The following is a 116,208-nucleotide window of genomic DNA, read 5'->3' as shown; positions in this document are numbered from 1 at the left end:
AAACTTTACTCAGATTACTTTGCAGTGCTTGGGGTTTCTCTCCAGGTAAAGGACTGTAGCTCCACCTGGTGGCCAACACGAGTCAGTACAGAGCCATGAAGGTTCCTCACGGTCTCACCTGAAGGGTTCACACCACCTCCTGGTCTCTTGTTTACCTGAACCAGTTGTGTTCCGTCCAGTTTAACCAGTTAGTCAAAATTAGTCAGTTAGTCAGTATGTTAGTCATATAGACCGATTCATACATAATGATTCATACGTAAAGATTCATACACACCAATTCAAACGTACCTTTACGGTCTCCAGACGCCAGTTTATTTATTTTCTGTGTGCTGCGTCAGTGTGGGAGTTATTCGGCCAGCAATTAAGTCCGTCCATCCATCCATCCATCCATCCATCCATCCATTTTCTCCCGCTTATCCGTTTGCGGGGGTGGCAGTCTGAGCACCGTCACCCAGCTCAATCAGTTAAGTGTGTGTCTTAATTGTTCGCTCTTCTGGAGGGACTCCCCAGCAGACCCCGCCTCCAGCCCGCCCTCCTCTACTGCTGCTCAGTGTTTCCCTGCTTGCTGGTTGGCCGGCCCCCTCGCTGTCATCATCGCTTCCGGCCAATCACCTCTTCACAACGCTCCTCTCAACCCTTTAAAAGCTGCATAGAGTCCAGAGCAAGAGCGGCTGTGGTTTGAGCTGAGCAGTCCGCCTCGCACCATGGGGGTTTTTCTCCTGTTCCATTGTTGCATGATATCTGACGACGAGGATTTAGTTTGGTCACACACTCGTAGATTGATTGAGTAAATATCTAGTTTATGGGGGGGGGGTTGGGTTGGTGACAGGGCAGAGTTTTGTTTTAATTGTATTTTGCTTTGCCGTCACCCGCAGCCCTTCACTTCAATTGTTACCCTTTAAAGGAAATTTACCGCCGAGGCTCCCCTTCCTGAAGCCCGATCTCTGGGTAGTGTTGGAGCCTGCGAGCGTGTTTTTCTGTCCCGTGCCGTTTTCTGACAAAAGCGTGGCTTGTATTGCTTCTTTATTGTTGTATATAAATAAACGCCTGCGTGCCTTATTCACTTTATGTTCTTTGTTTGGTTTTATGTTGCTTCCCTTACCGCAAGACATACACTGGGTTGTAACACGGACCGATTCATACGTAACGATTCGTTCATAATGATTCACAGTCCCAATTCATACATAACGGTTCATACGTAATTATTAATAACAATTCTTTACGTAACGATCCATATGTAACATCTGTTCATAATGATTCATACATAATGATTTGTTCGGAACAATTCAGAAGATGATTGGTTGACTGGTTGACTGGTTGAGTGGTTGACTGGTTGAGTGGTTGACTGGTTGAGTGGTTGAGTGGTTGACTGGTTGAGTGGTTGACTGGTTGACTGGTTGAGTGGTTGAGTGGTTGACTGGTTGAGTGGTTGACTGGTTGAGTGGTTGACTGGTTGAGTGTACCACGCCATTATTTTATTTCACGTAGTTTTTATTAAGATTTGAACAACTTTGACAACATGTACCTTTATTTACACATTTCAGTTTGTAATCTCTCTTGATCAGCTACTTTATTGATCAACATGGCAACTAGGGATGGTAATTAATGAGATTCTTACGATTCCATTCATGATGCTGCTCAACAAAAGGGTCTTTTTGGGATTAATTATCGGTTCTTTATCGATTCTCATTTTGAAGAAAAGTAGATTGTTTGTAGCCTTTAGAAGCTTTTTGACTGTTTTCATGATGGTTTCCTGACCAGAAGGTGGAGGTCACCTGGAACACTACGACCTGGTCGTTCTGGGAAGGAAATGCTAGCGCAGCACTTTGAAAGGTTTTTGGGTCTCGGAGCTCCAAAAAGTCGTAACTTTGACTTTGAACTTATGTTAGCTTCCAGTTATCTGGGGACTTGTAACCTGGAATCATCTTCTCCCAAAACAAACTCATGGAAGTCTAAACTCCAGAAGGTTCTGGACCTGAGTCCAGTGGAGGGCTCGGGCCGGAGCAGCAAACTGGTGGTGGGGAGTTCACAGGTTCGATTCCCACAGCAGACAGATCACCACTGGGAGACCTTGAACATGACCTTTGACCCCCATCAGCTCTGTGTGTGTGTGTGCGTGCGTGCGTGCATATGCGGTCCCTTTGTTGTTGCCGTGGCAACACAACATTTTAAACGATTCATAGAGCAGGGGCAACAGATTCGATTGAATCCAGTCCAGATTTGATATAATCCAATCCAGATTAGACAAATTAAATCCAGATTAGATTGAATCCAGTCCGGTTTAGATTGAATCTTGTCCAGTTTAGATTGAATCCAGTCCGGTTTAGATTGAATCTTGTCCAGTTTAGATTGAATCCAGTCCAGATTAAATTGAATCCGGTCCAGTTTAGATTTCGTCCAGTCCAGATTAGATTGAATCCAGTCCAGTTTAGCTTTAGTCCAGTCCAAATTAGATTGAATCCAGTCCACTTTAGGTTGAGTCCAGTCCAGATCAGACTGAATCCAGTCCAGATTAGACTCAATCCAGTCTAGATTAGACTGACTCCAGCCCAGATTAGACTGACTCCAGTCCAGATTAGATTAAATTCAGTCCAGATTAGACTGACTCCAGTCCAGATTAGATTAAATCCAGTCCAGATTAGATTGAATTCAGTCCAGATCAGACTGAATCCAGTCCAGATTAGATTGAATCCAGTCCGGATTAGATCAAATCCAGTCCAAATTACATTGAATCCAGTCCAGATTAGATCAAGTCCAGTGCAAATTAGATTGAATCCAGTGCAGATTAGATTGAATCCAGTCCGGATTAGATCAAGTCCAGTCCAGATTAGACTGACTCCAATCCAGATTAGATTAAATCCAGTCCAGATTATACTGAATCCAGTCCAAATTACATTAAATCCAGTCCAGATTAGATTGAATCCAGTCCAGATTAGATCAAGTCCAGTCCAGATTAGATCAAGTCAAGTCCAAATTAGATTGAATCCAGTGCAGATTAGATTGAATCCAGTCCGGATTAGATCAAATCCAGTCCAGATAAAACTGAATCCAGTTCAAATTACATTAAATCCAGTCCAGATTAGATTGAATCCACTCCTGGTCAATGTAGATAAGGGAATTTCCCCAATGGCATTAATAAAGTATGATTAGTTACTTTGATATCTAAGTACTGACGGTCCCGGTAATGCCGTGGATCATTGCAGTTGAACTGGGGATGAAGTTAGTCCCTGTCCCGGGTCGTAACGCAGACAGACGGATTGAAACGCAGACAGACGGATTGAAACGCAGACAGACGGATTGAAACGCAGACAGACGGATTGAAACGCAGACAGACGGATTGAAACGCAGACAGATGGATTGAAACGCAGACAGACGGATTGAAACGCAGACAGACGGATTGAAACGCAGACAGACGGATTGAAACGCAGACAGACGGATTGAAACGCAGACAGACGGATTGAAACGCAGACAGACGGATTGAAACGCAGACAGATGGATTGAAACGCAGACAGACGGATTGAAACGCAGACAGACGGATTGAAACGCAGACAGACGGATTGAAACGCAGACAGACGGATTGAAACGCAGACAGACGGATTGAAACGCAGACAGACGGATTGAAACGCAGACAGACGGATTGAAACGCAGACAGACGGATTGAAACGCAGACAGACGGATTGAAACGCAGACAGACGGATTGAAACGCAGACAGACGGATTGAAACGCAGACAGACGGATTGAAACGCAGACAGACGGATTGAAACGCAGACAGACGGATTGAAACACAGACAGACAGATTGACATACAGACATACAGACAGACAACTCTCCGTATGCACTGACAAATTCAGGCTACACCAACGCCCCTGTCACTCGGTGAAAATGATGAATCTTACAACTATTTTCACGTCCGTCTAAAGTAACTTCCTCAACAGCACTTGTTAGCTGTAGCACTAGCTTTAACACTAGCATTAGCCGCAGCTGCAGTCTTCATTAAGCAGCAGTTCCAGCTGATGCTAATGCTAACAGTGGGTTGAGTTAAAGTTAGAGTCAATGGCAGAAGAGCCCACTGAGACTCCAGTAACATAGTTCCATCAGAGTAATCAGTTACTACACAGATAAAGTTACCTTGTGGCATCGAGCAAACAGCTGTTTATCCGTCACGGCAGCAACCTCGCCGACCCCCAAGAGTGTCCGCTCCACCCACATTGTGTGTGTGTGTGTGTGTGTGTGTGTGTGTGTGTGTGTGTGTGTGTGTGTGTGTGTGTGTGTGTGTGTGTGTGTGTGTGTGTGTGTGTGTGTGTGTGTGTGTGTGTGTGTGTGTTCAGACTTGTAAAAGAATATATGATGCTCCCATAAGGCTCAGGCCTGATGTGTACAAAGTTCAGTGAAAATGTCTGATAAACCAGACATAGGTGTCAGTAAGTTTCGGTTCAAAATGTGCCTGTCTGGCAATTCGCCCGGTCATGCAGCTGCAGCAACTGTTACAGGAAATGCCCTTATATGGAGGTGCGTCTCCAATAGAGAAGCTTATGCGCTGTGCTCAACATCATGCTGTTGTCTATTTTAAATGTCTCTGTGACATCCGCAATTCTGAGAAGCTAAATAAAGATATGTACCTGGTGAAACCACATGCAGAGGGCTGACGCCCTAAAAACTGTATATAAACTGCTGTTTTTGGGGAGGCCACTAGGGACGCATACCAAGATGGCAGCATAGAGCGGAGCTCCCAAGTCGATTAGGTGAATTATCCCCCAAAACTTAGAAAAAACTTGAAAAACACGAATATTTGATCAACGCGAAATGAGCGGGGGACGAGGAAAGAAAGGTTCAAGGAAGAAAACCATGTCCAATGACCCAGAAGAACCCGACCACGAGGTCGAACCAATGGAAGGGGAAAACGTGAGTGTCGAACAGCCTCATTTATTAATGGAGAGTCTCGGTGTTATTACAACAGAAATACGGAACTTGAAGAAAGAGCTGAAAGAGGATCTTACGAAATTCGGAGACGACTTCAAAGCAGAAGTCAGACGAGAATTCGCCGGGTTCAAAGAGGAAATTAATAAAAAAATTGAACGAAACGCCGAAGAAATTAAACAGCAGCGGAAGGATATTGACGAGATGCAGGAGCGGGTGACTGAGCTGGAAGAGTGGAGCGTGGAGGTGAAATATACAATCCTCACGTTACTACAACAACAAAAGAAACTACAGGAAAAGTTGACCGAGGTGGAGGGACACGGAAGACGCTGCAACTTGAGGATTTATAATGTCGCTGAAAGGGACGGTGAATCCGTGCCTGGGCTGGTTGACGCGCTCCTTCACCGGGAACTCGAGTTACCGGAAAGTTCCGAGTTACAAATTCAGCGAGCGCACAGGAGCTTTGGCAAAAAACCACCAGCGGGACGTCTCTGAGATCTGTTGTGGTCAATTTCCTGAAATACCAGACAAAAGAGGATATTCTGGCCAAAGCATGGAAAAAGAAGATTGAAATCGACGGGAGACGCATATTTTTTGATCACGATTATCCGATGGAGGTGATGAAGAGACGCAAATCATACGCAGCGATTAAAAAGATCCTCCACGGAAAGAAGATCCGCTTCCAAACACCGCTGGACAAGATGAGGGTCCACTGGCCGGAAGGACCAAAGACATATAACAACGCCGAGGACGTGCTACAAGACATGAGGAAGCGAGGGATGGAGACGCCTGAAAGACATGATGGCGCGGCCCACACCGGAGCGCCGCTGGAGGAGCGCCATCTCGAGGAGCGCCATCTCGAGGAGCGCCATCTCGAGGAGCGCCGCTCGAGGAGCGCCATCTCGAGGAGCGCCATCTCGAGGAGCGCCATCTCGAGGAGCGCCATCTCGAGGAGCGCCGCTCAAGGAGCGCCATCTCGAGGAGCGCCGCTCGAGGAGCGCCTCCAGAAGGCGCTTCAATGGCGACGCGTCGGAGAGAAACGGGGGCAGAGCGGATCCGCTGCAGCATTAGAGGATCTGAGTCAGGACGCAGGAAACCGAGCAAAGGAAAGACTAGAAGAGTTTAAAGATAAAGCAGTGATATCTACCTGGTAAACAGAGAAAAGGTTTGGTTTCTTTTCTCTTGTTTGTGTTTTATTCACTGAACCTTTTGTGTTTTGGACAATAATCGACAGAGAGAGTTACTAAATTAATAACTGTTGGACTTATCTGGTGACATGGGAAGACCTACATCAGGTCTTCCCCCGAACACTAGGGGGGGCCCTTTTTTGTTTCCAGAAGGTTATCCCCCACTCCTACCAACGGGGAGATGGGGTCGGTGTTGTGAGCGGCCCCTGTTTGCTGTGGAGTTCAGGTTCTGTGTTTGACCTCTTTGTGTTCTCAGGGCTGTGTTTTTTGATATTGTTGATAAAGTTACAGTTGAGGGGCCGAGGATCATTTCAAGGGATTTAAATGATGCAACATAGAGATATAAAGGTGGTGTCATTAAATGTTAACGGCTTGAAGAATGTCAAAAAAAGAGATAAAACTCTAACCAAGCTCAGAAAGGAAAAGATGCAGGTCATCTTCCTTCAGGAGACGCGTCCGTCACGGGAGGAGCAGGCTGAGTTTAAAAAGTTCGGCTATAAGAACTCGTTTGTCAGCTCATTTGGAGAAAATCATAGAAGAGGAGTGGCAATATTGATTTCTAACGCTCTGGGGTTTGAGATGATCAAAGAAATAAACGACAAGGAAGGGAGATATGTCATGGTCAAGGGTACTCTGGAAAAGGAACTGGTTACTCTGTTTAATGTGTACGCACCCCCAGGATGTGGGAAAAGATTCTATAAAACAATATTTGATCTTTTGAACTCAGAAACAGAAGGGACATTGATATGTGGAGGGGATTTTAATGAGGTACTGGATTATAGGTTGGATACGACAAGTACAAAAGGAAGCAAAAAGAAAATGAGTAGTTATGTAAACATGTTGGTGTCACAGATGGACATGTTGGATGTATGGAGGGAACTCCACCCACTTGATCGAGATTATACCCACTATTCAGTCCCTCATGCCATGTACTCCAGGATTGATTATTTCTTGTTGAATAAGAGTGACATACACAGAATAAAGGAGTGTCGGATAGGGGTAGCTGATATATCAGATCACAGTGCAGTTTATCTAAACATTTATTTGAATAATGAGAGGAAAAATACAATATGGAGACTCAACGAAGGTATTCTAAACAATAAGGGGCTGATTACAGAATTGAAGGGAGAAATTATGAGATACAGAGAAGAAACTGATAATGGGGAAGTAGATCTGACAATTTTATGGGACGAGAGGGAAGCTGATATCATACACAGCTTAAAAAAAACAGATTAGAGACGTATCAAAAGCAAATTGGTAAATTAAAAGAATTGGAACAGCAACATAAACAGTCAAAGGACTCAGAGGTATATACTCAGATTCAGGAAGTAAGGAAAGAAATAGATGATATACTGTTAGAAGAGGTGGAAAGGAAGGCAAGATTTTGTAAACAAACGTACTATGAGGGAGGAGCAAGAGCCACAAAAAACATTGCCAGACGTATAAGGAAACAGCAAGCCTCAACAAACGTACATAAAATAAGGGACCCCATCACAAATGTAACTCTATATAAACCGGAAGAAATAGAGAAGGCTTTTGAGGAATATTATAGTAAACTGTATTCACGGCGTGCTTCTGTAGGAGGAGAACATCTGACAGAGTTCTTAGAAGGATTGGATTTGTCATCTATAGGCGCAAAACAAAATAAGATGCTGACCTCAGAAATCACACTAAAAGAGATAGAAGAAGCAATTAGCCGGGCAAAACCGGGGAAATGACCTGGAGCAGATGGATTTGGGGCCTCATTTTATAAAACCTTCAAGGGGGAGTTAACTCAGTATTTATGTGACTCATTCAATTGTACCCTCAGGTCAGGTAGGACCCCTCCCTCATGGAAGGAGACCATCATCTCCATAATCCCAAAGGAGGGCAAGGATAGAGAATGCTGCAGTAACTACAGACCCATATCACTCTGAAATGTGGATTATAAGCTGAACACCTCCATTATAGCCAAAAGATTAGAGACATTTATGCAGGACCTGATCGATGAAGACCAATGTGGGTTTATCAAAGAAAGGCAAACACAAGATAATATCAGACGGTCTGCATATTGTGGATTATGTCCAAAGAAAGGGGGAAAATGCAATTTTGGTTAGTATTGATGCCGAAAAGGCTTTTGATGGTGTAGATTGGGAATTTTTATATACGGTACTGGCACAATTTGGATTCAATGAACAATCAGTCAATTGTATTAAATCACTATATCAGCAGCCTAAAGCAAGGGTCCAAATAAATGGAAGCCTGACAAAACAATTCAGATTAGAGAGGGGGACCAGACAGGGATGTAGTCTCTCTCCCACTCTTTCTGCACTGTTTATGGAGCCACTGGCCCAGATGATCCGGCAGGAGGACGGAGTAGAAGGAGTTAGATTAGGAGGGCTAGAACATAAAATAGGATTGTTTGCCGACGATATATTGTTTTTCTTAAAGCACCCTGACAAAAGTTTTCCAAAAGCAATGAGACTATTGGAATGTTCTGGTGGATATTCAGGATTCAAAATTAATGTTAAAAAAACACAGATTTTGACAATAAATTACTCAGCATCGCAAGAACTAAAGGACGTATATAAGCTCAAATGGGATGCTAAAATAATCAAATACCTGGGAGTCAACATTACGAACAGAATAGACAAGCTATATGAAGCAAATTACACCAAAGGGAACCAAGATATTAGGAGGGACCTGGACATATGGTCGGCTATTTGTTTGGATTTCAGCTCAAGAATAGAGATAATTAAGTTTAACATTTTACCAAGACTTCTGTACCTGTTTCAATCTCTGCCGGTGAAAATCCCACAAAAACAGTTGATGGAATGGGATCAGTGGATATCAAGGTTCATATGGGGAGGGAAGAAACCTAGGGTTCCTTATAAAACCCTGCAGCTGCCTAAAGAGAAAGGAGGTCTTGCTTTGCCAAACCTGAAAGAATATTTCTATGCAGCACAAATCCGACCTCTGGTGTTTTGGTGCAACAAGATGGAAAGATCTAGAACTGGGCACAATGGACACAGAGGTATGGAACTTAATAGCAGACAAAGGACTGCTGAGAAAACTGGATAATAGACTGGATATAATAACTAAAACTACAGTAGAAATTTGGAATGTAGTGGTGGAAAAGTATAAATTGGAGGAGGAGATAAAGACGCAGAGTTGGTTTGCATTTGACCTCAGGTTGAAACCAGGGACGATTGATAGAGGATTTGAGCAATGGACAAACAAAGGAATCACAGTAGTATGCACCATAATGGAACGGGGGAAGCTGCAGGGTTTGGAGAGACTCAAGGAAACATTTGGACTAAAGGAAAATGAACGCTAACGATATCTACAACTAAAACACTATTTGGAGAAGGCGATTAAGATTGACAGAGATGATGGAATAGTGGAGATATTCCAGAAAGCTTATGAAGGGAAAAAGTGTAGAGTGATCTCAGCTTTATACCAGAACCTGGTGTGGAACAGGGACGATTCCTCTCTATATATTAAAGAAAAATGGGAAGGAGAGCTAAATGAACAAATAAGAGAAGAGGAATGGTTTGTTCTGTGTAAATCACAGTGCACGGCCACGAGCTCCAGGGTTTGGCGGGAAAAATATTGTTAGATTTTTCATAACTCCAAAAATAAGGTCAAAAGTGGTGTTGGCACAACAGCCATGTTGGAGATTGTGCCGACACGTTGATGCAGATCACACACACATAATCTGGTCCGGTCACAAATTACAGGTGTATTGGGAACAAATATGGCAGAGTTTACAAAAAGTAATCGGATATCAGTTCCCCAAAACTTGTAAGATGCTGTATTTGGGAAACATAACTCATAATGTGATACAAAGAGAAGACGTATATCTGTTTAAGATATTACTAACAGCAAGCAAGAAAGTGATGACCAGATTGTGGTACAAAGTGGAGCCGCCGACCCGGGAGCGGTGGTTACGTGTTGTTGAAGAAATATTAGTAATGGAGAGACTCACTCACAAAGTAAGATTACAGGAGACTCATTTCGAAGAAAAGTGGGAAAAATGGACTGACTTCAGGAGGACAGAAGAGGACACCGCCGCCACTGGACAATAGAGACTTTGGTTGATGAAAGATGGATAGATTTTGTATATTTGTTTTGCCCTGACACTGTAACTGTGAAAACTGAAAAAATTTCAATAAAAATTAAGTTAAAAAAAAAAAGAAACTGCTGTTTTTGGGATCTCGGGGCTCTTCCACTCTGGTGCCTGGTCCTCCCGGACAGTCTGATGGTTGAGCCCGAGATCTCGCTGTATCCCATGTATTCTGCCTGAAGGTAATTATCAATAAACCCATTGTGAACAATATCTTTCTGTTCCTTCATCAATTTAAAGAACACATTAATGACTGCATTTCCTTCACTTGTCAGTGTGTTTGTTGAAGAGCTGCCCATCCTGGTAAAATGATGCCTTTTGATTCCCTAGCTTGTAGGACTAAAGGATCAGTAACTTGTGTACGGTGCGTACAGGATTCCGGTACTGTACAGATTTCTGTGCTTGTACAGTTACGGTACATTCTTGGATCCATTTTCCAAACCTTTTATTTGCTGTTAACGCCGACAGCAGCCGAGTCCCTCCCAACCCCGCTGGTTTCTGAGTTCTTTACAGCCTTCGGCTCCACGTCACGTTGAGTTTTTTTGGTTTTTTTGTGATCAAATTTTTTTATTAATTGAGTCACATTAAACAAGATACAACACTTATCTTACATAACACTAAAACAAAAACAAACAAAAAACAAACAAAAACATAATATATTATCATTACCTGAGATTCAGAGGCGTATGGTGGAAACAAGAACATATTGCTAGAGCATGTAGGAATGGCGCAGAGCCGTTTCTTGTTATAAGCGGACTATGCGGGTGCATAGGGCCCCCCGCGCCACTAGGGGGCCCCCTCAAGTTGCAAGGCCAGCTGCAATAACTGAGAATGACCCGAAGGAAAAGTTGTGACAAGTACCTGGCACCTGGCCAGCTGATTAGTCAGTTCTAGTGTCTATCACACTGCGTTGCTATGACGACCACTACTACTAAACTACGAGCGGGAGGGGAATTGCGCCGAGCCGTAGGTTCAGGTCACTAACGGCATGGCTTCCAAACGAGCTTATTCGTCTGGCGCAGATAAAAGAAAAAAGAAGAAACTTGATGAAGAAAAACGCTGGCAGGATAAAGATCAGGTGGGTTTTGTCCATTACGTGGGTCGGAGGGGCGAGCTGAAGTGTTTGCTTTAGGAGAGGGCTAGAATAAAATCTATGTCACATGTGAATGCCATCAGTGGAGCCGCCAGACGGAATCCTGCGTACAATTTATTTGATTATGTGAAAAAAAAGAAAAAAAAGAGTTAAAGCTTGGGCTGCTGTTTCTATACGGTCTATCTGGTACCGACACCGGCTCACTTGACCTCGTTTTTGAAACTGCGGGCTGGCTTGACCGCAGTCCCGTGGCCGAGGTTGCAGACCTTTGGACGAGTTCTCCGTTAACACCCACCACCATCCGCAACTCCACCCTCCAACTGCTTAAAATGGACAACTTTGAATTTGGGTGCATGCTTTAAAGGGACACTGCAGGATATTGCAAGGTTTATAATGACAACAGATTATGAATTTCTCCATTAGTGTAACATAACTCAATTATATAGTATGAATAGTATTAGCAATAGTATTTTGGAGCCACAGACCAGGAAGCAGCACCTTCAGCACCACCTGACCAGCGAGAAGCACTGCCACCTTCAGCACCACCTGACCAGGGAGCAGCACTGCCACTACCTTCAGCACCACCTGACCAGGGAGCAGCACTACCACCTTCAGCACCACCTGACCAGGGAGCAGCACTGCCACCTTCAGCACCACCTGACCAGGGAGCAGCACTGCTACTACCTTCAGCACCACCTGACCAGGGAGCAGCACTACCACCTTCAGCACCACCTGACCAGGGAGCAGCACTGCCATATTTCCCAAGAGAGAAGATGGCAGAAGTTTGCATCATCATTATTTCTATAGAACATTAATTAATGGAGAAAAGATAAAACGGACCTGGCTTACCTACTCCAAAACTTTTATTCCGTGTACTGCTTTTGCTGCAAGTTATTCTCAAAGAAAGAATACAAATTAATGACTGAGGGACTGTCAAACTGGACAAATGTAGGCATACTTCTGAAAAGTCATGAAAGCAGACCAGAGCACACAACACACCTGGCACCTGGAAAGATTTTGAACTGCGTCTAAGAACAGGAGAGACCATAGACCGAGCTGAAAGGACACTTTGGAGGCTGAGAAGAGGCACTGGAGAGATGTCCTGACTCGCTTAATCTCCATCAAACAATCTCTAGCTGAGAGAAGTCGTGCATTGAGAGGTTCCTCAAACACGTTACACCAGCAAAATAATGGACATTTCTTAAAAGAGGTGGAGCTTCTTGATCGTGTCATGAAGCAGCACATTGAGCGTGTGGAGAGTGGCCGGTTCAGTCATTCCAGTTATCTTGGAGATGTTATCCAAAATGAGCTGATTGCTGCAATCAGTGGGACAATGTTGGACACGATGGTGACTGAGATTAAACAGTCCAAATATTATTCAATCATTTTGGAAGCAAATGGAAGAGACAAAGACAAAACAGGACAAGCATTGACAAAATGGATTAAGCAAAAACAAGATAGAAAAAGAATGTGACTACCTTTGTATATTATTTGTGTTATTGATTCTCTTTATATTTCCACATTTATTTCCTTTTGATTTTGGCACTCCTGTGATTCCATAACTAGGGTGGGTCAACTTAAGATGTTTAATTTTATTTTGACAGAAGTTTTCATGACTCTTGCCTGTTTTCCTCTTAAAATGTCATAGATTGTTGCTTCTTTATGGAGCACCCAAAAGAGTCAGGAATCTATGCATCGTAGTTTGACAAAATAGGGCCCCCAAACAGCATCTTGCATAGGGCCCCCAAACAGGGTCTTGCATAGGGCCCCCAAACAGACAGAAACATCCCTGGAATGGCTGGACCAGCCTCGGCAGTTCCCTCAGTTCCCCTCAGTAGCTAAGCCACACCTTCAGTTTTCACAGTATTGTCCATCTCAAGCGTTCATTATATAAAGTCTCCGACCTGCAATATTGCTGAGGCCACAAGAGCCGCCGAATGAACCCAGAACATAAACCAAAACATCAACTGACAAACAAACAGGAAAGAAAGAAAACAAACACATTTTTCCAAACCTGCTCCCACTCAAAACCAGGATCTAGAGCAGGGTGATGGTTCCTCCATAACCTGTCCAGTGGAAAATCAGAGTAAGAAGATGTCAGGGAAAAAGAGTACCGTTTGGAAACTGAGCCGCTGTTATTTCAAATTCTAAAGAGTTTGGATGGATAAGGCTTGCTGGAGGAGAATACTGTGTGCATTAAGAGCATGTCTAAGTTGTAAATAAAGAAGAATGAGAAGGGCGGCAAGGCTAAAGTGTCTCTTACGTCCTGAAAGGAGCGTAAACCTGCATGATTCCAAATGTCACCGAGATATCGGATGCTACCGTCACTCCAAGGAGATGCTGTGATGGTCTGCCTCCAGTCACAAGGCTCTTGTTGTGGAATATTGGAGAGAGCGTGTGCCACTTCCAGGATAGTCCAGACAGGGATTCAACCTTGCGCCAGCTCGGAATGAGAAAGGAGACTATCGGACCAAAACAAAGTTCACATTGTAAGTTGGATATGTTGAAAAAGAGTATCCCTTGCAACATTAGTGGTCGAACGTTATCGTCCTCTAATTCACGCCAAGTGACAGTTATTTCAGCATTAGCCCACACAAAAAGAGGTCTAAGAACAAAGAAATAGAACTAGAAAATAAAACCAGGTACTGCCAGACCTCCGTCTCGTGCTCCTCTGTAAAGTTGACAGTTTTAAGTGAAGCCGCTTTTTATTCCAAATAAATTGTGAATCACTCTGGTCTGATTCAACCGCTTTCCAAATTCCTAAGTAGTTGTGGCAAACAATGCGGTTCAGGGTCGGGAAAATATGAACTCCAAGATATTTAAATTGTTGTACAACAGGAATATTAGATGGAAATTGCAGTGCTTTAGCTGTGTCATTAAGGGGGTAATAAGGCAGACTTATTCCAATAGATTCTTAAACCAGATAGGTCGCTGAACTCACTACAGACAATGAGCAGAATATTCAGGGACTGGACCGGGTTCTCCATAAATACAAGCACATCATCAGCATATAAAGCCAGATGACGAGAGGTACGACCAACTGAGATGGGTTGCATGGTAGCAGGTTGGCGGATCATCTGTGCTCGGGGTTCTAGAGAGCGGGCGAACAGCGACGGGCTCAGGGGGCAACCCTGCTGGAAGGACCTGGAGACAGGAAACAATGGGGATGACAATTGTCCAGTGAGAACTAGAGGAGAAGGTTTAGAATACAGAACCTTGACCATATGTATAAAATTCTCACCAAAATCCATTTTTTGTAACACAGCCCATAAATACGGCCGTTGAGGTTTTGTTCTGTGAAGAGCTCGATATGTTGGAGCTTCGTTCTGTTCCTCATTGCTCTAACTCTTTATAGATCAATAAATGTGATCGGGGTGGTGAGTCCAGAGAATAAACAGACTCTGAGGACTTTGAGAAGTTTATTGAGTGAAGGAAGAACAGTGTGCAGATCTTCAGCAGGTTCAAGACAAGCAGCAGCTTCAGGAAGTCAAAGGAGAGAAGACGTCCAAAGAGGTGGCACCAAGCCAACGCCATACGCCCTCCATCATACGGCACCAAGCCAACATCATACAGCCTCCATCATACGGCACCAAGCCAACATCATACAGCCTCCATCATACGGCACCAAGCCAACATCATACAGCCTCCATCATACGGCACCAAGCCAACATCATACAGCCTCCATCATACAGCCGCCATCATACGGCACCAAGCCAGCACCATACCGCCAACATCATACAGCCGCCATCATACGGCACCAAGCCAACGCCATACAGCCTCCATCATACGGCACCAAGCCAGCACCATACCGCCAACATCATACAGCCGCCATCATACAGCCTCCATCATACGGCAACAAGCCTACATCATACAGCCTCCATCATACGGCAACAAGCCAACATCATACAGCCTCCATCATACAACACCAAGCCTACATCATACAGCCTCCATCATACAACACCAAGCCTACATCATACAGCCTCCATCATACGGCAACAAGCCAACATCATACAGCCTCCATCATACAACACCAAGCCTACATCATACAGCCTCCATCATACGGCACCAAGCCAACATCATACAGCCTCCATCATACAGCCTCCATCATACGGCACCAAGCCAACATCATACAGCCTCCATCATACAGCCTCCATCATACGGCAACAAGCCAACATCATACAGCCTCCATCATATGGCACCAAGCCAACATCATACAGCCTCCAACATACACCAAGCCTACATCATACAGCCTCCATCATACGGCACCAAGCCAGCACCATACCGCCAACATCATACAGCCGCCATCATACGGCAACAAGCCAACACCATACCGCCAACATCATACAGCCGCCATCATATGGCACCAAGCCTCCATCATACAACACCAAGCCAACATCATACCGCCTCTATCATACGGCACCAAGCCAACATCATACAGCCTCCATCATACAGCCTCCATCATACGGCAACAAGCCAGCACCATACCGCCAACATCATTCAGCCGCCATCATACGGCAACAAGCCAACACCATACAGCCGCCATCATATGGCACCAAGCCTCCATCATACGGCACCAAGCCAACATCATACAGCTTCCATCATACGACACCACGCAAATGTCCTACAGCCTCCATCATATGGCACCAAGCCAACATCATACTGCACCAAGCCTCCATCATACAGCACTAAGCCAACATCATACCGCCTCCATAATACGGCACCAAGCCTCCATCATACAGCCTCCATCAGATGGCACCAAGCCAACATCATATACCTTTCATACATATGTACATGTTGTATGTTTGTTGTTGAAATAAATAAAAAATGCTTATTTAAAATGTTTGTCTTTTTTCTGCAGCGACCTGAAAATACAAAATCTGCCATTAGACTTCCCAAACTGTCCGAGACGCAACATGATACAGTGAGTAAATTCTGGTGGTGTTCCTCGGGGATCCATCCTCGGGCCACAGCAGGTTGTTACAGTGTAGAACCGTTAATTACAAACAAGTGTAGAAAACTGAGAAACATTCAAAGTTACTGACAAGCAGTCAATTCAGAACTTCTCACTTCCTGTCAGTGGGTTTTTGTGGTGTTCCTCAGGGAGCTGTCTTTAGCCCTTTCAGATTCCATGTATCAGACTGAACCACCTGGTTCTGCCCTCTTTCTTCACTGAAACACCTGAAGTCCCGGTAGGAGCGTGATGCAGTCAACCTCCTCTCGATCCACGTTTTTATTTTTATATTTACATCGAAGAACAAAAGAGAAACTGATCATATACAAGGTTTATCGTTGTTTTTCCACCTGATCCACATAGTTACGCCCACATTTAGGACAGAGACGATATGATACAACCAGGCATGACCACTGGAGTTCCTCTGGGATCCTCCATCAGTCCACTCTCTTTCTGAGCCTCAACCTGACGAGACGTTCTGAACGGTCCTGCAACGTATCGCATGGAGGCGTTGCCGTAGTTACCGATGCTAATGTAGCTGCCAATGCTAACAGACTTCCAAAAGAGGGTGTGGCATCGTCAGTCTGGAGCATCGTGATGATTTGATTGGCTCGGCTGCAGTAAGATGAGACTTCGGGAAAGACGAGTACGAAGAAAAACATCGAACACTTTCGGGACAGATATACAAGCGTTCTGGCTCCGCCCACCTGCTGGCCGACAGGAAGTCCAGTGCCTCCAGAATAAGAGTTCCAGTCATAAATAGAGGGAAGATAAATAAAAGCTGCGAGCTGCGTGAGTCTTACAGTGACGTGTGGAGGAGAACATGCAGTCTCCAGGAGGTCAAGCTGGTGCGCCTCCTTCTCCTCCTCCTCCTTCAAAAGTGACACTTCCTGTCTGATCCAGCGTGCATGCTGGGAAGCGGAGCAGCTGTCGGGGACGAGGAAACGGAGGAGGGTCTGTCTCTGCAGGCTCTCCTCCTCCTCCTCTTCCTCCTGCACATCCTCCTCGTCAGACGTCGTCGAATATCCGGCTCCGAGAAGACGACATAGACAAATATCGACCTCCTGAGTGTCTGAGAACAAAAGATGTGAGAAGTAATATGACTGAGCTAGATTACAGTTAGGGGGGAAGCAGGAGGAGGAGCGGGAGCAGGAGGAGGAGCAGGAGCAGGAGGAGGAGCGGGAGGAGGAGGAGGAGCATACCTGGTGGCCTCGGCCTCCACAGCTTCGTCTGTCAGTGCGTCTGCGTTGAAGTCCAACGGCTCGGCGTCCTGCAGCAGCTCCATACAGTCCCTGTCAGCCCGGACCGCCGAGCGGGAGTACTTGGACTCTGAGGAGCAGGAGGAGACGCGGGAGTCAGAGGAGGAGCAGGAGGAGACACAGGAGTCAGAGGAGGAGCAGGAGGAGACACAGGAGTCAGAGGAGGAGACGCAGGAGTTAGAGGAGGAGCAGGAGGAGACACAGGAGTCAGAGGAGGAGCAGGAGGAGACACAGGAGTTAGAGGAGGAGCAGGAGGAGACACAGGAGTCAGAGGAGGAGCAGGAGGAGACACAGGAGTTAGAGGAGGAGCAGGAGGAGACACAGGAGTCAGAGGAGGAGCAGGAGGAGACACAGGAGTTAGAGGAGGAGCAGGAGGAGACACAGGAGTTAGAGGAGGAGCAGGAGGAGACACAGGAGTTAGAGGAGGAGCAGGAGGAGACACAGGAGTCAGAGGAGGAGCAGGAGGAGACACAGGAGTTAGAGGAGGAGCAGGAGGAGACACAGGAGTCAGAGGAGGAGTTAAAGCTCCTCCAGACTGATTTGAGCAATCTTATGAGCCATACTGTATGATAACCTGAGAAAGTCTGCTGATCTAACTAGTTACTATCTGGAGAGTAAAGTTACTACCTGGAGAGTAAAGTTACTACCTGGAGAGGAAAGTTACTACCTGGAGAGTAAAGTTACCACCTGTAAAGTTACTACCTGGAGGGTAAAGTTACTACCTGGAGAGTAAAGTTACCACCTGTAAAGTTACTACCTGGAGGGCAAGGTTACCAGCTGGAGAGTACAGTTACTACCTGGAGAGTAAAGTTACTACTGGGAGAGTAAAGTTACTACCGGAAGAGTAAAGTTACTACCTGTAAAGTTACTACCTGGAGGGCAAAGTTACCAACTGGAGAGTACAGTTTCTACCTGGAGAGTAATGTTACTGCCTGTGATGTAGTACCTGATCTTTTGACCTTTGGTGTGCAGAGGTTAAAGGTCACAGCGTGTCAGAGGTTAAAGGTCAAGTCGTGTCGGAGGCTAAAGGTCAAGTCGTGACGGAGGTTAAAGGTCAAGTCGTGTCGGAGGTTAAAGGTCAAGTCGTGACGGAGGTTAAAGGTCACAGCGTGTCGGAGGTTAAAGGTCAAGTCGTGTCGGAGGCTAAAGGTCACAGCGTGTCGGAGGCTAAAGGTCACAGCGTGTCGGAGGTTAAAGGTCAAGTCGTGACGGAGGTTAAAGGTCAAGTCGTGTCGGAGGCTAAAGGTCAAGTCGTGTCGGAGGCTAAAGGTCACAGCGTGTCGGAGGCTAAAGGTCAAGTCGTGTCGGAGGTTAAAGGTCACAGCGTGTCGGAGGCTAAAGGTCACAGAGTGTCGGAGGCTAAAGGTCACAGCGTGTCGGAGGCTAAAGGTCACAGAGTGTCGGAGGCTAAAGGTCACAGCGTGTCGGAGGCTAAAGGTCACAGCGTGTCGGAGGCTAAAGGTCACAGCGTGTCGGAGGCTAAAGGTCACAGAGAGGAGAAGAACTTACGCCTGCTGGACGTCACAGAATCAGTGTAGCTGCTCTCCTTCATCTCCACACTGCCTCTGCTCCTGGAGGAGAGGTCCTCCCTCACATGGCCATAGCGCTCCTTCCGCTCCTACACACACACACACACACACACACACACACACACACACACACACACACACACACACACACACACACACACACACACACACACACACACACACACACACACACACACACACACACACACACACACACACACACACACACACACAGTTGTGTTAGCAGTAGAAACTTCAGAGTTCTGGTTGGATTTCCTGATTGTAGGTGTGCTCTAGATGTTCTAGATGTTCCTGGTGTTCTAGATGTTCCTGTTCCAGATGTCCCTGGTGTTCTAGATGTTCCTGTTCCAGATGTCCCTGGTGTTCTAGATGTTTCTGTTCTAGATGTTCTTGATCGCCCTGGTGTTCTAGATGTTCCAGATTTTCTTGGTGTTCTAGATGTTCCTGTTGCAGATGTTCCTGGTGTTCCAGTTGTTTCAGGTTTCACACATGAACTCACTCTGCGTCGGTTCTCTCCGTCCTCGATTCTTTGTCGTTTCCGTTTCTCTGTGAAGCATAAACACGTGTTAAGCTGGTTCTCCCCTCTGGAGGTTCTCCTCCTTCGTGCAGACTCACCCCGTCGGATCAGCTCCTTGCCCTCGTCGATGAGGTCAGAGGTCATCTCGCTGTCGCCCATGAACTGCTGGAAGCCCAGAAGGTTGAGGCAGCGAGTCCCCAGACTGAGGAGAGAACCAGGATCAGAGTTCTACTGGCTTCTACTTCAACCTTCTCTCCTTCCTGTTGGATTCTATTTCCTGTATGTTTCTCTTGGGACGGTATGGCTCAGTTGGTAGAACGGTCGTCTCCCAATCGGAAGGATGCAAGTTCGATTCCCATATCTGCCTGCCTACATGCTGAAGTATCCTAGGGGAAGACACTGAACCCCAAACTGCCTGGGTGGATGAATGAATGAGTGGTTGGAGGGACCGATGGTGCAGATTAGCACCCTCTACTCCATCAGTCTGCCCCAGAGCAGCTGTGGCTACATACGTAGTTTACCACCTGGGTGGTAAACAAAAAAAGTGCTATAAAAAACTATGCATTATCATTATTTTACTTCCTCTACTGTTATTCTGTTCAACTGGATCTGGTTCTGTCCGGTCCAGCACCGATCCTCTTCTCCTCTTCGATCTCTGAACTCTGACCTGAAGTAGGTGGCGATACAGAGGAGGACGATCAGCATCGGGTAGTAGATGTAGAAGCCGTTAGCAATGAAGGACAGAACCCGCATGGAGCCCATGATCTGTTCAGACAGAGGGGAGAGACATTGGTACAAGGCGCCGCCGTGACCCTCCAGAGGACGTTCTTCACATCGGACCACTTCCTGTTTGTTCCAGGTCACATGTGCAGTGTCCTCTGAACCTCTCTGTACTGACCGGAGAGACTCTGGTCCGTTTCCAAGGCAACGCTTCAAGTGGATACGCATAGTTTTTGTATTCATTTCAGAAAAGTTTTATGTTTCCATGGCAGTGTTGTGAAAAAGAAGTAGTTTTCATGTTGGTCCAACAGATGGTGCTGTTGTTGGATTGTTGGATTGTTGGATTGTTATTACGGTGACTGTCAAAATAAAACTACCAAGTTGGATTGTTAATGTGGTGACTGTCAAAATAAAACTACCAAGTCCCAGAAGAACATGGACTGGGAGTCATGACAGCATGGAGGAAACATTGTTCTGATTGGTTCTACTGAGCATGTGCAGAACTACCAGCTACTACAGCGATGGAGCCAAGCGTTTCCGGCAGAGAATGAATGTTTTCAGAAAGTGCCGTTTCAGGCCATCTTTACAGCGACGGAATTGTCGCGTTTTTTTTCAAAAAGTTGCATCTTCCATGTCTCTAAACACCGTTGTCATGGAAACGGAGCCGTGTGAGTTGCCCTGAGTGAAGACTCCACCTCCAGCAGGTCAATCTGAGGGTGCTGTGGTTGTGTGTGGAGTTACAGAGGTGTAGGGCATTGTGTGGGTGGAGTTAGTGAGCAGAGTTACAGAGGTGTAGGGTATTGTGTGGGTGGAGTTAGTGAGCAGAGTTACAGAGGTGTAGGGCATTGTGTGGGTGGAGTTAGTGAGCAGAGTTACAGAGGTGTAGGCCGTCTGCTCCTTCTGCTTGTGGGAGATGGCGGAGTCCATATGGATCAAACCCAGGAAGTTGAGGCAGAGTGGCGGCGTGAGTCGGCAGAAGAGCCTGTGGAGCAAACCAGACGGTCACTTGCTGTCTGATGGACATTCCAGAGACCTGGTCGTTCCAGAGACCTGGTCGTTCCAGAGACCTGGTCGTTCTAGAGACCTGGTCGTTCCAGAGACCTGGTCGTTCCAGAGACCTGGTCGTTCCAGAGACCTGGTCGTTCTAGAGACCTGGTCGTTCTAGAGACCTGGTCGTTCCAGAGACCTGGTCGTTCTAGAGACCTGGTCGTTCCAGAGACCTGGTCGTTCCAGAGACCTGGTCGTTCTAGAGACCTGGTCGTTCCAGAGACCTGGTCGTTCTAGAGACCTGGTCGTTCTAGAGACCTGGTCGTTCCAGAGACCTGGTCGTTCCAGAGACCTGGTCGTTCCAGAGACCTGGTCGTTCTAGAGACCTGGTCGTTCCAGAGACCTGGTCGTTCTAGAGACCTGGATGTTCTAGGAACCTGGTGGTTCCAGGGACAGGAGCTAGACTCACATGCCGCTGAACTGGAGGCTGTAGGCGTCGGTCTGGTGGTGCGGCGCCAGGTAGTAGTAGTTGAAGACCCGGATCCGGAACACGGTGGAGTAGACGCAGGTGCACAGGAAGAAGATGGTGATGAAGCACGCCATCTGGTGGACACACACACACACACACACACACACACACACACACACACACACACACACACACACACACACACACACACACACACACACACACACACACACACACACACACACACACACACACACACACACACACACACACACACACACACACACACACACACACACACTGTTTACAGGGCAGGGAGCAGGCGGGCCCTGAGCCCACCTGGAGTGCCGGGCTCACCTGGATGTACAGGTAGTTGTAGTCGCGCTCCGCCAGCTGGATGAAGACAGCAAACAGCGACAGGACAGGACGAGTGCTGAAGAAGGTGCATTCTGACCAGACCACTGCCACGCTGAACAGGGTCAACACCACCGCCAGGGCCCGGTGGAACCAGCGCCTCAGGACACACTCCCAGTACCACTCTGAAGTGGGGGGCAGAAAGAGAGAGAGAGAGAGAGGGGGCAAGAGAGAAAGACAGAGACAGAGAAGGAGAGACACACACACACTCTCATTACTGTTGGCGTGTGTGTTTGTGTGGGTGGGGGTGTAGAGGTATGGAGGGGGGGGGGGGGGTTCTGACCCATGGTGGGGGTGTACAGGTATGGAGGGGGGGGGGGGGGGGGGGTTCTGACCCATGGTGGGGGTGTACAGGTATGGCGCGGGGGGGGGGGGGGTACTGACCCACAGTGGGGGTGTACAGGTATGGCGCGGGGGGGGGGGGGGGGTTCTGACTCTTGGTGGGGGTGTACAGGTATGGAGGGGGGGTACTGACCCACAGTGGGGGTGTACAGGTATCGACTGAACCAGCCTGGAGCCTCAGACGAAGGGAAGCTGTGGACAAACTGTCGGGACAAGCTGCTCTCGTTCTTCGCCACGTCCTCCAGGTGGACGGCGTCCTGCAGGAGGATCTGCCACTGCACTCGGGTACGGTTGTGTCTTTGTACTGCGTAGATCACCTACACACACACACACACACACACACACACACACACACACACACACACACACACACACACACACACACACACACACACACAGAGTTCACCTGCACCTGTCACAGCGCCCTTTATTGGTGTGTGCGTGTGTGTGTGTGTGTGTGTGTGTGTGTGTGTGTGTGTGTGTGTGTGTGTGTGTCACCTGTTTGTGTAGCTTCACCAGACTCTTCTCACTCGGGTACGAGTTCTGCTTGTCGTCAAAGTCCTCATAGTCGTCCATGTTCCTGCCCATCTTCTCCTGGTAGTCCAGCGGACACTGTGGACACACGGGACGGTCTGACCACTGATTGGCTGTCTGAGGCTGCTAATCTGATGCACAGTCACATCTGTGTGTGTGTGTGTGTGTGTGTGTGTGTGTGTGTGTGTGTGTGTGTGTGTGTGTGTGTGTGTGTGTTCACCTTCCTGAGGATGGTGTCGATGAACTTCCTCAGTGGATGGTTGTACTTGATGGACTCGCTGACCTTCCTCACCTCCTGCACGACACAGTGACAGTGAGACACTTACCCACCCACACAGATGACACTGCCCCCCCCCCCCCCACCCCCACTACCTCCATGACGTCCTCGAGGTTCTCCTCGGCGTCGGCTTTCTCCGTCATGAGCTTGGAGGCCTTGAAGTAGGTCTTGACCAGCAGGTGTCCATGTCGGGAGGCGTTCCAGTAGGACCGGGGGATCTCCACCAGCCCGTAGCCCAGCAGCAGCACCAGTAGGAACAGGCCCCACGTGTTGGCCGCCGTGATGCCGATGGTCTGCAGCTCGTACCTGAGGCACAGCACACCTGGCCTGTCAGTCACCGAACAGACAGCTGTTCTACACTCCTTTAGAGCACACACACACACACACACACACACACACACACACACACACACACACACACACACACACACACACACACACACACACACACACACACACACACACACACACACACACACACACACACACACACACACACACACACACACACACACACACACACACACACACACACACACACACCAGGTGAGGTGCCACTCTGGATGGACGGCCACGTAGATGAGCAGCGAGCCGAAGATGAGCAGGTAGGTTCCGTAGTAAATGGCGTTCTCGATCAGAGCCGTCTTGATCTTGCCGGTGATGGAGAAACCTCCGGAGCGGGCGTAGGACTGCATGAAGGGCAGCAGAAGCCTGCGGCGGGGGGAGCAGGTCAGAGGTCAGAGGTCAGGGGGTCAGGGGGTCAGAGGAGTGCTAGACACTCACCAGGTGAGGCACTGTGACGTCCAGTACACGACCCTCCAGAAAACAGGCATGATGCCGTCAGGAATGAAGCTCCAGGGTTTGTAGCAGGGCTCCGCCGCGCTGCAGGGCGTTATACAACACAGGACGTTACAGGACATCGAACCGGGAGACCCCCCCACAGGACGTTACAGGACATCGAACCGGGGACCCACAACGTACCTGCTGGTGGGCGGGACAGAAGAGTTGGCCGTGCTATTATTGGACGGTACCGGGCTGAGGGTGGGAAGCTGCTGCTCATGGTCCTTCCTGCACTGCTTATAGATGGTCTGAGAGACAAGAGGGTCTGTTACTATCTGTGTCTGGTTCTACAAGGTTCTGAGAGATTCTATGAGGTTCTATATGGTTCTGAGAGGTATTATACGGTTCTGAGAGGTTCTACAAGGTTCTATGTGGTTCTACATCGTTCTAAAAGGTTCCATATGGTTCTACAAGGTTCTGAAATGTTCTATAAGGTTCTGAGAGGTTATGTATGGTTCTATACGGTTCTGAGAGGTTCTATAAGGTTCTACAATGTTCTGAGAGGTTCTATAAGGTTCTACAATGTTCTGAGAGGTTCCATATGGTTCTCAGAGGTTCTGAGAGGCGGTGTTCAGTCTGACCGTGCTGACGTCCAGCGGCAGGATGAAGACGATGAGGAAGCACAGGTACCAGGCGAGCAGCGTCCCAAACAGAACCATCCGCTGCTGCTTCCTGAAGTCGCCATAGCGATGCAGCAGGAACAGGGCCAGGAAGAAGACCACCACAATCTCCACAGCGAGGGCGGCGCCACTCATGGTGCCTGCACATGGAGGAGAGTCACTGTGAGGAGGCTCCGCCCACATTAGGTGGAGGAGAGTCACTGTGAGGAGGCTCCGCCCACATTAGGTGGAGGAGAGTCATTGTGAGGAGGCTCCGCCCACATTAGGTGGAGGAGAGTCATTGTGAGGAGGCGCCGCCCACATTAGGTGGAGGAGAGTCATTGTGAGGAGGCTCCGCCCACATTAGGTGGAGGAGAGTCATTGTGAGGAAGGATCCGCTCACATTAACTGGAGGCGAGCCACTGAGATGAGGCTACACTGCTACAAGTGGGCCTGTTCAGGTGGAGCACACATCGTCCTCCTCTACCATCCAGATTATAGAGCATCTCCCTCCTCTACCATCCAGATTATAGAGCATCTCCCTCCTCTACCATCCAGATTATAGAGCATCTCCCTCCTCTAACATCCGGATTATAGAGCATCTCCCTCCTCTAACATCCGGATTATAGAGCATCCCCCTCCTCTACCATCCAGATTATAGAGCATCTCCATCCTCTACCATCCAGATTATAGAGCATCTCCCTCCTCTAACATCCGGATTATAGAGCATCCCCCTCCTCTACCATCCAGATTATAGAGCATCTCCCTCCTCTACCATCCAGATTATAGAGCATCTCCCTCCTCTAACATCCGGATTATAGAGCATCCCCCTCCTCTACCATCCAGATTATAGAGCATCTCCATCCTCTACCATCCAGATTATAGAGCATCTCCCTCCTCTAACATCCGGATTATAGAGCATCCCCCTCCTCTACCATCCAGATTATAGAGCATCTCCCTCCTCCAACATCCAGATTATAGAGCATCTTCCGCCGCGAACATCCAGATTATAGAGCATCTCCCTCCTCTAACATCCAAATTATAAAGCATCTCCCTCTAACATCCAGATTATAGAGCATCTCCCTCCGCTAACATCCATATTATAGAGCATCTTCCGCCGCTAACATCCAGATTATAGAGCATCTCCCTCCTCTAACATCCAGATTATAGAGCATCTCCCTCCTCTAACATCCAAATTATAGAGCATCTTCCGCCGCTAACATCCAGATTATAGAGCATCTCCCTCCTCTAACATCCAAATTATAGAGCATCTCCCTCCTCTAACATCCATATTATAGAGCATCTTCCTCCCAGTGCTCACAGTTCAGCTAATGTGTCACAACACTACAATCATACAGACATGTGACGGCACAGTAACTTTCTAAAAGGCACTAGTTACTTTTTTCCTGGTGTAACTAGTAAAGCAACTGTCCCAATGTAATCTAGGAATAATCCTCAATTGTGTTATGGTAGTTAATGAACGTGAGACTGTAACATGTTAGCGACACTCATTACTACTGTAACTGTGCCACGTTGCGGGGCAACAGAGCCAGTTTGAGTTGCTAACAGTTGTTATAGTAACAGAGCCGCGGTCTCCATGGTAACAGAGACAGAATTTGAGGTTGTTGACGGGAGACTTGAGGATCTGAACCAGGTCCAGGAGCAAGACTACAGGAGCCCAGGAGGGTCTGGGACCCTGACCTGAGCGTCACGTGACGGCCTGATGATGATGAAGATGATGAAGATGGCCTCACCTGCTTCACCGCTACAGCCAGCAGCTGTCAGCTAGCACAACAAGCAGCGGAGGCCGGCTGACGTGTCGCCTCCACCCGCTGCCTCCACCCGCTGCCTCCCGCTTGGACTCGGTGTCCGGCGCCTGGTGTCCGTGCTCGGTGTCCGGGGCTCGGCCCTTGGCTCCGCAGCGGCCTCACTCCACCTCTCGTGCCCGTCTGGAAACGCCTGTGTCCGGGCTCGGTGCTGGGCTGCTGCTCCGGTCACATCCCGGTTCTACCGACAGCACGGTTACGTCAGAGCACGAGAGAACACGTGACTGCGACTGCGCGAGACCCGTGTCGTCATCGCCTTTTATAGAGATACTACATGTAGAGCACATAAACAGTTGGAATCACAGACATATACGTCGTAGAACCATGAGCTATACAATAGAATCACACACATACAGAGGTAGTATCACACACATACAGAGGTAGTATCACACACATACAGAGGTAGTATCACACACATACAGAGGTAGTATCTTTTCTAGCCCACATGGGGACATACAGTCACAGCAGCTCAATGTTACACAAATACTTAGAGACAGTCAGGATAGTGGCGCACAAGAGGATATACTACGTATATATAAATAGCTAAATATAAGTATATATACACATGGAAATACTGGGGGAAAATACGCAGTAGTATCAATCTTCTGTTGTTAATCTGCTGTTGAACAGTTTAATAGAAGCAGGTATGAAAGACCTGGTCGTTCCTTCTGGATGGTAGCTAAAACCCGTATTCACGAAGCGTCTCAGAGTCGTCTTAAGCCGCTGTTCCACCGCACAGTACGTGGTGGAGCGGGAGGTTACGGTACGGCAAAGCGCACCCAGGACCAACTCCGTCACGCGGTCCCACCACAGAAAGTACGGTAACAATGTAGGCGGGGTTGTGAACGACTCGGAGAGCGTCCAGCGAAGAACAGGGTTGTTTTCTGTGACTCAGGTTAAACTTTCTGGTTGCAGCGTCCAGCTCCTGTTGGAGCTCCTCCTGTTCCTGACGGAGGAGCTAGTTGGAGCTCCTCCTGTTCCTGACGGAGGAGCGACTGGTGTCAAGCCAGCCGCCACTGTGTTTAGCGGTGCGCCTATACACCATGCTTTACCGTAAGGGCGAACTCAAATGGATTTCAAAATAAAAGTGATGTTTCAATGAATGAGATCTCGCCTTCATTCAGATAGTTAATAAAACACAAATTAATACGATGGCTAATAATAACACATAAAAACAAAGAAAATAAATGAATGTATCATTGATTCAAACTATTAAAAATTAAATATTAATAAAATGAATTGCTGCAGAAAAAAACTAAACAAAACACATTGTCAGTCAGTCAGTGATGTGTTAAAGTTATTATAATCCTATAGACAGCAGCCCACTCTAATATATTTATTCAAATTAAAGGCCCATCAGAAAAGCAGATCTAGACAAAATTCAGATTTGCATTACATTACATTACATTACATTTGATTAGTTACAAACAAAAAAATCATTTAACTTCAGACTGATAACAGGCAAGATCAGGATATGGTTTATGAAAATTAGAGCCCTTTGAAAGCATATCTGGGCTTGAATGACTCTGATTTCAGACTGATATTAAAATAAATGTCCATGTTATCATTGAACCATTCCAACTCAGACTGATAGGAGGCCACCCCAGGATGTCACTCACCAAGTATCAGCTCAATCTGATGTGGAATTCCAAAATAAGAGCACTTTGAAATAGCAAATCTGAGCTCCATCCATGTTAACTTTGAACTGAGATTAAAAAGAATTTCCCTGTTATCATTGAACCATTCCACCTCAGACTGATAGGAGGCCACCCCAGGATGTCACTCAATAAGTATCAGCACAATCTGATGTGGCATAGCAACATAAGAGCACTTTGAAATAGCAAATGTGAACTCAATTCATGCTAACTTTGAAATGATATTAAAAAGAATTGCCCTGTTATCATTGAACCATTCCATCTCAGACTGATCGTAGGCCACCTGTAGATGTCACTCACCAAGTATCAGCTCAATCTGATGTGGAATTTCAAAATAAGAGCACTTTGAAAAAGCACTTCTGAGCTCCAGTCACAATAAATTTGAACTGAGATTAAAAAGAATTGCCCTGTTATCATTGAACCATTCCAACTCAGACTGATAGTTGGGCACCCCAGGATGTGACTCAACAAGTATCAGCTCAATCCGATGTGGCATATCAAAATAAGAGCCCACTGAAATTCAGAAATTTCCTGTTATCATTGAACCATTCCAACTCTGACTGATAGTAGGTCATCTCAGGATGTCACTCACCAAGTATCAGCCCAATTCTATGTGGTATTTCAAAATAAAAGCTCTTTGAATTGCTCATCTGAGCACATATGACTTTAACTTTTAACTGATATTAAGTGGAAGTTCTCTGTTTTAAAGTTTGATTAATTCTATAATTAATTGTTATCATGAAGTCATTCAACATCACAGTGATGGAGGGCCATCCCAGGATACCACTCAGTAAATATCATCGAATTCTGATGTGTCACTTCAAAATGAAAGCCTTTTAGAAATTCACCAAAAAAAAAGTGCTTTCATCTGATATTGAATGACTTCATGTTAACTAGGAATTATGGAATTAATCAAACTTTAAAACAGGCAATATCATATTGAGTGTTTAGTCATATGCACATTTTTGAATGCCTTTTATTTTGAACTGACAAATCAGAATATCCTAATACTGACTGAACGGTATCCCAGGATGGCCCACTATCACTATGATGTTTTTTAAATATAATTTCAAAGTTAGCATGAATGGAGCTCAGATTTGCTGTTTCAAAGTGCTCTTATTTTGAAATTCCACATCAAATTGAGCTGATACTTGGTGAGTGAGATCTACAGGTGACCTACTATCAGTGTGAGTTGAAATGGTTCAATGATAACAGGGAAATTTCTTTTAATATCATTTCAAAGTTAGCATGAATTGAGTTCACATTTGCTATTTCAAAGTGCTCTTATGTTGCTATGCCACATCAGATTGTTCTGATACTTGGTGAGTGACCTCCTGGGGTGACCAACTATCAGTCTGAGGGGGAATGGTTCAAGGATAACAGGGCAATTCTTTTTAATATCATTTCAAAGTTAGCGTGGATGGAGCTCAGATTTGCTATTTCAAAGTGCTCTTATTTTGGAATTCCACATCAGATTGAGCTGATACTTGGTGAGTGACATCTATAGGTGGTCTACTATCATTCTGAGGTGGAATGGTTCAATGATAACAGGGAATTTCTTTTTAATATCATTTCAAAGTTAGCGTGGATGGAGCTCAGAAGTGCTATTTCAAAGTGCTCTTATTTTGCTATGCTACATCAGATTGAGCTGATACTTGGTGAGTGACATCCTGGGGTGGCCTACTATCAGTCTGAGTTGGAATGGTTCAATGATTTATTTTTATGTGTTATTATTAGTCATAGTATTAATTTGTGTTTTATCAACTATCAGAATGAAGGCGAGATCTCATTCATTGAAACCTCACTTTTATTTTGAAATCCATTAGAGTTCGCTCTTACGGTAAAGCATAGTGTATAGGCGCACCGCTAAACACAGTGGCGGCTGGCTTGACGTCGATCTCCGAAGTGAGGGCTGGCTTGACACCAGTGAGGAGCGTCTGTATCTCGGTAAAAGGCCGCGATGTTGTGTCGCGCGCCGACGTTTCAATAAACCCACTGCCAATCAGCAGACGGCTGCGTTGGAGCTCCTCCTCACAGACCCGTTCCTCGCTGCCCGGTACCTCAATGGACGGGGAGCGGAAAATTGGAGCCGGCGGTCGCGGGTTCTTTCTGTACTAGTCACAACTTTTCAGTCGGACTGCGCGAAAACCCGTCCCGCCACGCGACGCTCCGCGACAGAAAGTGCGGTGGAACCGCGCCTTTAAGGAGCTCCTGTTTTAGCCTAAAGATTCTCAGCAAGGAATCTCAGCTTCAAAGTGATCCAGGAAGTTTCTAAGAGCAACTCTTAGCAAGGAGTTGACAGCAACTTTTCTCTGCGTGAGGAGGAGGGGTCGACCCCGTTGCTCTGTATGATGCAGTCTGCTGAAAGCTGATTGGTTGTTAGAGAAAGGAAGACAGATACAAAGCCCTCTGTGCTCCTAGTGATGAATAGAGAGTAAAATCTACCCATCAAATATTAAAAATGTGTCATCATGAAGATTATTATATGTCTAGTTTATGAAATGTATTTAATTTGTACACACCTTAAAAATGACTGAACTCACCTGGTTCACATGCTGATTATTACATTGAGTTGATTATTGTTCTCTTTTCTGTCCATGCTTGTTAGTTTGACCACTTCATGTATTTGATATTAATGGTGGACGCAGCGGTGATGTTCCACCAATGTGGGGCTGTGAGAGAACCCTAACGGTCAGACTGACACTCTGCTGAGAGAAGGTGGAGGCAGACCCAGTCATCACCGCTCCACTGCTGCAGCTTCCCTGGAGCGACGTAGCGTAATGTTGGGATCACCTCCATCTCAGTGTTAGTGCCTTGCTTCGCTGTGGGAGAAGGAAGATCCTCCCTGATGAGGTCAACTACAAACATTATTCAGGATTCTATTTCATGGTACGGTTACGTAATATTTCCAACATGAGAAACATGCTGACTCAGAGTGATGCTGAAAAAGTAATCCATCATTAGTTACTTCCAGAGTAACCATTGTAACTCCCTATTATCAGGGTGAAACAATAACTGGTTCTAAATGCTGCAGCCAGAGCAGTGACCAGAACCAGCACCAGAGATCACCTCACTCCAACACTAACCTCGCTTCATTGGCTCCCTGTTCAATCTAGAAGAGAATTTAAAATCCTCCTTCTAACTTAGAACGCTCTGAACAACCAGGTTCCATCAGATCTTAGAGAACTGCTGGTCCCAGATCTCCCCAGAAGAACTCTTGGTGCTGAGAACGCAAAGAATACTGTCCGGTATTCTCTGCATGATAAAAACACATAGATATCAGTGAAGCAGACCAAGAATTGCCTTGTAAATAAAGGAGTAGCAGTGCAGGAGCCTATGGGTCGCCAAAGCGGGCCATAGGCTCCCAACCTGGGAGTACAACTCACAGTGGTGATAAATGGTACATAAATACACACATGGCTTACACTGTGTGAGAGTAAATACATAAATACACACATGGCTTACACTGTGTGAGAGTAAATACATAAATACACACATGGCTTATACTATCAAGTAAAGAAAGATATCAAGCAGAAGATAAAGGAAACTTTATTTAATAAACTTCAGCAGAACCTACAACAGTAAAAACACAAGTTAGAAACATTATGTACAGAGAAATATTACATAGTTTTTAAAAGTTGTAAAGTTCTTTTCTGTTATTTCCCAGGAACCCCTGCAGTGATACGCAGGTCAGTAATGTTCCTACCCTGGAACCTTTCTCTCCTGGAGGTGTCGTGACTCCAACTTCAGGGTTTCCAGGAGCATCGTTATGTTGATACTGATGCTCCTGCTGGTCATCAGGTATTCTGCTGTACTGCTGGTTGATGGTGTCACCTTCTAATTCTTCCTCCTGCTGGTCATCAGGTATTCTGCTGTACTGCTGGTTGATGGTGTCACCTTCTAATTCTTCCTCCTGCTGGTCATCAGGTATTCTGCTGTACTGCTGGTTGATGGTGTCACCTCCTAATTCTTCCTCCTGCTGGTCATCAGGCATTCTGCTGTACTGCTGGTTGATGGTGTCACCTTCTAATTCTTCCCCCTGCTGGTCATCAGGTATTCTGCTGTACTGCTGGTTGATGGTGTCACCTTCTAATTCTTCCTCCTCCTGGTCATCAGGTATTCTGCTGTACTGCTGGTTGATGGTGTCACCTTCTAATTCTTCCCCCTGCTGGTCATCAGGTATTCTGCTGTACTGCTGGTTGATGGTGTCACCTTCTAATTCTTCCTCCTGCTGGTCATCAGGCATTCTGCTGTACTGCTGGTTGATGGTGTCACCTTCTAATTCTTCCTCCTGCTGGTCATCAGGTATTCTGCTGTACTGCTGGTTGATGGTGTCACCTTCTAATTCTTCCCCCTGCTGGTCATCAGGTATTCTGCTGTACTGCTGGTTGATGGTGTCACCTTCTAATTCTTCCTCCTCCTGGTCATCAGGTATTCTGCTGTACTGCTGATTGATGGTGTCACCTTCTAATTCTTCCTCCTGCTGGTCATCAGGTATTCTGCTGTACTGCTGATTGATGGTGTCACTTTTTAATTCTTCCTCCTACTGGGGCTGTTGATGGTGCCACGTTCTAATTCTTCCTCCTGCAGAGCCACAACACATCTGTTACCGAAACAGAAAACTTTTCCTCTCTAGTTATTTGTCATACCTAAGGAGGTTTATTGATAGTTGAATTGTTCATTTTGTCCTTCTAAACATGTATATTATAGAGTATTTTTTAACGACAGGTAGATGCAGGAAAGATTCTACCTTGCTGACATGTTTCAGCTTCATCTGTAGTCTTCCTCAGAGCCTCATCTGGTTGTGATGACGTGTCGGTCTTTATCAGGTGACCGGCCAGATGAAGCTCTGAGGAAGACTACAGATGAAGCTGAAACATGTCAGCAAGGTAGAATCTTCCCTGCATCTACCTGTCGTTAAAAAATACTCTATAATATATGAGGTTTATTGACGTGTACATTGGCAACTGGGGATCTGTGCAGGAAGCTCTTGTCCTGCACAGATCCTCCATGTACCAGCAAGTACTGGTACCAGCTAGGTACTTTCTGCTGGGTGACAGAGGAAGTACTGTATCCACCAGGTACTTTCTGCTGGGTGACAGAGGAAGTACTGTATCCACCAGGTACTTTCTGCTGGGTGACAGAGGAAGTACTGTATCTACCAGGTACTTTCTGCTGGGTGACAGAGGAAGTACTGTATCCACCAGGTACTTTCTGCTGGGTGAGAGAGGAAGTACTGTATCCACCAAGTACTTTCTGCTGGGTGACAGAGGAAGTACTGTATCTACCAGGTACTTTCTGCTGGGTGACAGAGGAAGTACTGTATCCACCAGGTACTTTCTGCTGGGTGACAGAGGAAGTATTGTACCCATGCCTGCAGTACACAGTTGTTATTATAACACTGTACTGGCAACCTGCTTAATCTCAATAATCACAATCATGAACATGAAGGAAACAATGAATTCTGATTCATGATTACATCCAAATATATCAAATGTTTCCATGTGAATTTTAACTGACAGGCAGGATGAAACCCAACAGAACCAGGACAAACCTGCTGGTGCTCCGTCTTTCTGAGAGCCTGGAGAGACGTCCTCTGGTTGCTGTCTGTCTGTGTGGCAGTGGGAGACATCATGGAGGTGGAGAGGGAGGTCCAGGGAGGATGAGGAGGGTCCAGGGAGGAGTAGGAGGAAGGTCCAGGGAGGAGGAGGAGGAAGGTCCAGGGAGGAGGAGGAGACGAAGGTCCAGGGAGGAGGAGGGGGAGGAAGGACCAGGGAGGTGGAGGAAGGTCCAGGGAGAAGGAGGAAGGTTCAGGGAGGATGAGGAGGAAGATCCAGGGAGGTGGAGGAAGGTTCGGGGAGGTGGAGGAAGATCCAGGGAGGAGGAGGAAGGTTCAGGGAGGATGAGGAGGAAGGTCCAGGGAGGAGGAGGAAGGTCCACGGAGGAGGAGGAAGGTCCACGGAGGAGGAGAAGGAAGGTCCAGGGAGGAGGAGGTGGAAGGTCACGGGAGAAGAAGGAGAGGAAGGTCCAGGGAGGAGGAGGAAGGTCCAGGGAGGAGGAGGAAGGTTCAGGGAGGATGAGGAGGAAGGTCCAGGGAGGGGGGAGGAAGGTTCAGGGAGGATGAGGAGGAAGATCCAGGGAGGTGGAGGAAGGTTCAGGGAGGAGGAGGAAGGTCCACGGAGGAGGAGGTCGAAGGTCACGGGAGGAGAAGGAGAGGAAGGTCCAGGGAGGATGAATTGCCCTGCACAGGTTGGGCAAATGGTGTGCTCACAAGCCACACCCTCAGGACCCCAATTGCCAGCTTCATCAAATGAGCTCCAAGAACCGACTGCACCTGCACCCACAGAGATGACTGCACCTCAAAGCACAATCGTGCTGCAGACAGTTCCCACATTTGTAAGTAATCTCTAAGTCTTTGTGTTCGGGTCCTCTCTAGCACTGAAGCTGGACAATAGCAATGCATGTAGTGTATTTGCCTTTTTTGTACGTATTCTTTCAGGATATCCGCACTGTGCTTTCCGACATTCTTGAGGGCAGGGCCATTGTTCAGAGCCTGGACACGGACCAATTTATAACGACTAAACAGAGGCGTGCCATGGTCAGAATTCTGGTGTCCCACCTGATTGAAAAGTGCGGAGAAACGTGAGTAAAATGTAATGAAGGTTGTTGTGTTTTTTAAGTTTCTGTCCTGACCTTGATATGTCATGTTTTTGATTCCTGACCAAATAATACCATAGACTTTTAAAAAGGGCACCTGATATGTCCCTGCTCTGGTTCAGAATAACGGGCAGGATTTTTAGAGTAAGTCCAACTTTTAACTTGCTCTCCAAGCTGTCTGACGCAACATACACAGGAAATCAGCTCCTGGCCAAAGACTGCAATATTTTATCGTGTGAGTGAGTGAGTGAAAGAAAGAAAGAAAGAATCTGTGAATGCAATGCTTTAGGTATAGTTTCAGAAATGGTAAACCCCTATACCAATGAAATAATTTTTTTCAGAAAGTCGATTACAAAAAAGTGAAGCTCAATTTAATAGACCATTAACCATTTTAAATAATGTTACATGGCGTCTTAAGATCACTGTAAATGGAATTTCACTACATGTATAAGTGACGAATAAAGCAAATCATTCATTTAGTTAGTTTTTCAGTGTAACAACTAATGATATTATTTGTATGTGTTTGTCATTTTCAGACCATCAGCTGTGACAAAAACTGCCATGGCTACAGCTTTAATAAATTCTTTCCCCTGCTTAAAAGATGCAAGCGCCAGTGGTTCTGTGAGTATTTTGCGTGGCGTTAAACCAAATGCATCCTAAAAGGTTACGATTTTTGTAATTTAAATGAAATGTTCAGGGTCAAGTAGACGTTTAGGCTCATGGAATTAAATGGGTATTTTTTATCTTGTAAGGATACGTGGTACACCCAGGGGCGCTCTAAGTACCCAGCCACTGGGTTTCTGGAGGAGAGGCTCAGAAACATTAGAAAGCAACTGCGGAGCTCGGGCAGGCCCAGGCCGCAGATGTCTCCGTCTCCCTCTGTGCCAAGGCCGGCAGTTATAGCAGGTAATACAATGTCCGTGCCTGATTTTCATGCGAGATGTGTGTCGAAGTGTGAAGGTATTCTCTGTGGCATTACATTGATTATGCGGCCTGTAATGCTGCATCGTCCTGTCTGTGCAGGATTCAGCTAATGCTTTAGAGATAATATTCTATTAATTGTGTTTTTCTGTGAAACCATCTTATTGAACAGTTTTTAATCTTCTTGTGCAGGCCACCCAAGTAAAGTCTATGTAGGGGAACCACTTAACATCGCCAGGGACGCATTGTAATGTATAATGTAACATAAATGTTAACTACAGTGTGAATCTTATATTTTACAGCCCCCACCATTCCAGAGGAGCGGGCGGTGCAGTGTGCGGAGTGGCTGAAAAATAACAACCAGCCCCTCGCCCAGGTGGATGCGTACATGAGGGATACTTGCACCTTCAGGGCGACCTGGATACGGGCCGACCATTCAAAGACCATCGATGAGGTTCTGGCTGAGTTCCCCAGACTTCTGACCCCAGGCATGGTATGTCAAAACACAGGGGGAGCGACACTTATGCGCACGAAGCCTTTCACATAGTTATTTATAAAATGTTGTAAACACCTTGTATCATTTTCATTTATCTTCACACATGTGTTTTGTTTAGTTTTTCTCAAAAACTGTATTAAAACTGCCATTTATTAATTAAAAGTTTATACGAAGCAGCCTACCACTCCTCTGAAGTAGACAAGCTAGTACATATTTTCCTAGTCCTGTGCACATTATCTAAAGTCTAAAGTTAAAATTCAAAAATACTAAAGCTTTGCATTGCTCCAAGTTAAAGTTTTATTAACTAAGCATCTTTTTAAATATTCAAGCTCAGCCATTGTAGTTTTTTTTAATTTTTTTTTTAAATCAGCTCAAATTAGTCAATATTTTCTGTCCTCTATTTAAAAGTTGATTACTTTTTGGTCCGCGAAATGTACTTATTTGTTATGGACAAGGAATATGTCAGTATACTGACATATTATTTAAATGCCCTTGTTTCTCAATTTGTCTCCATCTTTTAGATTGTACAGGACTTTGCTATCCTTCACGGTGAGGCTGCCCCGAAGCTCTTTGAGAAGTGGGTTCCTCTTCATGCAGACAAAATAATAAGTCTTGCGAAACGCGAAGGGAAACTCACCGATGTGGATGAACGGAGAGCTCGGGGTAATGTGATATGTTGTGCAAATATGTGATTTTATACCATGATTTTCTTGTGACCTAATGACACTTAAAAGAAGAGACACAATCTCAGCACACCTCGTGTCACGGGTGCGTCGGAGCGAGGTGTCGCCCAGACTGAATCAAAATTAGAAAAAGGCTCCCGCACACTGTAAACTGCACAGCTTTTATTTTCAACGTTTCAGTCGTTGGATCTACATGGGACAGCATATATATATATATATATATATATATATATACTGTATATATATATAGTCTAACGACTGAAACGTTGAAAATAAAAGCTGTGCAGTTAACTGAGCCTTTTTCTAATTTTAACCTAATGACACTTAAAATCTGAACTTAACTGACAAAAACACTCAAACGCAAAAGTCACCTATGTAAACTGCAGAAGAAAAGAAGAAAAGATGGGGGGGGCTCAAAGAGGATTGTCACATGCAAGTTAGCTTGATGGGATTTGTTTTTGATTATAGATGGATATGGATGACAATTGCTGCCAATTTGGAAGGCATTTTGACTTTTTTCTTCTTGTATTACAGCTATTCAAGTCTATATTGACACCCATAATTGTTCTCCTACAGATGCCAAGGGGGAAGTCGCCCTGGCGCTGCTGCCAACCATGCTCCCTCCGCCAGTGTATAAGAAAGGCAGACGACTGGTCCGGGCCACCATTACTGAGTCAAGAAGAGCGTTCATGGATGTGCAACCTGTAAGTAATTCACCTTTGAGCATAAATCAAAACATAAATTCATTTAGAAACAACCCCAGTTGTTGTTTTAAAAAGTTGGAAGGAAACATTTATCTTTATATAACAAAGGGCATGGTAAAAACGTTATATCCTTGGAATGAGTGACAGTGCAACGTTAGATAATGTTACTCATTTCACAAAGCACAATTCTTAAAAGTTATAACTCGCATAAGAAGACTGCACATGCCGCATGATTTCATTGTTAAAGGCACGACGACAAACATTGTTTTGCTTATTAAATAAGTCTCATGTGGATGAATCTATGTTATTCACACTTATTAAAGTGCCTTGTGAAAGTATTCATACCCCTTGAACTTATACGCCCCTTGTCATGTAGCAACCACAAACGGTTTTCAGTGATCGACAAACACAAGGTAACACACATTTGAGAAGTGAAACAAAAATGATATGATACTCAGTCCTCTGATACAGAGGGGGCTAAAATACTTTGTTGAATCACCTTTCACTGCAGTTACAGCTAAACGTATTCTGGGGTGTGTCTCTACCAGCTTTGCACATATACACACTGCATTTTTTGTCCATTCTTCTTTGCAAAACAAAACATCTGTGAACTGCCACCACCGTGTTTCACACAGTGGATGGTGTGTCCAGGTTCATGGTGGCAGCATCGAGTTGCGGGGGGCTTTTCTTCAGCAGGGACAGGGAAGCGGCTCAGAGTTGATGGGAGGATGGATGGAGCTAAATATGAAGCCTGAATCCTACTGAGGATCTTTGGCAAGATTTGAAAACTGCTGTTCACAGATGCTCTCCAATCTGACAACTGGAGCTGTTGTGCAAAGAAGAATGGACAAACAATGCAGTGTGTAGATGTGCAAAGCTGGTAGAGACACACCTCAGAATACTTTTAGCTGTAACTGCAGTGAAATGTGGTTCAAAGTATTTAGCCCCCTCTGTATTAGAGGACTGAGTATGATGTATCATTTTTGTTACCTTGTGTTTGTCGATCACTGAAAACCCCAATGAAAAATATTTGTCTTTGTGAACAGACAGAAATGCAGTGTGTAGATGTGCAAAGCTGGAGGCACAGCCCAGAAGACTTGAGATGGAACTGCAGTGGAAGGGGGTTCAACAAAGTTTGGTAGGAATGGGTGGAAAGAGCTCGAGTTGTGAGCTCATGATACTTGCTTTGCCCCAGTAGAGATACTTACCTTATCTATTTTATTTCTCATCATAGGTCGGAACCAACATGGTGGAATACCTCGAGCAGGCAAAAACGAGGAGATCCTGCCCCCATGTCCTCCTGCTGGAGAGCGGGAGATCCTGCCCCCATGTCCTCCTGCTGGAGAGCGGGAGATCCTGCCCCCATGTCCTCCTGCTGGAGATCCTGCCCCCATGTCCTCCTGCTGGAGATCCTGCCCCCATGTCCTCCTGCTGGAGATCCTGCCCCCATGTCCTCCTGCTGGAGAGCGGGAGATCCTGCCCCCATGTCCTCCTGCTGGAGAGCGGGAGATCCTGCCCCCATGTCCTCCTGCTGGAGAGCGGGAGATCCTGCCCCCATGTCCTCCTGCTGGAGATCCTGCCCCCATGTCCTCCTGCTGGAGAGCAGGAGATCCTGCCCCCATGTCCTCCTGCTGGAGAGCAGGAGATGGGTACTCACAGGCTTTTTCTGTGATCTCGGGGAGGACAATTGAGGCCGAAACAGCGGTGGATATTTGTTTTAAAAGTTTTTATGTTTTTGATTTGCACTATCCAAAAGAGTGCACGCCAACATGGCAGTTCCTCCAAAGTGTGTTTTTTGAACTGGAGAGAACCGTTTCCCCAGGCTTCCTCAGGAGCCAGCTTCTAGCACTGGCCTCCAGTTAGGCCAGGACACCGTTCCGCCTGTAGGTATCATCCTACAATAGTTTGTAGATATTGTTGTTCTGTTTTTTTTAAATTACAATTACAGGAATTTTGTTCATTAAAATATTTTTGTGTTCTGTAAATTGTAATTAATTGTTCATAAAAAAAATTGCAAAATTGTTCATGTGTTTAGTATTTAAAAGTTTGTGTAAATCACCATTCCCTGTTTTTGATAAAGTTTAATTTAAATATTTTGTATTTGGTGAATTTTGAATTGTAAAAAATATTTATTCTTAATTTTTTGTGTCGGAGTATATTTAATCAATAAATAGACAATAACAATATTATATAATTATAATTATAATTATAATAAAATATTAATAATTAGAAATGAGCCTATGGTTGGGTTTTATAAACAACCCAACTTGTTGGGTCAAAATAACCCAGCATGTGTTCTGTCCAATAGTTAACCAGTGTTGGGTTATTTTTAGCCCAACATTTTTAAGAGTGTTGTCATGTTCTCTACTCATGTCCTCTAGTCATGTTCTCTACTCATGTCCTCTAGTCATGTTCTCTAGTCATGTCCTCTAGTCATGTTCTCTACTCATGTCCTGTAGTCATATTCTCTACTCATGTCCTCTAGTCATGTTCTCTAGTCATGTCCTCTAGTCATGTTCTCTACTCATGTCCTCTAGTCATATTCTCTACTCATGTCCTCTAGTCATGTTCTCCAGTCATATTCTCTACTCATGTCCTCTAGTCATGTCCTCTAGTCATGTTCTCCAGTCATATTCTCTAGTCATGTCCTCTAGTCATGTTCTCTACTCATGTCCTCTAGTCATATTCTCTAGTCATGTCCTCTAGTCATGTTCTCCAGTCATATTCTCTAGTCATGTCCTCTAGTCATGTTCTCCAGTCATATTCTCTACTCATGTCCTCTAGTCATGTTCTCTACTCATGTCCTCTAGTCATATTCTCTAGTCATGTTCTCTAGTCATGTTCTCTAGTCATGTTCTCCAGTCATGCTCTCTAGTCATGTCCTCTAGTCATGTTCTCTAGTCATGTTCTCTAGTCATGTTCTCCAGTCATGCTCTCTAGTCATGTTCTCTAGTCATGTTCTCTAGTCATGTTCTCTAGTCATGTTCTCTAGTCATGTTCTCCAGTCATGTCCTCTAGTCATGTGTAGATATATGTAGATAGATGGATAAAGACAGAGATCAACAGAATGTAAATGATTGTTTATGACTGTAAAATATAGAACTTAATATTTCTCTGTTATTTGATAAACAATGTAATGTTGCTTTAAAGGAGAAATTGTCTCGGAGGAATTTAAACAATTATGAGGTCTATGAGGAGAACATAGAACAAAAAGAAAGACACACTACCAGTTCAGTAAGTTATTAACTCATGTATGAATAAAATATATACATGTAATAATTCAAACATCAAAAACAATCCTCACTCCTCATCTGGAGGAGTTCCTCTTCTCCTCTGGACCAGGCTTCAGGTTCCTCAGGAGTCCTGGATTACAATAGTGCATGGTGTTAGTTTGAATCCACAGCATCCTCCAGTAGAACCAGTAGAACCTCCAGTAGAACCTCCAGTAGAACCAGTAGAACCAGTAGAACCAGAAAAACCTCCAGTAGAAGCAGTAGAACCTCCAGTAGAACCAGTAGAACCTCCAGTAGAACCAGTAGAACCTCCAGTAGAACCCTCCAGTAGAACCAGTAGAACCAGTAGAACCTCCAGTAGAACCTCCAGTAGAACCAGTAGAACCTCCAGTAGATCCTCCAGTAGAACCAGGAGAACCAGTAGAACCTCCAGTAGAACCAGGAGAACCAGTAGAACCTCCAGTAGAACCTCCAGTATAATGGGTAGAACACTTTAGTGCAATTGAGAGAAAACACTATGGCCAGTAGAACCTTCACCTCTCAGTCAAGTTAAATAGTTTTAAACAGGATCTTTCCCCTCAGCAGCAAATATCAAAGTACATGAAGACTGTTAGATTTACACTAGAACATTTAGATCTCATGTTTAACCACAGTAGAGAACCACAGCCAGCCTCGTCTCAGTCTGGATCCACAATCTCTGAAAACCTCAGAACAAATGTTCTGGTCAGCCTGATCTGGAAATATCAACCTCATAACAACATTTTAAACTACTATATTCTCGCCTAAAACACTCTTAAAAGTACACTCTGTTAAACTATGAGGCTAATATTTCAGAGTTGTTTCCTCCTCCTCGATCTCCTCCAGCTTCTCCTGCTAAATGCATTCTGGGTAAATTGTCTTCCCAAGTCTGCACAGGTCCGTGTCGATGGATCCTCGATAAAGTGGGCGGAGCCAGAACACATCCGGGTATTCCATGTGTACTCGGTGAGAAACGGCCTAAGAATTGGAAGAGTACTTGGTCTCCCACTGATGACGTTTCACGGGTACACCAGTACACGAGTATGGACAGTATAGGTACTGGAGAACGGCCAAAGACTGTTTAAATCAGGTCAAACTGCAGATCAATGGAGGTTAATGTTTCACCGTTATCTCCTCACATGGCGTGGCGCTCAGGTCCTGACCTCAGCAGAGTCCAGACTTCTCCAGAGTCTTCATCTCTCGAGAGTGCAGACCTCTCCAGAGTTCTAACCTCTCCAGAGTCCGGACCTCTCTAGAGTCCGGACCTCTTTAGAGTCCGGACCTCTCCAGGGTCCAGACCTCTCTAGAGTCCAGACCTCTCTCCAGTCCGGACTTCTCCAGAGTCTAGACCTCTCTAGAGTCTGGACCTCTCTAAAGTCCAGACCTCTCCAGAGTCTGGACCTCTCCAGAGTCTGGACCTCTCCGGAGTCTGGACCTCTCCAGAGTCTGGACCTCTCCGGAGTCCAGATCTCTCCAGCTGACTCTCCCAAACATTCACATGGTTGCCGCAGGCTATTTCTTGACTTTGTCCCACATTACAAGGTCAGACGAGGCTAAAAATAGAGTCCAGCTGCAAATGGCAGGAACCGACAGAAGCTTCTGGAAATTCAGAGCCTCTTTAAACACCAAGGTTCTGTTGTGTTCCAAAAGCTAGACGCTAACCTGCAAGCTGCTAACCAGCTAACCTGCTAACTAGTCAATAAGCGAAACAACATATAAAATTGCCTGGAGGTCTGGAGTTCTGGATGTACTCAGTATGTAACCTGGAGTTCCACAGGATTCTGTCCTGGGACCTCCACTCTTTATGTTCTACCTGCGTCCTGTAGGAAGATCATCAGGAAACATCAACTTCCTTTGTTATGCAGATGATACACTAATATATTGATCAGTAGAACCAGATGATAAACTAATATATTGATCAGTAGAACCAGATGATACACTAATATATTGATCAGTAGAACCAGATGATAAACTAATATATTGATCAGTAGAACCAGATGATACACTAATATATTGATCAGTAGAACCAGATGATAAACTAATATATTGATCAGTAGAACCAGATGATACACTAATATATTGATCAGTAGAACCAGATGATAAACTAATATATTGATCAGTAGAACCAGATGATACACTAATCTAATGATCAGTATAAGCAGAAGATCTGTGTCAGTGACTCTTTATCTCCTGAGAGTCAATATTTACTAATCGTCAGCTGTTTTTACCCACAATGCCACTGGGTGAGGACATGCTGTCTCCCTGAGAGGGGGGAGGGAGTGAGAGAACTGATGGAGAAGTTGTTGAGGGGTGTGTGTGTGTGTGTGTGGGTTGTTAAGGTGGGGGGGTTATGGGGGGGTTTCAGACCTCTGGTTTCGTACATTTGGACTGTGAAAGAAGAAAGTTTGCTCGATCAGAATAAAAACACTCAAAGTTCTTTTTCTTCAGTCTGAAAGTAACTTCTTTACTTTGTACTTCATTACAAACATTTGCCTTCATTAATTTGGTCTTTATTCTCGACACTTTGTAGTTTACTTTTCTCTCGTTTCTGATTTTTGAAATTTTCCCTGGTCCTTTAACTTTATTCCAAAAGCTAACTATATTATCAATTACCAGACTGATTCTTTGACTTTATTTGCATTATTTTAATTCTATACTTTATAATTATACTTATTTCCTCATGCTGCTTTAAAGGTCCAAACACGTATTGAATTAATTCAAATAAAAAACTTTTCTCCAGCCGCAGACTATCTTTCGTCCTGCACCTCAAAGGCCGATCACTCCGCCGCTGCGGGCTCTGATTGGTCGAGCCGGAGTGTCCACGCGAAGCCGGTGTGAGTGTTTGAAGGAGGGCGGTGGGTCGCGCGCTGCTGGTCACAATGTGACGCAGAGGCGCGCGGGCGCGAGCGCGAGCGGAGCCGCAGCTGCTGCAGGTGTGCACGGAGCTTCACGCGCTGCTCACCGGGACCACCACTGCAGGTAACCGAACCGGAGCAGCGCGAGTCGCGGCCCGAAGGAAGCGCTCGCGGTCCCCGCGGCTTTGTCCGTCGCTTCTGGTTCTTCTGCGCGCAGCGTGAATGAGCGCGAAGTTTTCTGCGTGTTCGTGTCGCGAATCCGCTTTTGTTCAGAAAGACGCAGAAATGATTGAATCAGAAGCCGCGTTCAGTCTGAACTCACCTGAACGCACCAAGTGGGCGGGGCTTATTTGCGGAGTTCACGGTGAACTTCCGGTGGAAATCCTGAGAAATGTGAGAAACGCAAAGTTTTATAAGTTTCTGGAACTTTTTGTCAACATCTCAGCTTTTGTTCACCCCCAGACATTACAAGGTTTAATCCTTAAACTTTAATTTTGGAAGAATAGTGGAGTTCTGTCTTTAATCATGCAATTAATTCACCTGGATGCACCTGAAGGCACCACACGAGTGGGCGGAGCCTAATCAGTAAATTAATCATTGAAGTGCCGTGTTGGAATTCTTCTGTGTTCTAAAAAGGAGTAAATATTTCCAGTCTTTCTCTCGGCACGTTAACGACTGTTTAGTCCCCTGTTCCATTCATCGTGAACGCTAAGGCTCCGTTTACACGAAAACCATTTCAAGTCGGAATACATAACTTTCGTATCATTTTGGGCGACGGTTTCCACTATGATGGTGTGTGACATTGCAGCAGGGCTCTCTGAAACATTGTCCAAATGCTGTTATTCCCATGCGTTTCCTTATTGTTTAATTCTTCAGTTTTGTGAGGATCGTGTGTAGAATGAGTTTAATGTATAATTTCCACGCCAGGGTGAATCTTCACTTTTCACTGCAGTTCCTGTCCTCACCATTTAAGAGTGGGGGGCGCTAGTATTTTAGGTCATACTTTGAATCAGACGGCTCAGTTTCAAACGGGGAAATGTGGAGTTCAGGTTTACAAATGAAACAATCTGGAGACTCTGAGAAGCAGGAAGCTGGTTCTTCCTGTGGTCCTGCTGTCGGGAGCAAAAAATACAAACTAATAATAATTGTTAGCTCTGTGTTGTAGTGGCGGGCGGATCGATCCAAATATCAATATGTACGTTGTTGTCGATATGGAACGATTGTAGTTTGAGTTTCTCTCCTGAACGCTGCTCCGCGATGTGCAGTTATTCGTTGTTCTGCAGTGATATCTGCAGTTTTCTACACTTTATGTATTTACGAAAAACATCCAGACATTACGACGTCTGGGAGGAAATAGTTTTGTTACTGTTGTTTGAACATTTTATATTATGATAATAAAGTTTTTTTCTGTTTACTGATAAACGTTTCCCAAATTCTGTTGTGGGTTCAACTAATTAATACACCAAAGGGAAAAATCATCAAAGCACTTAAAGATCATAAACATTCATTCAGACTTTGAACTTTAATGATGCAGTAACCTTGAATATAAAAAAGTATCTGCGATACTGGCCCTGTGTTTACTTGGTATTTGATGGCTACCAGTGTATGACTTCACTACTGTGTAGAACTTGACGGCGCTGAGGATGTCTGGACTCTTTGTTGTCATTACTACTGTTAAAGTATTTCAGAAGTTATTTTGTTCCTGTGGACTTGATTCCTGGATAGTGTTGCTACAGATACCTTTTAAAAGTAATGTTATTTGTGGTTACTCCTTTTAAAAGTAACTTAGTTACTTTACTGATTACTTGTTTTCAGAGGTAACTAAGTTAGATTACAAGTTACTTTTTTAGTTCTTTTCAGCAGACCCCCCCCCCCCCCCCCCCTCCTGGTGGCGTAGTTGGAGTCTTGTTGCACTCTCTCTCTCTCTCTCTCTGTCTCTGTCTCTGTCTCTCTCTCTGTCTCTGTCTCTGTCTCTGTCTCTGTCTCTCTCTCTCTCTCTCTCTCTCTCTCTCGCTCTGTCTCTCTATCTATCTCTGTCTGTCTATCTATTTATCTATCTACCTTTTAATTGCCCCACGGGGACAATCGTTGATTGAAAAAAGGGGCGGGGCTTCCTGCCAATATGTTGATACTCAGGAAAATAAAGATAGTGTACCCATGTTCAGCTGACTGATGATGTTTGTTGGTTCCGATTCTTTTGTTTCCTGTTTGGAGCGACTCGGCCTGTGATTGGCTGAGAGTGTGTGAGAGACTCGTCTTTACAGACCAGGAGCTCATCTTCCTGCGGGACGCTACAATAATGACGCACAGTGACTTGGAGAAGTGACTGTAATCTGATTACTGGATTGGAAATATTAACACATTAGATTACTTCTTACTGAAAAAAGTGGTCCTATGAGAGGAACTAGTTACTTTAGGCGTGGTCCCACCGCAGTATGTGGCGGGGTGGGACGATACGGTACGACAAAGCGTACCCAGGCCCAGTTCTGTGGCGCCGTCCCACCGCAGTCGGGACGGGTAAAATGTAGGCAGGGTTGTGAATGAGGTGGGTTCGTGTCGGACGGAGGACGCGGCCGGCGGTGGACGGCCGTCCGAGGAAAAGCCTTGATCCTCGTTCTCACAGCATAAACGTTCTCCTCGTGAACGGCAGCGTCCAGCTGAACCTCCTCTCCTGGTACACGAGCGTCCGCACCTCGTTAAAAGACGCCATATTGTGGAGCGCCGACGTTTCACTAAACTCAGTAAACAAACCAACCAGTGAACGCAAAGCGGCGGATGTAAACAACAACAGAGGGTTTACGGCCGATGAAATGGTTAAATGTTGCGGACAAGTGGAGCGTGACGATCGTCACTGACTGATCAGCAGACGCTGTCGCTCTTCCTCAGCGCTAGGTACCTCAACAGAAAATGTAAATGGTTTTTTCATACCGTCCACAACTTTCGTCAGTGGAGCCGCACGGAAACCCGTCCTGGTACAAACAGCGCGGTGGAACCGCGGCTTAAGTAACGTGTTACCGACATTACTGTCCCCAGTGGAGTCTCACTTTTCTTCCCGAGTCGCGGCTCAGCAAGGAAGCAGGTCCACTACAGGCTCATGATGGAGGTGTTCTGAGAAAGAACCCCCAGGTTCCTCAGGTCCTCCATCCCCAGCAGGGGTCCGGAGTCCGCTTTTAAGGTACTGAAAAATATATTTGTTTGAATATGTACATTTTCTTTACTTCCAAAATCATTTTGACGAGTTTATGAATCTAGTCGGTTTCAGTATCCTAGTATTGATGGCAGTACTTATCACAGTATTGATGGCAGTACTTATCACAGTATTATGGCAGTACTTATCACAGTAATACAGTATTGATTGCAGTAGTTATCACAGTATTATGTCAGTAGTTATCACAGTAATACAGTATTGATGGCAGTAGTTATCACAGTATTATGTCAGTAGTTATCACAGTATTATGTCAGTAGTTATCACAGTATTATGTCAGTAGTTAACACAGTAATACAGTATTGATGGCAGTAGTTATCACAGTATTATGTCAGTAGTTATCACAGTATTATGTCAGTAGTTAACACAGTAATACAGTATTGATGGCAGTCGTTATCACAGTATTATGTCAGTAGTTATCACAGTAATACAGTATTGATGGCAGTAGTTATCACAGTATTATGTCAGTAGTTAACACAGTAATACAGTATTGATGGCAGTATGGATACCGATACCACCATGTAGTTCAATACTTTTCAAAATAAACAGAGAACACAAAAAGTAATGAGCTCCCGCCTGTCTTCAGTAGGACCAATGTCTTTAAATGGTTTGTTACTATACAGTACTCTTTATAACATTAAATGACTAAAATAAATGTTTTCATATTCTATTCTTTTATATAATTTAATATATTTATAATAGCTTCATTTTTTCCCCCAGAGTTGGTTATTACGAGCAGTCTCCGGTTTTTCATTTTGAATTTGGAAATCAAAAAACGGAAATCGGGTCGTTTCCCGTTTCCTGATATGCGTTTCTAAGTCGACTCTCTTCTTCTTCTTGATGGGAGGTTAAACAACGGCGCATGGCGTTGCTGCCCCCTGCAGGCTGCCTGTGAGCTTCCAACTCGCCCAGCAGTTGGTTCAGATGTTTATCCAGCTGCTGCAGTTTGATGTTACAAAAATAAAAGTGCAAATAGGTTGACTGGAGAGGGCTAGGATGTATTAAGCATACCCCCTACTGCTTTTCACACGTTAGCTTTTCTACTGCAATGCATCTTTTTTGCTTTTATTTCTGTTTAAAATGAAAAAATAAAATCTTCTTTTGTTATGTTATTTGAAATATATTTATCATTCTTTCACATCCCAGGTTTTGGTTAAATGTTTGTTTTTTTGATTCATTTAATTCTTTAACAAACCTTGTCTTAACATTGAGCCGCAAAACAGAAAAAAAGATTGAAATAAAACATAGAAATCCACCTTTTTCAACTAACTTTAACGAAAGAGCAATTCTCTCATTAAGAATGAATATTTAGTTCAAATCCCATGTGGCACTTTCTGGCTTTGCTCTGTGGTTCCCTGCTGAGCCTCATGAGGAGCTGCAGAACCTCCAGAACCTCCAGAGAGGACGGAGGGTCGCCATTCGCTGGCAGGAAGGACTCAACCTGGCAACAAGGTCTGAGACACAGAACCTGGCAACAAGGTCTGAGACACAGAACCTGGCAACCCATCCTGCAGCCTGAGGAACTCTTCATTCTGATAATGTGTCAGGCAGAACTTTATTTTATACTTCACTCTGATATTTATCTACAAAGTTGTCAGGAGTATTTCCGAGTATAAACCTCAGGAGACAGAATACTCAGGACGTTTCTGATCACATTATAGTACAACCTTGGAAATAAACAACAAAAGTCATGCATAGATGAGAATTCCATTTTGTTGGAGCTCAATTTAATATAATTATAATTTTAGTTCAACAAACTTAACGGCTCGCAGTAAGAAAAACATACAATCCTTCCCCAAATCCTTCAAAGTGACGCTTCTGAAAGTAAAGAAAAAGGATTTGTATTTCACAAAAAACCTGAGTGAATGTAAACAAAGTCAAAGTTTTTTTTTATTTGTCATCTGTGACAGATGAAATTGCGATCCTCCCATCAGTGCAAACTGCAGTGCAAAAAAACAACAAACAAGAATAAATGAGTAAAAAAAAGATAATAGGAATAGAAATACTACACAATATATACAACAATCTAAGCAATAGTAAATAATAAAGTTATGAAGGTGAGGTAGTGCGTTAACGTGCGAAAAGTGACTCAAGTTGGCAGAGGGTTCAAGTGAGTGGAGGTGATTGTGAGTGCGTGAGTTCGGGGGGGGGCAGATAGTCAGTTGGGGGGGGGGTGATGTGAGGGCGGACTGTGGCAGGAGGCAGAGGGGGGGAGGAGGGTAGAGGGGGGAATGGGGGGAGAGCAGGGAGTGAGTTGAGTCTCCTGACTGTCCTTGAGCCTGCTGGTTCGAGCACGGAGACTCTGGCAGCAGGCTGAAGAGGCTGTGAGACGGGTGGGTGGGGTCGCCTGCAATCCTGGTGGATTTGCAGGTGAGACGGGAGTTGTAGATGTCCAGAAGGGGGGGAAGAGAGACACCAATGATCTTCTCTGCTGCTTTCACGATGCGCTGCAGAGTCTTACGGCAGGACACGGTGCAGGCGCCGTACCACACGGTGATGCAGCTGGACAGGATGCTCTCAATGGTGCCTCTGTAGAAGGGGAGCATGATGGAGGGCGGGGCTCTTGCTCTTCGCAGTTTGCGGAGGAAGTAGAGGCGCTGATTGGATTTCTTATGCAGTGATGTGGTGTTGTGGGTCCAGGGTCAGGTCTTCAGAGATGTGCACACCCAGGAACTTGGTGCTGCTCACCCTCTTCACTGCAGCACCGTGGATGATCAGCGGAGCATGCTGGGTGAGCGTTCTCCTAAAGTCCACAACAATCTCCTTTGTCTTTTCCACATTCAGATGGAGATTGTTGTCCTTACACCACAAGACCAGCCTGCTGACCTCACTCCTGTAGCTTGTCTCGTCGTTGTTATTGATGAGACCCACCACAGTCGTGTCGTCAGCAAACTTTACGAAGAGGTTGGAGCTGGAAGATGGGGTGCAGTCATGGGTCAGCAGCGTGAAAAGGAGGGGGCTCAGCACACATCCTTGGGGGGCCCCCGTGTTCATCATGATGGTGCTGGAGGTGTTTCTGCCGACCCGAACTGTCTGTGGTCTCCCCGTCAGGAAGTCCAGCAGCCAGTTGCACAGGGCGGTGTTGAGGCCCAGGTGGTCCAGTTTGTGGATGAGCTGCTGTGGGATGATGGTGTTGAATGCTGAACTGAAGTCGATGAACAGCATTCTGACGTGGGAGTCCTTGGTCTCCAGGTGGGTGAGGGCTGAGTGGAGGGCGGTGGAGATGGCGTCGTCGGTTGATCTGTTGGGCCGATAAGCAAACTGGTAGGGGTCCAGGGTGGAGGGGAGGGCGGACTTGATGTGCTGCATGACCAGCCTCTCGAAGCACTTCATGATGATGGGGGTGAGTGCGACCGGGCGGTAGTCATTGTAGCAAGATGGAGGTGACTTCTTCGGGACCGGGATGATGGTGGTGGCTTTGAGGCATATGGGGACAACAGCTTGGCTCAGTGAGGTGTTAAAGATGTCGGTGAAGACTTCTGTGAGCTCCTCAGCACAGTCTCTCAGGACACGACCTGGGATGTTGTCAGGACCTGCCGCTTTCCTTGCATTTGTACTCTTGAGGGATCGCCTCACGCTGTCCCGGGAAAACGTCAGCACCTGGTCGCCAGGAGAGGGTGGCAGCTTCTGTGCTGGGAAGTTGTCTGCCTCAAACCGCGCGAAGAAGTCGTTAAGGTTGTTCAGCAGGGAGGTGGAGCTGTCGCAGTTCTGCGAGGGGGGCTTGTAGTCCGTGATGGTCTGGATCCCCCGCCACAGGTTCCTGGTGTCACTGCTGTCGGTGAAACGGTCTGCGATCCTCCTGGAGTAATTCCTTTTGGCCAATCTGATGCCTCGTGACAGGTTGGCCCTGGCAGTCTTTAGGCCCGCCGCATCCCCGGCTCTGAAGGCAGCGTTCCTGGCCCTCAGGAGCCTGTGGACTTCACCTGTCAGCCATGGCTTCTGATTGGCCCGAATGGTGATGTTCTTGATGACCGTGACATCAAAAGATTAAAATGCATGATAAAGTAAAACATTAAAACTTTTAACGATCCCATTCCTGCAAAGCAACATGGAAATGTAATCAGATTATTAATCATTAGTTTCACAAAGTAGAGCTCAGAAAAAGAAGAGCAACAAAGAAAAGCTGCCGATGTTGATGTGGTGTTGAGTCTCTAGTAAAGCTGCTCCTGTCCTTTCTCTGGCATGTCCTCCTTTAGAAGACACAATCCTGTCCTTTCTCTGCCATGTCCTCCTTTAGAAGACACAATCCTGTCCTTTCTCTGCCATGTCCTCCTTTAGAAGACACAATCCTGTCCTTTCTCTGCCATGTCCTCCTTTAGAAGACACAACCCTGTCCTTTCTCTGCCATGTCCTCCTTTAGAAGACACAATCCTTTCCTTTCACTGGCATGTCCTCCTTTAGAAGACACAATCCTTATCTTTCACTGGCATGTCCTCCTTTAGAAGACACAATCCTGTCCTTTCACTGGCATGTCCTCCTTTAGAAGACACAATCCTGTCCTCATCTCAACCATCAATTAAAGCAACACATAAATCAGTAAGATGATGACAAGGACACACGACTGCATACAGCGCTGCATCAGGTACTTCATAGTAATACTATCAAGAAGAACACTAAAAATACATTTTCTATTACATTAGGAACCATTAACCAAAATACTAAACGGTATCATTGGTTTTTTAGAATGTGTAAATATTATAGTGTAACTACAAACTAACTCCACTGAATCTCACATTTATAATTATTTAGTTTTTAATGTTTCATTAATGTGACTGAGCTCCGAGGACAATCTGCTGCTTCTGACAGCAGGGGGCGCTGTGAGCCTGCAGGCAAATCAATGAAAAGAATCATGTTCTGTATACAACGCTGCTCACCTCAGCAGGTGAAGCAGCTTCAGCTTGGAGGTGATGCTCCGTCATGTAGGTGGAGAAGCCTCGCTCTGCTTGGAGCTCCATGTAGGTGGAGAAGCCTCGCTCTGCTTGGAGCTCCATGTAGGTGGAGAAGCCTCGCTCTGCTGGAGCTCCATGTAGGTGGAGAAGCTTCGCTCTGCTTGGAGCTCCATGTAGGTGGAGAAGCCTCGCTCTGCTGGAGCTCCATGTAGGTGGAGAAGCTTCGCTCTGCTGCAGCTCCATGTAGGTGGAGAAGCCTCGCTCTGCTTGGAGCTCCATGTAGGTGGAGAAGCCTCGCTCTGCTGGAGCTCCATGTAGGTGGAGAAGCTTCGCTCTGCTGCAGCTCCATGTAGGTGGAGAAGCCTCGCTCTGCTTGGAGCTCCATGTAGGTGGATAAGCCTCGCTCTGCTGGAGCTCCATGTAGGTGGATAAGCCTCGCTCTGCTGCAGCTCCATGTAGGTGGAGAAGCTTTGCTCTGCTTGGAGCTCCATGTAGGTGGAGAAGCCTCGCTCTGCTGGAGCTCCATGTAGGTGGAGAAGCTTCGCTCTGCTGCAGCTCCATGTAGGTGGAGAAGCCTCGCTCTGCTTGGAGCTCCATGTAGGTGGATAAGCCTCGCTCTGCTGCAGCTCCATGTAGGTGGAGAAGCTTCGCTCTGCTGCAGCTCCATGTAGGTGGAGAAGCTTCGCTCTGCTGCAGCTCCATGTAAGTGGAGAAGCTTTGCTCTGCTTGGAGCTCCATGTAGGTGGAGAAGCCTCGCTCTGCTGCAGCTCCATCGTCACACATTCCTCCCTGAAACTCTAATTTCACCCGCAGTCCTGCCGTTGGGACCATGTCCACTATTACGTTGGCGCAACAGTCCAAAGACATTTTTATAAGTTTTTAATCATTAAATTTATACAACATCACCGGGGGGGGGGGCAGCCAGACAAGTATGGACGGTGAAGCAGCAGAAGAAGAAGACGACGACGACGACACTCGACTTCCGGGTTTTACGGCAAATCAAACTTGGAATAAAGAATCACAATCGTATTTTATTTCCCGATTTTTGTTTAAGAAACGCATATCGGGAAACAACTCGATTTCCGGTTTTTCGTTCTCCGACACCAAAATGAAAAGCCATCGGCCGGAAGGGCCGCGGATTGTTTCCGCTCGTGGCCAGACATGAGCTTCAGTGTTGATGGAGACACCGTGCTCTTTGGTTTTGACACCAAAGTACTTCTATAGAGCACTTCTAGCATCTGTTTCTTCTACAAGTCTCTCTCTTTCACTCTCACTCTCTCTCTCTCTCTCTCTCACTCTCACTCTCTCTCTCACTCTCACTCTTTGCTACTCTGTTAGTGATGTACTCGATTTCTTTTTACAGCGTTTCCACGGGTCGTTTGAGTCCGTTACGCATGCAGCCGGCCGGCGCCCCCCCCCCACAGACAGACTGACCACTCTCCTCAGTGCAAATTACAACACAGTGACGCTCCGCGGCGACGGAAAAAAAATAAATAAAAAGATACCGGTACCGGCCAGGCCCAGTATAGTATAGTTTTAAAGGAGTCAGTACCGCGATATAATACAGTACCGGTATACCGAACAACCCTAGATGGCAGTAGTTATCACAGTATTGATGGACGTTGTAATAAATGTCAATGTAACGTCAGCAGATGAAGATGATGGTGTCCTGTGTTTCAGCCCCAGAGAGACCGCCATGCCCATCGACATGCCGCTGTGCCTCTCCAAGGAGGACTTCCTGTTGGCGGCGCCCCGCCAGCCGGCACTGCGGTTCGATTGCCCCGCCCACCCCGGCGCAGCCAAGGCCAAGAAGCGGGTGACGTTCGCCGACCACCGCGGCCTGGCGCTGACCCGCGTCAAGGTCTTCTCCCAGTTCGACGACCCCATCGCCATCCCCGCCACCGTGCGGGAGACACTGCGCCCGGCGGCGGTGGCAGCGGCAGCACAGGACCAGTTGGAGCTGGACTTCGCCCAGCCGTCATCGGACTACCTGCTGTTCCGCCGGAGCCTGGAGGCCAACCTGGTGAGCTTGGAGCGCTGCGTGCTGAAGGAGCGTGCCTTCGCCGGAACCGTCAAGGTCAAGAACGTGTCCTTCGAGAAGCACGTGGCGCTGCGCATCAGCTTCGACGCCTGGAGCAGCCACTCTGACGTAGACTGCGTCTACGTGCGGGACGCCTACCCCGGCGCCTGCGGCGACACCTTCTCCTTCGAGGTGCCGCTACCCGCTGACCTACCGCCGCACTGCCGCGTCGAGTTCGCCGTCCGCTACACCGTGGGCGGCCGCGAGCACTGGGACAGTAACCACGGCAACAACTACAGCATTGTGTGGTCGTCAGCAAGGAGGGGCCGGCGCTCAGACCCCGGCGACTTGGGGATCCACTGGGAGCGCTACGGGAGCCCCACCTGTTCCCACGGGATCCTCCCCGACTGGCCCAGCTACGCCGGCTATGAGAACATTGGGCCCTACTATTGAGTAGGCGGGGCTTAGCCCAGCTGAGGTCTGGGTCACCGGATTGGTACTCGCCAGGGATTCTGGATCTGCACTGAAACACACACACACACACACACACACACACACACTGGAGTGAGCCGTCACACTGAGCAGGATCTCAGGGTGAACATGAACTCTGAGCTGCATGTTCTCCCTCTCCTCGGACCGTTCAGGGGTTTTCAGGGTGTTTCATGACCTCATGCTCACCTGTCCGGGTCTCACCTGGGTCCGGTCTGCGAGACGGAGCCAGGAGCCTCATGAGTTTCCTGAAGACCAGTGTTTTGTGGAGGACTGAACGTTGGCGGGTTCCAGACCCGATGAACCGGGAACAGGACCGAGAAACACCTGACGAGTTCCTAGGTCAAAGGTCACCTTTGGACACGATGGAACTACCGGGCCCAGAGAGCCTCCGGTGGGGACCTGGTCCGGGTCCTGGTCTTCTGCCGTGGCCACTTTTAGAGGTTTTGTTAATTAAGTTTGTTTTAAAATGATGAAAAATAAAAAACTTTTTAGCTTCATTTGCTCGTTTTGGTTTATTTCTTCATTTCAACGTTCATGCCACAACTGATGACATGAAAACATTTAATATCAACAATCATATCAATAATGTATGTTTTGTGTATGAAAAGGAGTCTGGTGAAAGATCTGAATATCTCAACACAAACTAGAAAATGATAAAAGGGCAATGTGAGGAACTTGGCAGGGTGTTCTGCTCACCACCGAGCTGGAACCAGAACCGGAACCAGGTAGAAGACACGTATAAGGCGCTTTCCCTCCTCTACTCCACTCAGCCTCGGTTGTTTTCCATTCCACTGGTATAGTACGACCATGGCGTGGGCGGAGTCATGGGAGCTTTTCCCCGTCGTGAACAAGTAATCACCCGTTATGATGCAGAGTAAACATCCATTGGATATCAGCTTGAATAATAAATTAACTGTTTATTAATAAAACAAAATGTGGATCGTTACGATGGTGCTTCACTGTCCAGTGTTTTGGTTTCACTGGTGCCCCTGTTAACTGGTGACTTCTGTCACCAGCCGTTGATGTTAAAATAAGACCAACAAACACTATGATACTTTAACCTTTAATGGAAATGTGGCTAAACGAGGTTCTCCAGGACAGCTCTGGGTTTCGCTCGGGTTTTTAACATCTGCTGTGAAAAGGGGGACGCTGGAAGAAGCCGGTCACCAGTTAACAGGGAAACCAGGGAATCCAAAGCACCGGTGGTATCCAGCTCCTGGTAGCGTGTCGCTCTGTGGAGCTCCTGAATCCTCTGGTCGCCTCCAGACAAACGTCTCCAGAGCGCCGCTGCTCCACAGGGTTGATTCCTGAGCGCCTCTCTGGTCGTGATCGGGTTTTAAAAATGGCGGCTGAACGAGACGTCCTCTGACTCGTCTGTGTCGTGACACTGTGGCCAATCAGCGGCTGCCGTCTGCCGAAGTCACGTTGTCTACTGGCCTCAGCTCGCTGGGAACCTGGAGGAGGAACCAGGAAAGTTCCTGGTTCCTCAGCTCGCTGGGAACCTGGAGGAGGAACCAGGAAGGTTCCTGGTTCCTCAGCTCGCTGGGAACCTGGAGGAGGAACCAGGAAGGTTCCTGGTACTCACACGTAATGGAAAAGCGTCAATTGTGAGTCGAGGTGATCGGAGTAGGAACTAGTTGAAAGGCGCCATTACGCCTCATTTCCACCGCACAAAAAGTGCATGGATGGATGTTTTTTTCGGAAAACATCACTTGCTATCACCAACGGATCACACCATCGCTGGGCGCGGCCATTTTTGCGTGAAGTTTCAACGAGATCTCGCCCCGAGAGCGCAATCACGTGATCGCCGATGATAGCGTGGGAAAACTGTGAAACGTGAATGAAAACATCTGTAGAGCGATGCTGGTAAGATAGTCGTACTCGTATCTTATTGGTAGAAAACACAAAATACATTGTAGAATACAATTTATGCACAGAGTTGAGAGTAGTAACTTGACATACATCAGTAGTTACATTTCAAGGGTGGGTAAATGTAGTAAATATCTGAAAAGTTATCCCAAACATTAAAACAAGCAAATTGGACCCCATGCACCCAGCCATGTTGGACCATCCGACCCCTTCACAAGGGTCCAGTGCTAGAGTAAAATTAATTCAAGCACATGTACTTGTACTTTTATGACAGTTGAGTAGTAACTTGACATACTTCAGTCGTTAAATTCGAATTCATACATTACTCAAGCTTATAAATTTCCATTAAACTTCGGGCAAGTAAAAAGTTGTAAGCACTTGCCCGAAGCGCCCCCTGGTGGTGAGGAGACACAGCTCGCCTCGTGGTGGTGAGCAAACCCAACTCCCCCTGGTGGTGAGGCAATGTAGCTCCCCCTGGTGGTGAGGAGACCACAGCGTCTCATGGTGGTGAGCAGACCCAACTCCCCCTGGTGGTGAGGCAATGTAGCTCCCCCTGGTGGTGAGGAGACCACAGCGTCTCATGGTGGTGAGCAGACCCAACTCCCCCTGGTGGTGAGGCAATGTAGCTCCCCCTGGTGGTGAGCAGACCCAACTCCCCCTGGTGGTGAGGCAATGTAGCTCCCCCTGGTGGTGAGGAAGACCAACGCCTCATGGTGGTGAGCAGACCCAACTCCCCCTGGTGGTGAGGCAATGTAGCTCCTCCTGGTGGTGAGGAGACCACAGCGCCTCATGGTGGTGACGGTGGATGAGTCTGCTACTTGTTTGGTTTGTTTGTTGGGTACGAAGGTAAACATTGATTCTGTCGTAACAAGTCAAACAGTTTTCAGCTCCATGATAAACTAACATCTGAAACCAGGTCAGTGGCTTGAACCAGGGTCCAAACGGAGAAGTGAACATGCTGTTTACTGATCTGCTGCTCTTCATCATCATCATCATCATCATCATCATCATCATCCAACTCTTTTTGACAGGACATTCAACTGTCAGATGAAGAAGAGACACAAACACCTGAACATGTTTCACCTGCTGCTGCTGCTGCTGTGGAGCTCAGGTAGGAAACAACACACACACACACACACACACACACACACACACACACACACACACACACACACACACACACACACACACACACACACACACACACACACACACACACACACACACGACTTGCTGAGCTTCAAACACACTTGAAACTAGTCTAACCAGATTAAACCGGTCAAAACCAACCAACTGAACTCCTAAGATCTGGAAACAGGCATTTCCCATATGAAACCTGCTGCTGCTCTCCTAAACTAAACCTGCTGCTGCTCTCCTAAACTAAACCTACTGCTTTGCTAAATCAAACCTGCTGCTCTGGTAAACCTGTTGCTGCTCTGCTGAATTAAACCAGCTGCTCTGCTAAACTAAACCTGCTGCTACTTTGCTAAACTCAACCTGCCGCTCTGCTAAACTCAACCTGCTGCTGCTCTGCTAAACTCAACCTGCCGCTCTGCTAAACTCAACCTGCTGCTGCACTGCTAAACTAAACCTGCCGCTCTGCTAAACTCAACCTGTTGCTGCTCTGCTAAACTCAACCTGTTGCTGCTCTGCTAAACTCAACCTGTTGCTGCTCTGCTAAACTAAACCTGCTGCAGTTTTGATCTGCTACATCTTGTTCATGTTCACGTTGTTTTTCTCAGCGGTGCGTCCTGAAGCAGATAATGATTCAGGTAAAGACAAATGGCCGTGGAGTTTAAGTTCCTGTTTCTTGGGGAAGTTTGTTTGTTCGCCGATGACTCCCTGCTCTTTGTCCAGACGACGTGCGGCTAGTGGGCGGAGCCTCTCGCTGTGCAGGTGCGCTGGAGGTGAGACAGGAGGCGGAGTGGAGACGAGTGGATGACGATCGCTGGTCTATGGACACGGTGGCAGCGTTCTGCAAGTGGCTGGACTGCGGCTCAGCCGTTTCCATGACAAAGGTGACGGAGGATTTGGTCAGACCGGTGATGAAGGTCACACCTGAGTGTCTTCGCTCTGGATCCGCCCTGAAGGACTGTCTGCTATCAAGACTCTCCCACCACCACGTCCAGCTCACCTGCTCAGGTCAGCAGGTCACCAACACCACTGAGATCAATACAGCTGGGATCAATACATCGATTCAGCTGTGAGGTTCTGCAGAGGCTTAATGTCTATGTGAGGTTCTCCACAAGTTCTACTGTCTCTGTGAGGTTCTACTGTCTCTATGAGGTTCTCCTGAGGTTCTCCTATCTCCTGCAGACTCGGTCCGGCTGCTGAATGGATCCAGTCAGTGTTCAGGCAGACTGCAGGTGAAGACCGACCCGTCGGACCGGCGCTGGTCCTCAGTGTGTGAAGCCGACTTGGACCTGCAGGATGCGGAGGTGGTGTGTCGGGAGCTGGGCTGTGGGGCTCCTTCAGCCCTGCAGGGGGCGCTCTATGGAGACCTGCAGACTCCACCATGGAGCCCCGAGTTCCAGTGTGGAGGCCACGAGTCTGCTCTGCTGGACTGTAGACGCTCTGCCTCTGCTAGGAACAGCTGCTCACCTGGACGAGCTGCTGGACTCACCTGCTCAGGTAGGACCTGCTGACTCACCTGCTCAGGGAGAACCTGCTGGACTCATCAGACCTCAGGTCTCTGTTCTCTCCAGAGCTGCTGGTCACAGCCCAGAATGTTTGGTCTGATCGTACGGTGTGACTGTCGGAGTGCGGCTCTGACCTCTAGCTGCTAAAAACCAGAAACAAAGCAGGAAGCGACGAAATCCTGGGCCACATTTCCTGTTTCTAAACTAACCCTGAATGAGCGAGTGGTTCAGTCTCCGTTAGCGCCATGATGCTGGCGTACGTTCAGCGTCACCAGCTTCCTCTTGTCTGGTGATGTACGAAGTTGCGGTCGTCACTACAGAGCAACGTGGTGCAGTAAAACTTCCTCTGGTTCCAAGTTTATAAATCCAGGCTGCAGCGGCTACAAACAACAATTCTATCCCGTAGAGTCTATCGGAAACCATGGAGACGAGGAGCAACTCGTTGCCTTCAGGTGTGTTGGAGCAGGACTCCAGAAGGCTTGTTTCCACTGTGCAGTATTAGATGGTACAGTACTGAACGAGACGGTACGGTACAGTACTGGACGAGATGATACAGGACGAGATGGGGCGAGATGGTACAGTATGGTACGATCCTTAACGGTACAGTACAGTCAGGGATGGTACGGTTCGAGACGGGACGGTACGGGATGGTATGGGACTAGACGGTATGGGACGGTACTGTACCGTACCATACACTCCCGTACTGTCTCATCCCATACCGTACCGTACCATACCAGACAATCTCATCCCATACTGTACCGTACCATACCAGCATATACTGCGCAGTGTAAACGAGGCTGTGGAGAACTCAGGGATCACAGAACTCATAGAGGATGAACAGTCTTCTTTGATCTTCCATCTCTGATTGAAGTGGTGGCATGCTCTCTAATGACCTTCTCTCTCTCAGATGACCTTCTCTCTCTCAGATGACCTTCTCTCTCAGATGACCTTCTCTCTCTCTCAGATGACCTTCTCTCTCTCAGATGACCTTCTCTCTCTCAGATGACCTTCTCTCTCAGATGACCTTCTCTCTCAGATGACCTTCTCTCTCTCTCAGATGATCTTCTCTCTCTCAGATGACCTTCTCTCTCTCAGATGACCTTCTCTCTCAGATGACCTTCTCTCTCTCTCAGATGACCTTCTCTCTCTCAGATGACCTTCTCTCTCTCAGATGACCTTCTCTCTCAGATGACCTTCTCTCTCAGATGACCTTCTCTCTCTCTCAGATGATCTTCTCTCTCTCAGATGACCTTCTCTCTCTCAGATGACCTTCTCTCTCAGATGACCTTCTCTCTCTCTCAGATGACCTTCTCTCTCTCAGATGACAGTCTGTGTCTTCAGAGCCTGAACGTTCAGTGAGGTTGGTGGGCGGAGCCAGCCAATGTGAAGGTACGGTGGAGGTGTACCACCTGAGAACGTGGAGACCGGTGTACAGCTCCCTGTGGAATCTGCAGGCTGCGGTGGTCTTCTGCCGGTGGCTAGACTGTGGTTCTCCCGAGTCTGTGGAGCAGCAGGATAACCTCGCGGAGCAGCTGGTGTGGTTCACCGACACCGGCTGTGTCGGATCTGCAGCCCCCTTCAGCGACTGTTCAACATCCAGGAACTTCTCCGGCAGCCTGAAACTCAGCTGCTCAGGTAGATTCCTCTGAGATTCTTCTGTCTCCTGTGAGGTTCCTCTGAGGTTCAACTGTCTCCTGTGAGGTTCTACTGTCTCTTGTGAGGTTCTCCTGAGGTTCTACTGTTTTTGTGAGTTTCTCCTGAGGGTCTACTGCTTTGTGGGGTTCTCCTGATGCTCTCCTGTCTCCTGTGAGGTGGTTCTACTTTTTCCTGTGAGGGTCTACAGTCTTCTGAGGTTCTACAGTCTCTTAGAGGTTCTTCTGAGGTTCTACTCTTCGTCTGTGAAGTTTTCCTGAGGTTCAATGATCTTTGTGAGGTTCTACTGTTTCTACGGTCTCTGTGAGGTTCTACTGGGGTTCTGTTTCCGGTGAGGCTCTATTGGTTCTATTGTATCTGAGGTTCTCCTGAAGATCTCCTGTCTCTGTTAGGTTATCTTGTCTCTGTGAGGTTCTACTGACATTCTCCTGTCTCTGTGAGGTTCTACTGAGGTTCTCCTATCTCTGGGATTCTGCTGAGGTTTTACTTTCTCCCATGAGGTTCTCCTGTCTCTGTGAGGTTCTGTTTAGGTTCTACTTTGTCTTATGAGGTTCTACTGTCTCTGTAAGGTTCTCCCGAGGTTCTAATGTCTATGTGAGGTTCACCTGAGGTTGAACTTTCTCTGTGAGATTCTCCTGAGGTTCTACTGTCTCCTGTGAGGCTCTTTTGTTTCTACTGTCTCTGTGAGGCTCTACTGTTTCTACTGTCTCTATGAGGTTCTACTGTGTCTGTGATGTTATCTAGTCTCTGTGAGGTTATCTTGTCTCTGAGGTTCTACTGACATTCTCCTGTCTCTGTGATGTTCTACTGAGATTCTCCTGTCTCTGGACTTCTGCTGAGGTTTTACTTTATCCTGTGAGGTTCTACTGTCTCTGTGAGGTTCTCCCAGGTTTCTAATGTCTATTTGAGGTTCTCCTGAGGTTCAACGGTCTCTGTGAGGTTCTACTGTCTCTATGAGGTTCTCCTGAGGTTCTCCTATCTCCTGCAGACTCGGTCCGGCTGCTGAATGGATCCAATCAGTGTTCAGGCAGACTGCAGGTGAAGACCGACCCGTCGGACCGGCGCTGGTCCTCAGTGTGTGAAGCCGACTTGGACCTGCAGGATGCGGAGGTGGTGTGTCGGGAGCTGGGCTGTGGGGCTCCTTCAGCCCTGCAGGGGGCGCTCTATGGAGACCTGCAGACTCCACCATGGAGCCCCGAGTTCCAGTGTGGAGGCCACGAGTCTGCTCTGCTGGACTGTAGACGCTCTGCCTCTGCTAGGAACAGCTGCTCACCTGGACGAGCTGCTGGACTCACCTGCTCAGGTAGGACCTGCTGACTCACCTGCTCAGGTAGAACCTGCTGACTCACCTGCTCAGGGAGAACCTGCTGACTCACCTGCTCAGGTAGAACCTGCTGGATGTTTACACAGCAACACTATCGTGTCGACAGAGGAAGCGCTGCTACTTCTCCTGTGCTTCCTCCCCTCTCTTCCTGCTCTCTGCTGTGTCCAGAGCCAGTCAGGTTGGTGGGCGGAGCCAGCCGCTGTGCCGGGACGCTGCAGGTGAAACACCTGGGTGAGTGGAGGCAGGTGCACGTTCTCGTCTGGAACCTGCAGGTGGCAGCAGCGTTCTGTGAGCGTCTGAACTGTGGCACCGTAGTCTCCGTTGCTCGCAGCCTGGACTCGCCCGCCGATCGGGCGTGGTGGGTCCGAGTCGACCGCCTGCAGGCTGGCGAGGACCTCCGGGACTCAGTTTTTCACACATTCAGACGCTCCTTCCCCAACCTGACGCTCATCTGCTCAGGTAAGCTCCTCTGTGACATCACCACTGATGTCATTGGGTGGTGCTGCGAGGCTCTGTTTCCCATCTGGAGGTGAAACTTCCTTAGAGCCGCTCTGATCAGTCAGAAGTAATCTGAGTAAAATTACTATGAAGCAGGTGAAGGTCTGAGGTAGAAAGAATTCAATTCAATTCAATTCAATTCAATTTTATTTGTAAAGCTCTAAATCACATCAACAAACATCTCAGAACCTCTTACAATGATAGAGAACAACAGAACCCTACTAAACCTTCCAGAACCTCTTACAATGATAGAGAACAACAGAACCCAACTAAACCTTCCAGAACCTCTTACAATGATAGAGAACAACAGAACCCAACTAAACCTTCCAGAACCTCTTACAATGATAGAGAACAACAGAACCCTACTAAACCTTCCAGAACCTCTTACAATGATAGAGAACAACAGAACCCAACTAAACCTTCCAGAACCTCTTACAATGATAGAGAACAACAGAACCCAACTAAACCTTCCAGAACCTCTTACAATGATAGAGAACAACAGAACCCAACTAAACCTTCCAGAGCAGCAGATGGAACAAGCAACAGTGGAAACCAGGAAGAACTCCCTCTCAGGAAGAACAGTTCATAAGAAGTCCCTCTTCAGGAAGAAAGGGGGCGGAGCCTAGACTCTGGAAGGGGGGGGGGGGGGGGGGGGCATCCACCTTGACCGGTTGGGGGGAGAAGTACATGGGATAGGACAGGGAGAGAGAGGAATAGAAGAGGGAGAGAGAGAGGAATAGAAGAGGGAGAGAGAGGAATAGAAGAGGGAGAGAGAGGAATAGAAGAGGGAGAGAGAGAGGAATAGAAGAGGGAGAGAGAGGAATAGAAGAGAGAGAGAGGAATAGAAGAGGGAGAGAGAGAGGAATAGAAGAGGGAGAGAGAGAGGAATAGAAGAGAGAGAGAGAGAGGAATAGAAGAGGGAGAGAGAGAGTGGCAGACAGGCCAGATAAGTACAAATACTAAGAAGCTGATGATGTTTCCTCCGTGTTCTCTCAGAGCTCCAGCAGGGGGCAGCGGCTCACGTTTGACCTTTGACCTTCGGGAGCAGCTCAGTGGTTGGAGATCTTTTCAAAATAAAACGTTTCTGAGTCCAGTTCACTGTCTTCATGTGTGTGTGTGCGTGTGACCTTCTTTCACGTTACATGAATTGGATAAAAAGGTGCAGAAGATAAATAATAAATAAAACTTTATCGAGCAACAAAACAAACTCATGAAGATACCTTCATATTATCATATTGAATCTGAATTTAGAAAGTTTCAATATTTAGAAAAGTACAAAACATAGAAGGAAAGAGAAATACACTCCGGAAAACACTGTTACACACAGATAAACAAAGGATTTTCACATTCTAATGCTGACAGATTAGATTATTGATTGATTACACGCATTAAACAAGAAAATCTGGAAAAATTATACAGAAACAAAAAAGTAAAAAAACAGTGAAGTGATTATTATAGTTCTATTTATTACAGTATCCGCCCCGCCCACTGCTGGAGAGGCACCGCCTACTGCTGACACAGTCACGTGACATGTGTTATGACGTTTTGTCAGCTGACTGCGGCTCACTGAGGATAACGCATCAAGTCCTCCGTCGACCTTCGGTTCTGCCAGCAGTTCTTTTACGGTTCTGCTCCCGGTTCTGTTCCGGCTCTCTCCGCTCCTCCGCCCCGTCATGGCGAGCCAATCTCAGGGGATCCAGCAGCTGCTGCAGGCCGAGAAGAGAGCGGCCGAGAAGGTGGCCGAGGCCCGCAAACGTGAGTACACCGAGCTGGGCCGGGAGCCGCCCGGAGACAGTCCGGGTCAGGTACCGGGACAGTCCGTTTCAGGTAACGGGTCATGAACAGCCTATAGCCGCAGGGAGGTGGTAGAAACCGGGGACGTGGCTGCAGCGTAGCTCCGCTGTTTCGGATGCAGTGGTTTCCGTGTTAACTGGTGACCTGCTCGTGTCGCCTCCATGTTGTTGCCGGTAACAGCAGCCGTCAAAACACTGAGAGATTAGACTCTCAACAGCTCCGACACTCTGAAACTTTGTTAACGCGGTTAAACGGTGTTTACCCGAAGAGCACCGGATTTCTGTCAGATTAATAACGAGGGACGCGAATGGATGTCGGTCACCAGGTAATCGTTAAACCGATTATTCCGAAACACCGGTAGAAACACTTCGGGATTCATGGCATTCCCTCAGTTTCTAACCGAACTGGTGTTTGTGTGCGCGCTTCAGAAAGGAAGTGATGAACAGAGCGTGCTGGTGTCTTTTTCCATCCTGACTCTTCATCACGTGTCTCTCTCTCTCCGTCTGTCTGTCTGTCTCTGTCTCTCTCTCTCTCTCTCTCTCTCTCTCCGTCTGTCTGTCTGTCTCTCTCTCTCTCTCCGTCTGTCTGTCTCTGTCTCTCTCTCCGTCTGTCTGTCTCTCTGTCTCTCTCTCTCTCTCCGTCTGTCTGTCTGTCTCTCTCTCTCCGTCTGTCTTTCCCTCTCCCTCCGTCTGTCTCTCCCTCTCTCTTCGTCTGTCTCTCTCTCTCTCTCTCTCTCCGTCTGTCTGTCTGTCTCTCTCTCTCCGTCTGTCTCTCCCTCTCTCTTCGTCTGTCTCTCTCTCTCTCTCTCCGTCTGTCTCTCTCTCTCTCTCCGTCTGTCTGTCTCTCTCTCTCTCCGTCTGTCTGTCTCTCTCTCTCCGTCTGTCTGTCTCTCTCTCTCCGTCTGTCTTTCCCTCTCTCTCCGTCTGTCTCTCCCCGTCTCTACTGACCTCTCTCTACACCCTGGGTTTGTTTTTCTGACCCAGTGCTCCCAGTGCAAAGTGTCTCGAGTCTATTTAAATATGAACATTTTCATTTCATCTGATCTGAGACTTGGTTTGATTCGTGTTCAATACCTTTGGTCACGTTCACACGTCCCGGGTTTTTACAAAAACAGATATTTCCTCTCTACGTTTACAAAAAAAACCATTCATTGACTCGGACCCTCATAGCCACCTGGTTCAGAGGTGCTATGAGAAGCCAGACCTGTAGGAGGCAGTGTAGCGAGGAGCATGAAGCCATGAGAGCCAATCAGAATCCTGGAAAGAAACACCTCATTATGAACTGCGACAACAATGTCTCCGTCTGAATGTTTATATTGAAATGGAATCATCACTCTGTCTTCTTTGTGTCATATAAAAACGTCTCCATCACTTCAGCTAAAGGTTTACGTCCAGCTTCTTCTTATTTTGCTTATTGTGTTGCACAACTGAATGATGCGTCACTGCCCCAAGTGGTGGTAGGCGGCATTGCGGTCCTGCGACCCACAGGAACAGAACGAAAAGATTCTCACAGCCTGATTGTTGACAGCCCAGTAGTTGACAATCACTGCTCTAGTGGTTCGTATTTAAAAGTATACAAAATTATGAAAAAATCAAAACTTGAAATAAAACTATGTAAAACAAGAAATTAGAGTCCTGCCTCAGTCACCTGGGGCCTTGGTGATCTGGATCTCTTTTTTTGGACCACGGTCTGATTTTAAGCAACATTCTCTCTCCCCCCCCCCCCCCCCCCCCTCCCCCCTCCCTCCAGGTAAGAACCGTCGTCTGAAACAGGCTAAAGAAGAAGCTCAGGCTGAAATTGAACAATATCGTCTGCAAAGAGAAAAAGAGTTCAAGACCAAAGAAGCTGCTGTACGTACATGGTGCCCCTCCTCTTCCTCCCCGCCCCTCCTCTTCCTCCCTGCATGGGCTTTAAACTTTAGTTCATGTATTGGATATTAATGAGCATGTTGTTGCCCTGCCCCCAGGCGCTGGGTTCCCATGGTAACAGTGCAGTGGAGGTGGACCGCGACACGGTTGAGCGAATGGGCCGCATCCAGGCCAGTTACCGTGGTAACCGAGAGACGGTGCTGGGCGAGCTGCTGCGTCGCGTCTGTGACATCCAGCCGGAGCTTCACGCCAACTACCGCGTAGCCGGCTGATGGGGCGGAGCCTGGAGGTGTGGGAGGAGTCTGGAGAGGAGGGACGGGAGATGCACGTCCTTCCTGTTTCCTGTTCCGATCGTGATTCCCGTTGGTGTTACTGTGCTGATGTTTACTATTTATCAATCTGATGTCTTTGAATATCAAGCCTGCTCACACTCCAGCTAATCAGCTCTCAGAGTGGGGGAGCGGGCAGCTCCTGATTGGCTGTTCCTTCACAGCTCAGACCTGATTGGCTAATGGCCGAGAGGCTTTGTGTTTGTTGTTTGACCGTGTGATGTGATATTCTGAATATAATAAAGCTGATTGGCTCGATGTGTCTTGACAGACGACCAAGATGGATTGTTGTCATGGTGACCGTCAACTATAAAACCACCAAGCTCCTCCGTTTCCACAAAGACGGAGCCTGAGTGCTTTTGAAAATTGCAGTTTTCAGTGAGTCAGAGCTCCGTCGTCGTGGAAACCGGACCTCCAGCTGAAGAAAATTATTGGGGGAAATATTTGGAGAATTTAAAAAAATTTTTTATTTGCATTCAAAAACACTCTAGTTATGTCAGTTTAACACCGATTCAGAGGACAGAGGGGAAACGGCTTAATGGACTCGATTCAGACACACGACTCTTCTCATGATAGAGAATGTACAAAGTCATGAAAGTAGGACTGATTTCCTCATCCTCCGACAACATGAATATTCCCAACGCTAGGTGGCGTCATCAGCTCAGTCTGAAACTTCTTTTTGTCTCTAACGTCACGGAAACTCAAAGTTCATTTCAAAGACCAAACTAGAAAGGTTCAAATGTTCTTTACTCTGAAAACTTGGTTATAATCAGCTGCACACACGCAGCCGTGTGCCTCAGAGGTCACTTCTTTAATCCCACAAGAATTAAAGTTCATTTAGTCGAAACTTGAATTTCATTTGTTATATTTGAGAAGTTTGAAGGATCAGTTTTTCACACTAGCGCCCATTTATTAAATGTTTCTGAATAAGAGTAAATCGTGGAAGTAAAGGGGAAGTCAATCGTGTGCATCATGTGACGCTTGGAGCCGCTATTGTGGCTCCGCCGAAACCACGCCCCTTCCGTCAAAGCACGTTTCTGATTGGTCCCACCTATGAATTGCAGACACACACACTAGACCATGGACAAACACCCTAGACGCCCCAGGACAGACAGGAACATACTTCAGTGCGTCCGCCATCTTGGGAGGGGCATTTGTCAGGACTTCAGCAACGATACCGCATCACTGTTCTGCTTTTGGTTGTACAAACAGACAAAATGAGGACAATGGACAGCGTGGGATTACCTTCCACAGGGAGGACAAACATATTTATTGTTGTTGTCGTTGTGTTTAGCTCATATAACATTAACTTGGGACATAGATGAGCTGGAGCCGTGGTTCTCTCTATTCCCTGGCTGAAGCTCGCCCTCAAACAACAACAACAATATCAAGGTCTATTGGGTTCATCTGACGGAGGCTATTTTAGTTACAGTGTGGAGAAGATTACATTTCAAAAGAAATGAGTGTCTCAGAACCAGTCAGTGTTCTGTTCTTGTACTTTTTCTCACTAGGACCTCTCCTATCACTGCCCACATGTCCTGATGCTCTGACAGCCAGACTCAGTGAAGCCATGGCCGAGGTGGAGAGTCTGAGAAGAGAGGAGAGGAATGAAGAGATGGAGAACGGAGGGCAAAGAGCACAGTGGGGGGTCTTCTGGAGGAACTGAGAGGGAAACATCTAATAAATGAAGAGCTGGAAGAGAATATGTCATATAATATGGAATAATAGATAAATGTGTCACAATAAATAAATATGGAATAGGTAAATATCTAACTAGTATTTTCTATGTAATATTAAAGGTAACTATGTAAATATAAATGAAAGTATAACAGGTAAATATGTTATTGTGTGTAAATATGTTAAAACAAATCGAAATTTGTTCCACAAAAAAGTAATACCTTTATAATGTACATGTTCATTGTACATAAATGTCCCATTGTGTGTAAATAAAGACTTTCCATAGTGTTGTCATGGCTCCATCATGTTGCTGCTCTAAAAGGAGAGGACAGCGTCCCAATGTCCCGTCTGCAAACTGCTTCCATGTCCTCTCTAGACTTTATAGAAGTATGCTACATTAAATAAATAAATAAATAAATAAATGAAATGATTTTTAATTTAATAAATTAAAAATGAAAGCAGTGATTCTTCACAGTCCTCTAAATGTATATTTGCCTGGTTTTCTTCAGAAAACACGTCGCTGTCACACAGACTTGTTTAGGCTGACGGGGCAGACTTGCCCCTCACAAGATGGCGGCCGCTCTGACGTAACGGAGCGGTGGGCGGACACAGGCTGCGTGGCGTCTCGTGTTTATGTCTATGGTCTAGTGTATATGTGTATGTTCTAGTCTAGTGTATATGTCTATGGTCTAGTCTAGTGTATATGTCTATGCTCTAGTGTATATGTCTATGGTCTAGTGTATATGTCTATGGTCTAGTGTATATGTCTATGGTCTAGTGTATATGTCTATGTTCTAGTCTAGTGTATATGTCTATGGTCTAGTCTAGTGTATATGTCTATGCTCTAGTGTATATGTCTATGGTCTAGTGTATATGTCTATGTTCTAGTCTAGTGTATATGTCTATGGTCTAGTCTAGTGTATATGTCTATGGTCTAGTGTTTATGTCTAAGGTCTAGTGTATATGTCTATGGTCTAGTGTATATGTCTATGGTCTAGTGTATATGTCTATGTTCTAGTGTATATGTCTATGGTCTAGTGTATATGTCTATGTTCTAGTGTATATGTCTATGTTCTAGTCTAGTGTATATGTCTATGGTCTAGTGTATATGTCTATGTTCTAGTGTAAATGTCTATGTTCTAGTCTAGTGCATATGTCTATGGTCTAGTGTATATGTCTATGGTCTAGTCTAGTGTATATGTCTATGGTCTAGTGTAAATGTCTATGTTCTAGTCTAGTGCATATGTCTATGGTCTAGTGTATATGTCTATGGTCTAGTCTAGTGTATATGTCTATGGTCTAGTGTATATGTCTAAGGTCTAGTGTATATGTCTATGTTCTAGTGTAAATGTCTATGTTCTAGTCTAGTGCATATGTCTATGGTCTAGTGTATATGTCTATGTTCTAGTGTATATGTCTATGTTCTAGTGTTTATGTCTATGTTCTAATAGTGTATATGTCTATGTTCTAGTCTAGTGTATATGTCTATGGTCTAGTCTAGTTTATATGTCTATGTTCTAGTCTAGTGTATATGTCTATGTTCTAGTCTAGTTTATATGTCTATGGTCTAGTGTATATGTCTATGGTCTAGTGTATATGTCTATGGTCTAGTGTATATGTCTATGTTCTAGTCTAGTTTATATGTCTATGGTCTAGTGTATATGTCTATGGTCTAGTGTATATGTCTATGGTCTAGTGTATATGTCTATGTTCTAGTCTAGTTTATATGTCTATGGTCTAGTGTATATGTCTATGGTAGCCCAGACAGATGTGGTACCTACACGGTTTCTCACCGAGTACACATGGAATACCCGGATGTATCCTCGCTCCGCCCACTTTTTCGAGGATGCATGGAAACGGTGTAGGTACCAGATCTGTCCGGGGCGGGGCTTGCGCATGCGCTCAGGCTACCAGATCGGTCCGGGGCGGAGTTCGTGCCTGCGCTTGTCAAAGACGTCACACACATTATGATCTACGGCAACTTCCATATAAACAAACTGCATTATGGGCTGGATGGATGGATGGATGGATGGATGGATGGATGGATGGATAAACTTTTTCATAAGAATTCTACCTTTGTCGCTATGTACAATATTATAATATTGTGTATGTATTTGATAATATAATAAAAACAGTCACTTATCTCTACATTATATCTGAACATTCCTTCTCATTCATGTCGCCACAATATTTATCTTCAGTCTTGGAAACACTCAGAGACATTTTGTCTGTTTCTCATGTCTCCAGCAGGTGAAACAATAAACTGTCACCCATTACATGTCTTCACAGCATTAGGTGGGCAGAAAAAGGACACTTCATATAATCAGACGAAGCTCCACCAGACACCTTCAGCCTCTACACCCTCCTGAAGCTCCACCAGACACCTTCAGTCTCTACACCCTCCTGAAGCTCCACCAGACACCTTCAGCCTCTACACCCTCCTGAAGCTCCACCAGACACCTTCAGCCTCTACACCCTCCTGAAGCTCCACCAGACACCTTCAGCCTCTACACCCTCCTGAAGCTCCACCAGACACCTTCAGTCTCTACACCCTCCTGACGTTAAACCAGACAGGTCACTGCTGCTTCAGGACATTCAGAGACATAAAACCAGTCGTAGCGTCCTGTTCACCTCACACAGCCTTGTTAGCTTTTCACGGAGCTACGAGGCTAACTGAAAGCTAATGTTAGCTTCATACTGTGACGGGAGAAACTTGCAGCCAGTAAAAATGCGAAATGCCGTCATAGCCAATCATAATGTGAAACGTCAGCACCATGCGCGGGTTTAAGCCCCGCCCCGGACAGCTCTGGTAGCTCAGGCGCATGCGCATGCGCAAGCCCCGCCCCGGACAGATCTGGTACCTACAACGGACCTGTGCAGTTTTGGGAAGCCGTCAACGGCCCCAGCAGGAGGAAGAATTAGAATGTGGCACCATCAATGGCCCCAGCAGGAGGAAGAATTAGAATGTGGCACCATCAACGGCCCCAGCAGGAGGAAGAATTAGAATGTGGCACCATCAACGGCACCAGCAGGAGGAGAAGTTAGAACGTGACACCATCAACGGCACCAGCAGGAGGAGAAGTTAGAACGTGACACCATCAACGGCACCAGCAGGAGGAGAAGTTAGAACGTGACACCATCAACGGCACCAGCAGGAGGAAGAATTAGAACGTGGCACCATCAACGGCCCCAGTAGGAGGAAGAATTAGAAGGTGACACCATCAACCAGCAGTACAGCAGAATGCCTGATGACCAGCAGGAGGAAGAATTAGAAGGTGACACCATCAATCAGCAGTACAGCAGAATACCTGATGACCAGCAGGAGGAAGAATTAGAAGGGTTAGGGCTAACCCCTTTTTCTTTGTACATAATGTTTCTAACTTGTGTTTTTACTGTTGTAGGTTCTGCTGAAGTTTATTAAATAAAGTTTCCTTTATCTTCTGCTTGATATCTTTCTTTGCTCGATAGTATAAGCCATGTGTGTATTTATGTATTTACTCTCACACAGTGTAAGCCATGTGTGTATTTATGTATTTACTCTAAGGAGAACTGATTACAGCTAATGATCAGAGTACTTAAGGATGTATATTAGACAAATGTAATAGAGTACATATTAATGACAACAAGCAGCAGGAATGTGAAAAGCTGGTTACTTCATTTAATAAACATCAGGGATCTTCAGTAAAACAGTAAAATACTAGTTTGTATTAGTAGAACATTTCTGATCAGCTGCTTTTATTGTTCAAGGAGAGGAAGAGTAAAATAAAGGCTCATAGGAGGTAGAAGTAATAGTAACACTGTACTATACACAGAACTATACACTGTACTTTATACAGTACTGTACATGGTACTAAACACAGTACTGTACATTGTACTATACACGGTACAATACACTGTAATATACACAGCCTGTATGTGACAGAAAAGGTACTATTTTACAATAAAGTTCTAAAGTTTAGATCTTCATATAAAATATCAGGTACAAATCACCTTCCTGCTGAAGCAGGTTCCTCCTCCTCCTCCTCCTCCTGCTCCTGCTCCTCCTCCTCCTCCTCCTCCTCCTCCTCCACCTCCTCCTCCTCCTCCTCCTCCTCTTCCTCCTTCTCCTCCACCTCCTTCTCCTCCTCCTCTTCCTCCTCCTCCTCCTCTTCCTCCTCCTCCTCCTCCTCCTCCTCCTCCACCTCCTCCTCCTCCTCCTCCTCCTCCTCCTCTTCCTCCTTCTCCTCCTCCTCCTTCTCCTCCTCCTCTTCCTCCTCCTCCTCCTCTTCCTCCTTCTCCTCCTCCTCCTCTTCCTCCTTCTTCTCCTCCTCCTCCTTCTCCTCCTCTTCCTCCTCCTCCTCTTCTTCCTCTTCCTCCTTCTCCTCCTCTTCCTCTTCCTCCTCCTCCTTCTTCTCCTCCTCCTGCTCCTCCTCTTCCTTCTACTCCTCCTCCTCCTTCTTTTCCTTCTTCTCCTCTTCCTCCTCCTCTTCCTTCTCCTCCTCCTCCTCCTCCTCCTCTTCCTCCTCCTCCTCCTCCTCAGCTTCAGGGTCCATCATCCAGACTCGTGTTCCAAGTCTCCATTAACATCGATGTGTCTTCCAGGACGTCCTGCAAAGTTACTGGTGACGTAGGCGAGTCACGCTGGTGTTCTAGGAATTGGAAAACGGTCATGAAGTAAGTTGGAAGTTTGTAGATGTATAGGAGTAGATTTCAAAGTATGCTGCTGGAGCGACGTGGCCGCCATCTTGGATGAGGACCCCCTCCTCCTGTACTTTGACTTATACAGTTGAGATAATCACAACTCATTGACGTTTCGACACATTTTCCTCGTTTGGGCTTCCGCTGTGGCCCAAGATGCTCTTGTGAACGTGACCTCTCCCAATAAAATACTTTATTAGGACTGTAACAGCACTGATTAAGTTAGGTATTAAGGTCACAGCTGAGATCTTTGTCAGATATGTATGGACTGAGCAAGCTCTATGTGCTGCTTACGTGGCCTTTCTCTGGGTACTTTGATCAATGTCAACCTGACGTGTGTGTGAGTGTGTGTGTGTGTGTGTGTGTGTGTGTGTGTGTGTGTGTGTGTGTGTGTCTGGGCTGTGACATGACAACCCTGAATCTCGCTCTGTTTATCTAACCATATGTGTGATAAAGGCAGCACCAATACAAAACACACTGTATTCATATTTTTTTATTAATAAGTATGATTGCTGATTGTGATTCTATAGAGTAAGAATCAGAAACAGATTTATTGCCAGGCATAGTTTATACAATACAAGGAAATGGTTGCGTGGGATAGGTGCCAAACAGTAAAGATAGTAAAATAGTGCAAACAAGACAGAAAAACCAGTGCAAAACAAAAGTAACTTAAAACATATAAGTGAGTGAATAAAAATAAGAACTATTTGGTGCTACAACATTTTGGAAATGTTTTTTTTTTTTTTTTTTTTTTTAAACTTTACTTTTGGGACATTTTGAACATTATAGACAGACAATGTGAAATACAATACCATAAAAAAATTAAGTGAACATGTCACATCTGAAAGTCAACCTCCCACCCACCCGCCTGAAAATGTTTGGTTTCCCACACATTAACAGTGTCTTAGTATTATAAATCTAAATTTTCATTTAAAAATCCTACTGGAGTGTAAATTTGATGCACATTCAGACTAGAGGTCCGTCCAAATTGTCCCCCAGAACTCCTTCTCTGTCCACTTCTCCTGAACCCTGGAACTGTTCTGTGTGGCGGCCATGATGAGGACTGTCTGAATTCTCAATAAGCAAAGGAAAGGAGGCTGGTTGCTTCCTTTAGAACCTCCTTTAACCTAGGAACCACTGATGCTTCCTTTAGAACCTCCTTTAACCTAGGAACCACTGATGCTTCCTTTAGAACCTCCTTTAGCCTAGGAACCACTGATGCTTCCTTTAGAACCTCCTTTAGCCTAGGAACCACTGATGCTTCCTTTAGAACCTCCTTTAGCCTAGGAACCACTGATGCTTCCTTTAGAACCTCCTTTAGCCTAGGAACCAGGGATGCATCCTTACGCAAAGGAGGCGAGCGCATGCTGCCCCACAATTCCTTGCGGTGACAAAATTTAAAGGGACCCGCTCAACCGAGCGTTTAAGGAAACTCACGGTGTCGGAAAAAAGGAGCAGATCATGTAAGTTACCAAAGCAATAATCTGCCTTGAACAATTTTAAATCATATGAAACTCAAATGCGCTTTTTTACAAACTGTAGGACGTCCTCATCCAAGATGGCGACCACACCGACGTGAGGTGTAAGCCCCGCCTCCATTATGTGAGACGTGATGACGCATTGAGCGACGTGGTGCCAGAGCGGAGTTGAAGCGACTTTCTTCTTTCTTCTCGTCTCCCGTCCGTCGCGTTTCTGTCCGCTCTCCGTTCAGCTTCGTGTTTCTGCGGAGGAGAAGAGAAGCGAGAAGCCGCGGGAGTTTCCGGGTGAGTCGGCTGTTTTTTTTCACGGTGTTTGAACTGTCAGTGACCTCTGCTGCCACACGCTAGCCTCCCCGCTGCCTGGCGCACCGAACTCCATCAAAAACATCCACGATTTTATACGTTCGGTCTTTTATACTGAAACCGGAGATTCCAGGCGCCCCCCGCGCGGCAGGTTCAGCTGGGTTGTGTGTGTGAGGCCGCGGAGCTCCGCTGTGTGTCAGCTGGACCCGAGCGCCGGCTGGAGGACGTGGACTCCAAGAGGCGCGTGCACGCGGAATCACAGGGTAGCGCGTGTACACGGTCTAAGAACAAAAGTCCTGACCTGTGTGTGTGTGTGTGCGCGCGCGCGTGTGTGTGTGTGTGTGTTGACCTGAGTTAATTGTGGGTCTGGATGAAAGAGGAAAAAACCCTGAGAACAATGAAGCTGAGAGAGTAAACAGCAGGAAGAGGAGGATGAGGAAGCTCCAGAAACAACACACACTGAATGTGCTGCAGTATAAATAGAGTTTTAACAGAAAATAATAAAATACCTAAGAAACACCCGGGTCAGTCAGAAGTAAACTTTTCGTTTGACCTGTTTGAACGTATTGATGTGATGATGAAGCGGTTCCGGTTGGTCCTGCTCTCTGAAGTCCTTTACCGTCAGTCTGAGCAGGTGGAACAGGAAGCGCAGGGAGCTGGCCAATCAGAGCAAGGTTTCCTCCGTGGTGTCATGACTCTATAGTCTCGTCTATATTGCCCTGGGACTTGGTACTTTTATTTTGACAGTCACCATAATAACAATCCAACTTGGTGGTCTGTCGACTAGTTCTCTCATTGTTAATGTTTAGAGTTCGTTGTTCTCTGCTGCATGTGTGTGTGGCTTCAGTACTAAAACTAAAAACAGCACCAACTAGTGTCCCAATAAGAGAACTACATATTTTCTTCTGTTGCTGAGTAAATAGACGTCGTTTTCAGAACGTTATTGCGTAAACACAAAACTTTTGTGAAACGCGAAGGCACAAACGCTGCGTTTTCATGTGGAACCTCATGGAAGCGGGGTCTATTGATCGGCGGCCATGATGAGGACTGTCTGAATTCTCAATAAGCAAAGGAAAGGAGGCTGGTTGCTTCTTTTAGAGCCGGGGTCTCAGACTCGATGTACCGGGGGCCGCTGGAGGCCGAGTCTGGGTGAGGCTGGGCCGCATCAGGGAGTCCACAAAAAAAGTTGTACAAAAAAATCCTCATATGCCTTTATTAAGAGTTTTAATGAGTTCTTGTGAACATGAAGTTTCCTGAACATGAATGGAACCTTGAATGAAGATCATGACCGGTTCTTCTGAACAGGGTTCTCTTGCCTTCACTTCTTCTCACATATCTGAGCCACATTTGGCTCGAGTGAAGAAGCAGTTGAGACTCGAGCAACCTGCAGTTTTTAGGTCCCTCGAACCGTCACCTCTCCAATTATACTGATCCAGTGGAAGTGGACTTTCATGCTACGTGTGGTGGAACGTGGACCATCATCTCCAGACTGCAGCAATTCTTATCAGTTTGTGGTCTTTATAAAGACAAGTAAAGAATGATGCACTCATTATATGACTCTTTCATATTTTATGTAAATAATGCTAACTTTTACTTTAACACTCACCTACCATGAAGAGCACCATGACAGGACCAGACCCCACATGACAGGACCAGACCCCACATGACAGGACCAGACCCCACATGACAGGACCAGACCCCACATGACAGGACCAGACCCCAGACCCCACATGACAGGACCAGACCCCACATGACAGGACCAGACCCCACATGACAGGACCAGACCCCACAGAACCCTCTTCACTCCTGGTTGCCCACCCACAACTAATAAACCAAACTAAACTAGATGAGTTAACTAACTACAGGAACAAAGCAGTCGGGGTTATTTTAGGTTTGTAGTGTTGGTAATGATTGTGTTGTGATGATGTAGTTAGTTAACTCATCTAGTTTAGTTTGGTTTATTAGTTGTGGGTGTGAAACCAGGAGTGAAGAGGGTTTTGTGTGTGTGTGTGTGTGTGTGTGGGGGGGGGGGGGGGGTGATGCTGCCTATTGGGTGTTATCAAAGTTATCAAAGATCAACGTTTACAGATTGATTAGTGGAAAAGACGTTCTTATCTAACCAATTCCCAATACTGTCGAACGTGAGAGTGAAAATATTAACCACTGAAATAATTCTACGTGCAAAAGACATGTCATGCCCCAACAATCTTTTAAAGTACATGAACTTACCAAAGTAAGTAAACTCAACGTCACGTCTACTCTCACTTCCTGCTTTGGAGTTTCACTTCAATCGCGGGCCGGATTAACGTTATACTTTAGCAGCAGGGTGCGGGCCACAAAATATCGTCTCGCAGGCCGCAAATGGCCCGCGGGCCGTGAGTTTGAGACCCCTGCTTTAGAACCTCCTTTAGCCTAGGAACCACAGATGGTTCCTTTAGAACCTCCTTTAGCCTAGGAACCACTGATGGTTCCTTTAGAACCTCCTTTAACCTAGGAACCACTGATGCTTCCTTTAGAACCTCCTTTAGCCTAGGAACCACTGATGCTGAAAGTCTGACTGCCTCACCACCGTGATCACCTTTCCTTGACTCCTTTAGGAAGCCTCCTAACACCTTTCCTTAACTCCTTTAGGAAGCCTCCTAACACCTTTCACTAACTACTTTAGGAAGCCTCCTAACACCTTTCACTAACTACTTTAGGAAGCCTCCTAACACCTTTCACTAACTCCTTTAGGAAGCCTCCTAACACCTTTCCTTCACCCTGTGATGTCATCCAGGGGTTAAGGTAAAGTCCATAGACAATGAGATAGGAGGGACTTTTCAGACGTACCCGCTGTGACACAGACTGTTCACCTGGCAGGTGGAATTCGTCAGGTGCTGCCGTGTTCTCGCAGTTTACAGCTGTCAATCACATGAAGGAGAAGCGTCCAATCAGAGGCCGCGTGATCTGCAGGCAGCGTCTGATTGGCTGAGTCTCCTGCGGTTGTCAGTGTGTTCAAGGCTCTCTCTCTCACTCTCTCTCTCAGGTCTTCTGGATCGCCCGCTCCTCTTCAGGTGGATCAGCCAATCAAACTTTTCAGAAACGAGGTGAGTGTGAACGAGCAATCGCCATGGTTACCCAACTGTGGACTAAAAGTTTTGTGTCGTAAACGTCTCCGTACATAAAGATACACAACTTTTTACAACACGCACGTCGTGTGTGTGTGTGTGTGTGTGTGTGTGTGTGTGTGTGTGTGTGTGTGTGTGTGTGTGTGTGTGTGTGTGTGTGTGTGTGTGTGTGTGTGTGTGTGTGTGTGTGTGTGTGTGTGTGTGTGTGTGTGTGTGTGTGTGTGTGTGTGTGTGTGTGTGTGTGTGTGTGTGTGTGTGTGTGTGTGTGTGTGTGTGTGAGATTCTGAATGCAGCCTGTTTTCGTTGCACTTGATGAGGATTTAATTGGATTTCGTTAAAAGTTAAGACGTGTACGACGCCGGCTCGTCTGAACAGACAGCCCGAGTGTTGCTGTCGGCGACCGCTGTCCTTTCTCTTAGCGCGCCATGATCTAATTGGCCGATGACAGCCGGCCATTCGCAGCGCACCGATTGGCCGGCTCGCTGTTTCCTGGCCTCGGGGCTCGACGGCCAATCAGATTAAGGGGGCCAGTGATGTGGGGCTGTTACCATGGTTACAGTGGGATGGGCGGACCGCCGCGATGTCACCAGGACTCAGTCTGCGTGTGTCTGCGGACGAGTCGGCATCGCGGAGCACCGGTAAGACACCGGATTAGACTGGTTTAGACGGTTCAGACAGGTTATCACTCTGGTTTAAACTAGTTTAAACTTGAAACTAGTTTTAAACTGGTTTGACCTGGCTTAAACTGGTTCAGATGGGTTAGTACTCTGGTTTAAATCTGGTTAGACTAATTTCAGGTGGATTTGAAGCTCAGCAGGTCGTGTGTGTGTGTGTGTGTGTGTGTGTGTGTGTGTGTGTGTGTGTGTGTGTGTGTGTGTGTGTGTGTGTGTGTGTGTGTGTGTGTGTGTGTGTGTGTGTGTGTGTGTGTGTGTGTGTGTGTGTGTGTGTGTGTGTGTGTGTGTGTGTGTGTGTGTGTGTGTGTGTGTGTGTGTGTGTGTGTGTGTGTGTGTGTGTGTGTGTGTGTGTGTGTGTGTGTGTCAGAATCATTGTTGTCGGGTTCTTTTTTTCTTTTGGAGCTATAAATAGATCCATGAAACCAGTAAATGAGTGACGATACATTTTGATAATAATTGATTTCATATATATATATATATATGTGTGTGTCTGTGTGTATGTGGCAGCTGAGTCATGGAAGCTCTTGTGTCCCTCAGCCATGGATCACATGGACCACAGCCACCACACCTCGGCTCCACCCACCACCCACAACCACGACCATGGAGGAGGAGGAGGAGGAGGAGGGGTCCATTCAGGGCACGGCATGGTGAGGGGCCGAGCTAACGACACATCACCGGACTGAGCTAAAGGCTGGTGACGTCACAATGATGTCACACTGTTGTGTTGTTGTCTAGACTTTTAACCTGGACTACATCGGCGTGGAGCTGCTCTTCTCCGGACTTGTCATCAACTCAGCTGGCGGTCGGTCATTCACACCTTTTTAAAAGTTTCTGTTTTCCACCTTCACGATGTGCTGACCCCGCCTCCGTCCTGTCGTCCAAACAGAGATGGTGGCCGCCTGTATCGGGGTCTTCCTATTGGCCGCCCTGTACGAAGGTCTGAAGATTGGCCGCGAGTTTCTGCTGCGCCGCAGTCAGGTCAACGTACGCTACAACTCCATGCCGCTGCCTGGCACCGACGGGACGGTGCTCATGGAGACTCACAAGACTGTTGGGTATGTTGCTAATGCTATGCTAATGCTACATTAACGGGCCGCCATCGCCCGCGTCACATGACCATTGTCTGCTCACTGATTGGCAGTCACCATGGGATCAGAGCAAAGTCCCGCCCCCCTGAAAGGTCTCTAAGGTAACGTCTCTGATCTGGATCCTGGTCCAACTTCTGGTTTTGGTTGTTTTTTTCCTGGATCTGGTCCGAGCCGTAGTTTGGTTCTTGGGTTAGATTTTGATCTCATCTTGTCCTGGTTCTGGCTTTTGGTTGTTGTTCTGCTTCTGGCCCAGGACCTTGCACTGTTCCTGTTCTAGGACTTTGCACCAGTTCTGGTTCTGGTTTTATGAAACACTTATGCTAACCACTAATGTTTCTGAAATAACTCGTTTATAAGCGGTGGTGTTAGCATTAATGTCTTGCTTCAGCTTACGTAGTGTTAGCACATTTAGCTGTTAGCATGGTCTTGATCATTTCACTGAGACGGCTAAATCATCAGAGTGGTGAATACTAATGCTGACAGCTAAATGCTAACTGCTCACATTGATGGAAGTTATGCTAACCTGAGATGAGATGTCCATCAAGCTAACTGTGATGCTAACGCCTTGTGTTGTCCGGACAGGCAGCGGATGCTAAGCCCCGCCCACTTCATGCAGACCCTGCTGCACATCGTCCAGGTCGTCGTCAGCTACTTCCTGATGCTCGTCTTCATGACATACAACGGCTACCTGTGCATCGCTGTGGCGGCCGGCGCCGGGATGGGCTACTTCCTGTTCAGCTGGCGGAAGGCCGTGGTCGTCGACATCACCGAGCACTGCCATTAGCCTCGTGCCGTTACCATCGTCTGCCAAGTATAATCGATTAACGCTAACTAATCTCCCACTCGGCATTAGCATGCTAGTCTCATGCTAATGACGTTAGCTTGTAGGACACACGTTACCTGATCACCACGGTAACGGCACATCAGATTATAGGGCAGCATACACTCTAACAAATCAAGTTAGCGATTAAGCTCTGTATCGCAGAGAAAAGCACTTTTAGTTCGGAAACTTCATGACAGTGTTTAGTTATAAATTTTAACTCCAGCTGGTGGGCCGGCCGGCCAATCAGAGCTGGAGTCCCTCAGGAGTCTTTCATTGGCCAAATCAACTTTTTGTAATTGTAGTTTTTAGTGCCACTATAACTGGAAGGTTCACTAACCTAAACCAACGAAGCTTCTCTTTTACACACTTGTTTTGGTAGCTGGCCTGTTAGCTAGCCTGTTAGCGGAGCCACCAATCAGAGCGAGTTATCCAGTCTTTGTTTATTAGAAAGTAATTTATTCTTCTTTAAATTTCAATCTGTAGCTTTAATTTGTAAAAAAAACAAAAAACAAAACAACTGCAGATTGCATACAAAGATGGCCGACACACACACTCTGCTCCCGGTGGCTGCCGGGGCCACTACAGCTTGTTAAGCCCCGCCCTGATGGCAGGAAGAGGACACCTCATGATTGACAGCTGCTGGAAGCAAATGTGGGCGGGGCCTCAGGTGTTGTCCATCTTTCCGTCTGATCTGTCATTGACATGTAAACAAACCTGTTTACCAGTCGTTTAGCCTCTCGCTCCTCAGTTTTAAATTGCAAACTGTTTCAACGTTCAAATTTAGATTTTTCAGGTTTTTTTATGTTAAAGTTAGTTTTATTAGTTTTTTTTGTTTTGTGGGATATTTTTTGGGCCAATCAGAATCCCGATTTAGACTGATCAGAAACAAAACTGTTTAATGAATCGTGACATGGTGTTGACTCCATATCAGCCAATTTATGTTGGTTAGTAAAATCATGAGCTGTTTCTATGGTAACCGTCGGCCTTAAAGCTGCTGCCCGCTGCCTTACTGTCGCTAGCGACAAGTCACTACTGCTGGTCCACAAACACCTGGTCCTCACCTGGTCTCACCTTGTCTTCACCTGTTCTGGTCTCTCTGGCACTCTGTAGTCTCTTCAGCTTCTTCGTGTCTAGTTGATGTATTGATGAACTGATTATTGTTGTGATTTTTTTATTTTATTTTAATCGATTCACACCAAGGTGGGAGGAGCTTACTTTGTGGACCAATGAGATTGCAAGGACAGATGTCAGTTACTGTAGTTTTTAAAAGCGCAGCTTGCAGTCTGTGGACAGCCTCGTCTCACCTGGGACCTGGAGTCATGGGGCGTGGCCTCTGTCCACGGGAGGCAGGGCCTTGTCTCACTTGTCTGGACACCTGAACATCCCACTAAGAACCGTGTTCACACTGTGTGTGGAACCTGGACCGCCAGTGGGTGGGGCCTCATCTTAATGGGGCGGGGCCTTGCCTCATTGGGGCGGGCCTTGTCTTGTGTGAATCTAAACATGAAGTTTTGTCTTGACAAGCATCTGGGAAGGAAACACTTTAATGTGGATGTAAAACAGTTAAAATGTCAAAAATGCTGGAATTATTGCAACAAAATAAAGTTTATGTAGAATCTGTTCTGTGCTGCGTTCCATTCTTTTATTTCCGATCCTCCATAACGTTGGGACTCTGCCCAGAGCGCTTGACAATCACGACGTCCAGCTGTGCAGCTGCCTCTGTCGATGTTTTTATGGGAACGTCTGGAATACGCCCACCTTGAGTTTATTCCACCCAAGAATTCCCAGGGAACCTGAAGGCACCACGACGAGGTCATGAGGCGTCCTCAGGTCAGCTGCTCCGAAACAACTATCGTAAACGAATTTCTCTGTGGTTCAGTCCTTTTTCCATCTTCACATTTACATCATTCATTAATCATTGTTCCAATATCACATGATGAGATTCCGACAGCAGACGAAGTGAACGATGACGTGTAGAAATTCAGATTTTCAAGGTTAGATTGTGAAAAAAAAACTTGTGGAACATGAAAACGGGGGAGCAAGAAACCGCAGTCGGGACATTTACTGCTCAAAGGGTCAGTAGTTCTTCTCTAACCGTAACCCAGGAAACTTGAGGTAGGTCCATTGTCCCTCCTAACTCAAGAGGCTGCCAGTGGGGAATCCAAAATGGCCGACAATATGGCTGCTTCCTTGTGATCGTCGCCACATTGTTCCGCCATTTTGTTCCAAAACACAATCACAGCGCCACTGTCGGTGGGAGGCAGGAGTACATGATCCGCAGTGCGACCGTACTTCTCCAGAATTGAAACCCCGCCAGTGCGGTATTAAATAATGGCGGCGTAAGGGCGCCGTCATACGTGTTTGTGGTCGCCGCCATATTTAAAAGGCAGAATGACGTCAGTGGCTAAAGTTACGTCATGGCTTCATGGGTCATGTTCAGTTCTGGGAAGTACAAGTACACTGGAAGGTCCATCCAGGTAGATTGTATCTGAATAAAGCTCAGAGAGTATTTCTAAGGTCCAGAGCCAAGTGGAGTGAGGAAGGAGAACAAACCATCATAATCCACATTCAGTTTATAAAAACATCCTAGAAAGAAAAGATTCACTCTCATGATGAAGAGGGAAGAATACTTAGAACCAAAAAGTACAGTGAAGGAGATCCTGAATTTCTTTAGATACTGTATGATTCTTCTTATTCTAAACAAAATACTGAATTACTTTAAATCATTATTACTGTAAATGATGAAACCTTTAGAAATGTTAGTGAGGAGGATTTAAAATTGAAGAATCATGATAAAAACAGCCTCTGACTGATCTCCAGGATCAGATGGAATCACTACAAACCTTCTGAAAACACATTAAAACGTTGATATTTGAGGCAATAATGTTTTAATGGAAATGAATTATTGATAAAGAAACAAGGTAGAATTATTTCAGGATGTATATTTGTCATATTTCCTTCCCTTCAGGACAAAATAAGAAAAGTGTCTCATCTAACTCCACTCTGCTCGATTCTAAATTCTGCTCTACATTTACATGTCGGTTTATATCCAGATTGTTGGTGAGCCACTAACAGAAGTTTATTCTGTTTTATACTTCCTGCCTACATGATTGACTAAGTTCTCTAACTCTGCTGCAGCTGTAACCACAGTGAAGCTCAGGGTCAGAGGTCAGAGGTCAGCTGTAACCACAGTGAAGCTCAGGGTCAGAGGTCAGCGGTCAGCTGTAACCACAGTGAAGCTCAGGGTCAGAGGTCAGAGGTCAGCTACTAAACTGATCTGCCTCCTTCATTCATCCAGTGACAATGTGGCTGCATGAAGCAAAACAAAGGACCAGAATGGAGAATAACTGTAGTTTCTTCAGCAGGAAGGAGGAAATGTCCATGACAAACCTTCAACATGACCTACCTATGACAACTTTAAAAGAATCAAACCATCATAAATCATGTCATTGTTCTTTATTATATATACAATCACAGGGTACTTTAATAGAGAAAACCCAACTAATCCACATGAGCGACGGTGGAAAGGAAGAAGTCCCTCTAACAGGAAGAGACCTGCAGAAAGCAGACTCAGAGGTGGAGGCTTCCTGCTGGCCGGGTGGGGGGAGAGGACAGAGGACAGAGGAGAGGACAGAGGAGAGAACAGAGGACAGAGGAGAGGACAGAGGACAGAGGAGAGGACAGAGGAGAGGACAGAGGACAGACAGATAGATAAGAGAGAGATCCACCCGGAAGACTGATCAGGACAGGAGGCTTCAATCCACCTTCAGCTCCACTGTCAGACATCCGGCAGAGAGCACGGACTACAGGAGAGAAAGGTAAATGTTAGTGACATGTAATAGTGACATGTAATAGTGACATGTAATAGTGACATGTAATAGTGACGTGTAATAGTGACGTGTAATAGTGACGTGTAATAGTGACGTGTAATAGTGACATGTAATAATGACGTGTAATAGTGACGTGTAATAGTGACATGTAATAGTGACGTGTAATAGTGACGTGTAATAGTGACGTGTAATAGTGACATGTAATAGTGACGTGTAATAGTGACGTGTAATAGTGACATGTAATAATGACATGTAATAGTGACGTGTAATAGTGACATGTAATAGTGACATGTAATAGTGACGTGTAATAATGACATGTAATAGTGACATGTAATAGTGACATGTAATAGTGACGTGTAATAGTGACGTGTAATAGTGACATGTAATAGTGACGTGTAATAGTGACGTGCAATAGTGACATGTAATAATGACATGTAATAGTGACGTGTAATAGTGACATGTAATAGTGACATGTAATAGTGACGTGTAATAATGACATGTAATAGTGACATGTAATAGTGACATGTAATAGTGACATGTAATAGTAACATGTAATAGTGACGTGTAATAGTGACGTGTAATAGTGACATGTAATAGTGACATGTAATAATGACATGTAATAGTGACATGTAATAGTGACATGTAATAGTGACGTGTAATAGTGACATGTAATAGTGACGTGTAATAGTGACGTGTAATAGTGACATGTAATAATGACATGTAATAGTGACATGTAATAGTGACATGTAATAGAGGTGAATAAAAAGGACAGAAGCTCAGTTTCGGTCCTCCAGCAGTCTGAACCTCTGGCAGCTTCACTAGAAAATGGTCTCAGGTGTCCTGAAGCAGCTCTCACTGGAAACTTTAATAGAAAAGTCTTCATCCTAACCTGAACATGAGAGGCTGTGTCAGACTCTTTAACTGAAACTGGATCTGGTTCCACATCAGAGGAACCAGAAAGCTGAAAGCTCTGCCTCCATTCTACTTTTAGAAAAGCTAGGAACCTCCAGTAAGCCAGCACTCTGAGAACCAAGAGTTCTTCTGGGGAGATCTGGGACCAGCAGTTCTTTAAGATCTTTAGAATTAGTTGAAGACTTTTTAAGCAGTGACTTGGACCCCCTGATAATAGGGAGGTACAATAGTTACTCTGGAAGTAAATACATGGATTAACTTCTCAGTGTCACTCTATCAATATATTCTGGATTTTAGAGAAATTATGCAAATATACAGATTCCAATAGATTAGATGGTGATGAGCGACAGCAGTGCAGCTTCACTCTACTATCAGGTGAACACAGGAAGATATAGGATTACTACTACATCACCGGAGGTAGTAGGAAGATATAGGATTACTACTACATCACCGGATGTAGTAGGAAGATATAGGATTACTACTACATCACCGGAGGTAGTAGGAAGATATAGGATTACTGCTACATCACCGGATGTAGTAGGAAGATATAGGATTACTGCTACATCACCGGATGTAGTAGGAAGATATAGGATTACTACTACATCACAGGATGTAGTAGGAAGATATAGGATTACTACTACATCACCGGATGTAGTAGGAAGATATAGGATTACTACTACATCACCGGATGTAGTAGGAAGATATAGGATTACTACTACATCACTGGATGTAGTAGGAAGATATAGGATTACTACTACATCCGGTGATGTACTAGGAAGATATAGGATTACTACTACATCCGGTGATGTACTAGGAAGATATAGGATTACTACTACATCACCAGAGGTAGTAGGAAGATATAGGATTACTACTACATCAGCGGATGTACTAGGAAGATATAGGATTACTACTACATCCGGTGATGTAGTAGGAAGATACAGGATTACTACTACATCACCAGAGGTAGTAGGAAGATATAGGATTACTACTACATCACCGGATGTAGTAGGAAGATATAGGATTACTACTACATCAGCGGATGTAGTAGGAAGATATAGGATTACTACTACATCACCGGATGTACTAGGAAGATATAGGATTACTACTACATCAGCGGATGTAGTAGGAAGATATAGGATTACTACTACATCACCGGATGTACTAGGAAGATATAGGATTACTACTTCATCACCGGATGTAGTAGGAAGATATAGGATTACTACTACATCAGCGGATGTACTAGGAAGATATAGGATTACTACTTCATCACCGGATGCAGTAGTAAGATATAGGATTACTACTACATCACCGGATGTAGTAGGAAGATATAGGATTACTACTACATCACCGGAGGTAGTAGGAAGATATAGGATTACTACTACATCACCGGATGTAGTAGGAAGATATAGGATTACTACTACATCACCGGAGGTAGTAGGAAGATATAGGATTACTGCTACATCACCGGATGTAGTAGGAAGATATAGGATTACTGCTACATCACCGGATGTAGTAGGAAGATATAGGATTACTACTACATCACCGGATGTAGTAGTAAGATATAGGATTACTACTACATCACCGGAGGTAGTAGGAAGATATAGGATTACTACTACATCACCGGATGTAGTAGGAAGATATAGGATTACTACTACATCACCGGATGTAGTAGGAAGATATAGGATTACTTCCACTTTCGGTGATGTAGTAGGAAGATACAGGATTACTACTACATCACCGGTAGTAGGAAGATATAGGATTACTACTACATCACCGGTAGTAGGAAGATATAGGATTACTACTACCTCCCCTGAGGCCTTCAGACTCTCTTGTTCATCATGTCCGGTCGGTTCCCCTGTGAGAACATGTTAGAACGTTCTCCCTCTGGCTATGATGACCTCTGCCTCAGGCCTTGTAGGACCTTCATCAGGATGATGATGAGGATCTGAAAGACCTTGACAAGGTGCAGGTAGAGAGGTTTACAAAGACTCACAGTATTGAGTACTCTACTTCTATGATGTCCTCCATTCCATTCATCATCTTACTTCTGGGAGCAAAACATCAAAAGGTAACGGACGAGTCTCTGGTCCTTCTGGATTCCTGGGACTTCCTCCATCTCCTTCAGGATCTCCAACATCTGCTGCAACACAGAGGAAGACAAGTAGACAAATCAAACTGATGTTAGGTAGAAACTGAAAGGAAACGTCCTCAGTTTGAGCTGCTGCTTCAGGGAAAGTGATGCTGACGACATCTTCCAGAGGTTCATTCTGTCTGAACAGACCCTCGACTCCATGACATCATCATGGAAGATCTGAAGACAAAGAGCAAAGAGAGAACATAGAGCAGCTCTAGAGAATAGAACCACTAACAGCACAGTTAGTTTCCCTCTCCTTGATCTGCTCTCTGGAGAATACAGTCAGGATCTCCACCCTTCTACACCTCAATCATCCTGCAGATTAAAATGAGTTAAAAAGAGTTAAAATGAGTTAAAAAGCAGCTCCAACTGTGACATTTACACTTTGATTAAAGTCAAAACTACTGGAGTTTATTTGTTCCTGTCATTTAACAACAGGAATCAGCTGACATGTTGTTTTCACAAGGTGATCATCAAACTGTTCTAGTCAACATAAAGGAGAGCAGCTCAATATGTCACCAGGTGTTTCTCTCATTCTGCCAAACCTCCTGCATCTATTGAAGTACTGAACCAACTACTGTAGTACCTGTACTCTCTGTTTGGGGGTTGATCCACAGCTGAATGATGCTTTGGGAACATTTGTGGATTTTCCAGCACAATGGACATGAAGCCTCTGCAAACTGTGACCTCCACCCATTCTCCACCCAATCTCCACCCATTCTCCACCCATTCTCCACCCATTCTCCACCCATTCTCCACCCATTCCACAATTTCAACATGTGGATATAAAATCCTGCAAAACAAAAGACGTGTTCACGTAATTTAAAAAAAAATAAAAAGATTTTTTTCTTTTTGTCTGAAAAAAAACTTCATATGATGATGAAAAGGAGAGAAGAACAATTTCATAATTATCTGAATCACACACACACACACACACACACACACACACACACACACACACACACACACACACACACACACACACACACACACACACACACACACACACACACACACACACAATGAACCAATGGCTGGAGACAAAGTAATACTCTAACATCATTTCAGGAGGCCGAGGCTGAGGAATGAGATGGATCAGCTGTGATCTTTTTATCAGAGGATATGTAGGTGGAGGAGTGATGGTTCATGGGAGATATGTAGGTGGAGGAGTGATGGTTCATTAGAGATATGTAGGTGGAGGAGTGATGGTTCATGGGAGATATGTAGGTGGAGGAGTGATGGTTCATGGGAGATATGTAGGTGGAGGAGTGATGGTTCATGGGAGATATGTAGGTGGAGGAGCGATGGTTCATGGGAGATATGTAGGTGGAGGAGCGATGGTTCATTAGAGATATGTAGGTGGAGGAGTGATGGTTCATGGGAGATATGTAGGTGGAGGAGTGATGGTTCATGGGAGATATGTAGGTGGAGGAGCGATGGTTCATGGGAGATATGTAGGTGGAGGAGTGATGGTTCATGGGAGATATGTAGGTGGAGGAGTGATGGTTCATGGGAGATATGTAGGTGGAGGAGTGATGGTTCATGGGAGATATGTAGGTGGAGGAGTGATGGTTCATGGGAGATATGTAGGTGGAGGAGTGATGGTTCAGGTGTTACATGTTGTTATTTCAAACTAAAAGCCAACCAGGCTGAGCAGAGTCTGGCTCCATGCTGGAGGACTGAGTGATGCGGTTGAAGGAGTGAGAAGGTCCTTTGGTCATTTCTTTTCATTTCAACAAACAGCTTTTCAACCCACATTTACTTTAGCAAGTTTTCTTGTGGTAATAAAAGAGGTTTTTAATAAACCAACACATGGAACAAAGATAGAAAGAGCAACATAAACATTCCAGCTGATCTTACATTGCTCCTAACAAAACTATCAAAGTATTCCTCCTCTCATTAATACTGATAGAACCTCAGCTCCCATTTCATTCTTATTAGTGCAGGCTGATATGTTCTACAGAGACAAGAAAGATATTGTTTACCTGAACAGAAGACAATCCTTTACTCTGTTGAGCTTCCAGTACACGTGTGAAGAATCCAAAGACGAAACAATAAATGTACGTTTGAACAACGCGGCGCCGATTTCATTTATGTCGAGTGGGTCCCGCCACGTCACTTCCTGCATGTGCGTGTCGTCTACGTCACTTCCTGTGGGTCGGCTTTCGTGTAGTAACTTCCTTCATGTTCAGTCCATTTCGTCACTTCCTGTGGGTAGGGTTCTATATACGTCACTTCCTGTGGGTAGGGTTCTATATACGTCACTTCCTGTGGGTAGGGTTCTATATACGTCACTTCCTGTGGGTAGGGTTCTATATACGTCACTTCCTGTGGGTAGGGTTCTATATACGTCACTTCCTGTAGGTAGGGTTCTATATACGTCACTTCCTGTAGGTAGGGTTCTATATACGTCACTTCCTGTGCGTCATTTTTAGCGTCATTTCCGTCCGTGCTTCCGCATAGCACCATTTCAAGATGGCGGCTACTGAGAAATAAATATGGCGCCTGCAACACCGCCATCTTGGTTTTCCCCAATGGCATCTCTTGCCATCTCTTGCTACGTTTCGATTCAGGTGCGTCAGCGTTCGACTACGTCACTTCCTTGCGCGTCCACTTCCGTGTACGTCACGTCCGGAGCGGCGGTCTCTGATTGCGTCATTTCAAGATGGCGGCGCCCGTAAACCAGTATGGCGGCGCCGCAACACCGCCATCTTGGATCTCCCCACTGGCATCTCTTAGGAAAAGACGCAAAACGGGGCCTTTATTCCACAAACGCAGTTCAACGCACATTTATCCTTTCTTTACGTGTCTTTCGTATCTCAACACAGTCGAGGATCGCAGTAGATAGCAGTAGTTCTACCAGTATTAATGAGAGTAGTAGTAGTTATACCAGTATTAATGAGAGTAGCAGTAGTTATACCAGTATTAATGAGAGTAGCAGTAGTTATATCAGTATTAATGAGAGTAGCAGTATTAATGAGAGTGGCAGTAGTTATACCAGTATTAATGAGAGTAGCAGTAGTTCTATCAGTATTAATGAGAGTAGCAGTAGTTATACCAGTATTAATGAGAGTAGTAGTAGTTATACCAGTATTAATGAGAGTAGCAGTAGTTCTACCAGTATTAATGAGAGTAGCAGTAGTTATACCAGTATTAATGAGAGTAGCAGTAGTTATATCAGTATTAATGAGAGGAGCAGTAGTATTATCAGTATTAATGAGAGTAGCAGTAGTTATATCAGTATTAATGAGAGTAGCATTAGTTATATCAGTATTAATGAAAGTAGCAGTAGTTATATCAGTATTAATGAGAGTAGTAGTAGTTATACCAGTATTAATGAGAGTAGCAGTAGTTCTACCAGTATTAATGAGAGTAGCAGTAGTTATATCAGTATTAATGAGAGGAGCAGTAGTTCTATCAGTATTAATGAGAGTAGCAGTAGTTATACCAGTATTAATGAGAGTAGCAGTAGTTATACCAGTATTAATGAGAGTAGCAGTAGTTATATCAGTATTAATGAGAGTGGCAGTAGTTATATCAGTATTAATGAGAGTAGCAGTAGTTATATCAGTATTAATGAGAGTAGTAGTCATTATATCAGTATTAATGAGAGTAGCAGTTGTTATATCAGTATTAATGAGAGTAGTAGCAGTTATACCAGTATTAATGAGAGTAGCAGTAGTTCTATCAGTATTAATGTAGTTATACAAGTATTAATGAGAGTAGCAGTAGTTATATCAGTACTAATGAGAGTAGTAGTAGTTATACCAGTATCAATGAGAGTAGCAGTAGTTATATCAGTAAAAATGAGAGTAGTAGTAGTTATACCAGTATTAATGAGAAGCAGTAGTTATACCAGTATTAATGAGAGTAGGAGTAGTTATATCAGTATTAATGAGAGTAGTAGTAGTTATACCAGTATTAATGAGAGTAGCAGTAGTTATATCAGTATTAATGAGAGTAGCAGTAGTTATACAGGTATTAATGAGAGTAGTAGTAGTTATACCAGTATTAATGAGAGTAGCAGTAGTTATATCAGTATTAATGAGAGTAGTAGTAGTTATACCAGTATTAATGAGAGTAGCAGTAGTTATATCAGTATTAATGAGAGTAGCAGTAGTTATACAGGTATTAATGAGAGTAGTAGTAGTTATACCAGTATTAATGAGAGTAGCAGTAGTTATATCAGTATTAATGAGAGTAGCAGTAGTTATACAGGTATTAATGAGAGTAGCAGTAGTTATATCAGTATTAATGAGAGTAGTAGTAGTTATACCAGTATTAATGAGAGTAGCAGTAGTTATATCAGTATTAATGAGAGTAACAGTTGTTATATCGGTATAATGAGAGTAGTAGTAGTTATATCAGTATTAATGAGAGTAGCAGTAGTTATATCAGTATTAATGAGAGTAGTAGTAGTTATACCAGTATTAATGAGAGTAGCAGTAGTTCTATCAGTATTAATGAGAGTAGTAGTTATACCAGTATTAATGAGAGTAGCAGTAGTAATATCAGTATTAATGTAGTTATACCAGTATTAATGAGAGTAGCAGTAGTTATACCAGTATTAATGAGAGTAGTAGTAGTTATACCAGTATTAATGAGAGTAGCAGTAGTTCTATCAGTATTAATGAGAGTAGCAGTAGTTATATCAGTATTAATGAGAGTAGTAGTAGTTATACCAGTATTATGAGAGTAGCAGTGGTTATACCAGTATTAATGAGAGTAGTAGTAGTTATATCAGTATTAATGAGAGTAGTAGTTATACCAGTATTAATGTAGTTCTATCAGTATTAATGAGAGTAGTAGTAGTTCTATCAGTATTAATGAGAGTAGTAGTTATACCAGTATTAATGAGAGTAGCAGTAGTTATACCAGTATTAATGAGAGTAGTAGTAGTTATACCAGTATTAATGAGAGTAGCAGTATTAATGAGAGTAGTAGTAGTTATATCAGTATTAATGAGAGTAGCAGTAGTTATACCAGTATTAATGAGAGTAGCAGTAGTTATATTAGTATTAATGAGAGTTGTAGTAGTTATACCAGTATTAATGAGAGTAGTAGTAGTTATACCAGTATTAATGAGAGTTGTAGTAGTTATATCAGTATTAATGAGAGTAGCAGTAGTTATATCAGTATTAATGAGAGTAGTAGTAGTTATATCAGTATTAAGGAGAGTAGCAGTAGTTATACCAGTAACTGGTAGTTATACCAGTATTAATGAGAGTAGCAGTAGTTATACTAGTATTAATGAGAGTAGCAGTAGTTATATCAGTATTAAGGAGAGTAGCAGTAGTTATACCAGTATTAATGAGAGTAGCAGTAGTTATACGAGTATTAATGAGAGTAGTAGTAGTTATACCAGTATTAATGAGAGTAGCAGTATTAATGAGAAGCAGTAGTTATACCAGTATTAATGAGAGTAGTAGTAGTTATACCAGTATTAATGAGAGTAGCAGTATTAATGAGAAGCAGTAGTTATACCAGTATTAATGAGAGTAGTAGTAGTTATACTAGTATTAATGAGAGTAGCAGTAGTTATACCAGTATTAATGAGAGTAGCAGTAGTTCTACTAGTATTAATGAGAGTAGCAGTAGTTATACCAGTATTAATGAGAGTAGTAGTAGTTATACCAGTATTAATGAGAGTAGCAGTATTAATGAGAAGCAGTAGTTATACCAGTATTAATGAGAGTAGCAGTAGTTATACCAGTATTAATGAGAGTAGCAGTAGTTCTATCAGTATTAATGAGAGTAGTAGTAGTTATATCAGTATTAATGAGAGTAGCAGTAGTTCTATCAGTATTAATGAGAGTAGTAGTAGTTCTATCAGTATTAATGAGAGTAGTAGTAGTTATATCAGTATTAATGAGAGTAGTAGTAGTTCTACCAGTATTAATGAGAGTAGTAGTAGTTATATCAGTATTAATGAGAGTAGCAGTAGTTATACCAGTATTAATGAGAGTAGTAGTAGTTATATCAGTATTAATGAGAGTAGTAGTAGTTCTACCAGTATTAATGAGAGTAGCAGTAGTTCTATCAGTATTAATGAGAGGAGCAGTAGTTATACCAGTATTAATGAGAGTAGCAGTATTAATGAGAGTAGCAGTAGTTCTACCAGTATTAATGAGAGTAGCAGTAGTTATATCAGTATTAAGGAGAGTAGCAGTAGTTATACCAGTATTAATGAGAGTAGCAGTAGTTATACGAGTATTAATGAGAGTAGTAGTAGTTATACCAGTATTAATGAGAGTAGCAGTATTAATGAGAAGCAGTAGTTATACCAGTATTAATGAGAGTAGTAGTAGTTATACCAGTATTAATGAGAGTAGCAGTATTAATGAGAAGCAGTAGTTATACCAGTATTAATGAGAGTAGTAGTAGTTATACTAGTATTAATGAGAGTAGCAGTAGTTATACCAGTATTAATGAGAGTAGCAGTAGTTCTACTAGTATTAATGAGAGTAGCAGTAGTTATACCAGTATTAATGAGAGTAGTAGTAGTTATACCAGTATTAATGAGAGTAGCAGTATTAATGAGAAGCAGTAGTTATACCAGTATTAATGAGAGTAGCAGTAGTTATACCAGTATTAATGAGAGTAGCAGTAGTTCTATCAGTATTAATGAGAGTAGTAGTAGTTATATCAGTATTAATGAGAGTAGCAGTAGTTCTATCAGTATTAATGAGAGTAGTAGTAGTTCTATCAGTATTAATGAGAGTAGTAGTAGTTATATCAGTATTAATGAGAGTAGTAGTAGTTCTACCAGTATTAATGAGAGTAGTAGTAGTTATATCAGTATTAATGAGAGTAGCAGTAGTTATACCAGTATTAATGAGAGTAGTAGTAGTTATATCAGTATTAATGAGAGTAGTAGTAGTTCTACCAGTATTAATGAGAGTAGTAGTATTTATATAGTTCTGTTAGGAGCAATGAAAGTTGAAGTTACTCTTTCTATCCTGGTTCCATGTTTTGGTTTATTAAGTTCATTTCTTTCCTTATGAAAACTTGTTCCAGTAACTTTTGATGTGTTCAGAGACGAATGTCCCGACATTGACCTGTAGCAGTAATGGTATCGTACTGTAGTAATGTATACAACGTGCTCAGTGCTGTGTTTTTATCGGTTTCATCTCAGATAGATGCTATATACTGTATATATATATGTATATATATGTATATGTATATATGAGCTATTTCTCATCATATGTAAGAGACACTTCCCATATTTATATATATATATATATTTATATATATATAAAACATCGAACATGTTTTTAGTCTTTTCTGTGAAGGTTTGCATCAGACATTGAGAACTGTCTTTTCTTTCTCTGACTTCTTTCCCCCTGAAGGAATCCAGATTATTTCTCTATTTAGTGGTGTGGACAGTGTCTTCATTCCTCTGTCCTTAGTCTCCGTCCCTGCTTCCTCCCGTCACTGTCCAACCAGGTGCTGGACAGTGTCTTCATTCCTCTGTCCTGGGTCTCCGTCCCTGCTTCCTCCCGTCACCTTCACATATGTACCTGATTTGTTTTCCACTTCAAGCCTCTTTTCTATGATTGACTCCACAACTTTCTCTTTCTCTCCCCGCCGTGACTTTTAATTAATGTTAAGCTACTTTTTTCAAAGGAACTAAGTGTCTTTATGTCTAAAAATACATTAATATTCATCCTCGGTCAATAAAATGTGACTAATAATTAACTAATTATAATAAGGCGACTAATTAGGAAGCATCTATTTGGGATGAAACCATTTTTATCAGTGCATTCACATGAGAAAACTATGAATGCTTATGAGAGAAATTTAAAATCAAATGTATAAAATGCTGCAATGAATCATTTAGATGTTTGTCAGTAAAGTTCAATGTTTACGTCCGTCTGTTCCTCATAGAGAACTGAAATTGTATTTCTCTTCACACCCACATTTAAAAAATAATTTCATGTGTACAAATATACAATATACAAGAAATAATTGAAGTACATACAGGCTAAGAATATAATACGTTAAGAGAAGTATATAAAGTTAAATAAGATAAACACGGCAGTGAAATCAACAGTAAAGTAACAGGAAGTTCTAACAAATATAAGTGTTGATGATTGACTTGGTTCTTTCAGAGACGGTTTCTATTGGATCATCAGAGCAAACAGAAGATTCCAGAACGTCTTCCAGAGACATCTGGTCCCACATGGCTGAGCAGAGAGCAGGACGGGTAGTAGTGGGGGACACGTCCACCCACACCTGGTCAGTGAAACTAGCTGTCAACAGGTAACAGGAACACCTGGTCAGTGAGACTAGTTGTCAACAGGTAACAGGAACACCTGGTCAGTGAAACTAACTGTCAACAGGTAACAGGAACACCTGGTCAGTGAGACTAGTTGTCAACAGGTAACAGGAACACCTGGTCAGTGAGACTAGCTGTCAACAGGTAACAGGAACACCTGGTCAGTGAAACTAACTGTCAACAGGTAACAGGAACACCTGGTCAGTGAGACTAGTTGTCAACAGGTAACAGGAACACCTGGTCAGTGAGACTAGTTGTCAACAGGTAACAGGAACACCTGGTCAGTGAGACTAGCTGGTAACAGGTAACAGGACCACCTGGTTAGTGACACCAGCTCCTTCCTCCCACTAAGCTTGACCCTCTCTTCTCCTTCCTTCGGACTCTTCAGCCTCGTCACTCAGGCCTCCAGCATGGACCCAGACTCTGCTCAGCCTTGAGGGCTTTGAGTTTGAACCAACAACCTGTAACACCTGAACCATCACTCCTCCTCCTACATAACCTCTGATATGAAGATCTCACCTGGTCCACCTGCTTCTTCAGCCTCTGCCAGGTGAGATGATGGTAGAGTAGTGCTTTGTTTCCAGCCATTGGTTCATAATGAGTGTGTGTGTAGGAGGCAGATCACTATAAGATTGTTCTTCTCTCCTTTCCATCCTTTCACATTCAGTAATTTTTTGTCCATATCTTGAATTTATTTTATTCCAAATGAAATAAACAAACAAATGTAATGTGAATACATCTCTTGTTTTGCAGGATTTTTTTTATCCAGATACAGAAATAACCTTTTCCAAACTATTGGCTCAGATTTCATATACATTCTTTAAATAAGAATAAAATAAAAACAAAGATGTAGTGTTTCTTTTCCTAGGATTGTTACCGATGAGGACGCCAACGGACCTCCCGTCCAGCAGAGGGCAGTAGCCGGGCCCTCTGCTGCCCCCCATGGGATTCAAGCGTTTCCGGGTCGCTGCTGGCTGTTGCTTTGCGGGTCAGACTGATCAGGTCGATCGATCTTCCGGTAACCGTTTCCTCGGCAGCTCCTCCGGGACCGCTCGCCCTTCACTTCTATGCCCGCCTCCTCGCTCCAGTAGCCGGATCTCCTCGCGGTGCTCCCGCCTCCACTCCTCACACCGACCACGCCATGGCCTCCAGGCGGCCAGACAGCTTCGACGGGCTGGGCTACCGGGGCCGCGACGATCCGCTGTACGGAGCCGGATACCCGGTCCGGAGCGCCGGAGCCCCCGCTGAGGTGCAGCACCACCATTGGGTCACCACGCCGCCGGACATTCCCGGCAGCCGGAACCTGCACCCCGGGGAGCGGACCCCGCTGTACGACGAGCCCCCGGGGGAGGCCGGAGCTCCGGGAGCCGCGGCCGGCTGGGGCGCACCACAGGCTGGCTGGAGCGCACCGCAGCCCGGCGTGCCGCCCGCTGGTGTGTTTACTACTTTATAACAGTCGGAACGTTAAAATGTTTAATTATTAAGGTGATAAGACTTATTAGAAAGGTCTATTTATAACGTTTATAGTTCAAATCAGCTGAAGCAGGCTAACTGTTAGCCTGCTGCTAACATCATCATTATAAAGTCCAATATTGACGTTGGTCCTCAGCTCAGCTCAGCTCAGCTCAGCTCACAGTGTGAAGGGGTTTAATCCACTGTTCTGTTCCTGTTGCAGAGCAGCTGAACCGGTTCGCAGGGTTCGGAATCGGACTCGTCAGGTTGGTTCAGTTCTTATGGATCAGTTATTATCAAGACGGTTTAACGAAATCCCATTTTGTTTAATTTTGCTGTATTTATACAGCATCAAACACAATAGTCAGTTCAAGTTACTTTTACTGAGAAACACCAACAAACCACATGAGCAACTAGAGAAACCTGCAGAACCAGAGTCCGAGGAGACAGGCTTCGAGTTTAACATGTCGAGTATCATCTGGTTCTCCTGATCAATAGGTTAGTGTATCATCTGCATAACAAAGGAAGTTAATGTTTCCTGATGATCTTCCTATGGGAAGCAGTAGAACATAAAGAGTGGAGGTCCTGACACAGAACCTTGTGGAACTCCAAGGTTTAACTTCAGTCTGAGCTGAAGAGCCGTTAATGTGGGGACGAGGGGGGACCTCTCTGATCAATCGTGTGTGTGTGTGTGTGTGTGTGTGTGTGTGTGTGTGTGTGTGTGTGTGTGTGTGTGTGTGTGTGTGTGTGTAGTCTGTTCACAGAGAACGTCCTGGCTCACCCCTGTATTGTCTTCCGCAGACAGTGTCAGGTAAACTTACCTGGTGACATCACTTCCTGTTAATGTGAACAGATATGTTAATGAGCTCTGACCTGCTGCTCTCTGATTGGCTCTTTGTCTCAGGTAAACTACCACGCCCGCTCCTACCACCTGACCCCGTTCACCGCTGTCGCCGTCATGTACTCCATCACTAAAGCACAGGTACATACACACACAGTTTTCTTTTATTGGTGAAGTTGTTGTTGTTGGTATTTATTTATTTTAACTCAACATTGTTGTCTGACGTTTTGTTGTTGTTGTTTACTCCAGGGTGTGCGGGCTCTGTGGAAGGGGATGGGCAGCACCTTCATCGTTCACGGCATCACACTCGGGGCTGAGGGAATCATCAGCGAGTTCACGCCGTTACCACGGTAACCACTGTAACCACAGTTACCACGTCCTCTGCAATACGGTGACATTTCTGACTGTGTGTGTGTGTGTGTGTGTGTGTGTGTGTGTGTGTGTGTGTGTGTGTGTGTGTGTGTGTGTGTGTGTGTGTGTGTGTGTGTGTGTGTAGGGAGCTTCCTCACAGGTGGAGCTGGAAGCACCTGTCGGGACATTTACTGCTCAAAGGGTCTGTAGTTCTTCTCCTTCTTCTCCTGCACGTTGAATCCAGTCTGACCTTTGACCTCTGACCCACAGGTTAACAGCCGTGGTGGCTCTGCCCTTCTACTGTGCCAGCCTCATCGAGACCGTCCAGGTGAGTCCACATGGAAACCCAACCAACATGACCTGAAGGAGATGTTCTCATATGGAGGTCAGGTGGTCTTGGGGGTCAGCAGGTCAGGGGTCACATGGTTTCTGAACGTCTTCCCTCTTGTGTCAGAGCGACATCGTGCGGGATGAGTCGTCGTCCGGCCTGCTGGACTGTGTGCGTGAGGGTGTGGCCCGCCTGCTGGGGGTCGGCGCCCCCCACAGTCACCGCCTGCTGCCCCTCAGCAACCTGCTGCTTCCCGCCGCGCTGCACGCCATCCTGCGCTACGCCGTGGCCGCCGCCGTGCAGCGCGCGGCGCTGTGGCTGCTCCAGCGGCGCCGAAAGCAGCGCGCTGATCCTTCTGACCCGTTGGACCCGCTGGACACCTACTTCCCTGAGCTGGCGGCAGCGTGGGCGGGGTCATTGGTGGCTGACGTCATCCTCTTCCCCCTGGAGACCTCGCTGCACCGCCTCGCCCTGCAGGGCACGCGCACCATCATCGACGCCACAGATGGTGCTGTGGCGGCGGGAAATGGCAGCAGTCCGCTGGTCCTTCCCGTCAACACGCAGTACGACGGCGTCCACGACTGCCTGCACACCATCCGCCGCAAAGAGAGTGGGGCTGGCTTCTACCGAGGCTTCGGCGCCCTGCTGACACAGTACGCTCTGCACGGAGCGCTGCTTGCTGCCGCCAGGACGCTGCTCAGGCTGCTGCTGCTGGACGCCAAGACCAGCTAGAGCATTGCCATGGAGACAGACATGTGACCAACAGGATCACTCCCACCACCATCCATCAACCAATCACAACAGCCAATTAGCCTAGATTAGCTTGACATCACTTCCTGTAGCAGCATGAACTTCCTGTTTGTAAATACTGACAGCTGATTGGTCCTGTGTAAACAAATATGTCAACCTGCCGCTTCTTCCGTTTCTGTAGTTTTTGTAAAAAGTTGTAAAAAATAAAAAAGCTCTATGTGTTTAAAAAAATGTTTAAAATAAATTATTTGTGATTATTGTCTGAATAAAATTAAAGTAAAACATTTCCAATGTTTGGGTTTCATACATCCATCTTCTCCCTCTTATCTGTTTCCGGGTGGTGGTGGTGTCAGTCTGAGCACCGTCACCCAGATCACAATGCACCATTAAGAACCTTCCTGCAGGTGGAGAGCCCACAGGAAGGTGGAGAGCCCACAGGAAGGTGGAGGCCCACAGGAAGGTGGAGAGCCCACAGGAAGGTGGAGAGCCCACAGGAAGGTGGAGGCCCACAGGAAGGTGGAGAGCCCACAGGAAGGTGGAGGCCCACAGGAAGGTGGAGGCCCACAGGAAGGTGGAGAGCCCACAGGAAGGTGGCGCCCGGCGTGGGACATGAGACGGAGAGTCTGATGCTCTACCTACTGAGCTGGCCAGGGGTTTTATACATCTAAATAATTTCAATATTAATGTGTGTGTTTCACTTTTTGTACCTTGAAGTGAATTAAACCTTTTTGAATATAAATAGGAGGCAGAGAACATGAGATGTGGAGTTCCTCAGGGTTCCAACCCGCGTACTCCTTTATTGTAAGTTTTGAGTACTTGTGTTGTTTTTAGGTAAAGAAAAAAAGCAACCAGTCACCATCTGTACGAAGAGCGCCCCCTGCTCGTGGAGCAGGAGCTTTAGTGTACAGAATGTGAGAAAATAAACACCGTCAATAAAAATTGCTAGAACAAAAACTGAAGACAATTATTGGAGAGTAAAACCAAAATATATACATTTTCTACCAGAACAAAGATTTGGTTTCGTAGAACAGAACGTAAATACTTTATTAATCCCAGAGCTCCTCGTCAGAGATGTTAATACATTTAAAACGTTTGGGTTGACGTGCAGCTGTGACTTCCGGCCAGCAGGGGACGGGGAACATACCCGGATGTCGCGAGGCGGAACTTTCGTGCTGCAACTGCATGTTTGTAGTCGGACCTGGAAGCTGCTGCCCCTCGTGTGTTTTCTCCACGCTACTCCGGTGGTTCAGGTTCTGCTCCGGTTCTCCTCGGTGTCTGCTCCGGTACCGGACATGTCGGCCGGCAGCTCGCTGTTCTCCGGCTCCCGAGTTCTGGGGATTTACTCCAACCATGTGCCGCACGCGCTCCGGTTCCACCTGAAGCACCGCGAGTTCTACATCGTGACGTCAGCCGGTCGCAACATCCACACGTTTAACGTAAGAGAACAAATGTTCTGCTAAACCTGCTGCTGCTCTGCTAAACTAAACCTGCTGCTGCTCTCCTGAACTAAACCTGCTGCTGCTCACCTGAACTAAACCTGCTGCTGCTCTCCTGAACTAAACCTGCTGCTGCTCTGCTGAACTAAACCTGCTGCTGCTCACCTGAACTAAACCTGCTGCTGCTCTGCTGAACTAAACCTGCTGCTGCTCACCTGAACTAAACCTGCTGCTGCTCTGCTAAACTAAACTTGCTCTTGCTCTCCTGAACTAAACCTACTGCTGCTTTGCTGAACTAAACCTGCTGCTGCTCTGCTAAACTAAACCTGCTGCTGCTCTGCTGAACTAAACCTGCTGCTGCTCTGCTAAACTAAACCTGCTGCTGCTCTCCTGAACTAAACCTGCTGCTGCTCTCCTGAACTAAACCTGCTGCTGCTCTCCTGAACTAAACCTGCTGCTGCTCTGCTGAACTAAACCTGCTGCTGCTCTGCTGAACTAAACCTGCTGCTGCTCACCTGAACTAAACCTGCTGCTGCTCTGCTGAACTAAACCTGCTGCTGCTCTGCTGAACTAAACCTGCTGCTGCTCTGCTGAACTAAACCTGCTGCTGCTCACCTGAACTAAACCTGCTGCTGCTCTGCTGAACTAAACCTGCTGCTGCTCTGCTGAACTAAACCTGCTGCTGCTCACCTGAACTAAACCTGCTGCTGCTCTCCTGAACTAAACCTGCTGCTGCTCTGCTGAACTAAACCTGCTGCTGCTCACCTGAACTAAACCTGCTGCTGCTCTGCTGAACTAAACCTGCTGCTGCTCACCTGAACTAAACCTGCTGCTGCTCTGCTAAACTAAACTTGCTCTTGCTCTCCTGAACTAAACCTACTGCTGCTTTGCTGAACTAAACCTGCTGCTGCTCTGCTAAACTAAACCTGCTGCTGCTCTGCTGAACTAAACCTGCTGCTGCTCTCCTGAACTAAACCTGCTGCTGCTCTCCTAAACTAAGCCTGTGTGTGGTTCTGTTTCAGGTGAGCCGGTTGGGGATTGTCTCCGTCAGTAAGTACTTTCACTCTGTTATTCATTCTGCTCTCTGGTCAATGGGATGTAAAGATTTATGGTTACCTAGGTAACAGCCTCCCAGATGACATCACATGTTTAGCAGCGGACAGGATGTTGGTGTTTGCTGCCGCTGGGCGACTCATCAGCGCCTTCGCTCGGAACAAAGAGGTATGAAACTTTAACATTTTTAAAGTGTGCTAAAGCTTTAGTAGTTTAAAATAGTTTAATTGTATTTGTCCTGTTTTAAACCATCTTAAATTTGTTTTTAGTTTTTAGTAGGATCTGCTTGTCGTTAGCCCCCTGCTAGCCTGCTGTGAGCTTGTCTTTAGCCCTTCATTAGCCTGTCGTTAGCCCCTAGCTAGCCCATCGTTAGCTGTTCGTTAGCTTGTCTTTAGCTCGTCGTTAGCCTGTCTGCTCTGTGTGCAGGTGGTGATGTGTTACCACGGTCACCAGCATGACGTGCACCTGCTGCTGCCTCTGGGCGATCAGCTGATCTCTGCCGACGTCGGCTGTGATGTCATCGTGTGGGACGTGCAGGGAGGTGGTGAGCAGATTGGGGGTGGGGCTTGAGTCTGGACCTGTACAGTTTACCCATCATGCCTCTCTCTGCTCCTTGCAGATGTTTACCTGAGGCTGCACTTTGACCCAACGACCTTCAACGTGTCGGCCATGATGCACCCGAGCACGTACCTGAACAAGGTGCTGCTTGGCAGCTCCCAGGGTGCACTGCAGCTTTGGAATGTTAAGACCAGGTTAGCGTGTTAGCGTGTTAGCGTCCAGGCTGCACCACATTCTGAGTGTTGTGTTCTAATAGGTGGAAGCATTTTCTGTCCCCAGTAAGCTGCTCTACACCTTCCCCGGCTGGTCAGCAGGAGTCACTGTCCTGCAGCAGGTCGGTACCACTTCCTGTCCGCACCTCCTAACCCCTAACCCTAACCCTACTTACTCTTATTGCACTTCCTGTCTGACTTTTTGCTTTGACTTTATTTCCCAGAGTCCCGCGATGGATGTGGTGGGCGTTGGCACGGCAACAGGTCGCATTATCATCCACAACATCCGATTGGACAAGACGCTGATGAGCTTCACACAGGACTGGGGACCAATCAGCTCTCTCGCTTTCAGGACAGGTACAGGAAGTGATCTGTGGCTCGCCCCTCCCTCCCTGCTCTCTTTAACCCTTCTCCCTTCCTCGAAGACGGACCCCCAATCGTGGCGTCCGGTAGTCCTCAAGGCCACATTGCATTCTGGGACTTGGAGCGTAGTCAGTTGGTCACTCAGCACCGACACGCACACAAGACGGCCATCGCCGCGGCGACGTTCCTGCACGGCGAGCCGCTATTGGTCACCAATGGAGCCGATAACGCCATCAAAGTGTGGATCTTCGATCAGGAAGGGGGCGGAGCCAGACTGCTGCGGAGCCGGCAGGGCCACAGTGCCCCGCCCACCACCATCCGTCACCATGGCAACGATGGGAAAAACATCCTAAGTGCCGGTAAACAAATATGATCGTTCATCTCAAACTTTCACATTTTGAACTTTCATTCCAAAGGTTCTAGAATAAATCAGGAATTAAATACTTAACTTAATGTTCTCAAAGATGCGCTACAATCTAGATGTTAGAGGAGGAAGACATAGAAATAAAACCTTGATGCCGCACGGCCTATCAGCGACGTGTCTGCAGCGCCGCCATCTTGGGGAGGTCTCCCGTTTGTGCTAAACATTGAGATCCCAGGCTAGAAAATCAACAAAAAAATTGGAGCTCGCTTGTTAGTCCACATATCAACACAAATGATACCTCATTTTAAAGCTGAGGAAAAGCTTTAACCTGTGGAAACCTCATGGAGGAATTATTGGGAGGGAGGAAAGTCTTAAATAATCAGAAGACTAATATATATATATATAATTTAGTTTTTATACTTGAAATGGCTCGAGTAACACTGGAGTCAGAAGCTCCGAGTATCAATATATTTTTCATGTAAACCATTTTTTTGGCTGCTGCGCCCCGTCAAGCAGGCGTAGGGATATTGACCGAGCCTGTTCACTATGTACTGAATCATGTGAATGTGTACCGTGCAAACACAACAACACATGGCTTCCAATGAATTGTCACTTAAATCTGCATAAATACACGACTTACTTGTGAAAAGTGATGCCTGTTTGTGCAGCCGTAAGCTGCACAAAATGAGGGCATTTCGGTTTTCACAAAAACTTGCCTTCGCTTGGGAGGACCTTCCCAAGATGGCGGACGGCAAGACACGCCACAGGCGGCGCCGCGAGGCATCTAGTGTTTGATATCTATGGGAGTAAGATGCTGAGCTGGGTTCTTGCTCCCCTTGCAGGTCAGGATGGGACGCTGCAGTCGTTCTCCACCGTCCACGAGCGATTCAACAGGAGTCTGGGTCACGGTGAGACGAACTTCTCAGGACGAACGTTCTGGACAAAAGTTTTTCGTCTCAACTTTCTTTTCTCTTTCAGGCTCGGTGAACAAGAAGAAAGAGCAGAAGAAGAAAAAAGGACTGTCCTACGAGGAGCTGCGTCTCCCCGCCATCACCTCCTTCTCCTCCGGTGGGCACTCTCATAGGCCCCGCCCACTCCCGCATGCAGCGCCCTTCACTGACTTGCTGTGTGTGTTTGATTGACAGCTGTCACTCGTCAGTCGGACTGGGACGGCATCGTCGCCTGTCACCGCAGTCGCCTAGCAACCACCACGTGGAACTACCAGCGGTGCACCATGGGAGCTCACCACCTGCAGCCTCCGGGCGTCAGATGGGACGCCGTCGCCACGGTAACAGTCATAACTGTAAAGGCCCTCTGCCGCCACGCTCACTCCAAGGGTCACCTGACTCCTGTCTGTTCCAGGCTGTTGACGTCACTTCCTGTGGGAACTTCGCTGTGGTTGGTTTGTCGTGCGGCCGCGTCGACGTCTACAACCTGCAGTCTGGCCTCCACCGTGGTTGCTATGGTGACAACGAGAAAGGTGCATTCACCTGATGGCTGTCAGTGATTGGTCGTCTCTGTGTTGTCCCGTCGTTAACATCAAACTCTTCACAGCTCACAGCGGAGAGGTGCGAGGGATCACCACGGATATGCTCAACCAGCTGACACTGACCGCCGCCTCTGATTGGCTGCTGAAGTTCTGGCGCTTCAAAACAAGGAAACTGGAGGAGGAGCTGAAGCTAAACGCGGCGCCTGCTAGCATGAAGCTACACAGAGACAGGTGGCGAAGAACAAATGCTAACAGGGACAGCTAGCTGTCTGTTAGCATTATGTGAAAAATAGCACATGCAGCGCAGTGCTAAAAGTTTTGTCTGTTTTCAGCGGGATGCTAGCATTAGCGCTGGATGACTTCACTCTGGCAGTCGTCGACATAGAAACCCGACGGGTCGTCAGGAAGTTTGCTGGTCACCATGGAAACATTAACGACATGGTGTGTTTTGTAGCGTTGATGCTATCTATGCTAACAGATAAGTGCTCACAATTTCTCATGTTCTCCAGACATTTAGCCCTGACAGTCGCTGGCTGGTTACCGTGGCAATGGACTGTACCATCCGGACATGGGACCTCCCCTCTGGAAGGTGGGAATGGGCCGTCACGCTACGCTCGTCTGTACTTCCTGTTCTCATGATGACCACTTCCTCTTCTGTCCTCAGCCTGGTGGACTGCTTCCTGGTTTCCACGGCGCCTGTCGGCGTGTCCATGTCTCCCACCGGAGACTTCATGGCGACCACTCACGTGGACAGTCTGGGCATATTTCTCTGGTCTGAACCAATCACAGAGCAGTGTTTGATGACATCACTGAGCCGTGTGTGATTCAGCCAATCACAGAGCAGCTCTCCTTCCTCAGGACCAATAAGAGTCTGTGTGGGCCTGTAGGGCTCCGCCCCCTCCCAGCCGACTTCCAACCAGACGTGGAGACGTTGCCGGGTGTCGCCACGGACGACAGCGAAGAGGAAGTGACAGCAGAGGAAGGTGATGACGAGTACCAATCAGCTGAGCAGCTGGGGGCGGAACTTGTGACTCTGTCGCTGCAGCCGGAGTCGCGTTGGAAAAGTCTGCTGCACCTGGAGACCATCAAGGTCTGTTTACTCTTCATTTACGGTCTGTTTACTGTTTTATTGTTTGTTTACTGTCTGTTTACTGTTTGTATCCAGCGGAGGAACCGTCCTGCGGCGCCCCCCTCAGCCCCACCCTCGGCGCCCTTCTTCCTGCCGACCGTCCCCGGCATCGCTCCTCGCTTTGCGTCTCCCGCCGCAATGGAGCAGGAATCTCAGGTAGGCAGTTGATTGGTATTGGGGGGGGGGGGGGGGGATTGCAATTTACATAAAAAGTAAGATTCATGTGAATGTGCGCTGGTCCAAATCGGTGAGTCAGCAATCTGAATCTTTAGCTCTTGACCTTGAAGAATCCAAAACACTTCATTTCACTGTTAGTGGCTGTTCTAGGCCGCCTGCTGCTGCCACTGATGCTTTACCATCAATGATGAGTCTCCTGTCTGGCTTGAAGTCAAACGAAGTCGTCTTGATGGGCCACCTAAATCTAAACCGGTTCCAACCCGTCTCAGATGAGCTCAAATCCTTTGGCAACATATTGAATCTGTTCCATTTGGTGACTGGAACCACAGGAACAAACCTGAAATGTCCTGATGAATCTACCTGATCCTGACATCAGGGACCTGTGTGTCTGAATGACTACAACTCCTAAGCTCAAGCCTCGAATCATTACAAGGCCAAATATGGATCAATTTGTGGAGCAGGCTGTGGAGCAGGCTGTGGATCAGGCTGTGGAGCAGGCTATGGGTCAGGCTGTGGATCAGGCTTGTGGATCAGGCTATGGATCAGGCTGTGGATCAGGCTGTGGAGCAGGCTTGTGGATCAGGCTATGGGTCAGGCTATGGGTCAGGCTGTGGATCAGGCTTGTGGATCAGGCTATGGATCAGGCTGTGGATCAGGCTTGTGGATCAGGCTATGGGTCAGGCTGTGGATCAGGCTGTGGAGCAGGCTTTCCTCCATCCTCTCTCTCGTTTTGACTGGGATAGAATTCCTCTCATTCCTGATATTGAAAGTTCATGGACGTTCTTCTGGGATGAGTTTACCAGAATTGTCGATGAGCATGTCCCCTTGAAGAGGTCCAGAATTAGAGGACGACACAATGCCTGGTTTAAATCTGATTTATCTTCTTTACTGCATGAGCACAATGAAGCATGGGAGGAAGACCGCAGATCAAATCAAGATCCGGCTCGGCTGCACTTTAGGCAATTGCGCAATAAATTTTCAGTTGAAATTTAAAAAGACAAGGCAAATGATTACCTTACAGAGACTACAGAAAACTACAGAACAACTAGAAAGTCTTGGAAGACAATTAAATCTTTATCTGGGAAGCCAAATGCAGTTGAGTTTCCCTCTTGTATAGTGAAGGATCCCAAACCGCCTCTGATAAATCTGTCATGCTTGACTGCTTTAATCAACACTTCATTGCTTCAGGGTCAATTCTGGACTCTTGTGGTGATCCTCAGAACCTCCTCCTCGGGTCCCAAACAGCCACAGTCCTTTACTTTCAAGCCAATCACAGTCTCTCAGGTAAATAAGACATTTATTCACCTGACTGTAAATAAGAAAGCCGGTCCAGACAATTTGGAGCCACACTTTTTAAAATTAGCAGCAGATTTTATTGCTCATCCCTTAACTTATCTTTTTAACTTATCTTTAACCTTTAATGAAATCCCACACGTGTGGAAGACTGTCTTTGTCCTCCCCTGCACAAAGAGGTGACCCCGGCTATTCTAAACAACTACCAAACTCCCTGCTCTGGGTAACATACAGTGGGTCCGCAAATTATTCAGACCCCTTTAAATCTGTTTCATTGCAGCCATTTGCTAAAATCTAAAAAGTAAAGAAATGTCATTAATGTCCACTCAGCAACCCGTCTTGACCGAAAAAAACAGAAATGTAGAACTTTTTGCAAATTTATTAAAAAAGAAAACCTGAAATATCACATGGTCAGAAGTATTCAGAGCTTTGCTGTGACACTCATTTAACTCACATGCGGTCCATTTCTTCTGGTTCTCCTTGAGATGGTTCTACACCTTCATTGGAGTCCAGCTCTGTTAAATTAAACTGATTGGACCTGATTAGGAAAGACACACACCTGTGTCTATAAGACCTTACAGCTCACAGTACATGTCGAGGTCGAAGGAACTGCCCAAGCAGCTCAGAGACAGAATTGTGGCAAGGCACAGATCTGAACAAGGTTACAAAAAAGATTCTGCAGCACTCAAGGTTCCTCAGAGCACAGTGGCCTCCATAATCCTTAAATGGAAGAAGTTTGGGACGACCAGAACTCTTCCTAGACCTAGCCATCCAGCCAAACTGAGCAATGGTGGGAGAAGAGCCTTGGTGAGAGGGGTGAAGAAGAACCCAGAGATCACTGTGGCTGAGCTCCTTAGGGGAGATGGGAGAAAGTTCCACAAAGTCAACGATCACTGCAGCCCAACACCAGCCGGGGCTTTATGGCAGAACCTCTCCTCTGTGCAAGACATATTGTTGCCTGCATAGAGTTTACCAAAGAACACATGAAGGACTTCCAGACTATGAGAAATAAGATTCTCTGGACTGAGGAGGCCAAGATAGAACTTTTTGGCGTTAATTCTCAACGGTATGTGTGGAGAAAACCCGGCACTGCTCATCACCTGCCCAATACAATCCCAACAGTGAAACATGGTGGTGGCAGCATCATGCTATGGGGGTGTTTTTCAGCTGCAGGGACGGAACCACTGGTTGCAATTGAAGGAAAGATGAATGTGGCCAAGTACAGAGATATCCTGGAAGAAAACCTCTTCCAGAGTGTTCAGAACCTCAGAGTGGGCTGAAGGTACACCTCCGAACAAGACCATGGCCCTCAGCACAGCTAAATACCAAAGGAGTGGCTGTGGAACACCTCTGTGACCATTCTTGACCGGCCCAGCCAGAACCCTGACCTAAACCCAGTCGAGCATCTCTGGAGAGACCAGAAAATGGGTTTCCACCAACGTTCATCATCCAACGTGACGGAGCTGGAGAGGGTCTGGGGGGAGGACTGGTAGAGAATCCCAAATCCAGGAGTGAAACACTTGTTGCATCATATCCAAGAAGCCTCATGGCTGTACTCGCTCCAAAGGGTGCTTCTACTCAATACTGGGCAAAAGGTCTGAATACTTAGGACCACGTGATATTTCAGTTTTTCTTTTTTAATAAATTTGCAAAAATGTCTACATTTCAGTTTTTTCTGTGGAGATGGGGTGCTGGGTGGACATTAATGAGACATGGAATGAACCTTTTAGATTTTAGCAAATGGCTGCAATGAAAGAGTGAAAAGTTAAAAGGGGTCTGAATACTTTCCGTACCCACTGTCCTTAAATCCCTGGTGAATGAACAACTAAAAGAGTTTTTATACGCAAATGATATTCTATCAGATTACCAGTCAGGCTTTAGGAAAGGGCACAGTACGGTCACAGGAACCACTAAGGTTTTAAATGATTTTATTGTGACGTTGGACAGAGAACAACAGTGTGCAGCACTTTCTATTGCCCTTTCTAAGGCTTTTAACACAGTCCACCATGACGTTCTGCTCCAGAGACTCCTGGACATTGGTCTAGAGGAACAAACGGTTTGCTGGTTCCAAAATGATCCGTCTGGACGAGGTCAGAGCGTGCAGGTTGATGGCAGCACCTCCAAGTTACTTCTAGTGTCCAAAGGTGTTCCACAGGGGGCGGTCTGCGTGCCTTTGTTATTCACAATTTACATCACTACCCTCGATCAGAATGTTTTGGATGCTAACTTTCATTTTTATGCTGATGACAGTCATTTATTGTTCTGCACCGTCTTTAAAAGAGGTAGTACTCTTTAAGCTGCAGGCAGATGTTTCTGCTGTTCAGTTCAACCTGACAGACCGGCATAGGCCTGTCACGATAACAAGTTTTGCTGGACGATAAATTGTCCCAGAAATTATTGCGATAAACGATAATATTGCCATTTTGATACCATTTTTCCACTAATATATTAAGAATGGTATAATAATGCAAGTAAACCCTTTTCAAGATAAATAAACTTTTATTTCTTAAGAATATTTAAAATTGGAATATTATGAAAAAATAAAGAATCAAAACCACCTCATCTGTCCTTCTCCTTCTCAGGGGGTCTCCTGCTGCTCTCAGGTGTGCCAGGTGCCCCCCCCCCCCCCCCCCCCCCCCCCCCCCCCACACACACACACACACACACTAGAGTGATTGACAACAGGGTGTCCGCGGGCTTTTAAAAAGTATTAAAAGTTGATAAATCAATTGTGGGAAAATGAAGGCCCTTAAAAGTATTTTAAAAAGTCTTCATCGCGATTCTATCAGGTATTAAATTTTATACTCTTTGACTCGGTTGCGTTCTCGGAGCCGCGCGCGTACGGGTGCGAATATTCCGGCGCAAAAACAGACGAGAAGAAATGTCCGCTCCAACCTGCAGAGAGTTCTGATCCATGATCCTGGTCTGCTTCATGATCCTGGTCTGCTTCATGATCCTGGTCTGCTCCATGATCCTGGTCTGCTCCATGATCCTGGTCTGATCCATGATCCTGGTCTGCTTCATGATCCTGGTCTGATCCATGATCCTGGTCTGCTTCATGATCCTGGTCTGCTTCATGAATCTGGTCTGATCCATGATCCTGGTCTGCTTCATGATCCTGGTCTGCTTCATGATCCTGGTCTGATCCATGATCCTGGTCTGCTTCATGGTGCTGAAATGATCCCCAGTGTTTCCCTGCTGCTGCTCTGCTCGCTGGCTGCAAACTGTGGACTGGATTTCCTGAAGGGAGGCGGGTCTCAATGAGACCAGGAGGAATGAGTCAGGAAATCCATTCCACAGTTTGCAGCCAGCGAGCAGGCTAGGGAAGTAGCACTGTGCTATCCAACTTTTCCAACTGTTTGGACCTATTTTACGCTCAAAGTATCGACGTGGATGTTAGCAAAGCCGTGGTACAGCGAGGCGGTCGCTCTGCCGCCAGACGCCACAGCCAGCTCCCCGAGGAGAACGGCACTGACCACGGCATCAAAACAATGAGCAGCAGCTCCTCCAGGCTGTCAGCAGGCGATTCACACCTCCGTGAAGCTGCGTCCTACTCCACGCTAAACTCCCTGAAAATAGTCCCAATGGTTGGAGCTGCGTTAGAGCTGGAAACATTGTGTTGCTGCTGCCTTGCTCAAGAATTTCCCCAGGGATTAATAAAGTGATTCTGAGGTTCTAAAGGTAGAACTAGTTTATTATGAGATGATGACGTCACGCAGACCCCCACATTGTCCACATGGAACTAAAATACTTTGTACTGCTTCCTTTTCTGACCTGATACTAACCTCAAGTTGTCTTTTGAGAGAATACATGTATACATTAGTACATTTCATACTTTACTGTAGAGAGGAGTTTATTACAGCCTCATATAAAATCAACAATAATGATAATAATATTAAAGTAAACAGCTCTGGTATCTGAATAGTATCAGCAGATATACAAATTTAAGTATCAGGATCAGAAGTGAAAAAAGGTGGATGGGTGCTTCCCTACTGCAGTGCAGATGAGCAAGTTCCTGAAGCTGTCCCTCCATCAGACTCCTGGAATAAGAACATTTCAATGTTCATGAATTGTACTTCAATACTTGTTTTCAAAATATTTCAGTGACAAACTGGATCCACATTTTGTCAGTTTGTGTTCTACAGTACTGCACTCTGTCATACATCAGTTTGTGTCTCTTTATTGGTGTACTCTAGTCACTGAATACTATCAGTTAATTATGATACTACAATGTATTTAGTCTAAAACTAGTCCCTAATTCTCTAGTATGCACAAGAATTTACTTCTTCCCTTTAAATCATTACTGCAGTACTTGTATATAATAGAGCTGTTTTCAACTATTCTAAGGTAATTGAAATGACTGTTAATGTGTAAATACTTCTTTTTACTCTCGGTTCCGACTGTACATACGGAACTGGGCAAAAAAGCCTTCATGTGTTCTGCTCCATGTTCATGGAACGTTTTACAGAACCACCTTAAACTCACTGAGCTGCTCTCACTGGAGAGTTTAGAACCTTTTACAGCACCTGTTCTCTTTTTAACTAACTTATTTTAAACTATTTGATAGTTTTTAGAGTTTTAGCTTTCATATGCTCTCTGTCTGTACTTTTTATTGTATTTCATGTACTTGTCTTTTGCTATTTGTATTTAAAGAACATTTTTGTATTATTGACACTGTAAATGTATTTAATGTACTGCTGCCAGGACACACCTGTAAAAGAGACGATTAATCTCAATGTGGTTCTCCTGACTAAATAAAGGCTAATGAATGATTGGTTGGACATGTGCGCGTCATCATCCAATCAGAGCGCAGGCCGCCAATGACATCACGTGTCCTGTTTGTCAGTCCAAGGTCCTGACGTCGGCGTTTCTCAGAGGTCAGATGTCAAAGTTCAGTGCGACTCTGAAGGAGGAGGTGGAGTCTGGCTCATGTGAGTGTTAACGTGAACTTCACTTAAATAAATCTACAGTTCTGAAATGTAAACGGCTCTGATTGGTGAATGTTGCAGTCCAGCGCTCGCTGCGCCTTCTGAAGGATTGTGGGCCGTCGGCGCTCTCCGTGGAACTCACCTGCCTCTCACCTGAGGGGGGCGGAACCACCACCCTGCTGCGGGCCTTCATCCACATGATTGACAGCATGCTGGCCAGTGGGCGGGACTTTGATCTGGCTCATGCCTACCTGGCGTTGTTCCTGAAGGTCAGTCAATCAGAACGCGACGCCACCACTCAGTCACTCGTCTTGTTTGTCAACACTTTGTTTGTTTGTTTTGCAGCTACACCTGCGCTCGCTATCGCACGACGCCGTCGCCATGGAAGCGCTAAGCCGCCTGTCAAAGAGGCTGGAGGCAGGGTGGGCGGAGCTACGAGCTTCCTTTAACCAATCCCTGTGCTTACTGTCGTACACAAAGAGTGCCCTGCTGTGATACACACACACACACACACACACACATTTTGTATCAGTGTTTTTAAGGTTTTCTCTTCAAGCTGTTGTTGATAAAAAGAAGATAAAAGGTCTAAGTTTGTCTGTTTATTTATTTCCTGGCTGTGATAAAAGTGGGCGTGTCCAATGATGATTGATCTGTGTCCGAGCCAATCAAACTCAACGTGTTGGACCATCGGAGGCTCAGGATCCTGCTTCAGGTCCTGAGGCCTGCACTGCGAAGCTGGGCTTTCTCTTATCGAGATAACTTAAAAGATTAACTCTGGTTTTCCGTACTACGACGCTCGCTCACTTCTCACCTCAGGCCTGGACTACAAACCCTGATCAACATATCCAGGTTCTCTGTTTCCTGGTTAACTTATCCAGATGTGAGTGATCCTGATCACCGTTACTATAAAGCAGGTTATCAACTCTCTGGTTCAACCCAGACCTACCTGTTCGCGTTCACATGAAAGGGGCGGAGCTTGCAGCGTCTGACCAATCACACACTGAGAAATCCTGCAGAGCAGTTTACAGATTACTGAAGGAGCAGTTAATCTCTATAGATAAACAGGATCATCCACATCAAACAGTCTCTCGGCAGTTCGACTGTCATATTCCCCCTCCTGCTGATACGCCCTCCTCCTCCTCCTCCTCCTCCTCCCCCTCCTCCTCCTCCTCCCCCTCATGGCGATGCTTGGCTTAAGAAAGTCCAACCGCGAAAGCACGTCTCTTCAGGTGCAAATCTGCAGGTGACTCTCCAGTCGTTCTGTTGGGAGTTGTGCGATATCGCAGTAGGAAATGCGAGACTTTGTCGTCAACACTGAAATCCTCTCCGTCCAGCTTCTTCATGCTTTGAATGTGACAACAAACCTCTCAGCGAGGCCATTGGTAGCTGGATGCCTCGGTGCACCAGTTGTGTGAAGGATGCCGTTCCTTTTAGTCAACAGCTGAAACTCTGACATGAAGGTCATGGCATTGTCTGTGACAATTTGCTCAGGTAATCCATGTGACGTAAAACGCCTCCGAAGCCTTGAAATGGTTGCGCAGGATGTTATGAGTGTCATCTTGAAAACCTCCAGTCACTTGGAGTATGCGTCGACAACGATCATAAACATGTGGTCCATGAACGGACCTGCGAAGTCAACGTGGAGCCTTTTCCAAACCTCTCCAGGAAAGTCCCAGGGGTGCAGAGGGACGAGTCGTGGCATACGCTGCTCCAACTGGCACCTGTCACACTGCTTACAGGTCTTTTCAACGTCCATGTCTACATGTGGCCACCAGACATATTGCCTTGCAATGGTCTTCATCTTTACAATGCCAGGGTGTCCACTGTGGATCTCATTAAGCACTGCTGTTCTTAGCTTTGTAGGTACCACTACTCTTGTACCCCATAGAACACATCCTTGCTCAACAGATATCTCCTCCCTCTTGTTGTGGTACACCTTCAGTTCTTCTGCTACTTCTTTTGGCCACCCTTCCATGATGTATCTGTGCAGCCTTGATAGTTCTGCATCCTTACGTGTTGCCTTGGAAATCTGATTTGCACTCAGTGGAACATCCTCCAGGTGTTCACAGATTATTGCATGTAGGCATGCTGCCATTGTCTGTGTTCCTGCATCCGTAGTCTCCGGCAGTGGGACACGAGACAGACCATCTGCGTTGCCGTGTTCTTCTGACTGGCGGTAGATTACGTGATAATCAGAGGCAGACAGTATAATAGCCCACCCCTGTAGGCGCGCTGCTGCTCCTGTGGGAAGTCCTTTATGTTCTCTAAAGCGTGTGAGCCGAGGTTTATGGTCGCTGATCAGGTTGAACTTGCGTCCCCACAGTGAATTTCTTCACTCCGTACACCAGGCTCAACGCCTCCTCTCTATCTGTGCGTAGTTCTTCTCTGCCGGTGAGAGTGTACGAGAAGCATAGGCTATTGGATGTTCTTGCCCGTCATGCGTCGTGTTTCTGAATAACGGCTCCACATGCATGAAGCATCACATGCAAGAGAAAGCGGCAGGCTGGGATCCTAGTGCACCAACACCTTGTCATTGGTTAACATTTGTTTGCACTTATCAAAAGCGCTCGGTTCCACTTTCTCCACCTCCATTTTGTTCACTAACCCCAGGAAAGCTCTGAGCTCTGGGATGTTTGTGGGTGTTGGAGCATCATGCACGGCTCTGACCTTGTCTTCTGAAGGGTGAACTCCCTTCCCATCCAGCTGGTGACCGAGGTACTCCATTTGTGTTTTCCCGACGTCACACTTTGACTTTTTTTGCTCTCAGGCCATTCTCTTGCAGCCACTGTAGAACTCTGTCCAGGTTCATCAGGCGCTCAGCCTCGTCCCTGCCCATCACCGGCAGGTCATCCAAGTAGACCTCGACATTGAGATCCTTCATCACGTTCTCCACCATCCTTTGGAAAATACTGACAGTAGAATTAATGCCAAAGCAAAGCCGATTGTACACAAACAGTCCTTGATGTATATGTTTTTCACTCCTCATCCAGCAGTACTTGTTGGTAAGCGGCTGCCAGGTCTATTTTGGAGAATATCTTCCCCCCACATAGTGCTGCTAGGACCTCTTCTATGCGTGGTAGTGGGTATGTTTCAGTGTTTGTAGCCAGATTCACGGTTACCTTATAGTCGCCGCACAAGCGGAGTCCACCATCCCGCTTGGTTACGGGGACCACTGGAGCAGTCAACTCGCTGTGCTTCACAGGGCTGATGACTCCATCCTTTTCCAGGCGCTCCAGTTCTTTTTCTACCTTTTCTTTCATTGCGAAGGGCAGGACACGGGCTTTGTGGAACTTTGGGACTGCGTCAGGCCTCACAGAAATGGCTGCTTTAATGTCCTTTAATGTTCCCAACTCATCTCTGAAAACATCTGCATATTTATCCAATACATCCTGGATTGACTTGGACTTTGTTGTGCTTTCTGTGACTTTTTTAATCATATTCCAGTTGAGTCTGATTTGATCCAACCATTCACGCCCACACAGTGAAGGACCTCCTCCGACCACTACTATCAGCGGAAGATCAGCAGTTTGACTTCCATAAGTCACTTTTACCATGAACTGTCGTTTCACTGGAACGGTCTCTCCTGAGTAGCCCTTCAGTGTAACGCTGCTGCCCTCTAGTAACACATGTGAGAATGACTGCTCATGCACATCTGAGATAATGCTGACTCCTGCTCCTGTGTCCATTTCCATCGGCAATTTTTTTCCATTTACTTCAAAGGTTGCTCTGTATGGCCGTTGGCCTGCACCACTTGCACTGAACACAGAAAACATCAAAATTTCAGCTTCTATTTCGTCAACGTAGCCTGTTTCTCTTCCCCTTGTTCTCCTGCCTCTCACGTGCCCGTCCAACAGTCCTGCATTCCTTCTTAATATGTCCGACTTTGCCACGTTTATGACACTTTGCATTCTTGTAGTAGCAATCACTGGTGATATGATCCTTTTCATTAAATCTATAGCACCCTTCTTGTTCTGAAGGCGTGCGCCGGTCCCCCTTTACCTTGCGAACAGCGGTGACGTCATCACCCTTCCGCAACTGCTGTGCAAAAGTCAGTCTATCCTCTGAGAGCACTTTGCGCTGGCACGCCTCAGAACTGACTCTGGACACATCTACGG

At 46.0% G+C, this 116,208-nt stretch overlaps 6 protein-coding genes across 8 annotated transcripts; 5 read left to right on the top strand and 1 right to left on the bottom strand.

The window, feature by feature from the left end:
* Nucleotides 1-14,706: 14,706 nt before the first annotated feature.
* Nucleotides 14,707-27,534, bottom strand: LOC308118186 (G-protein coupled receptor-associated protein LMBRD2B-like). The gene is made up of 19 exons (XM_080477480.1): nucleotides 27,242-27,534; nucleotides 26,515-26,856; nucleotides 24,743-24,921; nucleotides 24,303-24,409; nucleotides 24,105-24,203; nucleotides 23,865-24,032; nucleotides 23,417-23,627; nucleotides 23,265-23,339; nucleotides 23,009-23,122; nucleotides 22,644-22,827; nucleotides 22,112-22,293; nucleotides 21,755-21,888; nucleotides 21,175-21,280; nucleotides 20,246-20,343; nucleotides 19,677-19,780; nucleotides 19,561-19,607; nucleotides 19,021-19,129; nucleotides 17,455-17,581; nucleotides 14,707-17,324 (listed from the first exon to the last, which is right to left on the bottom strand). Exons 3-19 carry the CDS (start codon nucleotides 24,914-24,916, stop codon nucleotides 17,261-17,263), a joined length of 2,103 nt encoding a protein of 700 aa, XP_080333606.1. The 5' UTR covers nucleotides 24,917-24,921; nucleotides 26,515-26,856; nucleotides 27,242-27,534; the 3' UTR covers nucleotides 14,707-17,260.
* Nucleotides 27,535-43,847: 16,313 nt separating this feature from the next.
* Nucleotides 43,848-63,503, top strand: LOC308118239 (scavenger receptor cysteine-rich type 1 protein M130-like). Its single transcript, XM_080477573.1, has 9 exons — nucleotides 43,848-43,932; nucleotides 57,315-57,394; nucleotides 58,026-58,055; nucleotides 58,141-58,425; nucleotides 58,600-58,914; nucleotides 60,264-60,557; nucleotides 61,564-61,878; nucleotides 62,068-62,358; nucleotides 63,394-63,503. Exons 2-9 carry the CDS (start codon nucleotides 57,331-57,333, stop codon nucleotides 63,423-63,425), a joined length of 1,626 nt encoding a protein of 541 aa, XP_080333699.1. The 5' UTR covers nucleotides 43,848-43,932; nucleotides 57,315-57,330; the 3' UTR covers nucleotides 63,426-63,503.
* A 367-nt stretch (nucleotides 63,504-63,870) lies between these two features.
* Nucleotides 63,871-66,671, top strand: atp6v1g1 (ATPase H+ transporting V1 subunit G1). The gene is made up of 3 exons (XM_080477572.1): nucleotides 63,871-64,152; nucleotides 65,941-66,041; nucleotides 66,158-66,671. The coding sequence occupies exons 1-3, from the start codon at nucleotides 64,071-64,073 to the stop codon at nucleotides 66,329-66,331; spliced, it is 357 nt and encodes a 118-aa protein (XP_080333698.1). The 5' UTR covers nucleotides 63,871-64,070; the 3' UTR covers nucleotides 66,332-66,671.
* Nucleotides 66,672-74,346: 7,675 nt separating this feature from the next.
* Nucleotides 74,347-81,836, top strand: slc31a1 (solute carrier family 31 member 1). Of its 2 annotated transcripts, XM_080476844.1 has the most exons (7): nucleotides 74,347-74,505; nucleotides 77,549-77,609; nucleotides 78,842-78,951; nucleotides 79,040-79,106; nucleotides 79,191-79,359; nucleotides 79,446-79,493; nucleotides 79,975-81,835. In XM_080476844.1, exons 3-7 carry the CDS (start codon nucleotides 78,844-78,846, stop codon nucleotides 80,174-80,176), a joined length of 594 nt encoding a protein of 197 aa, XP_080332970.1. In that variant the 5' UTR covers nucleotides 74,347-74,505; nucleotides 77,549-77,609; nucleotides 78,842-78,843; the 3' UTR covers nucleotides 80,177-81,835. The 2 variants fall into 2 exon arrangements, with proteins under 2 accessions (XP_080332970.1, XP_080332971.1); XM_080476845.1 differs by lacking the exon at nucleotides 79,446-79,493 and having other exon boundaries at nucleotides 79,975-81,836.
* Nucleotides 81,837-96,351: 14,515 nt separating this feature from the next.
* Nucleotides 96,352-99,398, top strand: slc25a46 (solute carrier family 25 member 46). The gene is made up of 8 exons (XM_080476463.1): nucleotides 96,352-96,802; nucleotides 97,045-97,087; nucleotides 97,575-97,632; nucleotides 97,726-97,803; nucleotides 97,912-98,012; nucleotides 98,159-98,215; nucleotides 98,284-98,341; nucleotides 98,468-99,398. The coding sequence occupies exons 1-8, from the start codon at nucleotides 96,511-96,513 to the stop codon at nucleotides 99,071-99,073; spliced, it is 1,293 nt and encodes a 430-aa protein (XP_080332589.1). The 5' UTR covers nucleotides 96,352-96,510; the 3' UTR covers nucleotides 99,074-99,398.
* An 889-nt stretch (nucleotides 99,399-100,287) lies between these two features.
* wdr36 (WD repeat domain 36) lies at nucleotides 100,288-112,679 on the top strand. 2 transcript variants are annotated; one of them, XM_080476619.1, is made up of 21 exons: nucleotides 100,288-100,527; nucleotides 101,550-101,577; nucleotides 101,648-101,748; nucleotides 102,007-102,124; nucleotides 102,200-102,332; nucleotides 102,418-102,472; nucleotides 102,575-102,707; nucleotides 102,776-103,072; nucleotides 103,920-103,985; nucleotides 104,056-104,145; nucleotides 104,223-104,365; nucleotides 104,440-104,557; nucleotides 104,632-104,797; nucleotides 104,899-105,007; nucleotides 105,076-105,155; nucleotides 105,231-105,338; nucleotides 105,425-105,656; nucleotides 105,732-105,851; nucleotides 112,012-112,096; nucleotides 112,175-112,362; nucleotides 112,439-112,679. In XM_080476619.1, exons 1-21 carry the CDS (start codon nucleotides 100,384-100,386, stop codon nucleotides 112,586-112,588), a joined length of 2,664 nt encoding a protein of 887 aa, XP_080332745.1. In that variant the 5' UTR covers nucleotides 100,288-100,383; the 3' UTR covers nucleotides 112,589-112,679. The 2 variants fall into 2 exon arrangements, with proteins under 2 accessions (XP_080332745.1, XP_080332746.1); XM_080476620.1 differs by lacking the exons at nucleotides 112,012-112,096; nucleotides 112,175-112,362; nucleotides 112,439-112,679 and adding an exon at nucleotides 111,926-111,974.
* Nucleotides 112,680-116,208: the final 3,529 nt, after the last annotated feature.

This window comes from Lipophrys pholis (genome assembly GCF_963383615.2).
Source record: "Lipophrys pholis genome assembly, chromosome: 12".
In the NCBI taxonomy this organism is placed as follows: domain Eukaryota; kingdom Metazoa; phylum Chordata; class Actinopteri; order Blenniiformes; family Blenniidae; genus Lipophrys; species Lipophrys pholis.
This window is presented reverse-complemented; position numbering and strand designations above follow the sequence as displayed.

Coding starts and splice junctions, on each gene's coding strand:
- LOC308118186 (XM_080477480.1), bottom strand. CDS start 24,916: ATGAGTGGCGCCGCCCTCGCTGTGGAGATTGTGGTGGTCTTCTTCCTG. Junction 24,204..24,302: donor TCTGTCCCGCCCACCAGCAG/GTACGTTGTGGG, acceptor AACGCCCTGCAG/CGCGGCGGAGCCCTGCTACA. Junction 20,344..21,174: donor AGCAGACGGCCTACACCTCT/GTAACTCTGCTC, acceptor CTGTCTGAACAG/ATCATGGGCTCCATGCGGGT.
- LOC308118239 (XM_080477573.1), top strand. CDS start 57,331: ATGAAGAAGAGACACAAACACCTGAACATGTTTCACCTGCTGCTGCTG. Junction 58,056..58,140: donor TGAAGCAGATAATGATTCAG/GTAAAGACAAAT, acceptor CTCTTTGTCCAG/ACGACGTGCGGCTAGTGGGC. Junction 62,359..63,393: donor CCTGACGCTCATCTGCTCAG/GTAAGCTCCTCT, acceptor GTGTTCTCTCAG/AGCTCCAGCAGGGGGCAGCG.
- atp6v1g1 (XM_080477572.1), top strand. CDS start 64,071: ATGGCGAGCCAATCTCAGGGGATCCAGCAGCTGCTGCAGGCCGAGAAG. Junction 64,153..65,940: donor GGTGGCCGAGGCCCGCAAAC/GTGAGTACACCG, acceptor CCCTCCCTCCAG/GTAAGAACCGTCGTCTGAAA. Junction 66,042..66,157: donor TCAAGACCAAAGAAGCTGCT/GTACGTACATGG, acceptor CCCTGCCCCCAG/GCGCTGGGTTCCCATGGTAA.
- slc31a1 (XM_080476844.1), top strand. CDS start 78,844: ATGGATCACATGGACCACAGCCACCACACCTCGGCTCCACCCACCACC. Junction 78,952..79,039: donor TCCATTCAGGGCACGGCATG/GTGAGGGGCCGA, acceptor GTTGTTGTCTAG/ACTTTTAACCTGGACTACAT. Junction 79,107..79,190: donor TGTCATCAACTCAGCTGGCG/GTCGGTCATTCA, acceptor TCGTCCAAACAG/AGATGGTGGCCGCCTGTATC.
- slc25a46 (XM_080476463.1), top strand. CDS start 96,511: ATGGCCTCCAGGCGGCCAGACAGCTTCGACGGGCTGGGCTACCGGGGC. Junction 97,633..97,725: donor TCTTCCGCAGACAGTGTCAG/GTAAACTTACCT, acceptor TCTTTGTCTCAG/GTAAACTACCACGCCCGCTC. Junction 98,342..98,467: donor GCCTCATCGAGACCGTCCAG/GTGAGTCCACAT, acceptor CTCTTGTGTCAG/AGCGACATCGTGCGGGATGA.
- wdr36 (XM_080476619.1), top strand. CDS start 100,384: ATGTCGGCCGGCAGCTCGCTGTTCTCCGGCTCCCGAGTTCTGGGGATT. Junction 103,073..103,919: donor GAAAAACATCCTAAGTGCCG/GTAAACAAATAT, acceptor CTCCCCTTGCAG/GTCAGGATGGGACGCTGCAG. Junction 104,146..104,222: donor CATCACCTCCTTCTCCTCCG/GTGGGCACTCTC, acceptor TTTGATTGACAG/CTGTCACTCGTCAGTCGGAC.